Source organism: Chrysoperla carnea, chromosome 4 (assembly GCF_905475395.1).
Source record: "Chrysoperla carnea chromosome 4, inChrCarn1.1, whole genome shotgun sequence".
Taxonomy (NCBI): Eukaryota; Metazoa; Arthropoda; class Insecta; order Neuroptera; family Chrysopidae; genus Chrysoperla; species Chrysoperla carnea.
Window position 1 is genome coordinate 3,232,393 of NC_058340.1, and position 144,179 is coordinate 3,376,571.

General features: G+C 28.3%; 7 protein-coding genes across 12 annotated transcripts; 1 reads left to right on the top strand and 6 right to left on the bottom strand.

The window, feature by feature from the left end:
• Nucleotides 1-7,953: 7,953 nt before the first annotated feature.
• On the bottom strand, nt 7,954-10,058 carry LOC123297700 (gastrula zinc finger protein XlCGF71.1-like). The gene is made up of 2 exons (XM_044879457.1): nt 9,881-10,058; nt 7,954-8,848 (listed from the first exon to the last, which is right to left on the bottom strand). The coding sequence occupies exons 1-2, from the start codon at nt 10,056-10,058 to the stop codon at nt 8,364-8,366; spliced, it is 663 nt and encodes a 220-aa protein (XP_044735392.1). The 3' UTR covers nt 7,954-8,363.
• A 6,205-nt stretch (nt 10,059-16,263) lies between these two features.
• LOC123299039 (annexin B10) lies at nt 16,264-20,092 on the bottom strand. Of its 2 annotated transcripts, none has more exons than XM_044881178.1 (6): nt 19,920-20,092; nt 19,660-19,836; nt 19,245-19,449; nt 18,718-19,044; nt 17,948-18,129; nt 16,264-17,288 (listed from the first exon to the last, which is right to left on the bottom strand). In XM_044881178.1, exons 1-6 carry the CDS (start codon nt 19,920-19,922, stop codon nt 17,229-17,231), a joined length of 954 nt encoding a protein of 317 aa, XP_044737113.1. In that variant the 5' UTR covers nt 19,923-20,092; the 3' UTR covers nt 16,264-17,228. The 2 variants fall into 2 exon arrangements, with proteins under 2 accessions (XP_044737113.1, XP_044737114.1); XM_044881179.1 differs by having other exon boundaries at nt 16,264-17,285; nt 19,920-20,090.
• Nucleotides 20,093-25,206: 5,114 nt separating this feature from the next.
• Nucleotides 25,207-27,756, bottom strand: LOC123299042 (N-lysine methyltransferase KMT5A-A). The gene has a single exon (XM_044881183.1). It carries the CDS (start codon nt 27,498-27,500, stop codon nt 26,562-26,564), a length of 939 nt encoding a protein of 312 aa, XP_044737118.1. The 5' UTR covers nt 27,501-27,756; the 3' UTR covers nt 25,207-26,561.
• Nucleotides 27,757-28,732: 976 nt separating this feature from the next.
• On the bottom strand, nt 28,733-31,867 carry LOC123299030 (gastrula zinc finger protein XlCGF57.1-like). Its single transcript, XM_044881167.1, has 3 exons — nt 31,702-31,867; nt 31,468-31,627; nt 28,733-30,667 (listed from the first exon to the last, which is right to left on the bottom strand). Exons 1-3 carry the CDS (start codon nt 31,819-31,821, stop codon nt 29,382-29,384), a joined length of 1,566 nt encoding a protein of 521 aa, XP_044737102.1. The 5' UTR covers nt 31,822-31,867; the 3' UTR covers nt 28,733-29,381.
• Nucleotides 31,868-35,537: 3,670 nt separating this feature from the next.
• On the bottom strand, nt 35,538-56,988 carry LOC123299022 (histone-lysine N-methyltransferase, H3 lysine-79 specific-like). 3 transcript variants are annotated; one of them, XM_044881155.1, is made up of 5 exons: nt 56,940-56,988; nt 42,424-42,858; nt 40,419-41,483; nt 38,009-39,583; nt 35,538-37,319 (listed from the first exon to the last, which is right to left on the bottom strand). In XM_044881155.1, exons 2-5 carry the CDS (start codon nt 42,806-42,808, stop codon nt 36,793-36,795), a joined length of 3,552 nt encoding a protein of 1,183 aa, XP_044737090.1. In that variant the 5' UTR covers nt 42,809-42,858; nt 56,940-56,988; the 3' UTR covers nt 35,538-36,792. The 3 variants fall into 3 exon arrangements, with proteins under 3 accessions (XP_044737090.1, XP_044737089.1, XP_044737088.1); XM_044881154.1 differs by lacking the exon at nt 56,940-56,988 and adding an exon at nt 51,250-51,384; XM_044881153.1 differs by lacking the exon at nt 56,940-56,988 and adding an exon at nt 47,472-47,581.
• Nucleotides 56,989-59,104: 2,116 nt separating this feature from the next.
• LOC123299038 (transcription elongation factor, mitochondrial) lies at nt 59,105-61,888 on the top strand. Its single transcript, XM_044881177.1, has 6 exons — nt 59,105-59,296; nt 59,514-59,659; nt 59,994-60,210; nt 60,282-60,434; nt 60,883-61,115; nt 61,627-61,888. The coding sequence occupies exons 1-6, from the start codon at nt 59,243-59,245 to the stop codon at nt 61,886-61,888; spliced, it is 1,065 nt and encodes a 354-aa protein (XP_044737112.1). The 5' UTR covers nt 59,105-59,242.
• A 16,901-nt stretch (nt 61,889-78,789) lies between these two features.
• Nucleotides 78,790-89,938, bottom strand: LOC123299023 (zinc finger protein with KRAB and SCAN domains 7). 3 transcript variants are annotated; one of them, XM_044881158.1, is made up of 4 exons: nt 89,647-89,938; nt 82,413-83,327; nt 82,065-82,316; nt 78,790-80,086 (listed from the first exon to the last, which is right to left on the bottom strand). In XM_044881158.1, exons 1-4 carry the CDS (start codon nt 89,732-89,734, stop codon nt 78,999-79,001), a joined length of 2,343 nt encoding a protein of 780 aa, XP_044737093.1. In that variant the 5' UTR covers nt 89,735-89,938; the 3' UTR covers nt 78,790-78,998. The 3 variants fall into 3 exon arrangements, with proteins under 3 accessions (XP_044737093.1, XP_044737092.1, XP_044737091.1); XM_044881157.1 differs by having other exon boundaries at nt 82,149-83,327; XM_044881156.1 differs by having other exon boundaries at nt 82,065-83,327.
• Nucleotides 89,939-144,179: the final 54,241 nt, after the last annotated feature.

A 144,179-nucleotide genomic window follows, 5' to 3' on the forward strand; every position in this document is an offset into this window, starting at 1 on the left:
TTTGAGATATTTATTCATTTAAGGCCTTTTTTAACGTTTTCGGGCAAAATAAACAAATATTGGTACATAATTATGCTTTTTAAATTAAATAGCTAAATACACTCCTCGGTTTCAGTGATGGATTTGAATGCAGCGGCAGAATTTGAAGGGCGGCAAAATTTATGAAATGCCAAAATTTTAGAGTCACAAAAAAGTAAAGTCAATCAATTATAAAAATTGGTTCAGAATAGTTTTTATAAAAAATTTTCTATTGAAAATATTATAATCCAATTCATTAATCTACTTCTCAATCTGTGTGGGTAAGATGTTAATTTTTTAATCGATCAATGATATTCTTTATCGAGTAATGTTCTTTACTTTCTGTTCCTTTAGTGAGATTAATCTCACGTGCAATTTTGAAATTATTTAATCCAAATGACTTCTCAATTTGTTTTTAGTGTGAAATAAAAATACCGAAGATTTGTATGTCCCATGATGCATGCTACGCATTAGAAAAAGAGTGGCCTGCAATAAGAGTGGAAGGCAATGAATGCATTCATTTACATTGTCAACTCAAAGATTCCTTGGCAAGTATGGAAGATGTACGTGCTGCACAAAAAATATGCAATGTATTGCATTCACGGAATCTTCGAGATGTTTATCCGAATGTGGACATTGTTCTCCGTATTTTTTGAGTATTCCGGCTACAAATTGTTCAGGAGAAAGATCTTTTTCTACTCTTCAAAGGGTAAAAACATTTTACGCGCAAGCATGGACTAAGATAGACTTAATGTACTTGCATTACTGTCTATTGAAGCCCAACTAGTCCAAGAAATTAATTACGACGACATAATTGGCGTTTTTGCTCGGACCAAAGCCAGGAAAAAGAAATTTTCAAATTGATTAATATTAAAAGATATATATATATATTTTATATATATATATTTATCTGTCTTGTTTATCAGTAATATTTAAAAAATTATATTTCAATAAATTAAGTTACTTTAAAATAAAAAAACTGGATCAAAATTAATGAAATTCATTCTATCAAAAAGGGCGGCGCATAGAATGGGGCCTAGGGCGGCAGCAAACCTAAATCCGTCACTGTTGATAGCAGGGCTTTTTAATAAAGATTGAATTTTTTTCGTAAACCTTATAATAAAAAAGTATTCCATATGTAGCCAACTTAGCCAGCCATCCTGTATAGATATAGGTATCATTATATATACTTTCAATTTTCCAATTATTGTAATATCAACCATAAAGATATTATTATTATATAATGTATTTTATAATCTAAAATTGATGATATTTATAAATTACTTCGATAAATCATGATTATAAATAATAATTTTGAAGTAATAATAATTACTTGTACGCGAACTTTAAAATTATTATTATTATATAATAAATTATAACTATAATAATAACTAACCAAATATGTCAATTTCTATAATTTTTTTCCATTTCTAGCGAGTATACAACGTTCAAACATAAAAGATTTCATTTGTGTTTCGAGACGCAATACAGAAAATATAGAAAAGTTTAGTGTGCAGTTTTAGACTTTGTAATTTTGTGAGAAAGTAAAATATTTACAATTTCTCGGATATAATTAGTAAAATGAAAATATTTATTAGAGGCTAAGCTATTGAAAACAGTGCTGGATTTACCTCTGACGGGGCCTCAAGCAACCTCAGGTTTGGGGCCACCATTGTAAAATACCCCCCCCCCCGATATTTCAAAATAATGAATAACTAGTTAATTTTGCATAATCAATATATTTTACAGTTAACTTATAATTTACTATCTAAATTACAACTTTTTTCTATTTTTCTCAGTCGCAAATTGATGAATGACATCATCAAAGTCAAGTTTTTCAAGCTTTTTCGATAAACAGTAAGCCTAAATCACTAACTTTTTCGTGACACATCGATGAGCGTAAATAATTTTTGACGCGTTTTAATGCGCTGAACGATCTCTCCTCTGTACTATTAGCTATCGGTATTGTAAGGAATAGCCTGATGAGGCATTCAACATTTGGAAACGCTGAAAACAGTTCATCCTTGAAAATGATTTGGTACAATATATATATTGTTGACATGGATTTTTTCTTTTTTTCATGTGTTATTTATTTATTTTTTTCAAATTTTCGAATGTATTTTCAGAATTTTCCATTTTTTGGGGCCCCTGTCCAAGCGGGGCCCCAAGCAATTGCTTCCTTTGCTTCCCGGTAAATCCAACACTGCACCCTCTCCTATTTTCATAAAGGCACTGGACTAATTCCTATAATTAATTTGATATTGGTTTTAGCGATAGTTCATATTGATAAGGAAGCAAAGCAGTACCATTCTAAGGAATTTCAATCAATCCCTCCATAAAGATTCTACATTATCAAAAAGTTTTTTTGTAAAAAAAAAGCTTGGTTTTATATTTATGTAACAATAATATATAATCAAAAAGCATCCGAGCACCCATAATAATGTTTGTTTATAAAAATAAAATATTTGATTCGTTAAAACCAATATTAATGGTTTTATATATATTTGGTATACGTGGATATTCAATCAATAATATTAATAAAAAATGTACTGAAACAAATAAAATGCATAAAATTTATAATATTTGTATATTAAATATTTTAATAATATTTAACATATCAAACATATATGTAAAATATACATCAATACAAATTCAATCGCTTGCAATGTTTAAAGTATTTACACATGCGATCAGTTTAATCAATGTATTATTGCAAATTATTATATCAACATTTTATAGCAGGTAAGAGAATATTTAACAATTCAATTGGAAGTGCAACTGAGTTATTAGTAAAAACAAGTGAAAACAAACAATTGACTGAGTTAATTGTTGAAATACCATGTATAGTAAGTGATGATTTCTTTATCACATTACACATACAAACATGTATGTATAACTGATAATCAAGTATAGTACATATTATAAAATTTCCGCCTAATTGGCACCTTCACGGGTAAACAGTGATGTTTACGAAAAAATGTTTCAAACAAAAGTTGTTTAATTTTTGATAAGAACCATTTTTTACATTTAAACTTTTGTTCTATCTCTAACGGTTTACAAGATGGGTCCTACGAACCCAAGACCCAATTGACTTATGATGCTCATTTACGAACATGACCTCGCTTTTTACGACCTGAGTTCGCTGTAAAAATTTCAGCTCGATATCTTTTTTCGTTTTTGAGTTATTGTGTCCACAGACGGACGGACGGACGGACAAGCGGAAATGGACTAATTAGGTGATTTTATGAACGCCTATGACAAAATTTTTTTCCTAGCATCATTATTTTTAAGCGTTACAAACTTGGGACTAAACTTAATATACTATGTATATTTCATATATATATGGTTTAAAAAATGAAGGCTGAAAATTAAACCTGAAACAAGCCGTGGATAAAGTCTGGTGCGACCCTTGAGGTTGACACGAAGAACTTCCCAGTATAATAAAAAGTTATAAAAATGTAAAAAAAATAAAAACTCGACCGACTCGAAACGACCCGATCGAATGCATCCGATCGATCACATTGCTGTTAATACGTTTCGTTCGACACCTCAACGAAGTTGATATCATTTTTTGTTCCTGCAACATCGATCAGGATAAACTTTAAGAAAGAGCTCGCCCGACTCGAAACGACTGGACCGAATGTTATGAAATTCTTATCGGATCACATTGTCTTTAATACGCATCAATCGACACCTCAACGAAGTCGATATCATTTCTTGTTCGCAAGATATCGATCAGGATAAAATATAAGAAAAAGCACGCCCGACTCGAAACGTTCTTCTAGGTAGGTTATCTTAAGAACCAATCGATAAATTTCATTTATTTTAACATGGTTCAATAGAAAATTTTATGTCCTTTCAAATTATGTATACTAGGTAGGGGGTGCCATTTGAAAATTCAAAGTTAGAGTGGCTAGAGGTGAAAGGATGAAAGCTAAAATTCTCTACATACCATTTTTAAACTTCCCCCTCGATATTTAAAACGACGTGTTTTCACTCAAAACTCAATTTTTAGAAATGTTTTTCCTAAAATTATTAATAATATAAACTATATCGATTGGAAGTTGAATATCAATGATCACTATTTTAAAAATCAAAAAAAATGGATATGGCAACAAATAATTATTTTTACTATTGTGTTTATCATTTTTCAATCACTACAAAATTTTGTATGGATACAAACAACCCATATTAGAGATAAATATATGTTATTATTTGGTGAATCTTTGACATTTTATTTAACACTGATGAATATTTTACAATTTTTAAATTATTTACATTTTTTACAATATCGTTTTAATTATATTAATGATATGTTACCACGCATTTTGAATTTAAATATAAAAAGTTTTAATGTAATCGAAAAAAATATCGATGAAAATGGGGAACGTGCAGAATTTCTAAAAGGTTTGTACAAAAATATAGTTTTTTATTCGCCAATAATATAATATTAAGGTAGTACGAGCACCAAGGCAATTTTAGATTTAGGGTTGAAATTATTTGTACCTTAGTTTCAACTTTGATGATGAATATAAACGAAAAATAAGAATACAATTTTTCGATATCTCACTTGGTTTTCGAAATATTGAAAGCTAAATAATTGGACAAGTTTTTAATTTTCGATATTTTGAAAGTTACTCCAGATATCGAAAAATTTTATTCTTACTTTTCGTCTTATATTGTCAAGTTATAACATAATTCATCACGAAAATTGAAAATATATATTTTTTTAAATTTGTATCCCCACTACTGTGCCCATACATCCTTAATTAGTAGGGTACAATGACTTTTTTTCCAATAATAGGGAATATTCATGAAATTTAAATTTGGTTCAAATATTTTTAATATACTATGTATATTCCATATATACATGGTATAAAAAGATTTACCATTAATTAATATTAGGTACAGAAAACTACTAATATTTCTGCCCTCGAAAATTATTTTAAATAATATAAAATGTTTTTTATAGTACGAGATCTAAATATTATTCATCATAAACTGTGTGATATTGGTGATTTAATTAGTTTGGCTTATGGACATGTCATTATATTGTTTTTGGGATATTGTATTATATTAGTTGTAGAAGCCACATTACTTATAGTACTTATTTGTATTGAAAATTTAATTGAATCTGAAGACAAAAAATTAGTATCATATTTTATTATGTTTTATGTTTTTGGGCTTTTGGTGAGTATTTATAAAACAATTTATTATATAAACTTATAATTTCTTTCGCATTGGTATCTATATATTTGTACATCGTATTCAAAAATTATTCAAGATGAATAAGAAAAGTACTTACAGTGTTGACCCTGGAAAAATTTTGAACACAATGCTTCTTAAAGAATCGGAAATATATAGGTTTATTGATACAAAACATCTTGAAAATGAAAAAACCCGTTCGCATTTTTTTAAAACCTTATGGAATGTGTTTCTTAATATCATAAGTAACGCATGAGTTAGTGGCGCAAATGTTTCTATTATTTAATAAACAATAAATTGTTAATTCAATGGAACGATCAATGTTAAAGTTCACTTAAAAATTAATAATTAGGCAACTTGTATGACGTAAATGTTAAGTGTCTGTCAAATAATCGAAAACTATTATGCATGTACCTATACGTAATTCAAGTTGCCTATTTATTAATTTTGGAAGTTAATTTTAACATTTATTTTAATTTATTGTTTACTAACAAATAGAAACATTCGCGACAATAACTCATGCGTTTCTAATGATATTTGACACCTAAAAAACACATTCCATGAGGTTTTAGCAAAATGCGAGCGATTTCTTTCATTTTCCTTTATTTGTAACATCTTTAACTGTACTAATAGTAAGAGAGTAATATCGACCCAAAAAAACACACAGAAAGTCACATTGTTTCCGAAAGAAAATAATTTGCAGTTTCTCCAAAGCACTAACTGTACGATTGCATGTTGTTAACAGTGTATTTTTTTATATTTCAGATAATGATGAATTTGATTGCAGGATATTCAAATAAAACATCATCTACGTGCAATAAAATTTTATATACAACTCATAATCTATTATTAAGCTCTGAATTATTAACACAAAATGATTTGATGGAATTGGAAGAATTTGCTTTACGTATATATGAACGATCATTCCATTTTACAATTTACCGGTTTTCATCGCTTGATGTATCAATGATGTCAAGTCTAATGGCTGCTACCACTTCATATATTGTTATTTGTTTACAATTTGAAGATGTTTAAATATTTTTTTAACCGACTTCAAACAAAAAAGGAAGAGGTTCTCAAATCGACTGTATTTTTTTTTATGTTTGTTACCTCAGAACTTGTGACTGGGTGAATCGATTTTGATGATTCTTTTTCTATTTGAAAACTGGTGCTTCCCGTGTGGTCCCATTTCAATTTGGACCAGTTCTGACAATGGCATCCATGAGAAAATCAATAAGTCTTGAAGAAATGAACGAATTAACTCAGTCAATTGTTTGGTTTCACTTGTTAATTGTTTATGTTTAGATTTATTAGGTATTAAACAAGTGAAATTTACAAAATTTAAAAAACCCCCAACAAATTTTTCGGGTACGAAACCCTAAATTTGCACTTGAGACATATCTAAGAATACTCTCCAATAAATTACCTTTCAAACGAAACCAAAAAAAATGAAAATCAGTTCATGCGTTTAGGCGCTACGATCCGGCAGATAGACAGACAGACAGGCACACACACATAGCGGTCAAACTTATAACACCCCTTTTTTTAGTTCGGGGGTTAAAAACAGAGGTAATAAGGAACTAAGGCGTTCACGGGTTTTTATTCATATCCCGGGCAAGAATCGTTCAATGGGTTATTAAAGAATAAAAACCGCGGAGTGCTATTAAATGAGAGGTTAGAAATTGAAGGAAGGGGTGAAAAAGTACCCCTTTTGACTTTTTCCAATATATCTCGTATACTAAAAGCAAAATTTTAAGAAAGTTTATATACAATTTTTTGTGGAACATTTTGTAAAACAAATTTTACATCGAATTAGTATTTTTATACCATGTATATTGTTGTGTACCTGGGTTGGTCCAGAGAATGATGCTGCCACCAAAGGTCTTTGTATTTGGAAAGGAGAGACCTTATGAATCCTTTGTAGAATGAAAACGACTTTTTGTAATTTACTTAATATCACTTTATTGATCACAGTATATTGTTACTAAGTATTTATAATTTGTATCGATGTTATTAACGTTTAAACTCTAAGTTGTATGTATAATCACTGTATAATCAAGTTGACGTTCAAGTTGTAAAAATCACTGTATGATTCTAATTAATTTCCAATGTCTTTAAATACAAAATTTCTAGGTCAGTATATTAAATATTCTGACGTAAAAATGAAAATATTAAATGTTAATTTTGCTGACAAGAAAATATAATTAAAGTCATCCATGTTGCCATTACACATTCGAACTCAATTCAATATAAGGTACAATATAAATTTGCTGACTTACTTAATGCCAATATTTTAAATAAGGTTATTAGTAAATATTATTACTTAATGATAATAATTTGATTGATTTAATGTGTTAGAACCACGTTTTTAAGGATAACGCTGTCCAGGGCCTAACAATATAAAATATATCATAGTATATTAAGTTTCTTCCCAAGTTTGTAACGCTTAAAAATATTGATGTTACCAACAAAATTTTGGTATAGCTGTTCATAAAATTGTCTTATTAGTCCATTTTTGGTTGTCTGTCCTTCTGTCTGTCAACACGATAGCTCAAAAACGAAAAAATATATCAAGCTGAAATTTTTATAGCGTGCTTAGGACATAAAAAGTGAGGTCGAGTTCGTAAATGAGCAACATCGAATGGAAAACAGAATGTAAAAATAATTCCGTCATACCAGAGTCAAGAGAGAGTAAATAAAATTATTTAATTTAAAATGTATACGGGCGTTTAATTTGATTTGAAGTTAAAAGTTTGATTTTTAAATCTTCCCTCTTATTAATTTCATTAAAAAATTTTATCAATATTGGTTCAGTAGTTTAGTGACATTGTAATGCGTAAACACGCACATTTACTTTTGTAATTTTTGTGAACGAACAAATTACCATTTGATAAGTTTATAATAATTTACAAATACACTGTACAAAATCTTGGTCAGGGCTTTGTTTTTGAGGGCCTGGATCCGTGCTTGTATGATTTTTGGTCTGTTTTCTTCTAAAACAACGTATTTTTTGTTGTCTGATAGCAATTTTGTCATCCGTTTCGTAGATTAATTGGATTAAAACATTTTCCACCAGCCTCCAGAAAAATCTATCGAATCGCGAGATTTTTCTTTAGTCAAATGCTTCGTTTCCTACAGTACTATTTATGTTTTCGTTTATTATGTCGTATTAAATGACCTTTTTGAGTAAATGTTTCACTACAAATTTCACACAAAAAATCTTTTTCTCCTTTATGAATTCGTTTATGTTTAACTAAATCAATTTGTTCAGTAAACGATCTACGACAAATTTCACATGAAAAAGGTTTTTCATGTATACGTTTATGTATATTTACTTGACCTTTCTGTGAAAATCTTTTATTACAAATATCACAAGAAAACGGTTTTTCTCCGGTATGAATTCGTTCATGTTTATGTAAATCACCTTTATCAGCAAATGCTTTTTTGCAAAGTAGACAAGAAAATGGTTTTTCTCCTGTATGTGTTCGTTTATGTCGATTCAAATGTTCTTGTCGAGCAAATGTCTTATTACAAACATCACATGGAAATGGTTTTTCCCCTGCATGCAATTTTTGATGTTGATTTAAATTACATCGGAGCAATGTTTTATTACAAACTTCACAAGTAAAATATTTTTCTCTTTTATGAATTTGTTCATGTTTCAATAAATTGTTTTTTTCTGTAAAACCTTTATTGCAAACTTCACATGAAAATTGTTTTTCATGTATTCGTTTATGTTTAGTTAATAAATTTCTCTGAGAAAATCTTTTATCACAAACTTGACATGTAAATGGTTTTTCTCCGGTATGAATACGTTCATGTTTAATTAAATCACTTTTTTCTTTAAATGCTTTATCACAAAGTATACAAGAAAATGGTTTTTCTCCAGTATGTATTTTTTGATGTCGATTCAAATGACATCGTCGAGAAAATGTTTTACTACAAATTTCACACACAAAATGTTTTTCTTTGGGATGAATACGTTTATGTTTAATTAAATCATTTTCTTCATTAAATCCTTGATTACAAATTACACATGAATAAGGTTTTTCTCCTCCTGTTCCATGCATCATTCGTTTATGTTCTTTTAATGAACCTCGTTGAGTAAATCTTTTATTACATACTTCACAAGAAAATGGTTTTTCTCCGGTATGAACACGTTTATGTCTAATTAAATGTGATGATTGTGTAAAATTTTTAACACAAACATCACATGAAAATGGTCTGGGTTGTTTTTCATCAGTATGAATGAATTTATGATAAGATAAATGTTGACGAGTACGAAATTTTTTATCACATGTTTCACAAGAAAATGGTTTCTCTCCGGTATGAACACGTTTATGTACGGTTAAAGAACTTTTCTGAGGAAATTTTTTATCACATACATCACAATAATACGATTTTTTAGGGCGCTGACGTTTCGAACTAATTACATCACTTTCATCACTATTCGGATTATAAGAATCGTCTGATGTTTCATCACTATCTTCATCCTTTATTATTAATTCCGTGTGTAACGATTTTTCGTTTTTAATTCGCAAATTTTCTTTAAAATATGGTTTAATTTCTTTAAAATCAATTATTTGTTCATTATCTTCAAAATTATTCGAAGTTTCTAAATCATGAATTTCAAATTCTGTACAACTTTTTATGTTACTTCGATCGAGAAATGTTTGTTCATCAACATCAGAATTATTATTATCTTCATCTTTTAGTAATGATTCACTTTTAATTAAAAAATTATCATTTGCAGGGACCATTGGAACATTTTTACTTTCTTCGAACGTTTTATCTTCAGTACTAATGATTTCACTTCCTTTAAATATTTCCCCCATGTTAATGAATTCTTTGTGTAAATTTTGATCAATTATAACATCTTCATTATTAATCACCAGGTCAAATGAGCTGATTTATGTTCCAGTTCCATTAAAACACTTTCTTCTTTAACAACAAATTCTGTATGTAATTTTTGTTCAATTTTAATTTATTCGTTATTAATTAAAAATAAATTTAAACAATTCATTTGAGTAATAGTTCAATTTAGGCACTTTTCTTTTAAATCATCCTAAAACATCAGAAAAAAAACAATTTCAAGTATTTTTTACGTAGATTACGAATCCGTTGGTGAAGATAGCGAAAAACTTACAGTTTTTCTTTAATTAAGGCAAAGAATACAGATACATAATTAAGAGAATATGCTCAATTTTCTTGGCCAATAAAAGTTATATTCCAAGCCTGAATATATGGGTTGTTAATTAAAAATATGTTACGTTATTTACCTTATTTATTATTAAATATGTTAAAATTGTATAAAAATTATAAAAATATATTCAATAAAATAATGTTTTTTAAATATTTAAGTATTAAGTAGGTATAAAAATACGGCGTGGTATTATGGTATATGTCATGAAGGTTATAAAGAAGGAGAACGATCGCTACGTGTTAAAGCAATAGCGCGTCTGTCCCTGAAAATTTGTAGAATTTATAGTTCATTTTTAAGCCACCAGCCGCGCTGTCATCAAGAAGTAGTATCTGCGAAGTTAGCTATTTATGAGTACAAGTAGATGAAGTTAGTTGCATAATGTACAAATTGATATATCATTTCAAATTAGCGCACAACAGCCCGCTTTTATTGATACTACTTAGCGATCGCAGCGCCTCACTTATTTTATCCATATTTCGGGGACAATATTTTCTATAGCGATCGTTCTCCTACTTATAACCTTCATGGTATATGTGATAAAAAAAAATTTAATTTATCGACAGTACTGACCATGAAGGTTATAGAACAGGAGAAAGATCGCTATGTACTAAAGCATTAGCGTACCTGTCCTTAAAAATTTGTAGAATTTATAGTTCATTTTTAAGCCACCAGCCGCGCTGTCATCAAGAAGTAGTATCTGTGAAGTTAGCTGTTGTTGTTAGCATAATGTACAAATTGATATATCATTTGAAATTAGCGCCTATATGCTTCACGTGGTTGATAGTCTGTTCAGGCTGTCATTGTAGGTTATGTTTACTGGAGTTGTGAATTAATGCTTGAACCTTTGGCTTGAACCTTTTGATAAATAAGTTTTCGTGATAATAATATTAAATATTAAACAAAATGGCAAATAATTATTTGTTTATTAATAAAGATAATATTAAAGTTGAAAAAGAGTTACATACAGAACTAATTATTAAAAGTGAAATATTAGATGAAACTATTTTAATGGAAGGTGGACACATTACAAATGAAGAAGAAGGCAGCAATGATAGTGATAGTGTTGTGAGTGTAAAACATGAACCTGTTAGTGATGAAAATGATAAACAATTGTACACAATTAATTATGAAAACATTAAACTTGAACAAAAATTACATACAGAACTAATTATTAAAGATGAAACTGTTTTAGAAGAAAAATCATTTGTATGTGATGTTTGTAATAAAACATTTACTCAGAAAAGTAATTTAGTTAAACATAAACGTATTCACACCGGAGAGAAACCATTTTCATGTGATGTTTGTAATAAAACATTTAATGAGAAAGGTGAATTAGTTAAACATAAACGTATTCACAATCGATAAAAAGTAGAAACAAATTTGTAAAAAAATAACATCGCCGTTATTTAATTAATGCTCTTATTGCAAAATGTTATAAAATTATTCATGATTTTTTATTAAATATTTATATTAGGAGAACATGTTCAACAAACCCTGGTGGAAAAAATATTTGAAGAAAGAATAAGAAATTATGAAAAAGTCTTAGGAACTTTGAATTTCTCAACGTTTTCGGACTAGTCTAATTCAGAGTTATTCAGAGTTCCTAATATTTTTTTAAAGTTTCTAAGAATTTTTCAGAGTTTCCTAAGACTTATCTTTTTTTCAAATATTTTTTCCACCAAGGAAATTCAAAATAAAATTTAACAAAGAACTGTTAAAAAAAATTCAGGATAAAATTATTGAAAATTTAGAAAAAATGAGAACGTTATCCCGAAAAATAATTTTATACTGTTTAAAATAACCATTATTATTCATTCATATTTATTTTGGGTGAAATATCCCTTGTGCAATATAAATCTGTTCTGGAAGTCAGAATATTTCTTCCGAAAGAGTCTCAATCAATTACCATTTACTGTCATTAAATGATTGATTAATAATTTATTTGATATTTTCAGACTTTTTCAGAGATATTTTTACTTTACATTTTCTTTTTCTGAATTTCAAATTAAATATTCTGACTTCCAGAACAGATTTATTTCTACAAGGAATGTACAAATAAATATATATAATAAAATATTGTTTTTATCAATTTTTCTGGTTTAATTATTATTATTCAATATTATACCTACCTTTATCTTTCATCCTTTACATTGATTTCAGGAATATCAAACAGAACCTACATTTTTAACAAAATATTACTACAATTATTCATTTATAGGTAAGTTTATTGAAAAAAAGGTAAGTAAAAAGAAATTCATGATGGGTAAGTTTAATATGAGTTAAATGAAAAAAGGTCAGTGAAAGGAAATAAGTTTATAGTAAAAAGTTGAGTAAAAGTTATTTATAGTACGTTATTGATTAACCTAGTATGTCCAAAGTGGAGTAGTGGCTAGCTCAGTCGTCTCCGGTTACAAAGCACGTCGGTTCGTATCTAGCTTTGACCCGAAATTTTTTTTATTAATTAAGTAAGAGAGTATATTTTATGTTATTTTAATTCCCACCCCTTGACAGAAGATTGATTTATGACATAAGTAGGAAGGTGGGACTAACATAATTACTTTTTTTCTTATTTTATGAAATAACAATTAATTATTCATAGGTAATATAAGTAAGTTTAAGAAAATAAGTTTATTAGAAAAAGGTGAGTAAAAGTTTTATATAATAACATTATTGATTAGTATAAGATGGGGTAGTGGTTAGCATAATCGACTTTGGTTATAGACAACCTCGGTTCGTATCTAGTATTGTGTGGAATAAATTTTTAATTAAATAAGTTATACCGATAAATTGTCACTTTTTTAGATAATTGTTGTGATGAACCATAAGCGACAAATAAGTAAGATTTATATTATTTTAATTCCCACCCCTGACAGAAGAGTGAGTTATGATATAATTAAGAAAGTGGGACTAAACTAATTCCTTTTTTTTTGTGAAATATCATGTTCTCCTATTACAAAATCTTCTAAAATTTCATTTAACAAGAATTTTAACAAACAACAAAAAGCAAGCAAAATAAGTATTTTTTTAATATTTTGTAATAGGAGAATATGATGGAGGTTAGCTATATGACATGTTCTCCTATTAAAAAGTTTCAAATTTTAGCGTAAGCAAGCTATTTTTTAATTTTAGTACTACAATTTTAATATTTTGTAATAGGAGAATATGAGTGAGATAAACCTTGTTACATGTTTTCCTATTCAAAAATGATTTATGATTTTAAAGAATATTTATGATTATTTAAGTTCCCACCCCCTGAAATAATAGTGATTTATGACATATATATAATTGACATGATTTATGACAAGAGGGCGGGTTTAACTATAAAAAGAGTGGAAAATTTAAACAACTGTAAAAATTCAATTATTTAAAAGTAAATATATTATCTACACCAGGATACGAACCAGGTTACTCTGGCTTCATAGGCAAGTGTTATATCCACACAGCTAACTGGATTATGTGTTATTTTATAATTATCTATACTTACCTTTACTAAATTATTTATAATTTTGATAATTTTGTGATTGTAATTGTGTGATAACAAAATTGATAATTTTTCTGAAATAAAAAATAGGATAGAAAATTTAAAAAATAAAAACAAAATTTAAAATTTATAAAGATTTTTATTTATTTATATTAATTTAGAAAAAATGAAAACGTAATCCGGAAAATTGATTTTATACTGTATAAAAATGCCATTTTTATTCATTCATATTTATTTTTGATGAAATATGTACAAATATATATAATAATAAAATAACGTTTTTATCAATATTTCTGGTTTAATTATTAATATTCAATATTATACCTACCTTTATCTTTTATCCTTTACATCGATTTCAGGAATATCAAACAGAACCTACATTTTTAACAAAATATTACTACAATTATTCATTTATAGGTAAGTTTATTGATAAAAGATAAGTAAAAAGAAATACGGAATGGATAATTTTAATAAAAAAGGTTAGTAAAAGAAAATAAAAACTAAGTTTAAGAAAACAAGTTTACTTAAAATAGGTGAGTAAAAGGTATGTGTATTACATTATTGATAATTAAAACATGTCAAAGTTGGAATAGTGGGTAGAACACTAGTCTTGGGTTACACAGTCCCTCGGTTCGTATCCGGCATTGTCCCGATTAATTTTTAATTAATTAAGCAATTATTATGCCGGAGAAATCAATTTTACTAACATAATTAATTAATTTTTTTGTTTTTAAGAAATAACATGTTCTCCTATTACAAAATCTTATGAAATTTCATTTAACAAGAATAAATTTTAGCATGCACAACAAAAAGGCAAGCAAAATACGTATTTTTTTTAAATTTTGTAATAGGAGAATATGAGTGAGATCAACTATAGGACATGTTCTCCTATTAAAAAGTATCAAATTTTAGCGTACCCAAGCTATTTTTTAATTTTAGTACTACAATTTTAATATTTTGTAATAGGAGAATATGAGTGAGATAAACCTTGTTACATGTTTTCCTATTCAAAAATGATTTATGATTTTAAAGAATATTTATGATTATTTAAGTTCCCACCCCCTGAAATAATAGTGATTTATGACATACGTATAATTAACATGATTTATGACAAGAGGGCGGGTTTAACTATAAAAAGAGTGGAAAATTTAAACAACAGGAAAAATTCAATTATTTTAATGTAAAAATTTAACCACACCAGGATACGAACCGGCGTACCTTTGTTTCAGACGGAAGTGATATACCCACACAGCCACCCAGCTTATGTGATACCACATAATTAACTTACTACTTACTTACCTTTACTGAATAATTAATTAATTGATAATTTTGTTCTAAAATAAAAATTAGGATAGAAAATTTTAAAAATAAAACAAAATTTAAAATATATAACGATTTTCAGAAAAATTTTATTTAATCTAAAAGTAAAAATGTTAATCCCACCAGGATACGAACTATAGCGTGTTTTAGCTTCATAGTCAAGTGCTATACTCTCTCAGCTAATCGGCTTATATGTAATCTTATAATTAACTTAATACTTTACATTATAAATATTAATATTGATAAAAATAAATAACATAATTAAACATCAGTTTAAATAGTTTAATAAAAACATAGGTTTTGTAAACCTAAAATAAGATAATTCTTTTAAAAGTTCAGAGAAAAAATTATTATTTTGTCGATAATCTCCAAAGCAGAAGCTTTTAAAATTCCATGAAGGTTATAGAACAGGAGAAAGATCGCTATGTACTAAAGCATTAGCTTACCTGTCCCTAAAAATTTGTAGAATTTATAGTTCATTTTTAAGCCACCAGCCGCGCTGTCATCAAGAAGTAGTATCTGTGAAGTTAGCTGTTGTTGTTAGCATAATGTACAAATTGATATATCATTTGAAATTAGCGCACAACAGCCCGCTTTTATTGATACTACGTATTGATCGCAGCGCCTCACTTATTTTATCCATATTTCGGGGACAATATTTTCTATAGCGATCGTTCTCCTGCCTATATGCTTCATGGTACTGACACTGACAGCGACATCTGCCTTGTTTGTGTATAAATCATAGAGGTAATATAAAATAGAGTCCCGAAAGAAATAAACAGGAGCAATTTATTGATAGCAAAAATGTTAGGAAAAACTATCAATTTACTGAGATATAGCAATTCAATTTGACAAATACAACTATTGTTGTTGGTGAAGATGTATATTTGCTCGTATTACTCCCTGCTCGAACTCCAACTGAAAAACTATTTTCACTCAACATCAATCCGAAATATATTGGTCAAAAAGTTTATCTAAATTTTTGAAATATAAGTAAAATTTGATTCTTTAGGAAAATAAAAAGGCAAAAAAAAAATTAGGTGCAAAGAAAAAATTTATTAATTTCATAACAATAACATTCAAGTTTTATTAACATCATAACAATTGCAATAATACTGTATCTTTTTTTTCTAATATTCTTGCCAAATTTAGTCAATTATATATCTTTTACTCTTCCAAAAATACAAATTTTACATAATAATTTTTTATTATAATTTAATCACGATTGAAACCGAACAGATTAATATATTTATTTGAAATATATATTAGGATAGCGAATACTCAATCATTAAACTAACATCGAAAAAATAATTTTATAAAATATGTATATAAATATATTTTCCTTGAGATTTCTTTCATAAGACATTTTAATAAAAACGACATTTAAGGCCAATGAACATATAAACATTCTATCGTAGCGGACATCAACGAGATAAAAATAGAAAAGGTATAGTTTACAAAGCATAATCGCACCCTTATAACTGAAATAACCTGTATTCTGACCTCATTTAATGGAACCCCTCTGTAAATGAGACAAATATTAATTTGTATCTGGATATCTGAGTTATTGGGTAAGAGGAATGCCTCTATAAGTGAGACAAATTTGTAGGTCTCTTGATGTCTCACTTAACCAGGTTTCACTGTAAATAGCACTAGTGTGAGGTGTCATTTCAAAGTAAAAAAAATATAACAATAATGATGAGATTAAAATAAATTATAACTAGGATATAATTATTTAAAAAAATAGTTAGAAAACCATTCTGGAATTTCGACTTTCATAAACGATTTTGAATTAAGAATAGTTTTCTTACGAAATAATTTTACTTTTCGCAAAATAATCTTTTACAAATAATATATCAGAGATCTGAATGATAATATTTTGAGTATTATTTAAAAATGAATCCATAAAGAGTAAATAAAATCCAAAATACCAATTCTAAGCAACTAATGAGATATAAAATGTTTTTGGTGCGTTGAACGTGTTAAAATTCTTCATTACATTTATGCTCCTCCAATTAAAGCCACCAAAGCACGTTTGTAATCACCTGAAGTTTCACCCTGCTAGATAAAATAAATATTAAATCAAAACTTATTTATCCTAAAATTAAAACTATGGCTATTTTTCCTAGAATTTCTTTCATAAAGGGGCATAAGGTCTCAGCGGGCGGTATATGGTGTCCAAACTTTTGTCAAAAGGCTTATTTTGGCTTAAAATTATCATCTAGTAGGTATCTTTGGTCGCTGAATACGAATCCGAAGTCAGGTTACACGAATTCTGTCACGTATTCTTAAAATCGTGATGTTCTTGACTCGAAAATCGACTTTTGGCACAAACACGGACTATAAACTTATATAGTCCAAACTGTTATTATCTAGGAGGTAGTTTTGATCGCTGATTACGAATCTGATATCAGATAAACAGATTTTAGAATTCTTGACTAAAAAGGAAACGGTTTTCGGAATACGAGACAAAATCCGTTAATTTGATATCAGATTCGTAATCAGCGACCAAAAATACCTATTGGATAATAACAGTTTGGACTATAAAAACATAGTTTTTCGTGTAAGTATAAATACTTATTTTCATTAAAATCGGTCATTTTCAGCCATAGCGTTTAATACAACATTTAATGAACTGGCAGATTCAAAGTCAAAAGTTCCGAGGTACCAAACTTCTACAAGTTTTGTACGGGATACTATATAATAATAAACCAACGTACCTTAACAAAGCTTTCCAAAGTTTTATCGTAGATTCGTTCAAATTCTTTCTTAATATCACCTAAATCAATTTCAGATCGACTCACAATAATTCGAATTAATGTTCTATCATCGGTTCCTACACCAGCCATAGCTGCATGTAATCTTTTTGCAAAAAATGCCGGTGGGCTTTGTACGCATTCAACTGAAAAACAAATTTTTATTTCACTTTCATCATTTAACGTAGTAAGAGTGCCAAGGCAAGTTTAGACTTGTGGTTGAAATTATTTGTACCTTATTTACAACTTTAATGATCAATTTTGTAAACTTCATGAATTTAGACGAAAAATAATAATAAAATTTTTCCATATCTGCCTTGGCTTTTGAAATATCGAAAGCCAAATAATTAAATAAAATTTTGTAAATTACTTTGCAGTTTTCGTTATTTTCAAAATTACTCCAGATATCGAAAACTTGTATTCGTACTTTTCATCTTATATTGTCAAGTTATAACATAATTCACCATCAAAATTGAAAATATATATTTTTTAAATTTGTGTCCTCACTACCGTGATCATACATCCTTAATGAATCGGGCACAGCGGCTTTTTTTAAACCAATGTTAATTAAGCCTACTTTTGAAATCATTTATTTATTTAAATAATCAGGCAACCTACCCTAATATATTCAATATTGATTTAGACTTACTTCAACTTCATATATAAAAAAAATCAAGGCTTTTATTCCCTAGTGCTCGAACATCCTTAAAAGTTTAAAAAGAATACAAACTCACCGATAGCAAGCATAGCTTCCTTTAATTCACCATCCAATTCATGTTTAATAGCTTGTTCCATTGTATTGCCAGAGACTTCTTTATATTGTTCGAATACAAGCTTTAGTTGAGCAAAGCTTTCATGAGCTAAAATTTTATTAAAGATCTCTTCATCGGTACCCCATTTAGCTTCACCAGCATTATATAAAGCTTCTGCTTGCTCTCTAGCCTTTTCAGGATTTACTTCTGATTCATCGTTTCTTACACCCGTAATTATTAAGGTTAATAAACGTCGAAAATCTCCGCCTGTTTCACTACATAAATGTTCAGCCAATGGTCTGTCGTACACTAAAAATTAAATTCAGTGGTGTGAAATCAAAATGTTTTACAAATTATTTCCACAAGGGATCGCAATAATTTTTAGGTAAGTTTTCTATTTTCTTTTCTAATACCAAATAACGAACGACTAAAACAAGTAATTTAGACAACTGGAAACTACCTGATTATTGTTGAAATTTTTAATTAATAAAAACGAAAATTGAACTCACTTTCTTCATATTTGTCAACAATTTGTTTAATTTCATCATTATTTTTTGTGCATACAATTTCAATTAAAGCGTGTTCTTCAGTTCCTATCCCTTTCATTGCTTTATGAAGTTCTTTACACAAATACTCTACTGGTGGTAACATTAATGCAATAATTACATCTTCAAAATGTCCACCCAATTCACTTTTCAAATCTTTTATTAAATCCTAAAAAAATTTACGAGTATTAATCCAATTAATCTGCGAAACGGATGACAAAATTGATATCAGAAACGGATAATATATAACTAAGTTAACCGAAAAACTTCGCAGAAGCAAAAAAATACCAAAGATTTTCTCTATAATTTCAACAACAAAAAAAACTTTGGAAAATTTATTGAGAATGAAAACCTTTTTAATTCAGAAATATGTACTTACTCGTCCATATTCTGTAGTGAAAAAATTTCTCAGTTCTTGACGTTGTACATTATTTACTGAAGTTAAAACATCAATTATAGCTTGTTCATCAGTTCCAAAACCTTTCATTGCTGTTCGTAACTTAGTACCATCTTCAACTGGATCAAATCCATCTTTTGGTCCAATAGTTGGTTCACCCTAAAAAAATTATAAAAAGACAATAATATTTCATATTTTGAATCAAATATGAAATATTTTATAATAAAATATATTTAACTCACCATTTTCTTTATAATTTGAACAGTATAGGTTTAAAAATTAAAGTAGAAAATTTTTTGTTTATTTAAAACAATAAGTTGATGAATAATGACCTTTCACCACGTCACAGCCTTCAACATTGAAACTTATTCATTGGAATTTCTGTGAATTAAAATTATTACGCAATGAATAATATAATAGGTTTGTTCCTACATACAAATCGCCTTGCGGCCCATTACGGTTTGTCTTTGTCATTCTTATGTTAAATACATAGGAAGAAAAAAAACAAACCGTAACAGGCAGCATGATGACTTGTATTTAGGAACAGACCTTTTTTAGTATATGTAGTGGAGTTCAAGTAGCTTTAAAAAAGAGCAAAATCATAAATTAAATTAATTAAGAATATATGATGGATCAGTTATTCACTATTATTTAGGTAATTGGCCGTAGGATTTTTGAATTTCTTGGGTCAAAATTACCTTATAAACTGAGTTTCATCAAATTCCGAAACAAATAATTTTTTACGATTTTTTCGAATTTTGCTAAGGGGTACCCCTTGAAAAAATTGCAAAAAATCGATATAAATTTATCGTCTCCAATTTCGATAAAACTCTGTATATAAGGTAATTTTGACCCGAAAAATACAAAAATCGGTTTCATTTAACGATTGGGCGAATAATTCTCGAGATAATACCGGAAATCGATCCGAAATATCGTTTTTTTCTAAAATTTCTCGGCCAATCGCCAAATAAACTCAATTTTTTAATTTCTTGGGTCAAAATTACCTTATAAACTGAGTTTCATCAAATTCCGATACAAATAATTTTTTACGATTTTTTCGAATTTTTCTAAGGGGTACCCCTTGAAAAAATTGCAAAAAATCGATATAAATTTATCGTCTCCAATTTCGATAAAACTCTGTATATAAGGTAATTTTGACCCGAAAAATACAAAAATCGGTTTCATTTAACGATTGGGCGAATAATTCTCGAGATAATACCGGAAATCGATCCGAAATATCGTTTTTTCCTAAAATTTCTCGGCCAATCGCCAAATAAACTCGATTTTTGAATTTCTTGGGTCAAAATTACCTTATAAACTGAGTTTCATCAAATTCCGATACAAATAATTTTTTACGATTTTTTCGAATTTTTCTAAGGGGTACCCCTTGAAAAAATTGCAAAAAATCGATATAAATTTATCGTCTCCAATTTCGATAAAACTCTGTATATAAGGTAATTTTGACCCGAAAAATACAAAAATCGGTTTCATTTAACGATTGGGCGAATAATTCTCGAGATAATACCGGAAATCGATCCGAAATATCGTTTTTTCCTAAAATTTCTCGGCCAATCGCCAAATAAACTCGATTTTTGAATTTCTTGGGTCAAAATTACCTTATAAACTGAGTTTCATCAAATTCCGATACAAATAATTTTTTACGATTTTTTCGAATTTTTCTAAGGGGTACCCCTTGAAAAAATTGCAAAAAATCGATATAAATTTATCGTCTCCAATTTCGATAAAACTCTGTATATAAGGTAATTTTGACCCGAAAAATACAAAAATCGGTTTCATTTAACGATTGGGCGAATAATTCTCGAGATAATACCGGAAATCGATCCGAAATATCGTTTTTTTCTAAAATTTCTCGGCCAATCGCCAAATAAACTCGATTTTTGAATTTTTTGGGTCAAAATTACCTTGTAAACTGAGTTTCATCAAATTCCGAAACAAATAATTTTTTGCGATTTTTTCTAAGGGGTCATAAGGTCATTTGGGTCTTTGCTGCGTAGGACCTATCTTGTAAAAAGTTAGAGATAGAACAAAAATTTAAATGTAAAAAATGTTCCTTATAAAATATTAAACAACATTTTTTCGTAAACATCACTGTTTACCTGTGAGAGTACAAAATTGTATAGTATGTATATTATGGTTATATCAGTTATAGTATCAGACAGAGTAATCAACACTGTCCATACATGGTATTTCGACAATTAACTCAGTCAATTGTTTGTTTTCTCTTGTTTGTAATACTTTTGATCTTTTCCAATATAAAAAACAAATTGCACTCCACTAATAATACATACCTATTAACTTCATACAACAATATGATTCACCCGCATAGATACAAGTATTTTAAATTTGTAAGCATATTTACTCTTAATTAATTTATATCTGCTGCTTGGCGGGGTACACGATGTTAATTATTTAATTATATATAATTTGCTCGCAATTTAAGTAAAACAATAAAACTTGTATTGTGTTTCTTTAAATATAGAAATAGAAGCTTTTTATGCCTATATTTAATTTTAGCGGATATCGCATGCGATGCTATTTAAAAATGTAGCTGTTTTAGATTTAATTTCTTAACGTTATTTGGAAATAAAATATTTTTTCAACCAAAGTTCACATTTTTTGACTGCCCCATCAATAACTTCCCAAGACACTGGTGGCCGATCTAACCAATGAGATTTTTCAAAATTGTATTCATTTTTATTTGTATTATATTTCTCTTTATTGTCATTTTGCTCCAGTAGTTTCCAATAAATTGATATCTCTCCATCATCTAAAATATATTTTTATAACGCATTTAAAAATACAAGAGTAGATCTCAGAAATATTCTTTTCAAGTTGTACATAATTTTAGGATTATAATAAAGCTAAAGCTCGGGCTAATTGCAGCCAATTAACGGATTGCAAATGTTATAAGGTACGGCTTGTTGTAAAGGTTACAAAAGTCCGGAAACCAGTCCGAAATATGAGTCTGCTCTCCGATTCAGACACCACTCACAATCACAACAATTATTTTCACCCCCTTAATATTATCAAATTGGGCTAAATATCAAATTAGATGCACTAAATATTGAAGAATAACGATTTTCGATCGATTTTATTGGAAGCTATAAGACCTATATCTATGAAATAGTAAACAAACTGATTATTTCTGAAAAAGTCTTCTAGATGAGTCTAAAAACAACTCTTCTCGAAGAATCTAAAATGAGTCAGAACACTGCAAGTCTAAATTAGGCTATTGGCAGAAAATATTTCCACCAAGATAGTTAAAACAACTCTTTTCAAAACGATAATTTTGTTAAGAAATTATGCAATTAATTATATTACATTCATCATCTTCTTCTATTAAATCATATTCGGAAAAATCTGGCAAATCAACACTCTCTTTTAAAAATTGGGATAAATTATTTTCAATATCTTGCAAATCTGCTGGTTTATCGGGAACATCAGCTTTACAAATATTTTTACCATTAACAATTTCATCAAGTACGTCATCTATTAGTGGCTAAAATAAATACAATGGCAATTTTAAAACTAAATACATTCATTTGATATTGTTTTACCGTATTCTCTTTGTCCATGTCAAGAATTATAGATTTAAAACAATCAGTGAAACTATCAATATATTTAAAATCATCACCAACCAATTTTAATTTTTTCTTATAATCTTTCAAGGTTAATATCTTTTCAGGTTTATCATTTTTATCAATTAAAATATTTGATATTTGACTAGCATCGTCGGAATCACTTGATGATTCAGTATGTTCCAATAATTTAACACAATTTTTTATATCAATATCAAATATTGGTCTCCGTAAATATTCACCGGCTTGACGAAAAGTTAATCTATGCTTTACTAGAGACAGATTACATTCGTCCATTCTATGCCAATTTTTTATTGATCAAACTAAACCATGGATAGATATAATAACAATAATAAACTGAACCATTCTATTTATAAAACGTTATACAGGGTTGATTCTTTGAATATATATTGGCTAAAAGCTCGTTTTGTAGTTAACCAATCAAAAAATAACTTGCAGGGTAGCAGAGTTTGATGGGAGACATCGTGCTGACATTAGATTGGACACAGTTCTTCGGGTTTCTTTAATAGCGAGTTTAGATCCTAAACGATAAGAGATAAAATAACACTTTAAATTAGAAAATTGATCCTCATAAAAAACTAACAATTTTTGTTTAAAACATTTGTTCGAAAAAAGTTTGCTTTCGGAGTAAATGCTACTTAAAAATATGTCATTATTGCATTTAATCGAAAGGAAATACGCGATAAACTGATAACTGTCGGTTTAAGTCATGGACACAGACGAATGTCCTCTATTGCCCTTGACAATTTTGGGCTAAAGCATTTTTACGTAGTTAGCGTGTTTATATAATGACATATTTTTAAGTCGCATTTCCTCCGAAAGCTGAAGATTTTCGGGAAAATGATTTAGATGGAAAATGTTAGTTTTTTGTCTAAATTGTCGATTAAAGAAACCCGAAGAACTGGGTCAAATCTGATGCCCCCCATCAAAACTGAGTAACTTTTGCGTAAGTTTATTTTTAATTGGTTAGCTACAAAACGAGCTATTAGCCATTATAGAAATAAATGACTCACTCTGTATGCATCTCATATAGAACAAGGGTAGCGAACCTTTATGTATCAACGTAAATGAGTATGTTAATATCATATTTGGGTTATCGTTTTTAAAAAGCGCAGCAGGGAATTATTAGACAATTCAGCAAATTTGAACCACGTACACTCACTGTCAGAAAAAGTGCCACAGTTAAAACCATTCTAAGCGTACGCATCATATGTTATGTTATAATAGTAACACTTAGAATGTTTTAAAACGAGCATTTTTTGTGACATTGAGTATACGTATTGTGGTATATACCATGGTAGAATTTTAAAAAACCCGTGGTGTTCCACGGTCTATAATGAACAAGAAATTCGAATAAAAAAAAGGAAACGAATTAAATATTATTTATTAATGTAAAATACAGCAGAATATTTACTGCAACAATAAGAACTCATTTATTATTATTAAAATAATGTATTTTCACTAGTTTTGAAAAATCCACAATAACGTTGCAGAAATACTTTAAAACATAATTTACAAAATATAATCAACAATATTTTTTACTTCAAATTATCCATCAAAACTATTGAAAGTTGTTCTGAAGAGCATTTTGTTTCTTAAATAAAATTCAAAAGTTAATACAGATTATGCTAGGGTATATGATTGCAATATAGACATAAAAGGTTGCCTTGCAATAACTTGGGAAGTATACAACAGTCATTAAAATAACAACTCAATTTTATTAAATCGATGTTGATTTTTTTCCACCAAATGCCGATTATTACACAATAATTTTTAAAAATAATTTAACAATTAAATAAAAAATAAACGCAAACAAAAAAATGTTCATAAAAAATAACGTGGTTTCATTTTAGCTATTTTTATGGATATGCACAAACTGGAGGAATTAATTCAAAGAAAAAAACACAAATGAACACATCCAGGACAAAGTCCAAATACAGGTGGGTATCTTTTTTAAGTTGACATATGCTTGAAACTCGAAAAGTAAGATTCATCGATAAAAATATTTCAAGCAAAAAAGTGTTGGGAGTTTAGGCGCACATCTTACGCACACCTGAAACTTGATAAATGATCATCGATAGATGAACACGTTTTTTCGTTTGAAGCATTTTCCTCGATTAAATTTATTTATCAAGTTTCGAGTATATGTCAACTTAAAAAAGACGAGCACCTTGTATAAAAGGATTTACGTCTTTTTTTAATAATAAAAGCGTCAAAATACAATTTCACGATTAAATAAAAAAGGTTTTATATAAATTATATTAAAATTCAATGCATGGCAATATTGAATTCGACCGCATATTAACAATACATCAAAATATGTATGAATAAAAAAAAAACGTTCATTTTTTAAAATTAATCAAATCAAATTAAAATTTTTAGCCTAGTTTTTACAATTTTATGAAATCATCAGATGTTTGCGGCTCTTTCTTTACACTACAGACTCGCACTCCGTGAGACCGATTTTTACATTATTATTAATAGTTCAAAAGCCGGTCATTTACAGCATGTCGCATTTAAGATGCAGGCAGCCTCCTATTTTCGTTATTTATGGAAAAATCGATTTGAAATTTTGCAGTCTTACATAGTGATGGGTAACATATTTAAAGATACTTATTCGAAATCAGAACTCTAAACTCAGCCTACTACAAGTTGACAAATAGAGCCGATTCTTAATATTTTGTCTAGCATCAGAGACTATGCAAAAATTTCAAATCGATATTCCTAAAAATAACTAACGAAAATATGAAAGTGTCTTTATCTTAATTGCGACACACTGTGTAACATTAACAATAGTACAGTCATTAGTTACAAAAAAAAAAAAAAAAACCTTGGATTTTTTTTAAAATAAATGTATAGCTAAGTTAACAGGAGAAAAATGGGTAATTTAATTGAGGGACAAATGTCCCAGGCGAAATAGTTTTCATAGACATCTCAAATAATTAACCCAAATTAAAAATTTTTTTGTAACTTCGCTTTATATTATATAATGTCGGAAACGCAACCGAATAATCAGTCTAAGTCCAAGTTTTTTTGTTAAATATCATATCCGATATTTTGATATTTATAATAAATATCGGATATTTTCGAACCCTGGTTCTTGGAGCATTTTTAAAGAAGGGTCGCTAAAGTACAAATTTATCTAAAGCCGGAATAAATTTAAAGAAATATACGTATTAAACATGCCACATAAATAAAAGTTAATAAATATGAACACAATGTGCATTTTAAAAATACAATCAAAAAGTCAAAAGGAAAGAAAATTTATTGAGCTAGCCACGGATGATGTTTTAATGATTCTTTCGATCTATCACCATAATCATATGTTATTTCTTGCCCAGCATCAATATCATCTTTAGCAATTAATATTAAATGCGGTTTTCCACCAATATCTTCAATTTTTGTCACTAAATTACCATTACGTGAATGATTAACTAAACGTCCCAAATAATTCGATTCAGCCGTTGCATCCACACAATACTGCTTATTTTTATGTTTAAAATAATACATGTAACAACCTGCATTCTGATCACGTGCATAGATTTGTTCACGATGTTTTGCTTCAATATAATCAATAAGATCACCACGATATTCTACAACAAAATCACCTCTTTTAAATGGTTGTGTTGTTACAATCCCACGTCCTTTATTATCAAAGTATCGTATTTCTAATCCTTCTTCAACGTCTGTATTAATTGCATCTTGTAAATTACGTTTTTTCTCTTGTAAAACAACCTTATTCGGTTTTCGATTCGAACGACGAACGGGAAAATATTCAGTAACTAAATGACTTGTGTTATTATCAAATTTTAATTTATTTTTACGTATTTTATTTGTTTTAGGCACTATCAATGGCTGTGTATCGAGTTTAATACGATGTGGTGTCACTGGCGTATTCGAACGTGGTGCATCACTTATTTGGCATGGTTGATCGGTTATAATTTCAGAGTCATGATTTTCATAATATTCCGGAACACAATTTATTTTTGAACACAAATCAATTTCGACATCTTTATTAGTTGTTATACATTCGACCATTTGTAAATATTTCTTAATCGTTGGACTTTTTAACAAGTTTAATGCTGATCGAGCCGATACACGCTCATATTTACTTCGTTTTTTATTTGTATCTGGTGACAATATTTCATTTTTACAGTTTTGAACGTTACGTTTTGCTCTTCGCTGTTTGGTTGAACGATTCATGGTTTTAAGTTTTGTTTTTATTCAGATATAACGTTTATATAAATTTTTTTTTAAAGTTTATATAAATTTTTACGATATCTTACATTTAAGTTTTTTGGTTTTAAATGCCGTTTAATATTTAATAAATAGTTATTGAACACGAATTATTAAAGTTTTATTTCATAAAAATACGATTACTATCCACACAAATCAAAAAGTTTAATGCATTTCAAGACATTTTTTTCAACTGACAAGGAAGAAAAGCAAGCGACATTCATAGATTGTGATACCATGATGCGCATACACCATAGACACGTCTCCACTATCATCAGCTTAATTTCAAACCAGTGGTTCTAAAAATGCAACAAGAGAAATAAAATTTAGTAATGTAGTGTTTACACTACTATATATTATTGGTCATCATCATTGTAAACATATTTAAAGATTATTAAACAAAAAATATTATTTATATTTGTTTTTCAACTATTGAAAATGAAATATACTACCATGTAATCCTATAGTCATCTAAGTTTTTTTATAATGTAAACACAGCTTAATGCCCTGTTTACAATATCAAAAAATTTGGAATAAAAGCTACCAAAACTAAGGTATTATAAAAGGGGGTACACTCGATCGCCATTTTAGTGCAAATATATGGAGAGCTGTCATAGCAATTACATGTATTTTGGTGCTAATATAAAATCATTTTTATTGTATGTTTCGGCCTTTTTAACATTCAAAACCTCACCGGGGTGCAGTTTAGACCTTTTAGCATGGATTTTTGTTTCGAGAAGGCTCGATTTTTAACTTGAAATTGTTTGTATATGGAAAAAATGGTCTAGCTCGTTTGAGGTAATGAAGAGTGTATAACAAAATATAAATGTACGTAATAATATCTAGTTGATATAAGAATATTTATTGCTATCTCTTATTTATTAATTAAACACATTTTATTTGCTTAAAATCCACTTTATTTAAAAATTTTGTCTATCAAAATATTTTGTTTATGTACATTTCAACTTGTTAGTCATCTTCAGAACAATTTGTTCAACAATCAAAATACGCAACCATTTTGCAACCTTTAGATGGCATTATCTCCATATGATTAAAGATTCCAATTCATACTTACTTGACTAATAATGGACCGATTTTGCTAAATAAAAACCTTAAATTTCAAAAAAAAAGGTATGCAATAAATAATAATTGTAAATTGTAATTTAAATATATTATATTTATCAAACTCGTAATGGCACTTTCTAAATAAAATACTGAATATTTTTATATAATAGTTAGATAAATTCTTTATCCTTTAACAGTCTACAAACATGTTAAATGTGTTAGCCGATAATTTTCACATATCACTTGCAGATATAGTTACAGTTTATCAAGGTCTTCTGCCTGAGTTTAATCCATTGGCATTATAGTACATAGACTGAGCATCGCCTATCTTTCCGTACAGTGAGAGGTGTGCCAACATCTGCTGAGGTAATTGTTTGGGTCAGCTAATGACATTTATCAAAAAATACAGTATGAATGACAACAACACTTTGTTTTGACATTTTTACATCGCCACCATGATGGATTTGACCTAAGCAATTACTTCAGATGTTGGCACGCTTAAAATCGTTTGACGTTCAGTCTATGTACCTTAATGGTGTACGGTTTAAACGCGATATTTTCATTAATTGCTAGAAATCCCATAATAGCAAGTTTTATATTGTATTCCCTATTGGATGTACAGGCGGGCCTCCGTTTCGGCCAACTACCTTCGTTAAAATAAACCACTCTTTACAACTTTTAACATGTGATAGCAAATATTATGAAAACATTAAAAAAATAAATTTCATTATTTACTATTTAAATTTATTGCAGTAATCCTTTTTATACTTCCAACGAGTTCTTTCAATATTTGAAGAACTCTCTATGACAATATTTATGTTTCATTAAACTATTCGAATCAGTAAACTTCGAAAAACAAACTTCACAATTGTACACATCTGGTTGAATCACTTGAACATGAGTAAGAGTAGCTGTTGTAACTTCTACAACTTGTTGAACAGCTTGCACAACTTGTGTAGATTCTACAACTTGTTGTGGTGCTGGTTCAGTTACTGCCGGTTTTTGTTCTTGCTGTTTTTGATGTGTTTTCTGATGCTTTGTAAGATTATGACTGTTTGTAAACTTTCGATTACATGTGTCACAAGAAAATGGTCTCTCACCACTATGATTTCTCGTATGTTTACGTAAACTACCCCGATCATTAAAGGCTTTTTGACATTGATTACAAGAATACGGTTTCTCTCCCGTATGTGTACGCATATGTTGTGTTAAAATTGCACGTGATGTAAAATCTTTTGCACAAATTTGACAATTAAATGGTTTTTCCCCAGTATGAACACGTAAATGAGTTGTTAAATTTGGTTTTTGACTAAATCGTTTATTGCAAATCTCACAAACAAATGGTTTAATACCAGAATGAACTCTTTTATGGGTTGCTAAATTATGAACGGTTGCAAATCGTTTCGAACACATATCGCAACCAAACGGTTTTTCACCGGTATGAATACGCATGTGTAAACTTAAGGCATATGTATGATTGAAACCTTTGCTACACACATCACAAACATACGGATATAATCCGGTATGCGAGTACATGTGAGTTTTTAAGCTAAACTTATGTATAAATTTTTTATTACATACTTCACAATTGTACGGTTTTTCACCGGTATGTTTACGCATGTGCACAGTTACTTGACATAATTTTAGAAAACTTTTATTACAGACACCACATTTATGGGGACGTTCACCCATATGCATACGTCGGATATGTTTTTTTAAATCACTTTCTTTGCCAAATTTTTTCATACAAAAATTACAAATATATGGTTTTGCACCCGTATGCACTTTTTTATGGATAATTAAGTCGTAAGCACGTGCAAAACTTTTATAACAATAATTACAAATAAAGCTACGTTTTGCGTTAGACGGTCTATAATTTGTTACTTTTTTGGTTGGTCTATTATTATTTTTTGTGGTTGCTGGTGTAGTCATTGTAGGCTTAGTTTCGGCTGATGAATCTTCTATTGTTGGTAAAATAAAATCATTATCGTCTTGCATGAAATCATTTTCAAGTTTCGGAGTATTCGAAATCTCTTCGTTCGTAAATTCAACATAAGTATTTTCGGTTGCTGAAAAAAAGTGTATTTTCAAAGTATTAGCCAGCGTCTCATATAATTTCCAATCTCCTGAGTGGTATTTGAGGACTCTAGCCTCCCCTCAACGTTGTAGGAAAAAATGCATGACTTAAACAAGCAGCCAAAAATCAGAGACCTGGCTTTATAGTCTAGAAAAACACTTGCTCAAAGCCACTTTCGTCTCAGGTTCACGGCACTAAATTATTAACTTAGTTTCCACCTTTCCAGCCCTTTTAGGTTAAAAATAGATAACTTGAAACTGTTTAGATATCGAGTCAAAATTTTGAGGATTTTTAAGTTTTTGAAGCACACCACTTTCAACATTTATTCAGCCCATTGCAGCGCATTAAAAAGTAGCCTATGTCCTTTCTCAGGCTCTGGACTATCTCCGTACTAAATTTCATTTAAATCGGTTCAATAGTTTATGCGTGATTGCGTAACATACATACAGACAGACAGAGTTACTTTCGCATTTATAATACAAGTAAGGATAATACTATATGCAGAGTAATGTTATGCGTTAAAAATTCGTGACTCTTGAAATTGGAAACGACTTATAGGACTTCTAGGAAACGATTTATTATTTAACCCGGATTTTTTGAACTTTCAAATCTTGAACGAAATATATTAATCGAATTTTAGTAAATTTTATGCGGAGTGCTTTGTAAAGATATACAAAATGTTTACTAGAAAACTAACTTGTTTCCCAGTAAATTAAAATTTCACGCCGTTTTATTTGTTAATATTAAACATAATTTTGAACTGACTATATTTGGTAAGAATTTCCAATTTACCAGGTGTATTTGCTGTTGGATAATTAGTCGTAACTTGCCCTCCATTTCGTCTTAATGTTATATCGGACTGAATACAAAGGACACGAAACTGTTGGGCTGCTTGTAAACGATTCAAACAAGTTTCGCAAATTAATGAAGGTAATCCATCTCCAGGTGCAATCTGAAGCAAAATGTTTAAATAGTAAGTGGCATAATTAACTATACATTCGAAACCTAAAGTGAATTATGATTTACATTTACTGGTGCACATTCCATTATAGCAGCTGAAAACATGTAGATATCCGAAAATTCTCCGTTCGGAATTAAACAAATACGACAAACTCGATTTGTAACTACTGTAATCGGTTCCGTCATGATTTTTATTTTATATTATTAAATAGAAATTTCTTTTAATAAAATTAATTAGCTTCATTATATTATGTTAATTTTAATGAAAATCTCATAACAGAATGATAATTTATTAAAAACGATATTTTGATTTAAGTGCATCGTATTAAACGACATGATTTTAAATTTTGTCAACAAATAATTTTAATTGAAACATGTTTAACTAATATTTAATGAACTTTTGATACCGTTTTAATCGTAGCGTCCCTATTTTACTTTATTTTTATTCTTTAAAATAAAAAGAGAAAAACTTATATAGTTTTATGGTAGATAATTTTTTATCTCTTTTTATATACTATTTTTAAATTACTCAAGTACAAGTGTTCCTAATAAGACAAAGATAAAATGATAATCTCAAATAGAAATGTTTTGCGTTACTCGAATTTATTGTTGAAATAATCAGTTAATAAGAATTCTGAAAATCTAACTATATAGAAAATAGACCAAAGTTTAAAATTTTGATAATATTCGATTTCTGAATATCGATAATCCAGTTACAATGCTTCTGATTGGCTGCCTATTTTAATTAATTGCTAACTATCCGTGAATCGGATTAAAAAATGGAAAAGACTTTTCGCCTTAGAATTTTATTTTCTACCGGATGCAACAAAAGCGTGCGGTAATTACGGGACATCCTGTATAATACAAAGGCCTTTCTTTGTATATACATAATGAACCAAAAGTCATTTACTGATTAATTAATATTTTTGTAATATTCTTTTTGAATTTAAACATTACATTATTTAATAAAAACCCCAAACTTATCATTACTTACATTATTATTAACAGATGTCCATAAATTGTAACTCCTTCACCCTGTTTTATGAAATGTCAAAACAAAAAGTATTTTTTTCACTCTTTAGGCAAAACGTAGTCATCTAAAAATTACAATTTTCACTTCTTAGGTGACGTAAATTATATTGGCAAAAGGGTGGACATATTAGATATCAAGAGCAGATTTTAACTTTCATCCTCGCACCCTCCCCCTCCGGTATCAATGGTTTTATTCGTCATTAGCGAAAAAGTTTCCCCCCATATTTTCTTTATATGACAAGTACATTGGAAGTCCATAAATAAAATTTTCATTGATAAAAAAACTAATCTTATTTCTGTAAAAAAAAACAAAAAAATTACTAAAAAACCATATTTTCATGAATGATTTATGTTCGTAATTATTTTTAACAATTTAATCATTACAATAATTATATACTTAAAAATTATTAATTAAATTATATCCAGTCTTTATGGATGCCAACAATCTCATTCCAGAAAAATAAACAAACAAAAAATTCATCGAATTATACGCCTTATATAATCCACATACTGTATTTACACGAAAAATTTGTTTTAATTGGCAGTAATTTTTAGTACAGCAAGCTAAACACTGTTTTTAATCCGATTTGCAACTGACTCAAGTATTTGATAATTCTAGATACCAAAAAATAAGAAATAATCCCCTCACACATGTATAAATTCCCACGATTTGTTGATTAGCATAATTAGGCAAAATTAATGTGATAGATTCCTCGGAATAACTCCTGTAAAAAACACCTAAAACATTAAAATTTATGTAGACATATTCTCAAAAATTTTGATTTTGAATCATAAAAGCACATTATTGTTTTAATATATTAAAATTAAAAGTCTTAATTTTTAATCTGTATATCACGTGACCTAAAATACAAGCCACCATGATGAGACATCATATAGGCATGCAGTAATTACTAATTTGTTGATGGCTTTGATATTGTAAGTGGTAAAGTATCGACTTGAGTTGTTCCGTGTGCGAAAGGCGGTTACACTAAATCTTGCTCAACTTAATAAATCAGAATTAAAAAACATGTGTTTGTTGAATTCAACTGCACTGTAAACGAACAAAAATTTTTAACAAAATTAATAAATTAAATAACTTATTCTTATCAATTTGTCTTAAATAGTAAAATTTATGACAATAAATTTTTTACAATTGATCTAAATATACGTATTTAATGGATGATCAACATGAAAACATACAGGAAAATTATAATTTTACAGGATGTACCGTAAGTCATGACAAATCTCTGGAGAATGAATTTGATAAGCTAAAATTAATAGTGCTTTCGGTAGTGAAAAATAAATTACGAAATTTGATAAACAATATTGTTGCTTGTCATTCAAAAATTAATACGATGAAAGAGTGTAGTGACAAAAGTTGGAACTAACTGCGGTACTAGTAAAAATTGGATTTCCCGGCAAGAGTTACACTACTCAGATACAAGCTATGGTAATGAAATTTTAGAAAGTTAAATATCTTTGAGAGATGCTGTGATAAAACAGTTTCGCCTTTGAATGAATCAGTGTCGCAATAATAGATGTGCTTGTTTTAAAAACAAAGATCTTTGCGGATCCAAATGTCATGGAAGTTTACGCTATTTAATATCATGATCACAAAATAACATTCTGTATTTTAAATTACTTTTAGTAAACAATTTCTGTCAGATATTTTAACTATTTTTATCAAATAATCACCTTATTGTATGAATGGTCTAAACCAGTAAGTTCAATAATAAATGTTGTATAAGACGACGCTTGTTGACCGATGCCGTTTCGTAAAAGTGTTAGACTGTTAATTGAACGGTTACTTAAGCTAGTTGGCTGCGACACTAGGCTTCACTTGAAAATCAAACAGTACATGTTACAGTGAAACTTGGTTAAGTGGGACCTGGATAAGTGAAAAATCTCCATAATTAAAATTCATGAACTCCCAACACTGTGGCACCGAATTACCTTTATTAGTCATAGTTCCCTCTATAACTAAGACAGCGAGTGAATTTTATAAGCATTAACTTTTCTATAACTGAGAAAACATCGTTTTTTTTGCTTACTTACTTATTTTTACTCTACCCGCAAATTAGAAATCAATATCTAAACTGTACAAGTCGCCACAAGTTGTTAAAAATGAATTTTCTTAGCTATCAAAATGAATCTTGATCTTATTAAATCAAGTTTTTATATTATTTATTATGAAAAGACCTCGCACAAATTAGATGTTTTTTTTGTCAAGCTTTTTCAAATTTTGGGAGATGATAGTTTAAGTCATTCTAAAGAAAAAAAAGTTCCCATAGTCACAGGTCATAAAAATAACAAAATTCCATGCTATAGCTAAATTAAAGTTGGAAAATGTACTCATTTGTTTAATATATACTTATGTGTGTATAGGCAAATACATATGCAGATATGTATAACTACATGCATACGTATGTTTTTTAATGTAAGGGTGTTGTTTTTTTATTATTGTTTTTTTTTTTTTAAGAATATGTTACAAAATTCAAAGAACAAGCAGTGTTAAATGTTCAGTGGCTCAATAATATGAAATGTTAAGATCAATATTTTCAGCTACATATATATGTACGTACATAATTTTTTACAATTAAATTACAATAACTTTTATACAAATGAATACATTTCCCAACTTTAATTTAGCGATAACTTGAAATCCTGTCATTTTCATGACTTGTGACCATGGGAACTTTCATTCAGAATTACTTAAACTATCATTTCTCAAAATTTGAAAAAGTTTGACCGAAATGCAGATTACATCTAATTCGTGCGAGGTCTTTTGCCATTAAAATTAACAAGCAATATTAAGTTAAAAAATTTGTAAACATTCGAAAATAAATTTGCTTTCTAAATCAATCGATATATTGAAATAATTTTACATAAATTTTCGTTGCGATACAAAAAATATTTAACGTCATTTATAGCACCTTTTTAGTAGATGTTTTGAGTTTAGTAAATTTATAATAACTGTCATTCAAAATTATAAAAGAAATTCAAATTTCGCTCTTATATCACAAGTATAAATTGGTTACAAAAAATGATCTTTTAAAGAAAAATTTGGCTGCCTGGAAATTATGGAAGTGTAATCCAATACAGTGAAACATGGTTAAGTGGGACCTGGATAAGTGAGAAACCTCCATATCTGGATTTCATGCTGAAATCCCAACACTTTGGTACTGAATTACGTCTGTAAGTGGGAAGAAGCATACCTCTATATCTGGAATTCGTTCTTTCGATTTTATCGTCATAGTTACCTCTATAACTGAGACAGCGAGTGAATTTTATATGCAATAACCTCTGTAACTGAGATAAACTTATTGTTATTCTACCCGCAATTTCCGCACTTAACTAATTTTGAGCTTCAATGATCTTCAGTTTTGGTTTGCTTTACTATTAAACAGATGTTTATTTAAAGAATGACGAAATGAAGGCTCAAATCGTTATCAGTACGTGAAAAACTGAAGTTAATATCCGTTTATGAAAGTGGGAAGACACGAGATGAAGCCTGTGTTGAATTTAATGTGCCAAAGCTACTCTTTGTGGAATAATTCAGAGATAAAATCCAATCACAATGTTCTGAAGAACAACGAAAACTAAAACGTGTCCGTTTATCAGAATCTTCTGAACTTGGACAGTATTTGCTAACATGGGTCAACCAACTTCGAAACAAAAACGTTCCGGTAAGTGTACCGGTGATTAAAGAAAAGGCACAAGATAGCAGCAAAGGTTGGTTGAAGGTAAAGAAAGAAACGGTATACTTTTCAACGCAAAACCTCTGTAAATGAGACAGATACATATTTATTTATACTCGAATATCTGAGACACTGGGTAAATGGAATGAATACCTCTATAAAAGTAACGAATTTACAGGCCCCTTGATGTATCACTTAACCAGGATTCACTGTATAAAACACACAACTCTACAAATCTAAATAGAGATTTGTTTTATCATGTTTGTTTACTCTACATTAGCTAGAGCTGTAGTGTTCTTGTTCTCTTATATTTCTTGAAAAAAGAAGTACAAAAAATTAATTATGAACTTAATATAATGATGATATTATTTATATATACAATTCTAATAAGCACAATTTGTTTTAAATAAATTATCCACTTTTTTATTTAATTATGTAATGATATTGGTTGTGCGTAACTAAATTGACTAACACGTGAATGTACATCTATTGCTCGTACAGCGAAATAATATTTATTCCCAGGATGAAAACTTGTTAAGGTACAAGCCATTGGCAGTGGTAAAGCTTTCACATCACCCACTTTTCTCCAAAGTTCTGTTGATGGTGGAGCAGCACCTTCTTGATACGCATACAATTGGTAACTTGCTACTTCTTCATGAATTTTTTGATCTAATTCAGGCATAGACCATGATAATTGTATACCGCCATCCTTGGTTCGACTGATTCGTAAAGCTGGTCGTGGTGGAATTTGTCGCCAATTAGGTAAATGTGGTTGATTTAATAATATTGGCAAGGGTGCAGGATGTAGAGTAGGGTTGGCGGGTCGATTGTTAGTCAAGGCATTAGCTCTAGTAACATTACTATTTACACGAACGGGTACTGTGCGTACTGTATTTGTAGTTTGTCCATTGGTTAGAACTATACCTGGCCGTTGTACGATTGCCTGTTGGCCATCTGTAAATAAATAAAAACAATAAAAATATTAATTGAATTATATTGAAGAAAATGAAACTGAAGGATGTACGAGCACCAAGGAAGTTTTATAAAACTTGATTATCATAATATTTAACAAAGGTTTTCCTAAAACAATCCAATTAATTAATCTACGGAGGACTAATGTTAAATTTTACAAAATTGTTTTCAGAAAACAAAATTACGTTTTTATAAAAAAAAACAAGCCAAGAAACATAGTTTATGGCTAATCAACGGCTAAGTTAACCGCAAAAACTAGCTAAAATAAAAAAAACGGTTGCTAGAATATCATTCTTGAAGAAGTCTAGGCGAAGAAATGAAGCCCCGAAAAACCGCTCTACCACCATAGTCCCTTCACCAAGAGGAAAGCTTTTACGAAAGGTGACATTTTTCGAAAAAAGTTATAAAATAGTTATAAAAGTTATAAACAAATTTAAAAACGACTATTTTCGCTCATTTTTTCACTTTTTCTCGGCATCTACGCATTCAAATCAGACTTAAAATATGTTAATCGATAATTTTTTTTGAGATCTATAACTTTCCCATTTAATTTTTTTGTTATCGCAAGAAAGCTATTTTTTTTACTTTTGCGAATGTTTTTTTTTTTGGCTTGTTTTCTTCTATAATAACGTATTTTTTGTTTTCTGAAAAATAATATAAGGAAAACTTACTTGTAGTATTAACTAAATAACGTGTTCCTTGGACTCCTCGTACATTAGGCTGTCCTACTACAGTCAATGCTGGCCTAGCCCCACCAGTTGTTGCTGGACTAGTAGCAATTAGTACTCGATTTTGTCCTGGTGTAGCCATTAAATATGTAACTCTTTGAGGTTGATTCGTTGTTGTTGTTGTTGATAGAGTATTCCCAAGCGATGAAACCACTCTTAAATTTCCGGTTGTCAATGGTATTAAGCCTGGAGGATTCTGTGTGACTACTGAATTACTATTGTTTTTGGATGAGTCAGTATCGTCATCAGTAAGATCAACAGTCACTGACTTACTATCCGAAGTCTTAGTTTGCTTAGCGGGTGATTCCGATTGTTGTTTCGGAGGAGTCGAGTGGCTAACTAACGCATTTCTTTGGCCACTTGTTGGTTTAGTAAGAGCTTTTGTTAATAAAGAGGGTGATTTAGATGGAGTGGTGGGAGTCGAAGTTTTGACGGGTGAGTTCGAGTTGATATTTGATTGACTAGTATTCGTAGCAGATAAATTGTTGTTAGAAGATGAATTGTTATAATTAGTAGCTGATGAATTATTATTATTTGTGGTTGATGAATTATTATGATGAGTGGAATTTGTGATTGGTCTCTTTTTATTAATGGTATTTGGTGGATTCGAAGATGAAAAGCGTTTTGGCGCCGGTGTAGAAGATATCGATACTTGAAGACCTACACTTCTGGTAATTTTAACGGGTGCTACTGGACGATCTTTATTTTGTAAATCAATGGTTAATCGATGTGTAACCGTATTAATATCTTCTAATTGTTTACTTAAATGGGTAGCTTTTCTTCGCAATTGATCAATTAACTGCTCTTGAGTTTGAGCTTTTTGACGCAACGTAGCTAATTCCGTTCGTAGTGTTATACCTTCAATTATTTTAGTTAAAATTAATTCTTCCACATTAACATTCGGAATAGGTTCATTTTCAAAAAGTAATGGAAGCATTCGTAGTATTAACTTTTTTTTCGTTTCAGGAGGCTTTTTTTGATCTTTTGCTTTTGTCTTATTCTCATCTTTTTCCACTGTTTTAATTTTATTCTTTCCGATTGTTTTATCATCATCTTTGTTAATTATTTCATCTTGATCCTTTTCGATTGATTTATTTTCATCTATTTCTTTAGTTTTATTTTCTATTTTTTCATTTGTTTTGTCTTCGTCTTTTTCATTTTCAACTTCCTCAACTGCTTTATGTGTATCTTTTTCAATAGTTTCAATGACCTCTTTTTCAATGGTTTTAGTTTCATTTTTTTTAATTATTTGATTTTCATCGTTTTCTATTGTTTTATTTCTATCTTTATTAATTGTTTTATCATTATCAGGTTTAATACTTGAATCTTTCTCATTCAACTCGGTTTGACAGGTATCGTCGACTTGATCTAATTTAGAATTGTCTTCAGATTTTGATTTGATAGGATCGGTTTTCATTTTTTTTGTTTCAGTGCATTCCTCAAGTTCATCAGATTCGTCTATTTTCCGTTTGAAAGCTTCACTCGTTCTTTTTGTACTTGTTTCAACACATTCTGTATCTGTAAATAAAAAATTTAGCCAAATTAGTTTAAATAACATGAATAACTTAAAAATTAACATTTATAGAAATCTCCACCTTTACTTCAATTACCTACGGAGCCTAATTTTAATGTAAAGTCGTGAGGTCGTTAATATAATACATGACATGGTAAAGCATTTTAATCTATAATGGCTAATAGCTCGTTTTATAGTTAACTAATAAAAAAAAATAGCAAAAATTGTGGAGTTTGACGGGGAGCATCATGTTCTGACAACAGATTGTAGTAAAAAGGAATGAGAAATAATAAATCGAAGAGAAATTTGACTGTCACATTAAGTGTGAGAGTCTGTTCGATTCATTTTACAAGAAAAACACTTAAATCAAACAATTGCAAATATTAATAACACAAGAGACCAATCTTTTTAAATAAAAAAAAAGAATCAGCTGTCAAAAACACGCTTTAAACACAAAAATATAAAATTTCTACAAAATAAATAAATATATCAACGCATTCTGTAATCGTTTTATAATTTTTTTACTCAATAAAATTGATCAGCTGGATGGCCTGATATACATTTTAATGTATCTTAATAACATCTTAATTGTATAAATAACAATTTTGAAGCAGTATTTTTGTATCAATACCGCTTTTTTATTGCCTAACAGCTTTATGAACAAATTTATCTGGTGGTCTATAATGGTCTTCCCAAAAAAAACGTGTTTTTTGTGCTCGCAACTGGATATAACCCCTTAAGGGATCGATTGTCACATAGTAAAATGATTTTCGTAATAGATCATTAAAAAATATAGCTGCTAACTAATTATTAATTATAATAAAAAATAACTTAGATTACCTGATGGAACATTTTCTGAAATTTCAGTCTGCTCTATTTTAATCTCAACATTATTTTCGGTTTCATTTGTAATATTTGAATCCTTGTTTTCATCCGATTTATCCTCATCAGAAATTTCATCCAAATCAATGACAGCTGGGATACCATTTTCTTCCGATTTTTCGCTTTCATCATTCATGATTTCATCATTATCCGTTGTATCCTCATCTGTTTTAGTTTCTTGTTTCTCATTCTCTTCTTCTGATTTATCATTATCAAAATTTTCTTCCATAGAAAGTTTAAATTCTTTATCATAATCTTCTTCAGTGGAAACGTTACTAATTTTAATTTCATCTCCAACCGAAACACTATTGCTGATTTGCATTTCTGCTTCTGTTGAAATACTGCTAATTTGAATATCACCTTCAGTTGAGACATCTTTCATTTGAATATCTGTTTCAGTTGAGACATTACTGATTTGGATATCTGCTTCGGTGGAAACATTACTGATTTGAATATCTGCTTCGGTGGTAACATTATTGATTTGAATATCTGCGTTATTAGTTTGAATACCTTCTTCGGTTGAAATACTATCGATTTGAATATTTCCTTCGGTGGAAACTATACTAATTTGAAAATCTCCTTCGTTTGAATCGTTACTGCTTTTAGCATCTTCCTCTTGGGTTAGTACATCATTAATTTGAAAATCTGTATTATTTTCTTCTTTCTCGTTGTTTTGTTTATCAGTTGCAAGTGTTTCTTCCGAAACTTCTTCGCCCATTTCAATATCATTTATATTCGATCTATCTAAATTACTATCATTTTCCTCAGTTAAGCAACTGTCAAGTTCAGATAATATATCTTTTACGGAAACATCATTTTGATTTTCTGTAGATATGACGTTTGAATTTTCAGTATTGTCTTCAGCTAATTCATGACTCTCCGTTTCATCTAAACTCATCGGAATTATTGGATCTGCTTCTATTCTGTCCACATTTTCAGGCTTGTCCTTTTCATTTTGATTTGCAGCTTCAACATTTTTTGATGGTTCTTCAATGTTTTCTGTCTTAATTGAAGCAATTTTTTCTAGAAAATAAAGAGAAAATATTTTATTCATGGATAATATTGATTTCACAGGGTGGACAAAAACATACGTATTTTAAAATTTTCTAGATAAAATTGTTTTTTGTCGCACGTTATCGTTCTGATTTGTTTCGAACAAAAAAGACACCAAAACCGACTATTTTGATCTAGGTTATCTAAGAAACTAAAACTTTTTCAATCGATTCAGCTTTCCATGAATTTTGAGAAAATGCAAAAATATTATTATAATTTTAAATTTCATTTTTTATAATTTTAAAAAATTGAATTGTAAAAGCTACCAGAAGTTAAAGATAACAGAGATGATATTTTAAAGTACAGTGAAATTTTTATGTTATATCATAATAAATATCTTGATATATATAAATATTCTAAATCAGAAGTATGTCTTTTCTAAACTCATATTACAATTAATTAATTCATACATTAAAAACTAAAAGTAGCAAAAAGTACAAAATTAAATTCTTAATGTTATTTGTTTGTTACGCTTTCACGCAAAAACTACTGAATGGATTTCAATGAAACTACACAATAAAATAGCTCATAAATCATATTAACACATGAGCTATAATTTATAAAGATATATTTTAAAAAAAATTAAATTTAGTTTATGGTATTTCACTATCTATGAGCACCATTTTGAACCATAAATGATTTTTTGTTGTTGTAAAAATAGTAAACGAGATACAATTAATGGCCAGAGTCACATTCAAATCGAGTAATTCCTTATTATATACCTTGTATAAGTAATTTGCCTTTTACTTCTTCTAAAATTTCTATTTCAGGTGATAGTAAGAATATGCGAGTATATGAATGTGTAGGAAGGAGCGGGTGAAAGTGCAATTGATTAACAAGGGCGTTCGTTACTCCTGCCCACCCCTTTTTAGAAAGGGGATATCCTGTTACAACTATTTAAATACGTTACCTGTTCCCTTTACTGTCGTTTCTAATTCAGCATCTTCTTCATCATCCGATAGTACTAGTTTAATACTGCAATTATCATCTACATCTTCCATGGGCGTACTATGCTCGGATCTTGGAGTACCAGGAGTGCCATGCTGTGAAGTTGAATCAGAGTGTACAGAATCAGATACAGATAGAAAACTTTCCTTAGAATTTTTCTCATCTATTATTTCTGCAAATCCATTTGATAATTCTGTTGTCTCAATACTATGTGCCATTGCATCATCGTCAACAGCCATCGCTAATTTCATACTATCCGTGGTTGTTTCGGTAGATTTATCTTCGTTCGCGTTTAAGAATTCAGAATTTTTACTACATACAACCTCATTTACAGCCAAAGCAGTCATTGATCAAATACAGTCAAAATTCAGTTATAATTCTCAAAGATGATACATTTCTAGAAAAAAAGAAAATTATTAATTAATAATTAAATTTTGGATTCATTGTTCGGTGTTCATTAAATCTGAATTTGCAGGAAATCATTAGCCCAATAGAAATTCCACTATGTTTGGAAAAATACTTCAAAATATTCATTTTCCTAATAAAAAGTCACAAAAAATATATTTGAGCAAAATAAACACGCTTTCTTGCCATAAAATTAAATTAAATTTGAAACCTTTTTTATTCTCGCAAAAACGCTGGTAGCCATTTTGGTGACGTAATATTGGTAAAAACAACAGTCGTGTATAAATAATTATATCTCTATATATTATAAATGAGAAAGTAAACATGTTTTAATATTAAATCAAAAACACAATACTTGGCTTATTATTCCCCCGATAAGTATATTTTTTAACAATTAAAATATAGTGATGTATTTATTTTTTAAAATTTCATTAAGTAATGCAATTTAATTTTTTGTTTTTGTACCAAGGTAGATTTGTTGTAAATGTGTGATCAATTAAATGAAATAATTTATGAATTTAAAGAAAATAAATATAAAAAAAAAAATTTTATTTCTTGAGCTGGGCTCGAACGCTGGCCTCCCTTTTAGAGATATATAAACTATTATTTGAAAAAGAAAAAAAAGAAAAAAGAAAACTATACCTAAAAAGGATAAATAACTTTCCTTAACTCATTTTCTCATAAAAAATTTAAAAAATTTCCATTAAATTAATTAAATCCGATAATACTTTAATTTGCAACTGAATAGATTAGATAAACGGTAAAAAACAAAGCCATCAAAGATGGCAGATCAACTATCCATAATACATAAACTGTGATACAGAGGGTGCCACTGTTATTGAATGATCGGTAAAGAAGAACTAAATACTGTGAATAAATAACCCCAGAGACAGCTGTTAAGCAAAAAATTGATAGAATTGATTTACAAATAATCTATAAAATAATTGATGAAATACGATATTGTTTGATAAAAATACTTTTTTCCTTCAACAAGTCGATCGAAGTAATATTTATAAGAAAACACAATTTAAAATTTTACAACCGGAAAGTATTACGGATATTTGAAGAGACATTATTTTGGTAAATAATGAAGCCCCTAAATAAATTAAAACCTTTCATAATAAAACCGGAATTTTTGTCCTCAATTAATCGTTGATAGAAAATATTTTTAAATCGTAACTTTTCAATGATCATCATGTAAAATGCATTACATTTTATATAAAAAAAAAAAAAAATCAATAGAAATACATATTAGATCATAAAGTATATTAACTTTTGGTTGAAAAAAAATTTTTTCAGCTAATATAATTGATAAAAAATTTAAAGAAATAGTACTTGTTTACTTCGGTAAATATTATCAACCACTCATACAGAATATTAATCTTTTAAAATAAATGATGCAAGTATACAGAATGCGCGCGCAATTTAATTAACTACGTTCACTTTGCATGACAGCATTACACTGTAAAATCAGCCATTTTGTGTAGTAAAATTCTTGAAATTTTTGAATTTGCACCTAAATGTAATGTGGATTGCAGAGAAGGAATAATTTTTAAAGCGAATTTCCTCTTCACTTCAAAGTAAATGAATTTCGGAAACCTAAACAAAGGGGGTTCAGAAGAATTAAATAACAATTTTAGAAAATTTGTGGAATATTAGGGCCATCCATAAATCACGTCACACTATTTTTACGATTTTTAACCCCCTCCCTTGTCTCCGATGGTCACATTTTTGAAGCCCACTCTTTGGTGTAACGTTACATATTTAATAGATATTAAAATAACACAGCAGTTTTGGTTTTTTTTGTTTCATTTGAAAGGTAATTTAATGGGGAGTGTTCTTAGCTATGTTTCAAGCGCGATATTAGGGTTCCGTATCCGGAAAACTAAAAAATAGGCGATGACCTTCAAAATCGGTTCAGTTTGGAGAAGGTTTTAAGGAAAAAGGTAATTTAATGACAAGTTAAGATGGTCCCTTAATAATACTTTTTATAAGTTGAAGAAATTAATTTTTAACCTTTTTCACAAAAATTAATATTTACAGAAAAATTTATGTTATAAATGTAAAATTCTAAATTAAATTCAATTTTCCGAAATGTTGAGAAAATGTTAATACTCGTGAAAAATTATAAAAAAAAGTTCATAATTTCGTGTTTTTTTTTTTAATGAAATATTACATAGTGTTGATTCAACGTATTAAGAAGATATTTTTGTCACGCCACTGAATGACCTTCATAGATGATTTTACATTCAAAATAAAATGAAGAATACATCATGTATATTTAAATTCTATATGTATTTCATAACAGCAAGGAAAAGCTACGAAACAAATTTTTTTTTCGGGAAAACAGAAAATACTAGTCATAATTGGCGATATTTCATGCAATATTAAAATGCCTTTTGTTTATAGAACAAGTGAATTTTACGAAATTAAAAAAAAACACCCGACAAATTTTTCGTATACGGAACCCTAAACTCGCACTTGAAACATATATAAGAACACTCTCCATTAAATTACCCTTTTCCTAAAAACATTTTGAAGATCGTCGCTAATTTTTAAGTTTTTCTCGGGCACGGAATCCTAAACTGATTTTGTAACATATCTAAGAACACTGTCCGTTAAATTACCTTTCAAACCAAAAAACTTAAAAAAGACAGACAGACAGATAGACACACACACATAGCGGTCAAACTTAAAATACCCCCCTTTTTTAGTTCAGGTGTTAAAAAGAAAGAAATTCAAATTCCTCTCTCTCTCTTTCTCTAGACATCCCTTTTTAGGTAACGAACTTACTTGCCGATTTGCGATATAATTTTTTCAACGTATTTTATGTATATAACTTTTATGACAAATTTTCGATAATAAAGTAGAATATAAACATAAGTGTCCTCAAGGATCCATTTTTCAGTGACCATCGTGTACATTAATAGAAATACTTGATTTAAGAAATGCTTAATAAATAAGTAAATATCAACCTTTCATACAGAATAGGAATCTTTCAAATTCAACAACGTACACAATGTATAAAGGTATGCGCGCGCATTTGATTAATACTGCTGTATACATGACAGCAATTTACTGTAAATATCAGCCATTTTGTGTAAAATTAATTCTTTTTTAAATTAAAGTGAAATCGAGTTTGCAGGAACTTTTTAAGATATCTTTAGTATGTCAAATTTGGAAGGAACAAATTTTCAATATTGGTTCCACGGGAAAAATGGCGTAGAAAAATTTATCATTGGCTCAAATCTGAATCGACAAGAATGCGAATTTTTTCAACGTCAAAATTTAGGACGATATGTACTGATTAATATAAGGCCAGAAAATTTTGCATTTTAAATTAAACACCCCCCCCCCGTATTTAAAAAATGTTGAAAACATCCAACTATGCTCTAAATAAAATTCACTTTATGTGTTTTACGACGTATCCTCGAGGTATAGAACGGAATTAAAGTGAAATGTTTGCGCAAAAATATTAATTGTTAATTTTACCATGGATCTCTCGAAAAGTTCAAAATGGCAAAAAAATGAGGCATTCTATGCCGTCCTCTATTTCCAAGATTTTTACGATAGAACGTACCTATATCAGTAAATGGTTTCAGGATTAGTTAGCCTACACATAATCGAAAACTATGTGACAGTATGGCCAATCACTATGCACTCATGTAAATATTTGATAAAAATAATTCAACAGAATTAGCCTTTGAATACAAGTAAAATTTATAAAATTAAAAAACTCCCACAAATTCTTCGGGTACGGAACCCTAAACTCACACTTAACATATATCTGAGAAACATATATCCTTCCATTAAATTACCTTTTTTCTTAAAACCTTTTCCAAACTGAATCGATTTGGCAGATCAACGCCAATTTTTTAGATTTTTCGGGTACGACATCCTAAAGTCGAACTTGAAACATAGCTTAGAACACTCTCTATTAAATTACCTTTCAAACAAAATTTAAAAAAAATCAATAGAGGTTCATCCGTTTAGGCGCTACGATGCCACAGACAGACCGACAGACACACGCACATAGCGATCAAACTTATAACACCCCTTTTTTAGTAATTTAAGAATACGAACAATTACATTAGAATTGAAGAATGTAATGTTGTTTTAAATTAAATGGATTGATGAGCAAATTACAATTTCTTATTGCTGTACAATATGTTATACTTATGTCCTATTACGAATTCATTATTAAAGTATTTTTATAAAAAGGATCCTAATTAATTCAATACTAAATAATTATAGCCGACTCTTCATATATGAGAAAATTGACACACAGAATCAAGAACTTTTTTATTTCCAAAAGAAAAAGCTATATACCATGGTTTTGCAAAATGCCATCAAAATTTATTATAAATTATAATAAAAAATTTAATAATTCTTAAAAACATTATCTAATTAAAAAACAATTCAATAAATGTATATAATTAATTAATATAAAATATTAAAGAATTTAAGCCGCCATTTTGAAATTCAAATATGGCAGCCATTTTGTTTAAATATAACTTGTATAGAGACTTTGTAATCATCTATATACATTTATGTATTTATCATAAAATTAAAGTCTCATTCACACATTTCACACTTAGTACTTACCAAACGAAAATTAGAAGAAAAACCGGTAGAAATTTGTAGGAAAATAATAAATGACATTAAATCATGTGAAATAATATACACCCGTAACCAATGTTTAGTATCCACTGAACAAGGAAACACAGAGTGTACAACATAACACAACACACTCTCCCACTACCGATATGCGCATTGCACTTATGCGCTCATTATAAACCCAAAATACTTTCTCCAATTTTTGCTGGTATTTTTTTCGAAAATTTCGAATATTACCAATTAATTTTTAAGTTAGAAAATTTTAAATGGTAAGATTTTCATTCCCGGGAAATAAGGATTTATATTCATTAAATATTTCCGTGTATTAATTAAACGTATTTTATTGGACTTTTTGTTATTTTGCATGTGCGAATTTTTCAAGGACATATTTGCATTCCAATTTAATAAAATGTTACACCCAAACAATCCCTTGACAATTAAAAGATTTTATCAAAATAAGAAATTTGGCATTTGGCTGGTCAATTGCGAGATTTCCTTCCATATTTTGGTTGATTTTAGGCGAATTCGACGCCTGAAGTATTCAAAAAACGAATTAAAAACATATCAATATTTATTAACTGCGATAGAGAATCTTGGACTGATATAGCTAGGTCAATTGTACTGTAAACGCAATCAACATTTATAACACAAGTATACAACACTGAACACCCAGCTTATACAGTCACTATGTGTGCTGAGACGAATCCATTATTAATTACAGGGGAGTTCGGTTACATTCAATATTTTAGACATTCGCAACTTGAGCTCAGAAAAATATAATTTACTTATGTAAATAAAATGTTATTTTACCAAAATTTAGCCATAAATTACCAACGAGCCTTTTCTTGCCACTTCTGAAGGCAGATAGTTTACGAGTTTTATGAGCATTATTTGATGTAAAATGTATTTCAAAGTAATTATGAAACGATAGGAAAATATTTGTTAGATTATTTTCCTAGTTATTTGATATGGTTGACTGTACTTTTTTAAATTACGACTCAATATCAATTGCGACATCATAGCCTCCAAGGAATGACATCTAAAATCTAAATTATCGGAATAACAAAACAATTAGGTTGCAGATGAAAGCAGAATAGTTATTAATTGATTAATGTAGTAACGAACGCCAAGGCAATATTAAACTTAGGGTTGAAATTATTTGTACCATATTTTCAACTTTGATGATGAATTTTGTTATAACTTCATTAATGCAGACGAAAAATAGAATAAAATTTTTCGATATTTGCCTTGGTTTTCAAAATATCGAATGCTAAATAATTAAACAAAATTTTCAATTTTCGATATTTTGAAAATTACTCCAAATATCGAAAATTTTACTCTTACTTTTCGTCTTATATTATCAGAATATAACATAATTCATCATTACAATTGAAAATGTATATTTTTTTAAATTTGTTTTCCCACTACCGTGCTCATACATCCTTAATTAGTCGGGTTAATTTAAATAGTCTTTTTTTAATTTCCACCGACTAATTTTGTAGAAATAATATTCGGCAAATCGGCTTTTTCGAATTCTGTTCCAAGTACTCATTGATTTGTATCTTGACTTTCAAAATTTTGGCTACACTTCATCAAATAAAAATTAATCTTGAAAAATTACAATAATTCATATTATCAAAATTATTGGATTTAATAAAAATGGAAATTTAATATTTATTCGGTCAATTGTTTTAAGTAGATATTTATTCAAGTTTCTACAGGCGTCTAATGTTAGCTCATAGGTGGGTAAATCTACCGGATTTTGATAATCAAATCGGAAAATTTTGGGAGAAAGCCAATTTTTTTTAAATACATTTCTTTCGTTATTAAAAAATAGAGAAATTTGTTTTCCGGTTCCGGAACGATCCGCACGACCATCAGGTTGCGGTTTTGGGACAATTTATTTCTACATTGTTTTCATGGGTGACGTTTTCTTGAATATCTCTCTCTGCTTCTATTAATCGGATTGAGGCGAAGAAAATAAGAATTGTTTGTTATGAATTTTTGCACCGACCTTGTCTGCTATCGAACCCTGAACATAGCAAAATAAGCTCAAGAAAACCGCAGTAGCCTCATATTTTAAACTTTCTCTGATAATCAACATGTCTACAGCCTATCGTAACAAACCATGGCGATAGAGGTACGGGGGTGCGGATGAGGGAATTTTAACGTCATGTATTTTATTTTTCTTTAAAGGGTTGAAAGCTTTTGAGATCAACCGAAAGCGGGACTTAACCAAGATAATTTTTGGGTTGTTTCATTTTTCGAAAACTGAATTTGTAACTTTTTTAAATGTAGGTATTTCAAGTCAAAACTTAAATTTGGATACACCAAAATGGCGATTGAATTGACTTCATAAAGCTCCCTGAATATTCCATGCTGATATCAAAAATTCCTTGACTATTTTTGAAGCATAATTATGAGAAAAATACAGAAATATGATAATTGCTTCATATTCGCCTTGCATCTTTTAAAAATTTTTCAGGTGGATCGTCACTTGCATAAAAAATCTCAGCAAAGCCTTAGCTTACAAAAGCAATAGCTCCATTTCCTTCGGCAATTCCCGAAAAGGAAGAACTACGTACTCGGCCCTGAGTCTCCTCATACCTCGAGTTAAGCTTTAGCATATTTAAGACATCTTTTCACCTTTGAGCAGATTATGTGATTTTGTAGGCGCTACTTTACGAAAAATTTCTCCAAACAAAAATTATTAATATTATTGTTAAACAAATGACCTTGCATCCGAATGAACTGGATAGACTCACAATACACCAAAAAAATTGCATTTAATAGTACATGAAAAAATAATTGTATATAAAATTATGTAGAGGTTATGATTTACAAAGTTAAACAAATATTTGACGAATGTCCAGAACGCATCATGCGACTAAAGATTCCCGAAGCGAGTGCTGATGGGTTAAAAATAGACATTTCTTTAAAACAATCGTTCCCGCCGTCTTGAATTTTCCTAGAATATTACACTTTTTAAGAATGTAGATTAAAATCAGCAAAATTATTTTCATCTAAAATGAAATATTGAACAATATCGACTCATTAAAAAATCGAGACATCTGGAGTCACAATAAAGGGCCAATCAGGACGTATACACGGAATACCTAAAACTACCCCAGACAGGCTTCAATACAATCTTATTCCCAAAGAATATATATACAAACTTCTTTTCGCTCATGGGCAAATTATGGATGGAACTTCGGTCAAGTATCCGATAAGTGATTTCGAAGAAGGGGTCGTTAAAATAATACCTGTTGCAATTTGATTTGAGTGTTGTTCAAATTGCAGTTGTATATTAATGCAAATATATTAGTTGAAAAAAATTATATTTTAGGTTAGATAATATATATCTAATGTCACTTGAGAATAAACACAGTTTGGGAGGGGGGGGGGGGAGTAGGGAAATTTATATTGAATAAACCTCCCACCTCATAGAGTAAAATTCTTAACCTATCCCCTCCACTACCATTTCCTCCTTTACGTCAAGTTTATTAGAATCCACATTAATATCCAACTACCTACAATCTTAATTATTTTATGGCATATAGGTACAGGTTTTAAATCATGGATAGAAATATAAAGATGTAAAATAACAATAATTTGCGGGCTCTCTAAAAAAACAGTAATTTTGAGTGGGAAAGTTATATGACATTGACGCCATTTTGAAAAATAAACTGACATTTCTTAAATATGTATTGTCTTATATTTAATAATTTATATTATAAGTATACTGTGTTAAATAAGCTTTACTTACGCAATTTTACTAGAACAACCGGTATCAAACAATACTTAGATTATCTTTTTTTAAACAAAACTCACTGTATAACATGTATATAGATTCATCTCATACAAATGTGAATGCACTCACTGAATGTACTGTTCAAACGAGTTGTAATTATGTAGTGAGATGTAGAACTCTATGTTTCTGAAAACAATTGGTGCGCATGCTCAAACTAAGAACCCCCCACTATTAAAAATAACAGAAAATTATTCAGGTTGAATGACTTTGATCTGTCTTATTATGGAAAATTTTAGTAAATCAAAATTCTGCGCTTGCGTTAATTGGAACTCGGAAATTTTCTTTGATTCCTTCATTTACCGGCTAACTTTTATACACTTCAGGTGGAACAATTGTGATATTCTTAGAAATTATCTTTTACTTTTTGACAATTCCGCAAGGATCGAAGTTATCCACTTATATTTTTTTTTAAATGCTTAGCAAAAGCTACGCCGTTTTTCTTTAGACAATTGATTTTTGTTGCCATATCCATAATTCCTCACACAGTAAATGTAAATTTCATCAATCAATGTGTGTTGGAGGTTTATTGGTGTAGTGTGATTCTGGTTGTGCTTTTCGGGGTTCTGTTGGCACAGGATACTCAAATAGTTTCGCTATGTTCGCTTAGAGAGAACTTTTATTCAATTTGGATGAAATTGTTGTCGCTGGACATATATTTTAAAAGTATAAAACAGTGACTCCTCCTCGGCTTAATATTGTGTTGAATAAAAACCTTAAAACTAAATAAATTATGCCTTCTCTCTATCAAGAGAGCAGTACTAAATAAACAGTTTTTTTAGGAACATAGCATAATCAATTGATATGTTCCCCTCACATTATTGATAACTATGCAAGCATCTCAAAAATTTCGTGAACCTCGTTGTGTGTAGGGGGGAGGGGGGGGGGTATCATTTGATACATAGTTCTTTAAAAAAAGATTAAATGAATCTTATACCAAAGTTTAGAAAAAAATTCTTTCGCCATCTAATTTTCTAATTCTGCGGTTCAAAAATGATAACAGGATGTTACTGCAATAATGCTTACAACAAAGTCAAATATTATTTCGAACATGATACGTTAAATAAGCTTATATCTCATAAAATATTCACTAGAAGCCCCTTCGACGATGCTTCACGCGGAGAGTTTGCGAAAATAAAAACTTTCTTATCCCTTAATTCAAACTGATGAACATTACCAAATATTCTTATAGAGATCAACAACGGAACCCTAGGTCTATGCAAGGCCCACTTTTTCTAAATGAAATTCAAAATACACGTTACTTCGCCTTTATTACAAATAAACATAGCGCATGCTTCATTAATTCAACAGCAAATATAAAGTGCAATTCTAAAATAACAACTCCAATTCCCCATGAATGTTTTCTCGTTTTTAATAAAAACTGACAAATATGTTACATACATTCTCACATTATTTTTGGTTAGAATGACAACTTTAGCTCGAAAGCTAAGCAGCAAACTAATGACCTTGAAACCGGCATCAATAACGATTTTTATTAAAAAGAGACAGATTGATAATTTTCAGTTTCTAAATTAACTGCCCTAAAAACTAAATAATAAACCAGAATGGCTGCGTAATGATTGTTATTTCATACTAGTTTCATATAGGTGAGATGGCTATGAAAAAAAAAATAAACATAAAAATTGTGTAACTTATATTTGTAACAAAATTAGCTTCGTAAGAATTGCGAATTGTTACCTATAAACGATTTTTCGATTAATATGTACAATAATTGTACACTTTTAATGTTATTGGCAGAAATAAAAAAATTAAAAGTAAACAAAAATCAGTTAGTCAAAATCACTTTTGACCGGCATCAGTAGGAAAAAATACTTTTAACTGTAATTACTTACAAAAAGTCTGCGATTAAAAGTATTTTTAACTGATTTTGCCAATTAACAGTAGTTTTCTTCGATTAAGAGTTTTGACTGAAACACATATACTATACTAGCTTCATACCCGCCCGCTTCGCTGGCTAAAAAAGTAAAAACCACCGCTTTATATCCTCCACCTTTTTTGACCTCTCTCATCTTCCTTCCCTAACAACCGAAGAGATTAAATTTTTACAGAAATCTTTAATTTATGGTTCAAAATGATGATCATAGATGGAGCAGCAAAATGACTAAATTTAATTATTTTTAAATATATCTTTATAAATTATAGCTCATGTGTTATTCTGGTGTACGAGCTATATTATTGTTAAGTTTCATTTGTTATATATAGGGCTAGAGATGTATTAAAATTATGTCTAAACTAATAATTGTATGATTGATAATGCAAATTTTTTGTATTTATAGTAAATTACGATTTCTGTTTCATTCTCTCACCGTTCAAAAATTGTATTTTGGTAACACAGCCCACGCGACTGGAAATGCTTAAGTAAATTAAAAATTGTTACCTACAGCCTATGTTACGCCCACAAGTTAAAATGAATCTAACGATACATCATGTTTTGAAATCCATCAGGCCGTTTAAGTTACATAGCGTGCCAAAGAAGTAGGTATACTTACACACATACAACAAAAGACACATAACCCTCTTTCCCCTCTTCTTATATTTTTAACTACCTGGTACATTCAGGTAAAAAAATAAATAGGAACGATTGTCACAGAAAATTAAACATACTCTACCCTCTCGATTGAAGTATTTAATAATTAAAAATTAACAGCAGCTGAGCTACGTCGTCACATATTTATCTAGCTTTGCGCAAAACTACAGTTATTTTGGGAATGACATTCACTTTTTATCATAGCCAATACGGATAGTAGCCCAGAGAAATAAAAAAAATCATGTGAGCAAAAAAAAAATTCAAGAAATTTTTTTTGCGCACATTTTTTTTTTTTTAAGGCTTTTCATAGGTCATTTCTTGCATCCGAATAAAGATAATTCCGGTGAAAAAACTTCATTCGAATTTTTTAAGCAGAAAAATCTTTATTTTCCTGGGCTATAGATAATACGCCCATGTTTAACAGTACTACAATATTTCGTTCCCGTTCTATAGACCTTTTCATACATGTGAGATGTGATAATAAATACCAGAGTATATCAAACAGTGGTAATAGTATTCATCTATCAAATAAAATTAATTTTGTCACATCAATTAAGTGATTTAGATTTTAAAGTCAAATGCATTTGTAATAACCTAAAACTTGATATATTTGTTACAAACACCAATTTCAATTTATCTGTGTAATTTAGTAAACAATTATTTTTTACGCCATTTTAATTTGAAATATTTGGATGTAACATAAAATGGTATATTGAATTAATAAAGTTCTATAAAATATATAGTTCTAGTTTTATATAAGTTCCAGAAAACGTAATTTTTATACCATGTATATATGAAATATATTAAGGTATACTAAGTTTAGTCCCAAGTTTGTAACGCTAAAAATATTGATGCTACGAACATAATTTTGGTATTCACCAAATAAGTCCATTTAAGGTTGTCTGTCTGTCAGTCTGACAACACGATAACTAAAAAGCGCAAAAAGATATGAAGCTGAAATTATTATAGCGTGTTCGGGACGTAAAAAGAGAGGTCGAGGTCGTAAATGAGAAACATAGGTCAATTGGGTCTTCGGTCCGTATGACCCATCTACTAAACCGTTAGAGATAGAAAAAAAGTTTAAACGTAAAAAATAAACTTTTGTTTGAAACATTTTTTTGTGAACATCATTGTTTACCCGTGAGGGGCAAATTAAAGTTAAGAAATATTATATAGCCGTATACTGAGGAATAGAGAGGCAAGGTACTCTTATTACTTGTGGCTATCTTACTTACATGACGTAAAAAAAGAAACGATTACGTAATCAACACTGTCTAAACATAGTATTTCCACAATTAACTCAATCAACTGTTTATTTTTTTTATTTTTATTTCTGTCCTTAATTCCTTACGCAGGAATCTGCAAATGAAATGCGTTTTTATGAAATTTGTTATTTCAAAGTATTTACTATTAAATTATATTAGATATCAACACACAGGTGGCAGCAGCGTCCATCAATATTTTATTTATTATTGGTTATGTAAACCTAATGTTTAAAGGTCAATAAAAATATTCAAATTCAAAATATATATTGTATTTCTTTAGCAATAATAAAAATAAAAAAAAAAGGAGAACAAGAAAGTCAGGCTCTTTTAAACAGAAACAGACAACGTTCAACATGTCCATCCTTATACAAATTTAACTTAAAAAATATAATTATGTGATAAGAGTAAAAAATGTGCGCATTACTACCTCTTTTCTCTTAACCGTAAAGTATCCTTCACACACGGACGTATATATAGATGGACAAGTAATACCATTATAAAAAATGCATACCGTATGTAAGCTGACATGTTGTGACTAAATTTCATTGGCTGTCTTGAAATCCAATCATATTGTATGATTTTAATGTGGGAAGTTTTAAATATAAATTATTTACATTTGAAATTGTATGTACTATACACTAAAAAGTGAAATAAAGGAAACAAAAAAAATGATACTAAGAAACAAATTTAATTGATCTAACTTTTTATTAATTATAAAATTGGAACATTTTTATTAATTTAAATGGAAAAATAATGAATTTGGGCGAAACACAAAATTAAAAAACTAATTATTTGACGTATATTTAAAAAAATATTAAAAGCGTCAACAGCTATTTGGTTAGGAATTTAGGATATCCGTAAACAAACAAGGTATTAGATAAACTGTACAAACCAGTACAAACTATGAACCAATCAGATAATAATAAATTCATAATACCAACTTAAAATTCTTATGTTACCACCTAATAAAATCCAAACATATCTAAATTTGACCTTGAAAGGTACATCGTGGCGACTTACATACAGTTTGCATTTTTGTATAAAACGCCTACTTATATTACTTGTCCATCTATATATACGTCCGTGCCTTCACATCAACGTTATGAAAGCACGACCTTGAACAATTTCGTCCAAAACTTTGTGGAGTTAATATCCATAGCCTCTAAATTAAAAGATAATAAATATCATAGATGCTACTCAATTCTGTGTAGCATATCTTGATTACCTCAAACGCCCTCTTGGGGCAAACTGGCTTTTAGTTATATTTTTCTCAAAAATATCTACTTATGCACTATATGAAGGTCAACGGGGAAGGGTAGTGCGGTATAAATTCGCTTTGTTGGCCTGAGAATAGTATTTAGGGGGTTTTGGGAAGGTCTGCGTCTGATATGTATATAATATACCTCTATTTACATTTAAAACTTGTATCCATAACTAGTTTTGGATACAAAAATGCAAAATTCGTGTACTATAATAAATAAAAATAATCCAAAGTAGGTTAACATATCGTGGTTACCATGGATAAGGCACACACATACACACGGTGTATCTGATTTCGTTACGTGACGGTTTTCTGCCAATTTACTCACCATGGCAAACCACGTTAAAGAACTTCAAGTCAAGCAAGTTAAGCTTTTTATTTAAAATTGCCTTGTTGACTTGTTTTCTAATAAAAAATTGTTGTTTTAAAATAAAAATAAACAAGTAAAATAAGTTGGGGATATTATAAAGTATAAGAATAAGTATCATAGAGTAGAACAAATCTCTCCAGCGTGACCTAGCCTATACATTATAATTTATGCCTAAAGTCTATATGTTAAATAAGCTTTACTTACGCTGTTTTAATAGAACAACCGCTACGACACAATATTTTGATTATTGTTTTATTAATAACACTGTATAAAATGTGTTTATTTAAAAATTATTGTAAATACACTTAAAAATACACACTGTAAATTGTAAATATCTAATGGCGGTGCATTTGACACTAATTGATTAAGGTAGACACTTCACACTAGAAGTTAAAGATAGAACTCTGTGATTTTCAAAACAATTAATACACTTGCGCAAATAAAGTTCATCCCTTCTATTACAAATTATTAAAGTTGCTTTGAGGTAAAATAAAATCGAAAGTTCGAAATCGATCGATTCGATCGTACGAAAAAATTTTAGAAAATATTAATTCAGCACTTGCGTTAACTGGAATTCTAAATTTTCTTAAAATAATATTTTACTTTACACAATATTTTTAGCAACAAAATTCGACTTCTCGCAATAACAGAATGACTAACCACATGAAAAATTCTTGAATCAATAAAATGTTTGATATTTTTTTGTTTTATTAAAATTGTTGTCAATCCTACTAGATCTTAGAAAATATTGTTTAGAAAAATGTCTTGAATATGTCAATTGTTATTTTTTTTATTTAGTTTAACGTATCCATGCTATTAAATTTAGCCAACTAGATATAAATGGGAAAAAATTTCTTATTGGTTGTGTTGGTCCGTATTCGTTATTTTATCAAATCGAAAATATACCTTCAAGTTTATAGTGACTAGTTTAGATTTTTTACTTTCTGATAGAAGGTTATTGTTTGTACCTCAAAAATCAAAATTCGCAACGTTTGAACCACAGTGAGCCACAGTCGTATATAAAATATACACAACAAATTAACAAATATTATTATGAATTAATTAAAATTATTTATTAATTTAATGAAAATATAAATCGAATTTAAACAAAATTAAAAATTGTTTATTTATTTTAAATTTTCTACTAATACCGCTATTTGGATTCGACATATGTGGCGCTATCTAATGTTTAATAATGTAACTAAAACATGTTCATTAAAACACCCATAGTTTTGTCACAAGTTAAATGACTTATAGAAAGGGGCTTTTGTATGAAGGAATAAATATAATATTGGGAATTATTAAGTTACTTTTAACAATCTGTTAATCTTTGCCACAAGCAGAGCAGTAGAAAATAAATTTTACTATTCTCCATGTATACATATTGATTTATTTAATCAGAAAGCTTATGGTCTGATTTCCAGGAGAGTCACATTCATTACAGCTCATTAATATTGAAGGCGCATGCGTCATTGATTCAATGAGGTTTAAATTTATGTACCTGCAAAACATTATTCTGTCCAGATAATTAATCAATTCATTTTTTATGTCTAATCGAAAGCGATATTTTCTTCCATAAATTTCCCCGTAATTTATATTAAGTTAAATTGTAACAGATTTTTGAGAAGCTATCAACCAATGACCTTGAGATAAGCTTCAATAAAGATTTTTATTAAAAGGAGATAGAGTAATATTTTTTCCATTTCTTTAATCCGTATAAAATTTAAACAAAATAGGGCTGCTAAATCAAATTAAAAAAAAAAAACCGTAGATTATACCTTTTTAACTTGACTGTCATTTGAAGAATGAATTATCCAAGTTTTTTAATTCTTGACAGATGATTCATAATATTACAGTATCAAATTAAAAAATATTATTATAAGAAAATGAATAAATATAATTAACTCTAGTTTTTAGAAAATCATAATATTTGACACTATTTTACTATTAAATAAGAATATGAACCGACTCCAAAAATATGTACAAAAATAATTTAAAAATACTGACTGCAATGAATATAATTTCCTTGTGAGTCGGTACTTTAATATTATATACCTTCCCTTTTCAATTTCAACTCCTTCTATATTCCTGCAAAAACTACCCATCTCTTTTATTATCGTGAGTTCACATTCACCGCTTATATATTTAAGTAAAGTCCCATAGGTTCCCTGACGTTTTACCACCCAGGCAAGCAAAAAAAAAAAAAAAAAATTGTTCCAATTTAATTGGACACACTGTATATGTGTTATACAATACCAGAGAACATCAACCAGTGGTAAAATATATGTAAAATATTGTTTACAAAATCTACACAAATTTTGTAACTAAAAAATAACGTACATTCATTGAGTAACGTTATAGATCCTAATTCCAATCATGTTAAGACGGTGATTTTTTTTGAAATAACCTATAACTTTATATATTAATAATTAGTAGTAACAGTACCTAATACAAAATTAAATTTTGCATTTAAATATAGAAACTATTAAAAGTTTCATGTTTTAAAAATGTTAAAATGGATAAACAACCAGAGGTTTTTCACAAGTTATAAAACCCGAAAGGTAATTTTTCAGTTTTCTAACCTTAAATATTTTGAAAGTCATCGACTGATATTAAAATGGTTAAATTCTATTAAATATTGTTTTTTATTTAATACGTATTAAGTTTTATAAAATTTAAGTATTTGTTTCTAAATATTATTAATAATAATTTGTCTGTCTGTATATATTGTTACTGCAGCAGGAATCTGCAATATCTTTTATAATTTGTAATTTATAGTTTTTAATATCGATTTCGAATGGTCACCGTTGCCAACACACAGATGGCACCACTCATCAAGAATTGGATGTTGAAAATTTATCACAGGAGGATAAACGTGTTTTTCTAGAAAAAATAAATATTGCTGATGAAATTGAACTAAAAAGGTAATTTTAGTTTATCAGTTCATTTTACAATAACTAATTTTACTTATGTTTTCCTCGCCTTTTTTGGGCACTATTTGGGTGAGTTCTTTTAATTTTCAAACTGCGAGTTTTATTACACTCATGGACTTTTGAAGGCATTAATTACCTTGTTATATTCTTAATAAAGGTATTTGGTAAAGTTACCGAGGTTGCTAACACTGTTCTCGGCGAGAATATAGTTCGCAATCGAGATCTGTTAATATATAAATATTTATTTAACAAACTTTACCTATATACTTATATGAGTAACAGCTTACTAATGTGCTTAGATTTAGATACATATTTGACTTTTTAGATTAAAACTTACGAACTCTCGTATTCAGAAGATATTAGAATATAGAGAAAAAAATGGTTTATTCACTTCAACCGACCAACTGGTATCGCTTAAAGGTTTTCGCCAACAAACAATTAATAAATTGTGCAAAATAATTTTATATCCAGAAAGTATTACAAATTCTAACAATATTAAAATCCGAGGAAATTTACTTTCCCCCGTTCTAACAAACATAGAGGTTTATTTTACGTTCTAAATTTTATTTCTGTTTAATTTACATTTGTTTAAAGTTGTTTTAAATGATTTTAGAATTTGAAATCAGCAGTTGGAATTAGTATTACTCCTAATTATGTAAGCTGGTCAAAAATAGAAAAAGAAAATTGCCATTTAACTGATTGGGATATGTTTAATATAAGTTCCACTGCTTCAAAAAAAGTTCAAATGAATGATATTTTTCTAGTGGTAAGACTTGATGCATATGTCAACGTAATATTGTAATTTCCGTCAGATTGTAGTAAACTGGTTACAATAAAATCACTCCAACTAGCGCTAACACAACACCTATTAATGAAAATCAACTCATTGCGTTTTGTTTAGTTAGTCTATGTCGAGTTAGCATGAGTTAAGGTGGTTTTTGGAACTTTTTTAGAAGTTAAATTTCTTAGAGAATATAATTGTCCATGTACAAAATTTTATCCCTACTTTCAATCCCACTCTTTCACACCCTGGTGTTAATTATAGATAAAACCATCCTCGAAGCAGGTTTTATATCGTGTACAAATTTGAGCTTAATCGATGCAGAAATTTTTGAGTCCATAAGCAAAACACAAACGATATATGAAAGTGGGGATAAAATTTTGTACATAAAAAATAAACGTCAATATTTTATTATAACTTTTTTTCAATTTAGGCATGTGATTTAATTACTAAAATACCGTATGGTGATGTATATATTTTCGAGGCCGCACAACAAATGTCTAATATGGCACAAAAACAACTAATGACCATTTTAGCTCAACAAAAACTATTTCAATTAATATCAATGCTTTTGACATTATTAAACATTAACCCTGATCATAATCCAAATTTCATGGAACATAAACAAACAAAAGTACATTTTCTACGGCCACAATTGTCTGCTAGGTATTAACTATATATATATTCTACATAGTTGAGTAAAAGTTTGAAATTCGCGAATATATTGAGAAGTTGGTCTAGCGGCAGAAATTTTAGTCTGATTAAAATAACCCACCCTGTATACATATTTATTTCGAGCCACACATTCAAATAAATGTTTCCATCCATACATAAACACTTTTTTACACACATTACCAACTAAGATTTCTGATAACTTTTTTAAGTCACTCACAGGCGGCGGTACTATAATTCGCAATATATCTTAAGAAGAAATCCACATAGTTTACGCAACTTCTGTTTGGTAAGTTCTTGAGGGATCAGGGACCATCTTTCAAAGTTTATCAAAGTTTATCAGGGGCATTCCTCAGTTTATCTTGATGGATCAGTTTAAATATTGGACTCAATGATTAGTTTTCTTGACTTAACTTTTCGATTTATTCATAAGTTTCTGGACTTTTACTCAATTCTGTGTTTTAAAATATTAATCGTTGAATTGATTTTAATATTTTTATTCCAGACTATTTAGAACATTAGTTGGAAGCGAGAGAGTGTCCGGTAATGATACAATTGTTAATATTTTGAATAGATGTAACGACGATCGAGTTAAGAAGTTAAATGTATTAGATCATTTAAAGTCACAGTATGAAGTTTATCCCGGTATAGAAAAAGACATTTTGGGACAATCATTGCTATTAAATTTAACTTTTATGAATTTATGCGTTTATAAAAATTCACAGACTATTAGTGCTTTGTTTAATCGAGTAAAGGGTGAAGAATAAGTTGTATATTTAGAAAATTTTGATTCAATAAAACAGGTTGATGCAGATAAGCAATCACAAAAGTTTATTATTATTACGTTTTACTACTCCTCCAATATTCATCATTTAAGTAAAAATTTATTAGAATTGAATGAGGTTTGAATTGATCGCTCTGTACTCCGAGCTTCTGCTGCTTCAAAAGAAGGTAAAATAACTCGGTAAGCAGAAATAACTTTGCAAAACATTGCATATGAAGTAGAAGACGCCGCAATGTATGGATCTGGGATCGCCGATTAATTCAAAGCAAGTAATATTATTATCCGAGTTACTCTGCCGGAATTGTCTCAAACGCGTGTTTCTAGAAATTACATTTTTCGAGGCGTTTGACTAGATATCTCAAGTTCTTTTCGATCGATTTCTTTGAAATTTGGTGGGAATCTTCCTTATAAATATATCATCTGAACCTCGGAAGTATTTTTAAAAAATCCGAAAAGGTCAAAAAAGGGGTGAAAATGTCTTTTTTTATTTCGACGCCATTTTGTGAATTTTTTTTGGCCCCAGGTTCAGACGATAACAACATCTTTTCTTACTAGGAATTTTTGACTCAGATCACTACAACGCAACGGCTGGAATCGTGTCAACAAGGATGCTTTGTTTTTTTTGTAGTCCCCACTTCAACGGCCTGTATAATTCGAAGAATTAAAAAATTTTTTTTAACCATTTTCATTTTGTATTTTGAAAATGTCAATAAATATCATATGAAAAAATGGCTACGTAAATGTTTTTAATTTTCTTATAATTTTATGCTTGAATAATGCCTACAATCGAGACTTTTAGACCAAATTACCCCCTTAATGCTTTTTCGCTTCTCACTAATTGTCGAGATAGTAGATCTCATACTTACCGACTTCGTTCACGTATACAGCAACAGATGGCATTTGTATATGAACTCATTTTCACGAAATGATCCCTATTATAAACGAAAACATAAACGTATCCACATTAAAGAATGAATGATTGAAAAACACTTAATATTATAACAAGAAAATACATTTATTTACAAATAAAAAGTCTTCAATTAAATACAAATGTTTAGTACGAGAATCAGATCGATTCTTTTTTATATTTAAAATCTTTGACAATGTTCTGAGAGCCAATTTTTCTATAATACACACATTACCCAAATAGAACTATAAAATGTAATAATATTAACGAATAATAACAAATTTTTTTTTTTAATAATAGTTTTTATCAAAAAGGTATAAATAAAATAACATACCGAATAATTAATAAATGTAAAAAAAAATTTAGTTAAAATTCCAAATATGAGATCAACGATATTAAAATTAAAATATTATTTTGATAATTATTCACAGAAAAAAAAAGTAATTGAATTTTGCCTCGAGTTTAGCTATAATTTTCATACACAAATTGTAGGTTATGTGATATCTCGAATTCGATTTTTTAAATGTAAATAAGTACCAAAAACATTTTTAAATGCAAAATTAATGGAATAATTTTTTGAAAATTAACATTCAATTCTGAAATTTAACAATACATAGCCAGAATACATTTATATTAAACTCCTAAAATTATGAAATGTGCGCAAATAATGAATAAATGATGCATCACTTTTGTGTACCTAAAATATTACTTAAGTCATAACTTTGAGATATTAATTAATAAGAAAAATATAATTTAAGTATTATTATTTTCTTAAATTTCTTTTAAAATTAAATTAATTTTTTTTAAGTTGACTTTCTGAAAGTGATGCCATTATTTCATATATTTACACGATTTTTATTATGAAATTAAAATGATTTTTTTTTGTTTATAATAACCGCCCTTAATTTGTCCTAATAAATTATGAATAGTGTGATATTTTTATGATTAAGTAGTATTATGTGATGTCATATTTCTCGTTAATAATGACATTACATAAATGGTCCACTTAGAGAGAGCGTATGAAATATTTTTTTTTTTTAATATTTTAAAATTGCATTTATCCCAAGTTCATTAAAAAGTAGTTTTCAATAAAATTTATTTACAATTTGTTATTTTAAAAACAAGTACGAATTTTTTACGATAATTTACGATACTTTTGAAATTATTACTTAATATACTCACCAAAAATAGTTTCGTAAAACAGTCATTATTCGTATATAGAATTAAAATTTTTGTAATATTTCATACGCCACAAGAGAGAGTAATGTTGTTTTTTTTAAAAATATTTTTGTTTAACATTCTAAATAACGTATTTACATTGAGTATGAGTACATTAATAATGTAAGTACTATAAATTGAATAATAAGTATTACATAAAATTATGACAATTGGACGTATTGTAGTTCGTTTGTTGTTTTGTTCAAATGAAAATTGGCACACATTTTGTCAACGGATATAAAAACTCAACATATTTATAAAATTGTGTTGTGAATTTCATTTAAAATATTTTTTTTTTTAATGATATAATGCTTTCTTTAAAATTTATCAAGCGTGAATATTAAGGTAAGAAAAAACTTGTCTCACTCGATAACCATCTACAAAATAGAAATGTAAAATGCTAGCATGACATTTATCAAGTTTCGTCAACATTAGCCTTATTAATAACGCAGCAATCTTTTGAAAAACAACGTGTATCAAAAAATCAAATTTTTATTATTAACTTGCCTGGCAGTATTTGCAGAATTAACATTTTAGGAATTTTTCAAAAATTAATTACAGCAATTAATTTTTGATAAGCTTTAAAACGAGCCAAGACTCGTTTCGATAGGTCCACTAAAACCGCAGATATTTGATATTGTTGATTCATGCGAAATTCGTTATTTATTTGACCAAGAATTTAAACGCTCGCTATCTAGATAGAATCAGTTTTCTCAACCCAAAGGCACCGAGATCAAGCCCCGTCAAAAGCTACTTTTTTCCCTTTTTTTTTTTGAAAAATGCTTAAAATGTTAATTCTGGAATTACCGCCAGACAAGTTAATAAAGAAATGTAATTTTTTTATATTTTGTAGATATTTAACCATACTTAAACCTGAGGGGGGTTCATTTTGGTCGGTGACCCACTCAATTGTCAGCGGTGATCTATCAATTTTCAAAAACAAACAGGTATAGGCCCGTTTTTATTATTAATAAAAAATCGAAAATAATATCGTAAATAGTACATAAAAAGTGCTGCCTTTTCATACTAATACTGTCAACCAACCCCCACCGTTTCCGAGAAAAAACTTGTCAATTTCAAAAATTCAATTGCTTATAACTAGGAGAACGGATAAAGATACAGGGTTGAGTCTTATTTATTGTTATTAGCGAAAATCAATAGTTTTCCCAAAAAAAGACCTTTTTTCAAAAACCCGCTAAAAGATCGTTCCAGGACAAATTTTATTTTTCGTTTTTATAACATTTCGAACCCATCCCTCGAGATCATGAAGGGTGTACCTCAAACAAATTTTTCTTCAAATAGGGGGACTTTATTAGGGGGACGTAATTTTAGCTACATAGTTTCTAGTATGGTCATGTGCTTATAAGACTTTTTCTATAAATTCTTGAGATTGCATATTTATAGCTGTTCAATTAATTTTGCACCCATTTCGATTTCAAATGAAATTTGATTGCTAAAATTAAAATGTAAAAATGATTGAGACCATCTTATCAATCAACAAGTCTCCAACCATCGAAGTTTTGTTATCGAGCATTGTTATCGTTGTAATTAAATATTTTAAATAAAATTTGCACATTCTATTGTTTAATAATAATAATAATAATAATAAAATCTTTCTATTTTATTGTATAAATTGGATATTGCATGTGTTGTTTGTTTTATTTGTTTGTTTGTTTATTTTTTTTTAAAGATTATAAAAATCACAATATTGTTTTTTTCAAATATAAATATAGTTAATAAAAAATCCAGTCCTGTTTTAAAACTATTGTTTTGTTATGTTTGTACTATTGAGCAAAATATTTTATTTATATATCTTTATTCGATATTATTTTATTACAAGAAATATATTTATTGATATTTCATTACCATTTTTATTTAGACTGACAGTTTTGATTTTATTTTGTAGGTTAGAAATCGATACATGAGAAATATTGTTCGTATTTAGATTAAACAGGCACAATTATTGAAAATAAAAATAAAAAATGCTTAGTTTTCTTTCTCTCATGAAATTATCGATTTTTAAAACCATGTTAAACGTTCGTTTCTTCTATTCTCAATAATGATATAATAAAAAAAATCAAAATATTTAAAAATAAATAACCGAACACATTCAAGTAACTTAAAGTAGAGAGCTTAATATGTGTACCATAAACTACATAAGTAGTCCTTATAATACTTTAAGTAAAGTTAAGGCTAGGTACTGCAGATTGTAAAATGATTGATTGCATACACAACTAACAGCCTTTTGTCCTAAATTTGAAAAATTAGTTTATCCGTTACATTAGTTAGTATCGTTAGAGTGTCATGGCGTCTTGAATGACATCACGCCTTGCATACAATCATTTTTGTGTATTCAAGTTATCAGCAGTTGTGATCAAATAACCTGCTTCGTCCTGTTAAAATGTAATGTTTTTTACATAGCATTTCACATGGCGTGACGTAATACTTTAACAACACATTTGATTGTTGTTTGCTGTCACGGTACCGGATGCATAATTTTACTAAAATTATTTTCTAAAAATAATAATAATCCTTATTCTTTATAAAAAATAATTTTTTGTTTTGTTATTTATGTACATATCATGATTAATCATTGGAAACTTTTATCCAATCGTTTTATTCTAAGTGGATAAAAGCCTATTATATCATTAGTTGCGTTTGATTGGAATATCAGCCATATTAAATATCAATAAATAATAAATCTTGTAATAAAATTAATATTTCTATATAAAAACTAATCAAAATAAAACATGTTTTATAATTATTTTGTATTTTATTATAAAATTAATTATTGTTATGGCTTTGTTTTATTATTGTTAATTATTATTAATTAATATATTATATATATATATATTTTTTTTATTTATATATTTATTTACTATCAAAAAAATTATATGGAAGAATATTTTAATAAAATATGGACTGTTACATATTTCATAATGATTAATTTTTATTTTTCTTTTTATAAAATGAAATTTGATGAGGATTCTATTGCATGGTATACTTGAGCTGTTTTGTTTTGTTTGTGAATGTATATAAAAAAATATGTTTTAATTATTATTTTGTTTTAAATATGCGCCTCAGCAACCGTTTTTTCTTTTCTTATACATAGTATAAAAACAATTATTTGCTATCCAACAAAATTAAAATATATTCGATAAGTAAATACAAGATATGACCATCGTGTATCATTATAGTATTTTTAAGGTTATGTTTAGGATTTTAGACTTTTATTTTAATAAGATATTTGCCATTATAAAACGATAATTAATGTCATCAAAAACGTTTATGACATAAACGGATACTTAATAATTAAAATTTGTAATTTTTAAGTGCAGGTCAGTAAAATATCGTTCATCTTTAAATTGCTATAAATTCAAATTTTATCAATTTTGTACAAAAATTAATTCTTTACGTTTTACACATTGTGTGGTTCTATTTTCAAAATGAAAACAAAACACTTAAAAGCATTTTTCCAGGAAGTTGTAACCTTCTCACGAAGCATGTTGATATACATTTTGTGCTTATATTTACAAAATAGTACCACCATAGACAAATCCTTAAAGACAGTGCAATATGAATAAAATTATTGGGAAAAACCGTACACTAGCGACACTATTGAGGATTACAAGAAGCCGATGTTATAACAGTTCGGCTATGTAAGGTATACATGGAACCAGAACCCATATAACAAGGACGTGAAACTTCTTTGCCGAGCTATAAGCGCCCTAGCCATCGGTCTCTGCGTACTTTGTACTGCGCAGCATTCTGTCTTTCTCTCGAAGGAGTTGTTTTCAATCACTTTCAATTGATTGAAAACAAAAGACAGCCTGATGCGCAGTACTAAGTATGCAACTACCGAGGACTAGACCTACTAGACTAGAGATACGCTAGTGTCGCTCATTTCCATTCTATTAATATGATTGAATCGTCTTATCAATGTTTGTCTATGAGTATTACCATACGATGGTACTTCATTTTCAATGATGATGTCACAAATATATATATACAATGTAAATTAATGACGTCAAATAGTGATAACATCATACATAATATCTATTTAGGAACATAAGTATTGTTCATATTCGATCTCAGTGCGTCCATGTGCGATATGCGAAGTCATTTAAAAAGCATGTCTCGACTTTGACGAAATTTGTACAATAGAGAACAGAAACATTAAAAATGATGGTGAAAACTCACGTTTGCTAAGAAGATACTTTTGGTATATAGTATTTTAATCTATAATCATTTAAAAATGGACGACTCTTCTTTTATGTTTACTTAAAACTTACAAATTTCAAAGGCTTTTTAGACCTATTAGATTATGATATTATATTTTTTTTAAATATGAAAAATATCTTATTTGGTGAGGTCGATTTTGTAATTAATTATCTTTAATAAATACTTTTGATGATAATTAGGGAGCTGATGGTATAGCCAGTTTTAAATGAATTTACTAAAGTTGATCATTTGAGGATTTATTATAGTAGTTGTGTACACACACATACTGCGGTCAGTCAAGCGAACGGTAAAACAAGTATCATTTACGTAATATCAAGGCAATCATAACCGTTTTGATATCTTATTTATCTGGACTCTGTTCTACCATTCGCTTGACTGATGACCGCAGTATGTGTATCTACACATACTACTATAAGCAATCCTCAAATGATCAACTTTAATAATTTCAGAGAATTTTTTTGGCTTGGTTCTTAATCCATAACCAAATAGGCGTCATTTTAAATCGAGTGCCATCGATCATATCTTAATCAGATGTATATGAACGGGAATTAAATAATTATTTAAATTTACCATCAGATCCCCAGCTATAAATATAATTCATAAAAAGTCTAATATGGACTTCTTAATGAAAAATTATTACAAAAATGTTTTTAAAATATTTCAGATTATATTATTTGTAGCATAATTCATTAAGCATTGCAAAATTAATAACATTTATTTATTTAACAAAGGCCGTTCTTCATGTTTTATTTCTGGTCTGCTTAAATTATTTTATATAATTGCTCCTGTGGTAAAATCATCGCTTTTTGTAATATAGTTATGGCACTAATTGAAAAAAAAAAAAAAATACAAAGCAGTAACATTCAAAAAAATAATTTTGAATTTAATATCTTTTATGTTTTTTTTAAGCACTGAAGATCTTTGTTCACAATTGTTCCAAAAAAGACAAACTATATTTTTACATAATGAAATACAAATAAAATCACACGTCAATGAAAGTTTGTGCTACTTTTATACTATAAATATTGTTTGTTTTATAAACTAATTATTTTCTTTTTAATTTTTAAATATTTAAGTAGCACACCATTTTTAAAATTTTTTCTACAAAGGGGGAACATTCTATGTATTTATCACAGTTTTAACTCAGTCCATGTGATTGAAATTTGTATTTCATTATATATTTTTTTTTATATACAAGGGCAGTTTATTACACATAAAAAGAACTTAACTAATTTTGATTCAAAATTAAAATTTTTTAAATAAAATATATACTCACATATATTTTTTTTATTTTTTATCACGATTTTGAAAAAAAGTCTTATTGAACTTAAATTCTATTTTTTAAATTTAGATATAAATTAATAAATCAGTACGATAAATTAAAATGTTTTTTAATACAAAAAGCATAAAATTTAATAGGAAGGAAAGTTACTGTTTTTTTCTTACTATTTATTTTAATTATTATTTTTAATTAAATCCTCTTAGAAAATTATTTTATAAGACCTCAAATTATATTAGTTAAATTTAAAATTAATAAAAGCTTGTAAAATAGGGTACTTTTCGGTTGTGAAAAATAAATTATGAAATTTGATAAAAATTAAAATTTATGTAGAAATATACTTAAATCTTCGGATTTTCATAAAAGCCGCCATGATGTGATGTCATATAGGCAAAAATAATATGCATTAATTACTAATTTGTTGATGGCTTTCATAGTAATTGTAGGTTATGTTATCGTCAACTTTATTTATACATATATTAATTACATACAATACTGTTGTTTTTACCAATATTACGTCACCAAAATGGCTGACAGCGTTTTTGCGTGAATAAAAAAGGTTTAAAATTTAATTTAATTTTATGGCAAGAAAGCTTGTTTATTTTGCCGAAATATATTTTAGTGGCTTTTTTTAGGAAAATCAACATTTTGAAGTACTTTTTCAAACATACGTAGAATACCCTATTAATTAATAGTGCAAATTTTTAACTCTACACTTCTAGTAATTATCGTTTGCGCATGCGTTAGTGAATCATTACAACCATTTGTATACCATTGAAAATTGAAAATAGCACAGAACAGTTGTTTAATACAAACTTCTATCATTAAATATTATAACTAATAATAATTTGAACCCATGAAATAAGTCTCTGACGATCAATTTAACCATAACCACGAGTTTATATACTTTAAATCAGTGCATGTTAACCAAAATTAATTATTATTTTTTGTTCTGTTTTGAGTAGGTATAGTCAAATTCGATTATAACGACATTGAACCGGTCGTTATTACAGACTAATTCCAATGACGAGTGATCGCTATAAGCGATATATGAGTTAATAAGGTCCAAGTTTATAAGATGTTGGTTTAACTGAAGAAATATGTTTATATAACAAAATTACATGCGTAGGTTGCTATAGCCGATATATTTGTTTACAATTCCAATGAATATTGGTTGCTATAGGCGATGATTTCATGGTTGTGTTAAGGATTCAGTCGGGACCTTTTATTTTAATGTAACCGGTTCGTTGTTAAAACCGATTTTGACTATATTATTTCACTAGGAAATACTGAAGTAATTATGGCCATTTTGGAGAATGAATATTGTTAGTTAAAAACTCTTCCAAAACTTTTTTACAATACATGTGAGAAAATATCGTTGATAAATCAACTAAAATACCATGGATTAAGAGTCAAGTCAATAAAATTCTCTGAATTTACTAAAACTAATCATTTGAGGATTGGTTATAGTAGTTGCGTACACACACAAACTGTGGTCAGCAAAAACGGTTATGTTCGCTTGACTGGCCCCAGTATGTGTGTGTATACACAACTACTATAACGAATTCTCAAATGATCAGCTTTAGTAAATTCGAAAATTTTGTTTGGCCCTACTATTAATCTATTTACAATATATTTTATTGGTGCCGGACTGGAACCAATTAAGTATCCTAAACCCAGATCAAGCTATGCGATTTAAACATGTATTTAACTTCAAAATTACTCCAAATAGAGTAATTTTTTTTAAAATATTGAATATTTTCAATATCCATTAACCAAAACTACCTTAAAGTATTTAAGCAACATTTAAAAAAAATATATATGAAAATATCCAATCTCAGTATTGAAACTAATGTGATAAAATATTTAATAAAATTTTCTACGATAATATATAAACATAAGAGATATATTTGGGCAAGATGTGATATATAAATTTAATTTTATAAAAAAAAAAATTATATAAATAAATTCAAAGAGAAATGTTTTACATTGCACTAAATAAATCACATTTATTTTAAAAAAAAACTAATAATTTAATAAATTATCATTTGCGGATTCTAAAATTTTTAGTGCAGAAAGGAGTTGGGGGCTACGAACGCAGGAGGAGGATTGAAAGTATAGCTGCCTTGGTATTAATTTTAAAGATAAGCGCTTCTAATTAAAATTATTAGGTTTATTCCTAAATAAAAGCTTTTCTTAAGAAGTATCCTCTTGATAACACTTGAGTTGGCGCTTGCTTTGAACGTCAAATTAAAGTTTCACCTAGCTTAAAAATAGAGTTATGCCCCGCGTCAAACATCAAATTGTAAAAATGACCTATAAAAAAGTTTTTTAGTATCCAAAGTCGATATCTCGAGATATACATACTAAAAGTAATTCCCTAACCTCATTTTTAATAAAACAAAGGACAATGATTAATAAACAAGTACGGTAATGATAAAATTCGGATTGTTCTATTGTTTTCAATTAAAATTGTAGGCAATATTTTAAATTGTTATACACATCTATTCGATAGTTGAATATAAATTTAATTATTCAGTGCTGTCAAAATCAATCCATGAGAATAAAAAGCTTAACTATGTTTAGGTTGATACCATGATAGCACAAGGCCAACACTGGTCACGTGACCTAATTTGACGCTCAAACTCAGCATGAAAATACACCTTTATATATTGAACATGCGAATGTTAAAAATAAACCGCGATGAGCAGAATACTGGCTTTTATTCGTAAAACAATCTAATAAAAATAAATTCACCCCATCCTGCACTTTTGGGGGCACTTGGTGCATCGAATCCAAAAAACAAAATGTTTATTAATATTTGTGATTCATATTTTTTTTTTAATATTTGCACTACTTACAGAAAAAATTAATTCATATCTTGTCCAAACTTCCAGCTAATAATATAAAAAAAAGTATACAAAATCATTTTTATATATGTATAAATATATAAATGTTTTTTAAACGAACCTTATAAAACTAATCGTATAACTTCAGCAAAAACGTATAAAATCTTATATTTAAAAACAAACTCTAATAAAAATATTCAAAGTAAAAAAAAAAATGCAATAATTAAATAATTTACTACGAAGACCAATGAATGTATTTTAGCTTTTTCCTCCATTAAAGTAATTCCTTATGAACGTTAATTTCAGTAACGTTTCGATCTTCTTATGAAATCTTTATCAGACATCTAAAATTAACAAAAAACGAATGCCAACCAACATATAATAATAATATTGCTATGGAAACGCATTCATGAATAATTGAGAATTTGCAAATATACCCAAGTCTAGTACCCAATAAAAGAGCAAGATGTGTACATTAAAAAACTGCAAGTTACATGGAAATCAATTCAGCCGTTTAAAAGTTGTGAACTCTTTCATCGGGGGTTTATCAAATTTCATAAAATTTACTAGATACTTCTTATCTATTTCCAAGCAACCATAATGTCTCATTGTGAAGTATGCGGGGTATAGCTAGTGTTTAATAGCTTCTACGTATTATGGTTAACATCGTTATTATATTGTATATTGGTTAGCATGTGATCTTGTTGATTTTAGATATCTGATGAAGATTTAATAAAAAGATCGAAACGCTATTGAAATAATAATTTTTGTATGATCATTAAACATGACTTTGTCCACTTTCCTGCGTAAAATTTATGAAAAATATTAAACATTTTTTACGTTTTAGGTAAGCATTTGAAAACTTTGTTTAAAAAGTGGCACGTCAGAAAAATGAATACTAAAATACATTCAATGGTCAAACAGTAAATTAATTTAACGTATCTTAATAATATAATAACATAACTATTTCTCTTTTAAGCAATGGCATTGATTTTACAAAATTCATTATATTTTTTAACTCCATTATTAAATGACATATATTCAAAATAAATTTAATGAATACGTTTTATTTCTTATTGCTGAATAAATAAATAAAATCAATGTCATCAATATTTTTCATCATATCTATTTCCAAATAACTTAATAACAAAAATATTCTTTTGAAGAATATTTTCAATTATTCAATATTTTATATTCCTACCATCTTTTATTAGCAGTGTGTAGCAATTTATTATGCTGTAATATTGTTAAAATTGTATTGTTTTTTTTGTGTTTGTCAGAAAATTTGTTGCTTGTAAAAAAATTTTGGAATGGACTAGCAAGTAATAAATATATCAAATCTATTTAAAACTTATTAATATTATAAATAAGGCTGATTGTGTTGTTTTATATAAAATATTATTATAATTAGTTTTTTTTATTATTATATTGGCAAGAACATTATTCAACACAGACCCTGTTTCTTTGCACATTTAACATTCCTTCTTTGTCCTGTACTTAACATATAAAAATATTTTAACGAAACGCAAAATTTTTTAAAAGTAATTTTTTTTACAAACATGTACTGTTTTCTTTATTATTTTTCAGCTTTTTTAGATCAATTATTTATTCATGCTTAAATAATTCGCCAGAATATTAGAACGTCGAAAAGTGATCTGTATAAAAGTGTTAGGTATAATTACGGAGCAAAACAATAAATTAAGAATAATTTAAAAAGATTTGTTTTTATGTACAATAGACCCGCGGTAATTCGACCCTTGTCTAATCCGACACCACTTGTAATTCGATATAACTATAATGGTAATTAGAATGTAGATTTATCATAAATAGAAATTAAAAAATGATTGAAATCTTATCACTTTGATAAATAATTTGTCGAATACAAGGTATTCTTGTTCAAAAAGTCCCGAACTACAGGGGGTTTGTGGTAGTATTCTAGTCCGACAAATTCGATAATTCGACACCACTTTGTAAAACGTTTGTCAGAATACCGCGGATACACTGTATAGGTAAGAATTTACAAAGAATCAAATTGTTAGCATTGCTCTTATTAACTTTTAAAAATGTTTTCAGAACGTTACAACAATTATTTGAATTCAAATTTTTTATCCTTATTCCCAAACATTATAAATGTGTTTGTTTGCTTGTTTGTTTCTTTGTTACGGTTTCACGCAAAAACTACTGAATGTATTTGAATGAAACTGTACAATAATATAGCTTATACATCAGACTAACACATGAGCTATAATTATAAAGTCTAAGTATAAAGAGACATCAACTATCAACCATAAATTAAATATTTTAGTAAAAATGATGAACGAGATACAATTCATGTCCACCTGTTCTGATATATTCAATGAATCAAGACCATATAGCATTAGAAAAAAATTGAAATCTGAACATATATTTTACCTGTGTAAAAAACAACCCTACCCCTATTTCGAGTATTATGGAAGGGGGATAAGCGGAAGTAAGAAGGGCGGAACGTGGTGGTCTTTACTTTTAAACCCAGCAAAGCTGGTTTGTTTTACGCTAGTGATATCATATAAAAGTGACTACATAATTGTGAACAAATTTGAAAGTTTTCATAAATAGATATTTTTGCTCTTTGTAAATTTTTTCTAAAGCTAGAAAAAGCATTGAAAATGATCTTCAAGATTTGATCTTGAAGATAAAATCTATCATGTTTGCTTATTAAAAACCCTAACACCTTTGTACATTTTCCATTATATTTAGACGCATTTTTCAGCAATATTTATAATTATGATTTTGCTGAAATGCGTTGAAATGTTTGGCTGAAGTTCTATGTGACAAATATCAGTTAAATTGTTTGTTTTTGATCAGCTGATTTTAGATCTTTTTTTAAAGGTTTTTTAACTTTCGAAAATGTATTGTTTTTAAGCTACACGAAGTGGTATCTAAATTTCAAAAACAACGCATTTTATTGTACCGTGTGATGTTATAATACTGATTTTAAAAACACGTGTAATTAAAATGATTTGGTTTAGACAGAACATGTTTGTACGTATAAAGAAAAAATGTGTGTAAAATTAAAAAACTGTTATCCTTTTCAAAAATGAAAAAATTTTGATAGACGACACTGCATTTTTATATTACGTATATTCTTATAATATCTATAAATTTTTTACTTAATTTTTCAGTCATTACACATTACTTTCGATACGTGAGAACAATCTCTAGGCACTGCAAAATGGTAAATTTTACAAATTTTTTTCAATTTAATCAAGGTTATTTTATGATTTAGAAGTTTTAATATTATTTACATATTTTATGGTAATAAATCTTGATTGGTCTCATCAATAAAATATAATTGATAAACGGTTTAATTTGACTAAGATTTGTAATTATAAAAGTAAGCACAAAATAATAGATTAGACGATTGTACTTTTTATACAGGGTGTTATAATATAAGATGGTAGTATTTATAACACGAAAGATGGCAGGGATTAAATTGGCAGTTATTTCTGTGAATATACCGGGTGGCTCATAAAACCACTCTTAGGCTGGGCATATACGTAACGGTATACCTGCGCAGTTAAACTTGCACAAAATTTCCTTCCAAGTTAATAAACAACTTAAAACAATTATATTTTAATATTTTATTGCAAATAGATTAAGAGGTAAAGTCGAAGTTACCCTTCTAATGTTAGGTATGGTTTAAATTCGATTTTTAAATTTATCGTTTGAGCAAAAGTCGATAATAGTTAAAAAAAAGACAACTTTGTAAATTACACAGGCCCGTGCGCAGGAATTTTTTTTCAATAAGTTAGTCTTTAAAAAGTTAATCTTTTGAGACGGCGCAAGGCTGAAACGATCGTCCTTTTATCTTTGTTGTGACAAACAAAACTACCAGAACGCGAAACACCGAGTAGACATTCGGAAACGCATCTTTTTTGCAAATATCGAGTGCTTCTAGTGAATTTTTGGTACAAAGCCTGACAATGGGTTTTCACCAAAGTTGAACTTCGTCGACTCAGATGTCACAGGAATCATGCAGTGCAAAATTGAATATTCTAGTTCAAAGAGTCGAGCAAGAGTTTTAATCAAAATATGTTTCGCAGCATCAGCCAGTTCGATAACCTGGCCAAGGTCCAGGTTTTCAGTTTGAAGTACTCGACTCAAAGACAAAGTTAAAGAATGTACCGAGCTCAAAATATGCATGGATATCTGATTCGTCAGTGGAAATGCGTCTCATAAATGGGTGCATTTACAGGACTATATTGTTTATTAAAAATTTATGGGGACAGATTCTCAATGGGTAAAACCTAAAATTGATGGTTTACTTTACAGAAGAATCGTTTGGCTTTTAAAGATATTTTGATAAGTTCTAAATATTGCACAAGTGAGATTTTCGTTTGTTAGCTTTTAGGTTATATTGGTAAGCATCTGAAATAGACTTTGTGTTTACATTTAATAATTATGGGTTAAAAAAATCAGATTAAGTTTTTATACTTTTAAATTGAATAAATTTGTAAAATTCACCTGGGACCTATCTGAGCCCACTCCCCAGACATCACTTAAAAGATTTCTTTTTTTTTTTTAATTAATTTTTAATTTTACATTAAGAGATCACACAGTAGTTTAATTTTATAGATCTACTTATGTTTCTACAACAATATAACTATGAAGTAAATAGTACATAATAATTAATATCAATATATTTTACAGTACTTTTGAGTTTCTTTTTTATTTTTATTTTATTTAAATCTTAAAGTATTGCCGCTAAGTTTTATAACGTGGACATTAAAAAGTTAAAATTCGATTTAGTACAGACGAGACCATTCTTTGTCCATTTAAAATAAACTAAAGTAAAAAAAAAACAAACGATTTTTGTTTTAAATTAAATGTCTGAATGTTTTTTTTTTTTTTTGTAATTTTTTGTTTTTTATTTTTGAAGGAAAGTGATTGTCACAAATTTCTAATTAGAGAGAAACTACTACTTATTAATTTTCTTTTTGAAGGATAAAGAACAAAGAATTATCTGTTAATAAATCAGATGTCAAGTATGAAAATTTTAAACAAAAATTTAAAAATTCGTTTATAAGTTTCGAAGTTTAGAATAATGTAAACTAATAATTTGAAAAGTAGGTATGTTTAATGATTTAGATGTGTGTATTGCTTTTAATTTTTTTTTAGAGAGAAAGAAATATTTTCAGTTTATATAATTATGCTCGAATCGAGCTGCAGATTAGAGGAAACACGAGGAGTGAAGCGATAGATTTTTCTTTGTCAATTTCCATACTATATTTGTAAGAGTTAGTTCGTATAATATTATTTTTGAATTGGTATCAATTGGAATGAATCAGAAATTTTTTCCAATTGAATCCTATTCATTCCGATTGGTTAAATTGAAAATATCCAATTCATAAATCGGTTTTCGTTATCAGGGATATGGCGATTGCTCTTGAGGCACATACTCGAGATTAGTCTCTATGAATTATATAAAAATGTTATTTTAGTACCTAGTCAGTATGTTGCGCCTTAATGTGCGCAAATCCTTGGCTCCCCTTTTTTAACATATAAATTACCAAATATAATGATGTAAGAAATTTATTCTTTATTTTCTACAGTGAAATTTCCCTTAACAAAGAAATTTTCAGAGTCTTTTCTTTTTTGTTAGTTTCGTAAATTTACTTATACTGTTTTATCACATCGCAATGGAAGAGACCAACATACTTTAGGTGCTACGATGCCACAGACAGACAAACAGAAAGACTTAAACACAAAACAAATTGATTGGCTCTTAAGAGAATATCGGCTTTCCCTGTTGATGAAGTTACGTGATTTTAAATAGTGGAAAAATAGTCTTTGTCAAATTTTTTTTGGATGCAGAAATAAACAGTCGAATTTCGATACCTAACTCGAAAACAATACAAATTTTGTACTTTTATCTCATTCTAAATAACTGAACTGAAAGGTATAAAAAACTGCTTGATATATTATAAAGCATGTTTTGTTCCTAATTTTCAATAAATACTTGACATCAGATTTATTTAAATTTTTTTTAAGAAGAATTTGAGCTAAAATTCTGTATACATTTATATTCATTATTTTTTGTTACCCTACGCCATTCTTTATTTCAGCACCGTCTCGAAAAATCACACTCTTAAATAGTTATTATTAATTTTAAATCTATAAAAGATAACAATTCAATTCACACAAGGAAGAGAGTACATTATTCTTACGATAATATTTAGAAACATAGTTTAATTAAAATTTAACTTCGCTGCATCATTTTTTGTGTGTTTATTTTTTATACAACTTGTTAAAATTATCTCAGTTAAACGTTTTAAAATTTATTTTAAATGCTTTTGATAAAATGTAGTAAATAGATGATCATTTTGTTTTGTTTTTAAAGCTGTGTCGCATTGTTCAATAAAATCGTTATGTAAAATACTTTCTAAAATAATCACAATCACTTATAAAATACCAATATTCTAATTTTTTTTTATTAATTATTGTGTGTACAGTCATTTAATAATTAAAATTAGTGCCTTTTAATGTTGTTTGGTATGTTGTCATCGAATGTATTTTAATGTCACCCGATACAGTGGCTTAATTGCCAATTGGGCATTAGTCACTGTGCTTGAATTGCTGTATTTGGTGACTTGAATTCGTTTGATGATCCGGCGGCGGCTGCTGTTGTACCCGGTGTTGTTTGTCCGCTTGGTGGAAATGATGGTGTTGTTCCAGTACCATTAAAATTTGGTGCATAACATTGTGGGAAATATAATTCTGGTTTAACTACACCCGGTAATAATGCTGCAGCATTACGATCCATTCCATTTAATGGATTTGCGCTACTTAAATGTTTTAAGTCGAGTGATCCATTTAATGGACCACCAGTGGGACCACTTAAATGTTTCAAATCTAGACTACTACTACTACTTCTTCGATTTTTAGCCGCATGTGGATTCATATGGTTGTCAATATGCTTTTTCACTTCTGGTTCTGTTGCAAATCTTCTTCGACAGTTCGGCATTGGACAACAAAACGGTCGATCACCTTGATGTGTCCGTGTATGTTGATCAAGTATTGCTTTTTGACGGAAATCTTTACCACATTGTTGACATTTATATGGTTTTTCACCGGTATGAATTCGTAAATGTTGATTTAAAATTGTTCTTTGCCGGAAATTTCTCCCACAATACACACATCCATATGGTTTTTCGTTTGTGTGTATTCGTAAATGTTGTGTTAAATGGGATTGTTGTCGAAACCGTTTACCACATTCCGGACAAGGATAAGGCCTTGATTCAATATGTATGCAACCATGTTGTAATAATGTTGATTTTTGTTTAAATTCTTTCTGGCAAATTGGACATCGTACATAAAGTGGCATACCAGCTGATCGTCCATGTTGTATCACATCAGGTAAACAGCCCTTATTACCATTGATCCCATTTTTCAAATATTGTAACGCTCCAAAATTACCGGAACCAAATACACTGTGATTCATACCTTTGGCGTCTTTGAAATATGCAGGATATTGCATAGGGTCGCTTGGACTGAAACATGAGTTTCGATTTTGATCAGGGTGTTGTGAATCGCCATCCCCATAAGTTGACGCAACTTCTTCTTTGCCCTCATCCGCTGGAAATGGTACATCTGACGGCCATAACGTAGGTGTCATTCCATTTTTAAATATTAGATGTGGACTTACATCTGTAAAATTTTAAACGTTTTATATTTATATATTTATAAGAGATACTTAAATATTAAAATTTGTTCAAAATATTTAAACCGAGTGCATTTAGCTCGAAAAAATGCTAAACAAATCCATTTTATTTGCTTTCGTTCCTTTAATTTTTCTTGAAACACAAGAATTAAATAGTATTCCAATTAATCTACGGAGGTTCAATGTTAAAATAAACAAAATTGTTATCAGAAAACAAAAGTTACGTTGTTATAGAAGAAAACAAGCCAAAAAACATAGCATTTTATGTTTACGGCTAATCAATAGCTAAGTTAACCGAAAAAATCCGCAAAAGTAAAAATACATTTTCTTGTGATAAAACAAAAGTTGACGTCCAATGCAAACAAATTTAATAGGAAAGATCTAGATCTCAAAAAAACCTATTGATCGACATCTGATAACTTGAAAAAATGAGCGAAAAACGATCAAGTCTAGACGAAGAGATTAAGCTCTGAAAAATCGCTCTACCATAATCAATCCAAGAGGAAAGTTTTTACGAAAAGTTTTTTTTTTTACTTATATTAATAATAGTACAGTTAAAGATGTTACAAATAAAGGAAAATGAAAGCTCGCATTTTGCAAAAACTCATGGAATGTGTTTCTTAGGTGTCAAATATCATTAGTAACGCATGATTTAGTTTTGCAAATGTTTCTATTTGTTAATTAACAATAAATTGTTAAATCAATGAAACAATCAATGTTAGAGTTAAAGACTTATAAAATTTATAAATAGGCAACTTGAATTACGTTTACGTTATACATGTGTAATATTTTTCGATTATTGTACAAACACTTTACATTTACGTCATGGAAGTTGCCTAACGACTAATTTTTTTAATGAAATTTAACACTGATCGTTTCATTGAATTAAAAATTTATTGTTTATTAACAAATAGAAATGTTTGCGCCACTAACTCGAAACGGTTTTAGCAAAATGTGATCGATTTATTTCATTTTCCTTTATTAGCCAATTTTTGTAATATCTTTTACTGTACTATAATGCGATTAGTGCAGTGTATGACGAAAAATTTAACAGGTGCCTGCCTCTTAAAAGTATTTAAGCAATTTTAAATGCACTCGGGTATGCAATGAAAAATGAATATTTTATTAGATATTCTATACTATATGTTTATATTTTTTTTATAATTTTGAAAATGAATTTATGAAATGAAAAAAATTTTGAAGTAACTGAACATATTTATTTTATAACTAAAATAAATTGTTCAGAGTTACAAATTCAGCCAATTAGTTTTATTATTTTTAATAATTGTAATTTTTAGGCACATTCATATTTAAGAGCACGTAGAGTTTTGAATGGTCGGAAAAAACCGGAAAAATAAGGGAACAAAACATTTATTATGATTAATTTCTTTCATAATTTACTAAAAACAATTTATGAGTCTCATAATCTTAGACTACTAATAAATAATACATGAATCAATGAATGTTTTTACTTCCTGCTTTTTTCCGGCCCTTCAAATCAGAATGTCTAGCGACACAGAAAAGTTAAATAATAACGTTTTTGTGATAAATTGATTAACGAACTTCTTGATTGAATTTGTATTATAATAAAAAGAAAATGATAGAAAAAATGATTTAAAAAATTTGATCAAATTATTGCCCTGACAATCACCAAAGCAAAGAGTTTTTAATAAAATTATAGCCAATTAGTTTTATCAGTTTTGTTTTTTAAATTTTGTGCCCGTGTATATTTTTTAAATTTTAAAATAAATTTTGAATTTCGATTAATTTTAAATTTTGAATTTTGGTTTTATTTATGATTAAACAAATTTCAATTTTAAGAAATTCATTGGCTGTTTATTTTCACCTGGAAAAAAATGAAAATAAAGAAAATCAACAATGAAAAAAAAAATAAAAACATATTTCGATGTTGTTAGACACACTGATATTTTATATTTCCGGCAAAATTAAAACTCTAAGGCTCGCCTTGGTGTGTCCGGACATGCTGATTGAGAATCGCCTTCTGACGAAAATGCTTGCCGCATTCGTTACATTCGTACGGCTTCTCACCCGAGTGGATGCGCAGATGTTGGTTCAGGATCGCTCGTTGTCGGAATGTTCGCTCACAATACACACATGCGTAGGGTTTCTCATTTGCGTGGATCCGTAAATGCTGCGTGAGATGTGATTGTTGCCGGAAACGTTTGCCGCACTCAGGACATCCGTATGGACGCGAATCTGTATGGATGCGTTCATGTTGTAATAATGTACTTTTTTGTTTGAAATCTTTTCCACAAGTTAAACATTTAAATAAACGCAAGTCGCCATTAATACCATTACTGTTTTTCATTTTCCCGCCTAGACCATTTTGATGATGACCACCACTCATCTGTTGGGATGGAGACAGTAAATCAGGCATGCCGTTGCTTCCACCGTATAGACCATCAGAACCGCCAACCAATGGATGACTGTTTCCACTTCCACCATCGATTCCACCTAACGATCCCAACATCACACCAGGTTGTTTCAGATAATGTAGAGCTGCAGCTGATGAAAATCCACCAGGTATATTTCCCAACATATGATGAGGCATTGGTGATGATTGCAAAGAATTGTTTTGATTTGAATTCAGCGATCCATTTCTGGAGTCTTTGTAATAATGGGGCTGTTGGCCAGGATAAGCTGGTTGACCAGACTGCACTTGTAAATCTGTGGGTTGATTCCCATTTGTCAGATTACTCCCATGATTGCTATGAGTATTGCTTGTAGATGTTGTGGTTTGTAAAGGAGCAGCGGGAGGATTAAAACATGATTGCTGTGAGGATGGAACTTCAGCAGTTGGTGGCAACCCACTTGCATTTGTTGTGGGTGACGTTTGATTATCTTGTAGATCTTCATCTGTACTTAAATTTGCTGGATGATTATTATTATTATTGTTATTATTAGTATTATTATTATTGTTATTATTGCTTGTAGTTTGAGATTCAGGAACAGCGGCTGGATATGGACTAGCAACAGGTGATCCTAATGCTGGTACTGGATCATTTCCACTAGAACCTGTATTATCTATAGGTGCTGTTCCAGACCCACATTGAGGTGTAGTATGTTGTGCAGTCTGGTGCTGTGGACTACTCGTGGGGGGAGGAAGTCCATGACTACTGTAATTGGTATCTGGTAATGAGCTACCCCATTGTGTCTGTGGATTTCTGTCCATACCATCTTTATATAACACGTAAGGCGCCCCGGTATCTGCAGAAAAAAATGATTTTATGATAAGAATGATGGTTATTTTACCTATAGTAAAAAAAAAAGTGTTTCATTTAAAACTCTTTACATTTGGAGTTTTGGACAGCCATTATACAAATAACCTTATTAAGTAGTAGCCTAAGAGCTTACTGACAATTTTGAGAGGTATTTGAGGCACCTTGTCTCCTACTTCTTCTATGAAAAACTACTCGTTAAAAAGTTTTGTGGCCGTGAGAGTGTTTGATCATAATGATTCAAAAAGCACTTAAGGATGTATTAGAAAAAGGTTCACAGAAAGGTATTTTCATCTAATATTACGGGGTCCTTTGAGGATTTGTTGTTCATTTTGTTTTCAGCTATCGTAGAAGTATTGGATAAGTTTTCAAAGTGCCCAAAATACCTCCTAAAAATTGTTCGTTTCTCCTACTATATGGTTATTATTATTATTATTTTTAAATCGAATAGCATGCAATTAATATGTGAAATGAGTGTTAAAAGATGATTAAATAGCCCAAGCCAGTAAAATTTTATGTTTACTATCACTGTACTCGTACATTTGGTCTTGGTTTTGACAAAACAATACAAAATAATCTATCGCATCAATGGTATAAAAAAATGAAATTTTGTCGACCAGTGTTATTATTGTCAATTATAAACACATATGGCTGATTTGACTAGAATGATATTAATTCGATATTACTATACTACATTAAACCGAAAATAATTGGTCTGATTTCCAAAAGTTACTTTCACTACGAGTTGTTTTTTACATAAAAATAAAAAAAATATTATGACGATTATCGTCCGTCACAACTAATAGACGATCCCTTTGAGGTAGGTGAGTATAAATCGTTTTCAATGCTTAAATCTATTTATAAAACAACATTTCATAAGTTAGACAATTTTTAATTGGTCAATTATTTTCATTACACTAATTACGGTGCTAATTATGTCTTTTCATTCAATCTACTCAGAAATTGATTTGAAGACGTAACTAGCGACTGTTAAGTATATGTATATAGTACTTGTTATTGAAACTTATTTGAACCCAATGGCATATTAAATTGAACTTTTGTATTCTATTTCTATATAAATTATTTATATACTTATATTTTATTTCTATAGATGAAACTGTAGGAGGATTGACGCACCTTATTTTTACTAAAGGATTATCATAACTTTCGAAATAGTTGTGAATTGAATGTTCATATTTTACTCCAATCATATTAGGGTTTCACCTCGGAATCTAACGGGATCAGCTAATTTTTGTATAAACCCTTTTTTTGATAGTACAAATGTTGTCCCAAAGTCACATATGTTCACGAGTGCGCGGCGTTAGATATTCAAAGTCAAAGGCCGAGACAATCAGTTTTTTGTGAATATCTCGTTTCTTTTGCCTTCAATTGTATTAACATTTATTATACAAGTTGTACAGGATCAAATTTTCTATAAATTTTGACGGAACAGCTTAACGTACTTCAGTGCTGGGTAACTATTTATAAAGTAATAATTATTTAAGTAGTATTTAATGAATAATTAAGAAAAAACCGCACAATAGACTGAGATTCACGATTGACCGTTTCTATTATACAGTTTTTTCACTTAATTATCGATTAAATACTACTTAAATAATTATTTAATACCTTATATTTATAAATATTGACCCTGCTCTAAGGTAGTTTCAGCTCGATATCTTTTTTCGTTTTTGAGTTGTCGTGTCCACAGACGGACGGACGGACAATCGGAAATGAACTAATTAGGTGATTCTATGAACACCTATACCAAAATTTTTTTCGTAGCATCAATATTTTTAAGCGTTACAAACTTGGGACAAAACTTAATATACTATGTATATTTCATATATACATGGTATAAAAATAGCCAAATTGACGTAGAAATTTTGTCTTTTACGATAGTTTTATAGCATTTTATTTCATTTACGTGATACAAATTGCCTATTTAACTATTTGACCAGTCATGTGACGGCTGAACCACTTTAAAACCTTAATAAATTATCGAAAACAAAAATTAGTAAGGCACAAATTAAAAAAAAAATATTTTTTCAATTTTGATGGTGAATATGTTATAACTTGTCAATAAGACGAAAAGTTAGAATAAAATTTTGGATATCTTGAGCTATTTTCAAAATATCGAAAATTGAAAATTTTGTTTAATTATTTACCTTTCAATATTTCGAAAACCACGGCAGATATCGAAAAATTTAATCTTATTTTTCGAATATATTCATGAAGTTATAACAAAATCATCAAAGTTGAAAATAAGGTACAAATAATTTCAACCCTAAATCTAAAATTGCCTTGGTGCTCGTGCTACCTTAATTTGAAGATGAATGTTTCGTAGTTTTCAAGTGTAGAGAATTTGAAAATAAATACCTGACATTAATTTGTATCACAATTCAAAAACTAGCGCTCTTGCAGACTTCATCTTGCAGACGTAGAGCTAAATGGAATAGAACCATGCATGAAATTATTCGGTTTTAAAATATGTCCGTAGGGGCCCTAGTCTATCCATGAAAAATTTTGTCCGTTAAAGATGGAAAAATCTGGGAAAAATGTATTTTATGCAAAATTTCCTCAGTAATTTTGAAAAAATTAGTTTTGTTTTGATCAGACATCGGCTTTTTTTGTTTATTTAGTAATTTAAAAAAAATGAGACATTTTTATTCATATTTTCGCTTATAGCTCCGCTCCTAGACATAATAATAAAGCTAAAATTGTTTGTTATGAAAAAACCTACAACGTAGAATTTTAGAAGCGAAACATTTTTTATTTATTTAACAGTTTTAATAGGATTTAAAATTGTAAATATTTAAAAGCTCTGACAATGGCTTCTAAAAGTTCTAAAAATGCCTACTTTGGACGAAAATATCATAATTTTTTTCCTTATATCCTCTATTTCCAAAAACCGTAATTTGAATTAAAATAACAAAAAATCCATGAATTATCTTAAAAAGTTCGTAGCATAGATTTTATTTTATCCCATTTTTATATTTTACTATCGGCTTATTTGTTTCCTTAGGGTTATTTTAAGAGTAAAGAGTTGGATGTCATGAAGGCCTGCATACAACTACTTACAATGGAAGGAAAATTCCGTCATAGATAATTTAAGAAGAAACTAAAATAAAGGAAAATTTTCAATTAATAACTTCGTAACCGCAATATTAAAGATGACTAATCAATTAATTTTAGTAATTCCGGGAAAGACAAAAAGAAGTTTTAAAATTAAATTAAGACAAAAAAAATTTTCCTAATCCAAGATGATTTTTTTAAAGTTTCCATCTGTTAAAATTTTTTATACAAAAATATAATAATAATGTTTTAATTATTTCTTATTTTTTATTGAAAAATAATTAAAATTTGCTAGGAAAGTTTTGTTCTTATTCTTTCGTTATAATTTTAGCCGCAGTAAAAGTAAAAACAGGGTGGCAAAAAAATGTTGTCTAAGAAAGAAAAATTTCAAACAAAAGTTGTCTTTTGTTGACAAAGAAACAATAACTTCTAAAAAGTAAGTGTTTTCAGTATTTCCAGCATGAATGTACTTGACAGATTTGGTCTATTTTTTCACACTCAGAATAATCTTAGCTGCGAGATTCCGAAGTTGCAGAAATTTTGGTCGTTTAGATCGCGAGATAATCAGATGAAGTTCGCGATTTTCCCATTCAAACAAAGTGTGTAAAACTCACTGCCCTCTTAGCTATTTTGTACGATATTAAAAAATTCTCTCGACAGAATAGAAAAAAAGTAGGAGAGTTGAATGTTTTTAAAATAAAATTATTAAAAAAAATTAAGATACAAATTTTGACGTAAATTAGTCAAAATGGGGACGTAGGCATAATTATCTCGTGTTTTAAACGGTCAAAATTTCTGAAACTTTGGGATTTAATAGTAAGCCCTATTAAGTTCTTAAATTTCTCGTTAAATTCTGTCGAAAAAAAATATTACTACAGCTTTAGCATAGGAACTGCAAATACCATGCCGGAAATATCTTAAGAAAAAAAAGTTGACCTGTTTGATCATGAAAATAGCAGGAAAAAATTTAAATCTGTATGTGTTTTTACATTTCGAAATTTCTGTATTATTAAGATGAATACTTTTAAAAAATTACCCTGTATAATTACATTCATGGCCTTGAAAATAATTTAAATTAAACGGATATTAATAGTTTTTTGAACTGTTAAAACAAATAAAATTTATTAATGCAGTTTTTATAATAATTTTCAAAAAAAAAAACAAAAAAGTGTGAAAAAAGTTGTTTAAAAATGTTGTGAGTGTGTTATATATACATAAAAAGTCAATGACTTTTCTATCAAATAAAATATTTTAAATTAATAAAAAAGTTTACAAATTATAAAAGTTTTGATTTGATTTTATTTTCATGTTTACCTTACTTACAAGTATACTATCGGTGGACAAAAGTTTTAATAGTTCTGTACTTTACTCAAGAAAAGGTGCAAATTATCGAAGTAAAAAAAGTTAATAAGCAGCCATGCCATCCATGGCAAATGATATCTTTTGATTGTTAAGGTATTTCCAGCATGAAAGCATTTGTAGACAAATTTGTCTTATTTTAATAGGTTCAAAATAACGTTAGCTGTATGATTCGGAAGTTGCGGAATTTTTGGTCGTTTAAATCCCGCGATAATCAGCTGCAAAGTTGGCGAGTTCGAGGGTCAAGGCATGGAAAACTCACTGCTCCCCAGGTATTTTTTACGATATAAATTATCAAATAAATTATCTCGACAGAATTTAATAACAAGTAAAGTAAGAAAGTTGAAAGGAATGTTTTTAGAAGAAATATTCGCGTAATTTAGTCATTAAATATCTCGTGTTTTAAACAGTCAAAATTTCTGAAACTTTGGAATTAAATAGTAAGACCCCTATTTTTTGATATTTTGTAGATATTTAGTCATACTTCGATTCGTTCAAAATTTTTTAAAAAACCCGCCATAAAAGATCGTCCCGAAGCAAATTTTTATGCAATTATTTTGGATTTTTGTTTTTGATAACATTTCGAACCCATTCCCCATGGCTACAAATAGTGTACTTCAATGAAGTTTCTTTTTCAAATAGGGGGGACTGAAATATCAGTAATCTAAATTTTAAACCTAATTCATGTAGAATAAGATAGTTCCCGTTGTTGTGCATGATAGTACATACAAAATTACTAACATACTTACATATAGATATGTTCGTTGTCGGTTTAGTTTGTTCTAACTAAAATCTATACTTAGTTAACTAATTTTTACTTTCCGACCAAGTCAATATGAATAGAGAAAGTTTTAAGTACATATAACAAAAAAAAAAGTAAAATGATCACAAAATAATTAAAGTTTTAAGTTAAACTTTTATCATATCCTCAATATGATCATGTCATTTTCATTCTTCACTTATTAAAAATTCTAGTAATCGAATTTCGTTCCCAACATATTTGTGTAAGAGCTGATTGTAAATGGATACTCCAGGGGACTAGAAAAATGTTATAGTTTGGCGAAGGTCTCGGTTTCGATTTTGGGAACCTGGGGTCAAATGCAATCAGAATATTCTAACCATTAAAAACCTTTTTCCCATTACACTGGTCAACACAAATTTTGTCACAGAAGCATGACTTTACTTTTTGACGTGCTGATTATGAATCTGATTGCAAAATTGCTTCAGCACGTCACGTTATCGAGAAATTCGTCCCTTAACATGAAAAAACTTGTTTTTCTTCTTAATTCGAGGTCATATTTCACCAGAGAATATTTTTTCCTCACGAAAACATTTACGTCATCAGAAAATACCATTAATTCCCCCTCAAAAGCATTTTTGAATTTTTCCAAAATCTTTTTCCAAGAAATAGAATAGGTAATATATAAATATATAAGTATAGAATTAATTAATTATACATAAATATTTATATTAGTAGTAATACAATGTATAGGTATTTTAACTATAATAAATGTGATATGATTTCTCGAAGAGCAAAAAGGATATCGGAATAATTCAAAAAGTATATATATTTTGTCTTATAAAATAAACTATTATGGAAAACAAATTTTCAACCGCCAAACCTGTAATTTGTAATTAGAGGCATGTTTTGAACTATTCAAAATATTTAAATATTAGAACTGAAGGACTTGTTCTAAAGCTTTGATCATAAACGATTGTTAAAATAAAATATTTATATAAATTAAATTATTTCATTCAATTTGAGTATCAAGGTTATTCGTAAATTTATTAAACAATAGGTAATGTATTTAAAATCACTAGAAATATAATTTTTTATGAATTGAAACTTAATATTAAATAATAATGCAACATACCTTGTGATATGCAGTACATAACATGCCGCGGCATTTTCAAATTTGCCGCCAAACAGGCTGCAAATGACGCAGAAAAGTTGATCGCCATTATTGTTGTATTGTTGATTAGTATTATAAATAAATTGTTGTAACTGCATCTGCATTTATCTTGTTTTGCAAGTTTATGTTCCAAATATTATTTTTGTAATTTCACCAGAAAACAAACAAAAAAATGAAAATTTACATTTTCACACAAACGGCATAATTTAATTTTCTTATCATGATGAAAGCTGGATCCGGAGCAATAAATTCAATTGAGATTGTTATTATTTCTTGAAATAATTTTTTAAGTAACGAACATTGCTAAATAATTTGTTTTATTGAACACAGCACAGTTTTTTTTTTATGTTTTAAAATTGGTTGGTTTTTAAAAATTAATTATTATTATTTATTTATCATTTTTAATTTATTTTTCATATATTTATTTCTTATTTTATTAGTGGTAGTTTTGTAAGATGAGTATAAGTACACAGCCATATTTTTCTTTTGTGAGTGAAAGAGAATATAAGTTACTTAAAAAATTTGGTGCGGCCACCTGAAATCAAAAGAAGAGACACTTGGTAACAAAAATTGTGTTGAAAATTATTTTCTAGTCCAGTAAATACAAGACCAATAATCAAAATAGATGTAGATGCTCAATAGATAATCAATAAAATTTTTAATTGTATTAAAGATAATCAGTTCTTAATATAATTAAAATAAAAATTAAAGAAAGCGCTCGCATTTTGCTAAAACCTCATGGAATGTGTTTCTTAGGTGTCAAATATCATTAGTAAGGCATGAATTAATGGTGCAAATGTTTCGATTTGTTAATAAATAATAAATTGTTAATTAAATGAAACGGTCAATGTAAAAGTTGACTTGAAAATTAATAAATAGACAACTTGTAATACATAAATGTTTGTGTTTGTCAAATAATCGAAAAACTGTTATACATGTATAACGTATAAGTGAAACAAGTTGCCTATTTATTATTTTTTTAGAAAACTTTATTTACAAACATATCCTAGTTAATTTTTACCAATAATTAGTCACTGTTAGAACTATGTTCCTTATCGTACGGTATTTGTTTGCTGGTTGGAAGTTAAAACCAAAAAAACTGTAACAGACACCAAAAACCGACATCTTGGTTACCTAGGAAACTAAAATTTTTTCAATCGATTCATGTTATCATGAATTTGAGAAAATGTAAAAATCTATTTATAACTGTCAATTTATATTTTTTGTCAGAATTTTATGTTTTATCATTTAACAAAATTGAGTTGTGAAAGTTATCAGAAGTTAAAGAAAACAGAGATAATTTAAAGTGAGTACAATGCAATTTTTATGTTATGTCATAATAAATATCCTTATCTAGCCAAACATAATGTACTGACATATTTGGTTGACTACTAAATCAGAAGTATGCCTTTTTTAAACTTATATTACAATTATTTCATACAGTAAAAATTAAAAGTAGTTATAAAATTAAATTCTTCAAAGAATCAAACAAGTATTAGACTTCTAAAATTAAAACCTTAAATTTTCAGAAAAATATCTTGTAAAAAAAAGTAAGCGCTACATTTATAATGTACCAAAGTACGAAAGGAATATGTTATAGTTAATATCGGGTGAAACTTCTCGATCTTTTTATTTTCGTTCATTTTCGATGGAAACATTGCAACACTTCGGCTAAACAGCCCTTGTGAAGGTATATTAAAATTAATTAAAAGACTTTGTAAGACTTTTTTGATTTGTTCTCTTAATTATATTTAAGGCGTCAAATTTCTGTATGCTATTAATCTTACTTGTATTGGAGGCCATAATATAATATATTGGTGATTCATGAAGTAAAAATCAAAAGTGTACGGTGTATACGACCTTGAAATATGTATTTTTGCACGGTATTGAACAAGATAAAATATCAAAATGTTTCCTCAACTGTGTACATTTTTATTAATAGATTACTAAAGTTAACTGATTTACTTAAATATTTAGTCATTTGTTTGAATATCCAATTTTTTTGGGTAGCTAAATTTTATCGAATCATGTGTTTCTTATGATCACAAAATTTGAAACCTTTCAAAACCTTTAGAATTTCTATAAAGATTCAATAATTATCTTAGTATAAGGTACACATATCTTACTACGACTACTTACTTATTCATATACTACCCCAAAGCATCATAGTTCATCGAGTTTTCAGCATTTTTGTTTTGTAATGTTTCGGCTCATAATCAGATTTTGAAAAAAAAAACATTTGACACAATCCGAAAGTACATAAAAAACTGAACTGTACGAGCTGTCAAAATTTTTCAGAAAAATTTGTTTTTCTCAAAATTGAGGTAATATATTTGGCTAAAATTTACCATACTTTTTTATGCGTTTATAAATAACATCTTTTTCTCGATTTCTAACTCAATTCCTTTGTTTTTCAAAAAGTTATCAGAGATAGTTGAAAATACGAGGATAATGCGATTTTCTTGAGATTTCGAGGTTATTTTCCTATGTTGATAGTTGGATAGACAAAGTGGGTGCAGAAGTTCATAACAAACAATTCTTTTGATTATTTGCCTCAATCCGATTATTAGAAGCAGAGATATTCAAGAAAACGTCACCAAAGAAAACGGATTTTTAGGAAACCGGAAAACTCCTTTTCTTTGATTTTTACAACGAAAGAAACCTATTTCAAAAATTAGCCTTTTCCAAAAATTTTACGAATTTATTATCAAAATCCGGTAGATTTTACCCAGTTAGAGTATTATTACTTCTAACAACTACATAAAAATATTTAAAAAAAAGGGGTTATAAGTTTGACATGCTCTGTGTGTCTGTCTGTGGCATCGCAGCGCCCAAGCGAATGAACCGATTTGGAGTTTTTTTGTTTCGTTTGAAAGGTAATTTAAGGGGGAGTCTTCGAGATGTTTATCCGAATGTGGACATTGCTCTCCGTATTTTTTTGAGTATTCCTGCTACAAATTGTTCAGGCGAAAGATCTTTTTCTACTCTTAAAAGGGTAAAAACCTATTTACGCGCAAGCATGGGCCAAGATAGACTTAATGCACTTGCATTACTGTCTATTGAAGCCCAACTAGTCCAAAAAATTAATTACGACGACATAATTGGCGTTTTTGCACGGACCAAAGCCAGGAAAAAGAAATTTTCAAATTGATTAATATTAAAAGAAATATGAATTATTTATCTGTCTAAAGTTTATATATATATATATATATATATATATATATATATATATATATATATTTATCTGTCTTATTTATCAGTAATATTTAAAAAATTATATTTCAATAAATTAAGTTACTTTAAAATAAAAAACTGGATCAAAATTAATGAAATTCATTCTATCGAAAAGGGCGGCGCATCGAACGGGGCCTAGGGCGGCAGCAAGCCTAAATCCGTCACTGCCTTTTACACTTTATGCTGATTTCATTGATAAATTTAAATATCTCACCATAATGATAACATGTTGACAGATCTCCATCAAAATCGTTATAATAATAGTAATAATACCTTCTTCGATGAATGAAATTATCATAAACAAAAACCAATATTTATTTTTTTGTATATTGATCATGGGTGATTCCGGTGTACTGTAGTGTATCGTGAATTTATAAAGAAGAACAAAGCAGCATCAGCATAATATAACAGTCGAGCAAGTGATCGTGCGTCGCGGTCGTCTACAGAGGACTGACAATGAGAGGACTTCACGTAAGAGAATACAGATAACGTTGTAAATTTTTAAAATGTACAGAAAGATATAAAAATACTGAACTAAATCTACTCTATTCGATAAAAATAAATTTCGAAGGGTGATAAGTGGTTTTTTTTCTTTAAAATAATTGCTCCATCTACAGTATTAAGCCTAAAGCTTTATAATGTGCTTAATGTAGAAGAGATTACACGAGGAAAAACTTTTTAATTTTTCTAGGTTTTTTTACAATAAAGGATTTTAGTTTTACTTGAATTTTCTTAAATACAATATCTAACAAGTAAAACTTACAAAAATTAAAAAACCCCCGACAAATGCGATTTATTCCTCGTAAACCGATTTATGGAAACTTAGCCATAAACTGTTCTCACTCAAGGTGGTTCGACCGTTTAGGGGCTACGATGCTGCTGAAAAACACACAGACGCATGACTGAATTTCAAGACGATGTTTCCAATTTCGTCAATTTCATTCTTAGTGAATGTTTATCCGAGAAAATCAATTTTTTTTAATTTTCTAACTTAGTCCACAAAAAAAAAACTCTCAAATAGCTCATGTTAATTGATTTATTATTATTTTCTTTGCCACGTTTTCTTGTAATTACAACTTTAAAGTACACGGATCTTCTTGAAATTTTGTATCATAATTGTTAATTGCGACAAACTTTTCTGAATAACAGGAAGGGTAGTTTACCAAAAAGAAAAATAGTGATTTAAATTTTTTGGCTACCCCTACATTATTTAGAAGTTTTAAATATGCCTACATACTTTTCAGAATAAGTCAAATTTTTTGTAAAGAATGACTTTTTTTCTTAAGGATGTATGAGCATGGTAGTGGGGGCACAAATTTAAAAATAGATATTTTCAATTTTGATGATAAATTTATATTAATACTTGACGATATAAGACGAAAAGTAAGAATAAAATTTTTCGATTTCAGGCTTAATTTTCAAAATATCGAAAATTGAAAATTTTGTTTAATTATTTAGCTTTCGATATTTCGAAAACCAAGACACATATCGAAAAATTTTATTCTTATTTTTCGTCTACATTCATGAAGTTATAACAAAATTCATCATCAAAGTTGAAAATAAGATAAAAATAATTTCAACCCTTAATCTACCCTGCTCTTACATCCCTTATATGGACGGTGTGACTTAGTTTTTTTCTTTTCTAATTCATTGCTAATATGTTTACTTTCTATTAAAAAGTTTTTTTTAAATTTGTTTTCATTCATTCCAAATGAAAATTATCAAAAACTTCCAAAATATGTCGTTTTTTGAGATTCCTCCATAAGAGCCAATGTATTTTATATCGATTTTTAATTACTTTTTTCTTAAAAATTTGCACGGATACCTAAGCTGAAAATTTAACCACATATTCTTTGAGTAAAAGACTACCTACAAACAAATTTAGAGCCTTTAAATCAAACATTGTTGTCATGCTCATACATCATTAAAATGAAAAATATGAAAACTTACAAGTATAGTTACCTTTATCGGGGGACACACTATATATTTTAAAGAAAATGGAACACCATTCTACCTTCAATATTTGAGGAATTTTCATTTTTAAAATGAATATAATATGCAAGTTAGTCAGACTTTATTAATGTATACATGTGTACATGTATTTATATTTTATATATGTATTTATGTACGTATATAAAATAAAGGTTTGAATTCTCCACCGAATCTCGTCCGCCCGTCTAGACAGCACAACTCCGCGCGGACACAAAATATACAACGCAACGTTCAGACAGACGGATTCTTTGATGCTGCCTCTCGCAACCTTGCACAGATATTAGTGGACAGACAACAAGGTTCGACAACTTACACACACAAAAACATGTTTTTATCATTTTTTTATTTATACGCGTTTTTATTTTTCGTTTCAATTATCCATATACCTTTGGTATCCATTTCGTCTACTGTACCTACGACTGACTACACGAGAGTAATATCAATTTTTGTACTTTTATTTTATTTTTTTGTAAAAATAAAAATAATAATGCGTTATGTAACGTTTAAATGGGTTATGTTATATTTTTGAGTTGATAGGTAATTTAAATTTTGAGATATAAACTTTATACAAAAAAAAAACATTGCCTTTGGCATATTATTACTGTTTTTTTGCATTTTTTTGTAATATTTTAAATTCATTCAATATTTTGATAGGGAAACCCTTGTTTTTTGTTCTAAAATATATGTAAAATAATATATTCAATATGCTACTGGTCTCTTGATGATGATTTGCATGAGTTAAATTTATCTTCCGTTAAGTTACAAAATGAAATTTATTTTACGGTAGTTCTTAACAGTTCTTCAAAAAATGATAATGATACATTTTTTTAAATTGAGAAATAAAAATTACGATACTCAAGCTAATATATACAGTGTGTTCGCCTTTGAGATGGAGACATCCTAATATTTTCGTTATTAATGGGAAAATCGATGATGGGTCACAATTTTTAAGATACTTAACCGAAATCGGAACTTTAAACTTAGTCTACAACAAATTGACAAATAGGGACAATTCTAAATATTTTGCCTCGATATCTCTAATCATCTTAATTTTGTTTAAGTACCTTAAAAAATGTGATCCATCAGCCTGTATGACTGTGTGCAAAATTTCAAATCGATATTCTTATAAATAACGAAAATATGACGGTCTATTCCATTTAAATGTGACACACTGTAAATTCAATCCTACGAGTGGTCCATGGATTTAGTCGGACTCTCATAATTTTCATTTGTATTTTGATCATACTTCTAATTGAGCTAGCGCTTTCAAATCTTTCGAATTTTGCACTATCTTATTGTTTTGTTTTGTATTTAGCCTATTTTAGAACTATGTTGGAACAAGTAGAACGAGAAACAATCGTTCTGATTTGTTTCCTGGTTGGGAGGTAAAATCAAAAAGTGCAACAAAAAACCCACCCTTTTCATCGAGGTTACCTGGGAAACTAGATTTTTTTCAATCGATTCAGCTTGCTATGAATTTAGAGAAATTACAAAATTTTTTTAAAATAATTTGTCAATTTGTATTTGATAGCTAATAGCTTTAAAGTAAAGTGGTAATGTGGATAATAGCTTTACAGTGAAGTATTTTCTCATAGTGGGAAACTCCACTCTACTTTCATCATAGCAATGATCTTTTCTCTCCTCTTGACACTATGTAATCACAGAAAATATTAGAAGTAGTTAGAAAATGGTTGGTTCAAGCCTTAAAATAAGAAAAGTATTCTTAAACGATTCTTTTTAAATGATACCTATTACAGTCTTCGTGTAATCATGATCAAACCCAAAATAAGTAGAGTAGCTTGGATATTGACTGTACTAGCAACTCTACTCTTACAAGACTACACTCGTGTAAATTTAGCTTAAAAGTTTGGAAATGTGCCAAATTTAATTGAAATGTGTATTTCAGTAAGTATTTACAATGTAAAGCGGACCAAGTTGATAAAAAGGGCAGTTTAATTTTTTGCAAATAAGTTGATTGGATATTCGTAATTTTAAAGATTGAATAAAAAAAGGACAATATGAAATTTTGCAGATGTAAGAGTAATTCAAAAATACTATACGTTTTACCAATAGTGGTGGAGGTGATGGTAAGACTTAATTTTTGATGAAGATTGGTTTCAATACTTGTTAAATTAAATAAAATAAGCTAAGAAAACACATTAGTAGCTAAAAAAAACTAAAAAACAAGATTATTTTGAAAGAAGTACTATAATTTTTTTTCACGAATTTTGAAAATCATAACGCATCTATAAAGTTAGATAAATTATTGAAAAGGTTTTCACCAATATGAAATATGGTTTTTCACCAATATGAATTGGAGAGCCTAAATGGCCGAGCGGTCTAAGGCCTTTGACTGTTTGCCCATTTAGACTTAGGTTGCGGGTTCGGTCGCTTGGATAAGAACGAAGTAACCGATTCCACCCACCTCATAAAATGTAATTGTATATATACGAACGTAGTTAAATAAATAAAGATTAACAAATAATGATGTGGGTGGCCTCTGTTATAGGCGAATATGTCAGAGAAACGGAGGTAAAACCCCATTATTATTATTAAATTATTGAAAACAAAAAAAGCCGTTGTGTCCGACTGATTAAGGATGTATGAGCACTTTAGTGGAGACACAAATTAAAAAAAATATATATCTTCAATTTTGATGGTAAATTATGTTATAACTTGATAATATAAGACGAAAAGTAAGAGTAAAATTTTTCGATATCTGGAGTAATTTTCAAAATATCGAAAATTGAAAATTTTGTTTAGATATTTAGCCGTCGATATTTCGAAAACTAAGGCAGATATCGGCAAATTTATTTATTTTTCTACATTAATAAAGTTATAACAAAATTCATCATCAAAAAATTCTAAATTTTTTACTCTATTTTAGATGTGGAACTCATGGAACTCAAATATATTTAACTCATAAGTTGATTTTTCTGTAACTGTTCATGTAGGTCTACAAAGATAAAAACTTTATTTGTAATTAATTGTTCTTGAAAACAATTCCCCATTCAGTAGTACATAGAATATTCTTAGTAAAGAAAATATGTAAATATTTTCGAACATATGTTTATTGGAAATAATATAATACGGAAAATGTAAACAAGAATTAAAATAATAAGATAATATAATTCAATAGAATTTCCCATTCAACTATTGTACTTTCTTGGAAATTTTGTATTGGTAAATATACTTTTATGCAGGTAGTTTTACCTGGAAAGTTTTCCGGGAGTTTTGAAAATGAATGATTTTATAGATTTTGACGTGGTCTTTTCGAATTTCTACTAAGCTACCCTGTAAATTATAGGAAATTTCTCCGTTTTAATTTTGAGTGTAAATATTTTTCTCGTAGAATGACTCAGAAAGAAGATATCAGGTCGGCAAAGAGACAAGGTCTCAAAATTTATAAAATCACTCATTTTTAAAACTCCCGGAAAACTTTCCAGGTAATCTTACTGATAGAATATGAATTCAATTATTTATTACCGTTTTGCGGTTATGAAGGAGATTTCTTAAAATAGTCGTGAGGGGGATATAATGTAGCATTCTTTGGCTTTTTTTTCCAACGATGAACTGAAAGTCATGAAATATATCCAGGTACCTACATTAACTTTAAGTTTGTATCGCTTAAAAACATTAATGCTACGAACAAATTTATAGGTTTAAGTATAGGTGTTCATAAAATCACCTAATTAGTTCATTTCCGAGCATCAAAGCAATTTTAGATTTAGGGTTGAAATTATTTGCACCTTATTTTAACTTTGTTGATAAATTTTGTTACAATTTCATGAATGTAGACGAAAAATTAGAATAAAATTTTTCGATATCTGCCTTGGTTTTCGAAATTTCCAAAGCTAAATAATTAAACAAAATTTTCGATATTTTGAAAGTTACTCCAAATATCGAACATTTTTATTCTTACTTTTCATCTTATATTGTCAAGTTATAACATAATTCACCATCAAAATTGAAAATATATAATTTGTTTAAATTTTTTCCCCACTACCGTGCTCATACATCTTTAATTAGTCGGGGACCACGGGTTTTTTGTTTTTCAATAATTTATTAAAGGTTCTAACTTTAATTTAAATAGTTTTTTATTTAATTTCCACTGACTAGTTTTGGATAAATCTATGAAAACATATCATCCATCTACAGTTTTTCCATAAAACCAATCTTAAATGCCTACTTTTGAAGTCATTTATTTATTTAAATAATCGAGCAACCCTTCCTTAAACTTTTTGAATTGATTTAGACTTAGTCCAACTTCATATTAAGCTTATTATCCAAAATTTCCCAGACGCTCGTGCATCGTTAATATAGATTAGTTCTAGAATATATTATGATATCTAAAGCTTTTTATTTCAAATTGCCTTGGTGCTCGTCTGCCCTTTAGCACCCCAAGAAGTAAATTGTTACTTTATTCATGCGCAGTATGAATTTCCTTACTTCCTTGAAAGAGGATTTCCTTACATTGAGTGATTGGATAAATCATTGAATGATTATTTTCAATCATATAACACATTTGGGTCTTCATAACTGAATATAATACAAAAGATCTTATATTGTCTATTTACGAAGCACCTGAATCTTTTTTTTTTTTTGGTATGTAATTCTTTGTGAAACATTAAAGTATGTGAAGTAGTGAAGGACAGACAGACAGACAGACAGACAAACAGACAGAGTTATATGATTTTTTGTTGTATTTTTAATAATGTACCTACAATCAAAATATAAAAATAACTTTTAATGTTTTATCATCATCCACTTTTACTATCGATGGCCATGGTTAAGGTGTTTGTCTGATTTATTTAATATAAAATAATGTGCATTTTTATTTTATTCATGATGAATGTCTTATAGACCCGGCAAAATCCGTCATTGAGCATGATTAATTTTCGCATGGAAAACTTTTTCAGGATCTATTCACCGAATCGCTAAGTAAAAAATTATCATATAATTGAGGTCAAAATTAACGAGAAATGTTCTTTGGCATTTTTCTCTAAACTCTCCACTTTTCGAGTAAAAACTTCTTAATCTGAAAAACGCGATTTTTACGATTTCAAACCCTGAAAAAGTGTATGAAAAAATCAGATTTTGAATATGTATAAAATTTTTATTTGCAGTGTCAAGCTTACTCAACAATATCACGCAAAAAAATTTTGGCTAGTTGCATCTTAAGTGCTTAATTGATAATTGTTAAGACAACGCGCGAAAAACCACCCAAAAATATCTGTTCTATATTAATTAAATACACAAAGTTAAAAAATTTTGTGGCCGTGAGAGCTTTTTGAGAACGATCCGATAAATATTTTAGGAGCGGTTTGATAAAAGTTTCACAGAAAGCCGTTTTTCTATCTAATCGTGCGGGGTCCTTAAATTTTTTCCATTATCAATCGGGCTCAAAGAATTTATAATATTTTGTCCCATACATGGAGCAGTATTTATCATGAGGAGATGGATGGATGATTCAGGGAATAAAATCATTTTTTACCTTCAAGTGCCATTAGAGAAAAGAGGCTATAATAGATGAATATACTAGGCAGAAAAAGCAGACGAACAAGAACGTAGTCTTATAATGTTATTTTATGTGTAATTAATACTTAAGCTAGGATAGGTTAAAGGGCCCGATTTGGCAGTGCCTACACTCAGTGCAAACGAATCCCTGGAAATTATACAAACAGTGTCATAAACGGCAAATATAAAATTATAAAGATAAAAATATACAGTTATTTAACTTCACTTTGTTTATTTATTCTGTGTGTCTTTGTTTTGATAAAATTTTGTCGTTCAATAGTTAGGCCAAATCATCATAAATATGAACGTTAATTGAACCAAAATTTAATTTTTAGTACAGTCAAGCGAGCTTTGTAAAAGTCGCTTTAAAAGCCAAAGGACAGGGCTCATTAAAAATTTGAAATGAACCAAGAATAGAATATTTAATACAGAATCAATATGATATAATTAATAGTGGGCTTATACAGGCCCGTGCGAAATGGACGGGTTTGGGGGGTCAAAATCGTCCAATTGAGATTTTGTTCACATTAAGTAACAATATAGTCTTTTAAATGCATCCATTAATGAAAATCTTTTGATTAAAATAAGAGTAAACGTTATGGAAGAATCGTGGAAAATTTTCAAAACCATGAGCGATATCTGCGATGAATACGGAAGCCAAGGTTCGCGTCATAACAAACTCACCCTAACATTTTTTTTAATTTAGCTTGTCTCTTTCTCAATAAAATGGAAAATTTTGATGAAAACTCTTGCTCGACTTTTTGAATTAGAACATATAATTTTGGACTATGATTTCCTTGACATCTGGGTCGACGAAGTTCAAATTCGGCCATGCCGCGTTGCCGGACGTTGTGCAAAAATTCACTCGAATCATTCGATATTTGCAATAAAGATGCGTTTCCGAATGTCTACTAAATGGTTCGCGTTCTGGTAGTTTTGCCTGTGACCCCTTTTCAACCTTACCTTGCGTCGTCTCAAAACAAACCTTAGCTCAACAATGTCTGAAGATCGGCTAAACGGTTTAGTCCTCGCTCAATATAAATCGCGGTGTCCTCGCTCATTATGCATTTTCTGTACCTCGAAGAAGAACTTATATATTAAAAAACAGTGACTGATTATAACATTTTGACCTAATTAAATGTTATCATATTCGAAAAAAGAATTTTTTGCTTTTTTTGACTTTATAACCTAATATTGCGAACAAAAGATTGAACTCCTCCCTTGAATAAATCCTGCGTACGGGCTTGGGCTTATATTTCAAATCAATATTAATAAAACGGAATTTTACGAAATCATAAACATATTTTGATAACGTTTTCTGCTTTTTACAAACCAAGCTACCTAGTTTTTATACCATGTATATATGAAATATACATAGTATATTAAGTTTAGTCCCAAGTTTGTAACGCTTAAAAATATTGATGCTAGGAAAAAAATTTTGTCATATGTGTTCATAAAATCACCTAATTAGTCCATTTCCGGTTGTCCGTCCGTCCGTCCGAAAATCAACACTGACTATGCATGGTATTTCAACAATTAAATCATTCAATTGTTTGTTTTCACTTGTTATTTCTTATTACTAACATAAAACGTAAACTGGTTGTAAATAAAAAGCGACAATATTTTTTGTCTTCTGTATAATATTCTACAAATACTTTAGGTATTTGACCTTGCACACAAAGAATCAAAAATCGTATTTAGAAAATTTTTGCAATATCTTTTATAAATTTTAAATTATTACAAAATAGTTATATATATATACCGAATATTTTTTAATCTTTTTGTTGGCTATTCCAAAATTATTCGTCGCCCACATTCAACAAATGTATGCAGAAAGTAGGATAATAATTTCCCCATTTCATCATCGTATCGTTCGTTTTGTAATTAACCAATCAAAAAATAATTTTAACAAAAGTTGCGGAATTTGAATGGGGGCCTCATGTTCTGACATCAGATTGGACTTAATTTGCCTAAAAAGTGTTTAACGTGCCTAAAGAAGTTTTCAGTTCAAAACTTTTTTTCTTTTGGTTATTGAGAAAATATTGAAAAACAAATTTATAATTATTAAATATATCAAAGTTTTTCTTGTATTAGTTGTACATTATGTATGTTTTTTTTCAGGAAAACAGAACAGGTAAATGTCGATTTTGATTTTCTCTTATTTCAATTATTCGTTTTTCTGCGGATAACCCAATTTACATACTTTAAAATTGTTCATCAAGGACGTAAACACAAAAAAAAGCCTTGGTTATACAAAAGATTATCGCATTTGTAAATCAAATCGAATATTTACAAAATTTTTAATATTAATAAATATAATAGTGATATACTTTTTAAATATCATTTTTATGAAAAAAAAAACTAAACTAAAATCCTTCGGTTTAATTTTTAAAAAGATTATTAAAAAATCACCATAAAATTTCCTTATAATATGGGAAAAATATGCTCATGTCTTTCCATACCGTATTAGTTTAAAAATATTTTATGACTAATTGTCTATAAATAATAAAATTTTGCAAAAATTTTCATAGAAGATGTTTAGTGCATGGAATAACATTAATTATCAGTAGGTATCTATAAATTTAATAATAATTTTTAGATAAGTAACTATTTAAAAGATTAAGCTTTAAAAAATGTTTGTAACTGTAAAACAAAGAATACCGAAAGTACATTTAAAAGTAATTTTTTAGAAACTTTAGAGTAATTTACTAAAAATATTGAATTAATTCAAGCAAAGCTATGGAAGATATTTACATTGATTAAAATAGAGCCGACAATCAATTAAAATAATAAATTAATGAAACAAATTAATCAAAATAATCTTTATTACTGTTTTAATTTAAAATAAAATTGCAATACATTTCATAAGGATAATTAACTATCAGGAAGCTCCTATGTTATAAATATGGCGTCCCTTAAAAATTTAAATTATGTAATAAGCCTTTGCCCTAAAATTCTTTTATTGCATCAAAAGAAGTTCATTTTAAAGCTAAAAACAAAGTGTGAAATTAATTTTTAGATACCATCAATAACTTCGAAAATATGAAAGATTTAAATGTACAAATAGAAAGTAAGAAAAAAATAACACTTGGTGACGTCACAACATACAAATTGCCATAAAGACTACATATCAAAAGCTCTTTGCAAGAATAAGATTATTTAATTGCTTATATATTTTATGTTTATCAATCGATTTTAATTTTAATTTTAGATTTTGTCATCTATTCTCACACATTTTCAAATTTTAACGAAAGATACATTGAAATCGGCATCAGGACAAAGGCCTATTCTTAAGATGAAAATGATAGTCACACTGGTGATCATTAAAATAACTTGCTAAGACTTTATTTTATTTCTTACAGGCAAATTATTTTCTAATTATTTTCAAAGATTCATTCAATAGCATTATGTTACATTTCTTGAACGGTTCTAAATAGACGTTTATTTTCGAAGATTCATTCAATAGCATTATGTTACAACTCTTGAACGGTTCTAAATAGACGCCTTCCCGCCGCATAGCGATTGCTCTGTGGCAGTATGCAAGCTATTTGAATCCGTCGGGAGACTACTGAATGATGATTTTCGTAATTAATTAACATTAGCCAGCAACAAATAAAGTAAAGCCTATAATTAAGTTCTTTTATGTCTGAATTTCAGTATTTTGTTATTATTTCATAGTCAATTGTATGTCCTTTATTTGTAGTTATTAAGGATGTATGAGCATGACAACAATGTTTGATTTATAGGCTCAAAATTTGTTTGTAGGTAGTCTTTTACTCAAAGAATATGTGGTTAAAATTTCAGCTTAGGTATCCGTGCAAATTTTTAAGAAAAAAGTCATTAAAAATCGATATAAAATACATTGGCTCTTATGGAGGAATCTCAAAAAACGACATATTTTGGAAGTTTTTGATAATTTTCATTTGGAATGAATGAAAACAAATTAAAAAAAAACTTTTTAATAGAAAGTAAACATATTAGCAATGAATTAGAAAAGAAAAAAACTAAGTGTCACCGTCCATATAAGGGATGTAAGAGCAGGGTAGATTAAGGGTTGAAATTATTTTTATCTTATTTTCAACTTTGATGATGAATTTTGTTATAACTTCATGAATGTAGACGAAAAATAAGAATAAAATTTTTCGATATGTGTCTTGGTTTTCGAAATATCGAAAGCTAAATAATTAAACAAAATTTTCAATTTTCGATATTTTGAAAACTAAGCCAGATATCGAAAAATTTTATTCTTCAAGTAATAATATAAATTTATCATCAAAATTGAAAATATCTATTTTTAAATTTGTGCTCCCACTACCATGCTCATACATCCTTAATTAATTAGAAAACAAACAAAAAACAAAATAAAAAAGATAAAAATTAGTTTCAATAAGTTTATTAAAAAAAATTTATTAAAAACGGTTAATTTAATGGGAAATATTCTCATAAATAAACTTCTTTTTTAAGTAAAATATATCAAGTTGAAAATTTTTCATAAAATCTTAAATTTGAAAAATTTTCTGTATAAATTAAATTAATATTCGTTAATTACTTGGAGTTCTTCTTATTCTTATTTATTTCCAACAAGCTATTGGAGCGTTGGTTAAAGTTAACTCAATAACAATACTTAAAGAGGTAAAAAAAAACCAGGGTTTATTTACACCATATTTTATCAATAATCCGACTTATTATAGCTAATATACATAGACATATATTATTGATTTATTTGTCGTACCTACAAATTAATTTTTGTACGGTGTTTAAACCTCGAAAACTGTACGTTATCCATTTACTGGTTTATTGGTCAAATATATTACAAATAAGCAATAGAATAACCTTCTTCAATATTTGTATCGAGCTACCAAACTGCCCTGCATAGCAATTTTAAAATTGATATCTGTTCAATCGAAATATTTCTTTCATGTATCTAAATAAATCATAAATAAATAAAAATATACAAATTTTATTCGAAATTTTCATGAATTATTTTATAATTAATTCGAAGCGTAAATTTATGAGAAATAAAATAAATAATTAAAAAAATAAAAAACCCGACTGCGGTAAATAAAATTTGAAAAGAAAGAAATAAGTCCAGTAGTTTACATATCGACTTTAACAGTCGGGGCTCATTGTTGGGAAGATTTATGTCGATTTAGGTATTAATGAGCCAGGATTATTAAAGTCGCTATGTTAACTAATGGACTTGTTTCTTTCTATTTAGAATTTATTTAACCCAGTCAGGTTTATTATTATTTTTTAATTATTTATTTTATTTTAGACTTTTTAGTGTCCCAGCACTAAAAAAACGCTCTCATCATACTCTATAAAAACTCTTAAACTAATTTATTATTCCTAATTAAATTTAAACAACTAATTTATATTTTTGTAATCCCCTTTAAATTTCCTTGATTTTGAAATCCTACTCGCTAGGTTTTGTTAATTTTTTTTTAATGTGTTATTATTTTGCTCCAAAATCCGCCATTTTGTTTTGTTTTTTCAAAAATCTATCTAAGAACAGTTGAGTTTTTAATCCATTGAGCCAGTTGAGAGAAACAAGGTAGTAAAGAAATTTACAATCATATACGCACGAAAAACATAAACCCTTCCTTGGCAGTCGGGTAAAAATAAAAAGTAAAAGGACCAAATTATTTTTAAAATTAATACAGTTTAGTCCTTAAGGATTTAGTCTATGCTTAATAGAATAGTTATTTCAAAATTTATACAATTCAAAAGATAAAATTACGTTAAAACCTAAAATCAGACTCACCAGATTAATTAAAAAGAAAATTAGCAATTAATTAAAAATATACCTATCAGAATAAACAAATTAATAAGTGTTTCATAATCTAGGAATTACCTACTTAAAGAAAATTATTTACTAAAATATAATCAGAGACGGATTCGTTTAATGGGAAAAATTTTAATAAAAAATAAAATTCTCTATTACAGATATATATATATATATAAAAAAAAGGTAGGATATCGATTGAATTAAAGTTAGCTTAATGGCGAGGAGTTAAAAATGTAGATAAATAAAAAGAATTAAGTTATTTATTGAAAAAAAAAAAAATAAAATAAAAATAAAAAATAAAATATTTTAGTAGACAAATAGAAATAGAAAAATATTCATAAAGCATAAAATTAAAGATATTTTAGGTAAAATTATAAATGAATTCAAAAATTATCAAAACAAATACAAAGTAAATTATTATTTATGATGAATTGTGAATAAATAATTATGTAGTAAGAATTTATGTAAATAAATAAAAACGACTAAAATATTTATAAAAATTAATTAAACTTAAGTATTAATTAATTGAAGATATTTAATTAATTGATATATTAATAGATATAGTTATGCTTATCTATGAAAGAAAAGTGTAATTGTTAATAAATAATTATAAGAATTCATGTAAATAAATAAAAACGACCAAAAACGTTTATAAAAATTAATGAAAATTTGGTATTAATTAATTAAATATATATTTAATTAATTTATAAATAGATATTGTTATTGTTTATCTATTTGATAAAAAAGTGTGTAAAATATAAATAAATATTTTTACTATTAAAATAATAAAATATAAATAAATAAGTTAAAACCTTAATAAATTATTGAAAACAAAAAATAAACCGTAATACCCGAACTAATTAAGGATGTATGAGCATAAAAGTGGGAAAAAAAATTATTTCAATTTAGTTATAACTTGACATGTTGAATTATGTTATAACTTGACAATATAAGCCGAAAAGTAAGAATAAAATTTTTCGATATCTGGATTAATTTTCAAAATATCGAAAATTGGAAAGTTTGTTGAATTATTCACCTTTCGATATTTCAAAAAACCAAGGCAGATATTGAAAAATTTTATCCTTATTTTGCGTCTACATTCATGAATCTATAACCAAATTCATCATCATGAAAAAAAAAGTACAAATAATTTCAATCCTAAATCTAAAATTGGCTTGGTGCTCGTAACACCTTAATTGTCAATAAATAATTATAAGAAAAACGATCAAAAATATTTATATAAATTAATTAAAATTAGGTATTAATTAATTGAAGATATTTAATTAATTAATATGTGAATAAATTGATATTGTTATTATTTATCTCTATGATAAAAAAGTGTGTAAAATATAAATAAATATTTTTACAAATTTTAGGTATAAATAAAACATTACTTTAGAGATAAAATTTCTGGAAAAGTTTATCAGTAAAAGTTCAAGAGCATCCACAAATACTGAAAGTGTTTCATATATAAGTTAACTTTGTAATATAAAACTAGAACGTATAATATAATGTTTGTTATAGTAAAACTATATCAAAAACTTTACTATCAAATTATCATAAATTCCATTAAATAGTTTTAATTTATATTAAAAACTCTTTGCCTTACACACACACACACACAATATAATCCATTCTATAAACGCTTGTCTACAAAACACGTTGTAAACATTGTTTACTGTACCTACTTTATAAACAAAGTAAAATGTTTTATTTTGGATATAAATATAAAATGAATAGAGAACTTGCATTAAATTTTTCTTACTACAAATTCATATATAAATGAAAGAATAATTCATCTAAATTATATTTAAGTAATTTTTCTTTAAATTAATAATTTTATTTTGTAATTAATTGTTAATAAAAAATAAAAGTTATATTTTTGAATAAAGAAAAAACGGTAGTGACGTATTAACACCCGTGAAGGATGTGAGCCAATCAGAATCACGTTAAATTTACATTTTTTAATTTGTTTCTATGGAGTTTACTTTCTTTGCTAAAACGATGTGTTGACGTCACTGCCGTTTGAATTTATAGTTTAGAAAAACCATTGTCAATTGTAAAATTACATGAAAAATGAAAAAAATTTTTTTTTAAATTTTTCTTCGTAATTTTTAGTCAACTTTCGAAATTAAAACACATGCAACTTCTCTATTATGGATTGATTTTTAATATTAAAAAAAAAGATATATTACCATAACATGTGAAAACTTGTTCTCGTGGAAAAACTGTGAAAACTTTGTTAACAATATTTGATTAAATTTTTTTATTCACATAACAATTTTCCAAAGAAAAAAGTTGAATTAAAATAAAACAATACAAAAGAAATAATATCACTTAATATTTTTCACAGAAATAAAAAAAATTAATAAAAAATAACTCAAAATAAATTGTTTTAAATTAAGCACTCAAATGGTTTTTTTTTTTAAATTAAGGGTTGATTTTTTTATATGGATTATCCAAAATTGTTTATTTTTATTTTTTTTGCTGAATCAAACTAGATTTGTGATTTTGGGTTGTGTAATAATAATTAATATTTTTGATGATGATAGTGGCGCGCAACAATAATAATAATAATTTTTAAATTTGATTGTTGTCTGCGTTACACATTTGTTTACAAAACTGATTTATTGTAATAAATGGAACTTGCAGGCTGAGACGGCGGCAATGTATTATAGTTAGAAGCATGGCATATTGTGGTAGGGTGAGAGATACCAAGTACTGTAAAAGTTTGAGTGTGGACCGCGTCGCGAAGATGGTGCAACAAGGATAACGAATCCGCAAGTGAGAGAATGCGATTTGTGCATCCCGCTTGTGTTTTGTTTGTGTGTGTCGTCGACAACACTGTTGCCACTTTGTGCAATAAGCATGTCTAGTAGTGCAGTTAAGCACACTCTATATATATATCCATCCAAGTCGGTCTGTTCGTGCCATGCTAGTCTATTCGTTGTGTATGCTGTATAGTACAGTAAATAAAGGTATTTTACTCGAAAAAATACTTAACAGCTGAAATTTTTAGGGGGTGTGTGGGGGTATGCCCTAAGTCTAAAACTGAGTTTTCGATTTCGTGGTGAAGGGGGAAGATCGTTGACAAAACAGAAATGAATTGGTTTTTATTAATTATCTTTGTTGATATCGCACGTACAGTTCTATATATCAATTTTTTGGAATTTTGATTATCTATCGAATGGTAGCAAAATCAAGATCGTAGGTCAATAAGGTCAGTGACAATGACCAGTCAAAGGTCAAATGCGAGAGGTAGTTTTCGTTTATAGATAAATACTGAAAAATTGACATGTTTTTTCATTTATTTAGACATATCTAATTGATAGGTTTAAAACCTATTACAGATACTAAAAAGTAAGAAATAAAAAAAAATACGTTTCAAAAAACCGACTTCAAAAACTAAAAAAGTATAAAATAACATTGTCATTGACCTATTTGACTTATTTTTTAGTATCTGTAATAGGTTTCAAACCTATCAATAGGTTTGAAGTCTAAATGAACGAAAAAACATAAGTTTTTACGTATTTATCAATAAATGAAAACTACCTCTCGCATTAGACCTTTGACCGGCTATTGTTATTGACCTTATAGACCTACGATTTGTCACCATTCGATAATCAAAATTCCAAAAAATTGATACATAGAACTTGACTGTACGTGCGATAGCAACAAAGATAACTAATAAAAACAACTCACCCGTGTATTGGCAGGGGGCTGTATTACCCCCCCCCCTCACCACCACAAATACGAAAACTCGGTTTTAGACTCAGGATATGCCCCCCAATCATTAAAAATTTTATCCATTAATAATTTTTATACCATGTATATATGAAATATACATAGTATATTAAGTTTTGTACCAAAAGTTTGTAACGCTTAAAAATAATGATGCTAGGAAAAAAATTTTGTCATAGGTGTTCAAAAATCACCTAATTAGTCCATTTCCGGTTGTCCGTCCGTCCCCGTCCGTCTGTGGACACGATAACCGAAATTTTTACAGCGTACTCAGGACGTAAAAAGTGAGGTTAAGTTCGTAAATGAGCATTATAGGTCAATTGGGTCTTGGGTCCGTAACAAAAGTTTAAATGTAAAAAATGTTCCTTATCAAAAATTAAACAACTTTTGTTTGAAACATTTTTTCGTAAACATCACTGTTTACTCGTGAGGGCGCCAACTATGCGGAAATTTTATAATATGTACTATATTTGATTATCAGTTATGTATGTTTCACATGTTTGTATGTGTAATGTGATAAAGAAATCAACACTGACTATGCATGGTATTTCAACAATTAACTCAGTCAATTGTTTGTTTTCACTTGTTTTTAAAGTAAAATATCTTTATTAACTGTACTATTTAAAATATACCGTCGGTCGTTTATGGTCCCCGCGCGCACTCTACTGCTGCGATCTATTCTACCGCCAACACACAATCATTTGTACTATTGCTCGCTCTGTATGCATGGCTTTACACAGATATACATTCACTCATACACATTAGAACGCCGTTCACCACTATAATGCTTCTCTTGCTACCAATGCGCGCACGTGCATCACTGCATGTTGGAGGCGGCATGCACGACTATGATGCATGGGGGTGGCTGCTTCTATATACTATGTATGTATGGTATGTATGTGTATGTATGCCTGCCTATATAGATATAATAACATAATGTTAAAAAACTCTTGTTACCACCGCACTATTTTCTACAACTACACTGCTATGTATATTCGAATCAATATCATCATCATATTCTACGTAGTGTATAGGAAAAAGTGCACGTCGTCGTTCGACCTGCTCTTGCTATGGCTCTTGTTTGCCGCTCATTGCTGCTGCTGCTGCTACCACCAGTAAGTGTCTGATGATGATGATGATGATGGTGATGGTGATGGTGATCTTCGTCTATTTTTCTTTGTCGTCCGTTTTTTATTTCATCATTTCAATTTTTCAGTGTTGTTTATAAAAATAATATTAACCAAAATGGAAATTGATGGATTTTGTTATATTTCATCGATGGTTGTTTTTTTTTCCTGGAAATAAACAAAAATATTTTTGTTAAATATTATTGAGTACGTTATTTGTAATATAGACTATATTTTACATCGGAATAGGTTTATTGCCCTGAATTTCAGAAAAATTGAACAAAATGACCGAATTACGCTAATCTCAGGAATGTAAAATAACATGCAAACTTAAAATGCGATACAGGGCTCATGTTATGTATTTAAAATTAGGAAAATAATATAATAATTTTTAAGTTCCACCTCAAACTAAATTAACCAAATTTCCGACGTTTAAGGTAGTACGAGAACCAAGGCAATTTTTACAGTTAGGGTTGAAATTATTTGTACCTTATTTTTAACTTTGATGATGAATTTTGTTATATTAGAATGTAGACGAAAAATAACAATACAATTGTTCGATATCTGCCTTGGTTTTCGAAATATGGAAAGCTAAATAATTAAACACAATTTTAATTTTCGATATTTGAAAATTACGAGAGATATCGAAAAATTTTATTCATGCTTTTCGTCTTATATTGTCAAGTTATAACATAATTCACCATCAAAATAGAAGAAAAATATTTTTTTTAAAGAAACTGAGAAACTGGGATTAGATGGCAAAAGCTATTAAAAGTATCATGTATGGGGGCTTTGACTTATAAAAGTACAAAAATTTATACTTAGTTACTTTTAGTATCATAAACAAAATATATTCCATTACTTATATAAGTCTATATTTTCTTTCAATTATTTTCCCCCCCGAACATTTATTTATTTCTAATATTTTGTATAAATATTCGTTCGTCTAGTCCTGAATAATGATAGTATAGTAACTCAGACAAATAAGGAGAAAAATCGTTGAGCTTGAAGAATCGTTGAGCTAGAATTGGTCGAATAGTTTTAAGCTGTCGTGGAATTATTGTAAATAGCTGTTGAATATTATAAAGTACCATAAAAAGGTCAGCAATGAGTGTCACACTGGAATATTCATAAAGTATCGGGATAAAAAGTTTACTATGTGTTAATCCATAGCCGATTACTATATACTTATATACTTTTCCAAAATTTTGATGCAATTAAATTTCAGTTGAACTATGAACAATTAACACGTCCTTAATTTTTAGAGAGGTATCGAAATGGGAAAAAGAGAAAGTTTTGGTGAAGCCACGATTATTTTAATTTATTCAGTCCATGTTTCATTGCGTGTAGAACATAATTTTTATATGTCTGAATTTCTTTCCTATCTTTCCAGGAACGTATTCTTACTGTCTCCAAGATTGGGAGACGGTGACACAAAATAAAAAGGCCAGGAATTAGCGTATTTTGTGAAAAACCCCACCGTGACCAGCGTGCCCAGGATAAGAGTAACTTCAGTCTAATTGCACCTAATAGTTTTGATAAGTTTTTCTGTGCTAATAGAGTAGGAATAACACTAAAGAATTCACCACCAATAATAGCTATATTTCTGTAGATTTCTAGATATTTGTCGAAGATAATTCTCTTATTCCTTTGTACTATACCCTAAAATAATACCTCCATCGTGGAATTCGTTTATTCAAGTGCCATTCTTATATAAGTAAGTGCATGTGTCTTGTGTATACATAACACAATTTCTATATAACAAGTGAAAACAAACAATTGAGTGAATTAACTGTTGAAATACCATGCATAGTCAGTGTTGATTTCGTTATCACATAACACATACATACATGTGACACATACATAACTGATATTGAAGTATGGTACATACTATAAAATTTCCGCCTAATTGGCGCCCTCACGGGCAAACAGTGATGTTTACGAAAAAATGTTTCAAACAAAAGTTGTTTAATTTTTGATAAGGAACATTTTTTACATTTAAACTTTTGTTCTACCTTCAACGGTTTACAAGATGGATCCTACGGACCCAAGACCCATTTGACCTATGATGCTCATTTACGAACTCGACCTCAATTTTTACGAGTACGCTGTAAAAATTTTAGCTCGATATCTTTTTTCGTTTCTGAGTTATCGTGTCCACAGACGGACGGACGGACGGACGGACAACCAGAAATGGACTAATTAGGTGATTCTATGAATACCTATAGCAAAATTATGTGCGTGGAATCAATATTTTTAAGCGTTACAAACTTGGGACTAAACTTAGTATACCTTGCATATTACATATATGCATGGTATAAAAAACATTGTAGTTTATACAACACATTGACGAGTTTCTATCTATCAAAACAGAAAGCTTTTTGTATAACTGATGAGGGTTTTGTTATTATTATTATACTCCCATTCAACAAACTTAGCAGCAATCAGCCAATATAAGGCTATTGACCTAATAAACAAAGACTGTAATTGTAAGTAAATGTAACACTATTTATTTTGTGCGAAAAAAATAACAATTAATGGAATCAATCAAGATAATTACTTAATTTAGTTGAAGTGTTAATTCCGAAAAAAAAAGTTTATATGAACCAACAGGGTAAATTATACAGAGTGACGCCAATTTAAGGCTGTTCTATACACATTTTTCATTGACGTGAAATCGTTCTTTGATTGGCGTGAAACAGACTTGAAACTGGCGTGAAATAAATAATTTTTCAAAGAATCTTCTTAAATATTCATTGGTGGGAAAATTTTTTTTAAAGAAAAACAATTTTTCCGATAAGAATGGTTAAAGTTACAATTGAATTTCAAGGCCTGTTATTATACCAATTACTCTATCGATTTGAAATTTGGATATGTTATAGGTATTCATATACCGAAAAAAAAATTTTAATAATGACAACCTCCTCTTGAAGTTGACCGTTTCCTATTGAAATAAAGTATAAATACTTTAAAACTATTTCTATTTACAATAGAATGGAATTGAATTTAAAATGTGAATTCATTGATACAAAATCACTGAAGTTATTAATAATAGTTGAAGTTAAATTCTCCAGAGTTACAATATTGAATTATGGAAAAACAAAATACCCAAAATAAAAAAATATTGAACAAATTTAACATTCGGTGGTATAATTAGATTAATTTCACTACCAGCCGAATTTCTGGTTTATCTCTCGACTTCCCGGAACCTTGAGGCAGCAATCCTTGTTGAACTCTCTTTTTTAAAAAGCTCTGAATGGGAAAACATTCAAATCTGGCGTTAATGGCGTTTGAACCAGGCTTTTTATGAAAACGTAAAATCCAAGGGAGGAACGGACATACAAACATATGTATACTAATATAAGTAAAATATATACCATGTGTGTTTGTACCAACTAGGCATATACATATCTGTAGTATGACAGAACAGAATACATCCGTTTAGTAATGCATCTAAGCGAGAGGTATTATATACATGTGTTGTAAGACTACAGATACGATACGACAGATCTTCTGTTGTATGCATGCAGAGAGTGGGAGTTTTGTTGCATACAAATAGTATTAATTGATTTGATCATGTTCATTACATGTATAAAATACCTCTCGCTTAGATGCATTACTAAACGGATGTATTCTGTCATACTACAGATATGTATATACCTAGATGGTACAAACACACATGGTATGTATATTTATATAAATATATTATACATATGTATTATAATTATGTAGTATTTGCCATAAAGTTACAAAGCAGTAGACTTAAACTTTTATAACACGATATGTTTGGTTGACCTTCATCATATTTTAAATTGTTTCATTTCAATTCAATACTTAAATTATGTATTCAAAATACATTTAATAATCATTTAAGTTGTAAAAATATTAAATTATGTTAAATTAAATTTATACATTAATATTAATAATAATAATAATAATAAATTTTTTATAATAGTTCAGTATCGGAAAGCGCTAGTTAATCGAAAATTATTTAGAAGTTTTATTAATTTGTTTTTCTATATTGATTTGCAGTAGTAGTAAAAAATGCATAACTTATTTTTTGCATTGTTTATAATCGAGAATTACTTAATATTTACTGGTTTTATTTAAATAATTACGCTGATCAGTTTTCTTGTAAAATAAGGTTTTTAAAATTTTCTCGCGAGAATATTGACACAGGATTTACAGCATAGGAACTTGGCATATTTCGCATTTAAATAACCGCGCTGCGCATCATCCGATGCAGAAGTAAAACATACATGGACAATAGGATGATAACTTATATCTTGCTATTTCACTAATGATGAGAAAGTGGTCAGTAACTGCATTGGGTACAATTTGGTTTTTAATCTTTCTTAACTTTAAATACCTGAGTGAGATTTAATCTATTTACGATTTAGCTGAAATATTTTACCACTGTATCGTTTCTTGAGTTGAGAAGATCTCAAAACGAGTAGACATAGTACTTTAACTAGGGAGTTAAACAAGAGGCGCTAAGAAAAGATAGTAGATCTAGTCGTTTTCATCTAGGCTTTCATTAGATTTTCTATAAATTAGTATTATAACTTTTTACTAAAAGATTTTGTGAAATGCTTAGAACAAAATAAAATAAAAATAATAACCTTGCATTTAAAAAATAAGAACGAAGCAGCAGAGTATTATTTAACACTTTTTGGAAGTATTTTCTGGAATTTGTTTTCCTTTTTCGAGAATCTTTCACGAGATCATTTGTTCAAGATACCTGTAAATGTTCAATTCCCTATCTTTTAAAACTTTGGAAAAAATAGACACCAAAATTTTGTCATAATTTGCATTGACAGCATGACGGAAAAAGAGTGATGTTTTTCGAAAAAATGTTTCAAACAAATTTTGTTAGTTTTTTACTCTAACGGCTTACAAGATGGTTCCTAGAGACCCAATATTCAATTGACTATGACTATGTTGCTTATTTACGAAGTCAAACAAACTCACCTTTTACATCCGGAACACGCTATAAAAATTTCAGCTTAATATCTCTTTTTCTGTTTGAAATGGACTAAGTTAATTATCCATCAATACTAAAATTTTGATCGTATCATCAATAATTTTAAGCGTTACAACCTTGGCGATAAACTTATAAAGTGAGTATACTTTGATATAAATTTTTGAAAAATTTGAATTGAATTTTAGAATTTATTTTGTTATTTTATGAACCTGTGGAACATTTTCAGACTCCTTTTTCCTAAGCTATCTCAATAATATATATTCAGATATGTTTGTCATATAGAGTAAAATACTCTATTGAAGGTTTTGTGTCTGATTTGTATTGGAAAACAAATTTTTGCTTTTATCCAGGATCCAGGGTATCCATATTGACAAAGAGTCGATCATAAAGATACCCTACTAGTTGAATATTCATGAAAGGAATCAAAATTACTTTCGATTTTAAAGTATTATGCCTCGTAATTTAATACTATTCTACAATAAGTAATCATGTAATAGTTTTGTGTGTTTTAGTAAGTTATACGTGTTTAATTAAATATTAAGTTTTGTTTTTTGTATATTAAGATAAATTTTGCCCGTGAAATTTTTTTATTATAAAAAATATGAAGGTTAATTGTATAGTTAAATATGTGAATAATACTTATAATTCATTCATTTTTATTAAATAATTTTTTTTTGGAAAATTTATTTTTAATTCATTTATTTATATTTATATTGATAAAATAAATTTTCTCTTCCTTGAACGTGATGAATATAACTTTTTTTTTTTGTATAATTTTTATCTTTAAAGGTTTTAAACGGTTTCTGAGTTAATGAATCTGATGATAATGAATTCTCAATTCCTTAAAAGAATTTTGGACACGTAAAAGCCCATTCGTTTTCCATGTTTTGTCTCCCGTATGTTGCTTTAATACTGATGACAGAATTTTACAAAATTTTCTTCAAATGTTCACCGATTCTACCTAATAGCCTTACAAATTTTACTCTAAAGCTGAAGTCCCGCATTGAAAAACAATTAATCTACAAAACCTATGACCAAATTGCTAAAATCAGAAAACAAAAAATATGTTGTTATAGAAGAAAATAAGCCAAGAAACAAGGCGTTTTAGTTGACGTCCAATGCAAAAAAATTATATTGGAAAGTTATTGATCTCAAAAAAAAACCACCGATTGACGTACCAGAGTCCGATTTGGAAGCGAGGGTGCCAACAAAACTTATAACTTTTTTCGATTTTAAAGTTGATACTTGATGAAGCTATGAACAATAGGTTCACAAATATTCAGTTATTTCTTTAGCACAAACTTTTGATAATTTTTCGAAATATATATATTTTTGGGAAAAAAAATTTGTGATAAAACTCTTCTCTTAGTCGATCGATTATGGTAGAACGGTTTTTCTACCATATAAGCTGATAATTTCATTTATCAACTTCTCAATTATTTTGAGAGGCTGAGTGCAACTTCTTCATGCATATACCATACACTACACCAGCCCAATACAACTATTAATTTAATTAATTTTTGTTGTGACGGCGGGAATCGTACCCGCTACCCTAGGCATACCGCGAACGGAATTGGTTACGCCTTAACCAACAGAGCTACTAGGGTTAGCGATAAAGTAATTAAAGTATTCTTAGTTTTAGATGATCTTAAATGATTTGAGGTTCGTAATTCAAAATGTTATTAAATTACAACATACGTAAGTAATTTAAATAATAATGATATTGCATACATGTATGTTGTATATACAAAATATTCTTTTGTTAATTTCTATGCTATTTTCAATGTAACTATAAAATTGCAAGAGAAGCATTTAATCATTTTGGGAAAATGGATATATTGTTGATTGGTACAGATTACACTTACATACACATTCACAAATGAAAAGAATACATATACTCACTTAAAGTATATGTATAAGGTGTTTTAAGAAACCAATAAACTAACAAAATTTTACTTTATACTTATTCGCTCCGTCCGTGAGTTTCGTTTCCATGGTAACGATACACTACTTTAATTATAGAATTGTATGGATGCATATATAATTGTATGGATTGCATTTAAGACTTACATTGAAAATTTAATATTATTTTCTCACAAATTTAAATAAATAATTATGATAATTTACATTTGAAAAATAATATTTGTGTAATTTGATTTCTTATTTTCACAATTTTTAATGCATTAAGTTTAATTAATTCGTGTTTTTCAATAATTTTAATTTGACATTTCTATAACATTAACATGTAAAGAACTGCAAATTAGTAATAACAGCCCCCTTTAACGCCAAAATTTTTCACTGAAAGCGCTGGCATCGATTTTATTGTCCCTACCATGACTACGCACACAACGAACTTGTACGCCTGCTTGTTCCGAAATGTGCGCAAAAAATAAAGATTTAAAATAAATTGGCAGTACATAGTCGGTGTGGTACTGACGTTGTGTGAGTGTGACCCCTGTAGTCCATACGACCAACCTCCCAGAGGGGTGAAAAACGATAAAAAAAAAGGGTATTGTTAGCCTTCATAGATTATTCTTTGAACATGCGTACTGCAGCTTATGCTGGAACGATCATTATCTCCATAGATAAATGATGTGTTTTATCCACTTTTCAGATTCTGTTTATTCAGTTTTTTCCAGCTTTTAATTACCATTAAAAAATGGCTCAACTTATTCGGTTGAAAACTCTTTCAGTTCTTAAATAGGCGATTACGCGTAGAATACACCCATACACACAGACATCACATTGGAAAGGTTTGATTCGTATATTGCGGCCTTGAAACCGTGGAAATATGTAAAACTCAAGATTTTCAAAATCGGCCCCATTACATTAACTACCTCTGGGAAGTTAATAAATAATTAAAAAGATAAAAAACCCGAATGCGTTAAATAAAATCTATGTAGAGGCTATGATTTACAAAGTTAAAGAATGTTTGATGTGCAGAGCTCGTGAGCATATTTTTGATCATGCGACTAAAGATTGCAGAACGGTTGATGCGAGTGCTGACGGTTGAAAAATATGAGAATTTGTATAATTTTTTGGACACTCACTAGACTGTATAAAACATACGTAACATGGTTAGTTTGAGTATTTGCTTGTTTGTGGCTTTCATTTATCGTACACATAGAATGGAAGAAGTGTATACATTGGGTACCTCTATTATATAAATGTATTTGTACAGTAGTACTAGTAGCTACTATTTGGTTAGTTAAGGAACAAAGAAAGACGTCGTCGGGTCAGAAATAAGACGCCTGCATCTTTACTTGGCGCCATTATTACTCATACTATATAACGGCGCCATAATGCACCTTCCTTAAAATGCGAATGCCTTTTAAAAACATACGAAACAAAATATTACATTTACACATTCAACCAAAAATTTACTCACAAATGCTTATTAACTTTCCTAAAGTTATTACACTCACATCGAAAATTGAAGTAAAAAAAACTTATATGATAAAACATTTTGATATGGTTCTTATTTCTAAAATAAACTTAAAATATGCAAATTTTGTGTCTTAGATTCCAAAAAAATTCCATTGCATTACAATTCAGACAGATGCTGAATGTTTGCACTTAAATCGAGAAGAGATCGTCAAAATTTGAATTTTTTTTGTTAGCATTAGTTTTAAATATTCATTATTGGGATTTTGCAACAAAAATTTTTCTTTTTTTTTTGGCAAAAATGGGAAGATCATATATAAGTTGCATAGCAAAACTGTTTTTATTTTTCATTTTTTCATGATTATTTTAAAGTTATAGACAGTTTTAAAAGAACTTTTCAAAAGAGAAACGAAAACGACAAAAAAAAAGTACGCAAAAGATCGTGTAACGTCATAAAGTTAATTAATAATTGTATACAGTGTATACTATTCAATTAACATTATTACGCCACAACGATGTTTTACGAACATTTTTTTTGTCGGGTGTTTTCGTTGCTCTTTTGAAAAGTTCTTTTAAACCTGTCTGTAACTTTAAAATGAAAAGATAAAAACAGTTATGTAATTAAAACTTATGTAAGAATTTTCCATTTTTGTCAAAAAAAAGTTTTGTTCAAAATCTCAATTCCTATAAGAAAATATACAAGATATAAGTTTTTCCTCAAATCATGTTTTTCTTCGAGTTTGATATTTTTCGTTAAATTGTTTTGAATTATAAAATTAAGAATTTCTCGTTTGGAGTAAAATGGAAATATTTGTCTTAAACGTGTTTTATCTATAATTTTACTATTATTTCTCAAGAAATACATTGAGAGCTTATTTAACTTTTAGTCCAGTAACGGAATACTTTGCGTCAAATCAGGTAATTCTAATTTGTTGCAAACTTGTTTATGATGTTGGCCCAATAAATAATCCAAGTTTGTGATCTCGTCGCCGAACGCAACTTGGAAATAAATAGAAAAAACGCGAAAAATTCGAATTATTTTCATTTTTATAATCCTAGTTTATGATAGAACCTTCTCCGGAAGTTCTAAAAATAGACTCAATTTGCTACAATATGAGACTATAATTGTCTCTGTTGACAAACTTGAATTATTTATTATACCAACATCAGAAACCAGAACTTTGGATTTGGCGCAAGCACTGATGTATAAAGTTACTGGATTTGTTTCCAGTATAATTTATCAGTATTATATAATTCCTTCAGTAATATATATTTCTAGTATTATTTTCCAGAGTCATAGCTGATGTTTTCACCATGGAAACTATCGAAGATATGTACTCCTAAGGATGAGTCCCTTTTTTTACTTTTTGCAAAACCTAACAATGTTAACATGTTAACAAAAAAAAACAAAGAATAATAAATTCTGCGAAAATCGCTTTATCATTCGATATCTATGGAATTTATTTTTTACGGAAAGTTTACAGAAAAATGTTTCGAGGTGGGATTTCGAAGAGCATCTTTATACTAAGTATTAAAAAAGGCAGACTAAAGGAATGATTGTATTGTCAATCCTTTTTTTCTGGTGAAACCGTCCAATATTTATACTGGATTTTTATATATAAGTTACTATTTCGAAATGCTATACAATCTGTCAGATCTTGTTTGAGTAGGTAACTCTAATTTATAAGGTATGAAAATTAACAAAAGTTGTAAAATAAGTGTTCATAAATTAAATACTAAAAAAAAATTTCCCAATATTTTTTATTGCTTCATGCTTTTTAAGTTTATTATTTTTTTTTCGAAATATCAGGTACTAATTTTAAAAAAAAATAAAAGAACTAATTATTTGATTGCAAAACTTAACAAATAAATATTGTTATAAATAGTATTCGCGGATTATTTTTGGGAAATTTTTAAATGAATAAGCAACTTACATTAAAAAGTAAATGCTATTATACAGGAGCGAAAAAGTATAAAAAATTGGATGTGGATGCTACAATTTTTTTTACATTTATAAATTCATCAAAATGGATTCAAAAATAATCAAATTTATATTGAAATCGAATATTTTCGTTAGCGCTACGTATGTACAAGGAAGTTTGGATGTGGATATGCTTGATTGCTTGTTTTCGCACTTAGTCTAGTTAATTAAGTCTTGATATGCGAGCACATCATGCTTTGATTTGGCAGTTGTGATTTAAGCCACTACCAAGTCTTATAAATCAAGGTTTAATTTGTCGTTCTCTTACCCAAGTCTTAGTCTCAAAGTCAAAGTTTAAGTCTTGATTCAGCCAATTTTTCTCAAAACTATGCTTTAAGTTTAAAAATAAGGCTGCTGTTTAGTTAAAATCTAATTGAACTTAGATTTCCTGTTTAAATTCGCCAATCGTATTTCCCCTTCATACCGCCCCTGGGCAGTTGTTATCTACCGCTTCCCCCCTCCATTTTTTCCATTTGTGCTATCCACCTTTTCATTACTTTGTTTCTCCTATCAAACAAATTATCATTCATTTTCGTACGTCAAATTATTCTGATCCGATTATTAAACCCAATTTTTTCGAATATTACAATACGAGAAAATAACAGACTGATGGAAGAAGAAAAACTGTTCCGTTTCAGCAACCAAAATTTAAAGTATTGAAAAATATCAATCTTTTTTCAAAATTTGCCGCCTCCCAAATATTTTTCGACCTAGGCAGTTGTCTGTTAATGCTAATGCTTAAATTCGACCTTGAGAATCACCCAAGTATAGTAAATCAAATTAATGTTTGCCAATACTTAACTAAATTCAATCACTTTAGGCCTTGATTTGCCAGTTTTTTTGCACATGAAAGTCAAGTCAGGTCAAGTCAAAGGCTTGATTGGTAATGCTTTATAAGTTTCAAAGCAAATTAATTAACTCATAATAAACAAAAGACCAGCAATATTACAAAAAAACGAATACCAAATTCAATTCACAATTTAATCATTTTTTACTTAGATATATTACAATACTAGCTGTGAACTACCCGCTTTGCTGGACAACATCCCCACTTGCACCCCTCCCTCCACATTTCCTTCCGTGGGATAACAGTTTTGTAATGTACACGTCATGCTCTTTTATTTGATACCCCACTTAGGTATATTTGTAAATATTCGATAATTCCTTCCCACTTTCTCGCTACCCCTTTCTACCCTCCGAAGGTTAAAAGTAGATAAAAACAATAGATCTTTGAAGCTGGTTGTATATCGTGTCAATATTTGAGCTTAATCGATGCACAACTTTTTTAGTTTTTGAAGCATATCCCTTTCAACCCCTTACTCTACTATAATATGGATGTATTATACATAAAAACCTTCCTCTTGAATCACTCTATCTATTAAAAAAAAACCGCATCAAAATCCGTTGCGTAGTTTCAAAGATTTAAGCGTACAAAGGGACATAGGGACATCGGGACAGAAAAAGCGACTTTGTTTTATATTATGTAGTGAATTGCGTTTAAAATGCAACGGCATGAAGATACAAATTCTCTGAAAATCTAAGCAAATTAACTGAAAAATCAAAAATTTATGCATTTGTAGTAACGATAGTGAAAATTGAAAGAGGTTTTAAAATCTTCAATTAGTCAAATTTGAACGTTTTATATTTTATAACTTAATATTATTAAACTAGACTATTAAACTGGTATTTAATTACCCAAAAAAGATATTTATATATGTTTGTATGTATGTATGTATGTATGTAGTTTGCTCGCAATGAAATACTGGAGAATAAATATTAAATATATTCACAATGGAAAAATATTAGTGCTAGAACGAATAACTTTGATGTTAGAATTGATTTAGTGATGATTCATTTAAACATAGTGTGGAAAGGGTATTCTACTATTTTTGAAAAAGTACTTCAAAATGTTGATTTTGCTGATAAAAGGCCTACAAAATTTATTTCGGAACAATAAACACGCTTTTTTGCCAAAAACTAAAATTAAATTTTAAACCTTTTTTAAACTGTCAAAAAAGTGGACATCCCATTTGATGACGTAATATCAGTATCATTACACGAAATAACACAAATAAGTTTGACAGATATATTCATAGACATCTGATTATAATAAATATAAATAGTTATTATCTATGGATATATTATACCAAGCAGTCTACACTGAAATAAATTGATGGTCTATGGCTCATACAGATATGACATTACAGCAAGGCTTGCCCGCGTTTTAGATCACGTGAAATACAGTTTAAAAGTCACGATTTTTAATTTTAATATTTTAAAAGAAAAATGTGCCTTTATAGTGTGATCAAATAAAAAAAAAAATGGCGTCAATTGTTAAATAAATCTGAGTTCGGAGAAAAAAATTGAATTTAGTAGATCATTATGATACAAATTGAAGAAACTAAAATCTAACATTTTTTGATGGTCGGAAAGGGTCCAAAAAAAATGGTAAAGTGGCCTAATCCGGTCTTTCGCGTCAGACACCCTCGGCTTGAGTTAAAAATAAAAAAGCGTTTAATAAGCTTAGGCGCCGTAAGAAGGCGAAAAAAATGAGCTGCGAATGAACCCGATTGGTCCATCGATGTCCCCACAAATTGCAAAAAACCATCGATTTTGCTCGAAATTTCAAAACTTCATAACTCTTGTTGTTTTAAAGATTCAAAGCTGAGATTTAAATGGATTGTAGCTTTTATGCCCATGAAGTATCACACACAATTTCAGCAAGATCGAATGTATACTTTTTGCAAACCGCAGCTCAATGCAAAACACAGGACTTTTGTAAAATGGCTCTAAAAAAGTTGTGGTGCGGTAACGCGCTATTTTGTTTACGCGATCGTATGCTTTAATAGTTAAAATAACACCTACTAAAGTACCAACCTCTTATCTTTAGTAAAAGTTACTAAAATATTAATTTTAAATTACTATTATTTTAAATCATAACATTAAAAATAGGATGGGAGTAATGGGAGCAATTGTTAACAGACAAAAGTTATGTAACATTATAACAACAACAGTCACTTATGGAAGTACTAGGATTATTCTTGCTACCCGGGTAAAAAAATTATATATAATTATATATAATTATATATAATTATATATAATTACATATAATTATATATAATTATGTATAATTATATATAATTATATATAATTACATATATTTATATATAATTACATATAACTATATATAATTATATATAATTACATATAATTATATATAAATTACATATAATTATATATAATTATATATAATTATATGTAATTATATATAATTACATATAATTATATATAAATTATATATAATTAAATATAATTATATATAATTATATATAATTACATATAATTATATATAAGTTATATATAATTAAACATAATTATATATAATTATATATAATTACATATAATTATATATATTTATATATAATTTTATATAATTATATATTATTATATATAATTATATGTAATTATATATAGTTATATATAATTATATATAATAATATATAATTATGTTTAATTATATATAATTATATATAATTACATATAACTATATAATTATATATAATTACATATAATTATATATAATAATATATAATAATATATAATTATATGAAATTATATGAAATTATATATAATTATATATAATTATATATAATTATATGTAATTATATATAATTATATGTAATTTATATATAATTATATGTAATTATATATAATTATATATAGTTATATGTAATTATATATAATTTTATATAATTATATATAATTATTTCTAATTATATATTATTATATATTATTATATATTATTATATATAATTATATATAATAATATATAATTATATATAATCATTGGAAATTATATGAAATTACAAATAATTATATATAATTATATGTAATTATATATAATTATATGTAATTATATATAATTATATATAATTATATGTAATTTATATATAAATATATGTAATTATATATAATTATATGTAATTATATATAATTATATATAATTATATATAATTACATATAATTATATATAATTACATATAATTATATATAATAATATTTAATTATATATTAATATATATAATCATAGGAAATTATATGAAATTATACATAATTATATATAATTATATTTATTTATATATAATTACATATAAATATATATAATTACATAAAATTATATATAATTATATGTAATTATATATAATTATATATTATTATATATAATTATATGTCATTTATATATAATTACATATTATTATATATAACTACATATTATTATATATAAATTACATATAATGATATATAATTATATATAATCATAGGAAATTATATGAAATTATGTATAATTATATATAATTATATGTAATTATATATAATTATATATTATTACATATAATTATATATAATTACATATAATTATATATAATTACATATAATAATATATAATTACATATAATTATATATAAATTACATATAATTATATATAATTTTATATAATTATATATAATTTCATATAATAATATGTAATTATATATAATTATATGTAATTTATATGTAATTATATGTAATTATATATAATTATATTTAATTATATATAGTTATATGTAATTATATATAATTATATACAATTATATATAATTATATAAATATATATAATTAAACATAATTATATATTTTTATATATTATTATAGATAATTATATATAACTATATATAATTACATACAATTATATATAATAATATATAATTATATGAAATTATATATAAATATATATAATTATATGTAATTATATATAATTATATATAATTATATGTAATTATATATAATTATATATAATTATATGTAATTATATATAATTATATATAATTATATGTAATTTATATATAATTATATGTAATTATATATAATTATATATAATTACATATAATTACATACAATTATATATAATAATATATAATTATATATAATTATATATAGTTATATATAATTATATATAATTATATATAATTATATATAGTTATATATAATTATATGTAATTTATATATAATTATATTTAATTATATGAAATTATATATAAATATATATAATTATATGTAATTATATATAATTACATATAATTATATATAATTATATATAATTATATATAATTATATACAATTATATATAATTATATATAATTATATATAATTATATATAGTTATATATAATTATATATAATTTTATATAATTATATATAATTATATATAGTTATATATAATTATATGTAATTTATATATAATTATATGTAATTATATATAATTATATATAGTTATATGTAATTATATATAAATATATGTAATCATATATAATTATATATGATTAAACATAATTATATATAATTATATGTACTAATTAGTCCATTTCCGGTTGTCCGCCCGTCCGTCTGTGGACACGATAACTCAAAAACGAAAAAAGATATCGAGCTGAAATTTTTACAGCGTACTCAGGACGTAAAAAGTGAGGTAGAGTTCGTAAATGAGCATCATAGGTCAATTGGGTCTTGGGTCCGTAGTACCCATCTTGTAAACCGTTAGAGATAGAACAAAAGTTTAAATGTAAAAAATGTTCCTTATCAAAAATTAATTAACTTTTGTTTGAAACATTTTTTCGTAAACATCACTGTTTACCCGTATATGTGTCACATATTTGTCTGTGTATTGTTATAAAGAAATCAACACTGACTATGCATGGTATTTCAACAATTAACTCAGTCAATTGTTTGTTTTCACTTGTTTCTGATTCCCGAATTACAGTTATTTAGTCCAACACTAAAGAACATTTTATAAATGATATGTGTACGTATGTATGCATCTATCTATGTATGTATGTGAACATGGTTTAAAATATATATCATTCATATAATAAGTACAAACAAAGGATATCTACCTACCTACCTACCTATTGAAATTATATACAAATATATGTAAGTAAGTATATACATACATGCATACACATTTCAAATAATAAATCCTCAGTGCACATAACACGGCACTAAGTTATCTCGAGGGCATGATGATGCTGACTAATTAACATTCATTCCAGATGCAGTCATGATTATGCACAATGCATCCCACAGGACGTGTCTTATATGTACCTACTACTATGAAATGTATACCTTATTATATATACATATCATATATTTATTCAAACGCATTAGGATTATAAAGGATGGTTTTTTTTTATATTAAAAGTTAATTTCATTAATTCAACGACCATCCAATATTAAATTGATAGTACCTTCTCTAGCTAATTCTTTCAAAAGGTACTTTCGGTAGTGAAAAATAAATGATAAAATTTAATAAAAATTAAATTTTATGTAGAAAGATACTTAAATATTCTGAATTTGAGTCATACAAAATTTAAAAATAAAGCACATTATTCTTTTATTATATTAATATTAAAAGGCGTAATTTTTAATCTATATATCACGTGACTTAAAACACGAGCCACCATGATGTGACATCATGTAGGCTAAAATAATATGCATTAATTACTAATTTGTTGATGGCTTTCATAGTAATTGTAGGTTATGTTACCATCAAATTTATTCATACATATAATACACGACTGTTGTTTTTACCAATATTACGTCACCAAAAGTACTGACAGCGTTTTGCGGGAATAAAAAAGGTTTAAAATTTAATTTAATTTTATGGCAAGAAACGTGTTTATATTGCCGAAATATATTCATTTTTGACTTTTTATTAGGAAAATCAACATTTTGAAGTACTTTTTCAAAATGTTGATTTTCGTAAATGAGCATCATAGGTCAATTGGGTCTTGGATCCGTAGGACCCATCTTGTAAACCGTTAGAGGTAGAACAAAAGTTTAAATGTAAAAAATGTTCCTTATCAAAAATTGAACAACTTTTATTTGAAACATTTTTTCGCAAACATCACTGTTTACCCGTGAGGGCGCCAATTAGTCGGAAATTTTGTAATAGGTACTATACTTGATTATCAGTTATGTATGTGTCACATGTTTGTATGTGTAATGTGATAAAGAAATCAACACTGACTATGCATGGTATTTCAACAATTAACTCAGTCAATTGTTTGTTTTCACTTGTTTTATATTGAAATACGACATATTTTCCCATAAAAAAATTATTATTTTTGTGTTCATATGGGTCTATCTATAAAATAAAAGCAATTCCAAAAATTAGTCAAAATGTCTGTTGTTGAGAAGATTTTTGTGAAAGTAGATTATAACTTAAGTAGCAAATTTACAAAATTTAAACTTAAAATAAATCGTGTATAAAACTAATGAATCACTATAATAAAAAATTAATTGTATTTTGTACAATCTGTATATGGCTACACATAGATGTAATATTATGCATACAAGTCCGCACATCTAAACTATAAAGGTATATTTATGGCATAAACTTATGCATGAAATAGATCTATTATCAAAAACTTTGTTAAATGTTTGGGTATAATGTTTAAGTAGCCTTACAAATTAAACTATATAAGAATTACTCAATACTAATACAAAGTACAGGTTGTCCTATCAAATAAGTTTAGCAATTTTTGTCATAGATTTTTCAACCTTCTAAGCAGAAATCGGAGAACTTTGATGGAGATTTGCACTTCTGTTTACGCAAAGTTAAAAGTTCCGAAAATTCATATTATAATAAGCTTTTTTCAAGCTATTATGCATATAAACATAGTATCAAAAGAAGTCGCTGTTCGCGTACGTCTATCTGTCTGTTTATTAGCTAACTTCTAAATCAAGCAAAGGATTTTGAAACAGTTTTTACCATCGTGTAGGAAAGATTTATATGTATAGCATATCTTACTAAAATTTCCTTTTTAAAACCATATTATTCGACTCTAAAGGCCTTGAAACGTGGAGATATGACAAAATTTTCAATTTGCAAAATCGGACCCATTACAATAACTTCCCACTGGGAAGTTAAAAATGTTTATACGTATGCATTATGAGCATTGAATTGGTTTAAAACTGTGATACATATAGGAGGAAATAGGAAGAAGCATATAAAAATAAGATATACTAAAGGGAAGCGTTGGTAAATTATTCAAAAAAATATTCATATATTAATAAAACAGTACAAAATAATATTTTTAAATGCAGTGCAAAATGATTTCTTTAGCACTCAAAATTGTTAACAGAAATTTAACATTCATTTTTGAAAATAATACAACATTAAATTCAACTATAATTTTGGTAGTTAGAAGAGTTATTTAAGGATATTTAAATCCGGAATTCTAGGATTTATAAATTTTTTTGAGAAGGTGTGATAAAAAAAATTCAATCGAGTGCAGTCAGTGTTTTTTTATAAATTAAAAAATGTACGTAAGAAAATACAGAAAATCGCAATATTTACAATTCTATTTTTGTTAATGGATCCTTAACTTTTCGTTTTCCCCCCTTTATGATGCAAAGTCCACATTTCAATAATAGCGAGTTTTCTGAATATTTTTTACGGTATTTTTTTTGTAACTTCAGTCATGATCACCAAATTAGTTTTATAATATAACACATACACACACGTAAAGAAAATGACAAGCCTAACTATTAATCTATTTTCACTTGATTTGTACGAATTTTATCACAAGATGTGTTCTATTTTTCCAGAACTTAAATTTAACAAGCTCACATTGTATCGTTATTAAAAATATACAAATATTAATACCGTAAAGATGATATATTTTATCCGGATAGCAACAACAATGAACCGTTTCGAGGTAAAAATTAAATGGATATCGTCGGTTCAACCGAACACGCATGAAAAAAAAAATTAAATTGTTGTGTATTGACAGAGTTGCGTGTGTGCTACGAATGATGATAATAAAAAAATAACACTGTATAAAAATAAAATAAAACTAAGACTTCTTCTTCTTCTGCTTAACTGGACTTGTTTTAGTGTGTATGTGTGTGTGTGTGTGTGGTGGAGAGTGCGTACAACATACTTACGTGTATACGCAATATTATCATAATAATAATAATAATAATAACAATCAAGCATGAACAACATCGTCATCATTTTCTTCACCTACTCTAATACGTAAACGAATGCGAATGCGATGAGCGATGTTATGGATGCAATACAAGTTTGAATGATGATGGTAATGGTAATGCAAGCGCAACGCATAACAACTTGTCTTGACCGACTACCAGCAACTTGAAACCCTTGAGAAGGTCGTGGCAGACATTCAATACATATATGTACAATAAATTCTCATCTTATTATAGTCAACGACTATTAAAATTATATAAATGTAATTTGTTGTTTATTTTTATTTCTGTTTTTTTTTACTAAAGAACGGTGGCAGAGAGGGTTAATTAATTTTGATGTGTAACATCTTTCCACTCGGTTGTGGTATATTTTTTGGGTAGTGATTTAAAATAAAGGGAATTAAATATGGTTTTTTGTTTTCAAAACATGAACAAAATTGGAAAATTTTGAATTGTTGTTAGACAATCTCATATGGCTGTTTGAATCAAAAAGTGTCCACAAAATAGCATTCTACAAAGGGGCTATAATGGCGCTAGTGTAGCAAAGGATGTGCATATCTTAGACAAAGGAAAATAATGAAAGGGGTGTAATTGTACCAGAGAGTGAGAGAGTATTATACAAGTGTATTTAACTTTTTCTTCAGTCCCTACTTTTCCTATATCTATAATGTATTAATGTAATCATAGTACCAATGCTACACCAATGTCATATTAATTTAATGCAATTTTAGGGTCACATTTTTAAGGTCACACAGTGATTGTGTTCCTTATATCTATATTCCATACTTGTAATGATACAAATCTGGAATTTTTCGAGTTTTTTGCATTTTTGCACATCAGGTTTGAAAAAAAAACCGTTGGCATTATCCAAAAGTACATATAAAACCTGAAATTTAAAGAAAGAAAAAAAAGTTAAAATTCATAATTATTATATGATCGTTTTTCTTAAAGTTGAGGTTATGTATCGGGCTAAAAGAAGAATTTCCACTAAATTCCTTCATTTTTCGAAAAGTTATCAGGGAAAATTCATTTTCTGTATTTTTTACAACGTAAGAAATTTAATTTAAAAAAAAATAGCTATTTCCAAAAAATGCAGTAGACTTATCCAACAATTCTTATTATAAAATACTAGCTCTGAACTACCCACTTCACTGGGCAAAATACAAAGATTATTGTGTTATAACCTTCACTTTATATACCGTCACTTACCCTTCTTTTGTTCACAATTTCGTTAAACCTCTAAAATTATCATTGTTTCTCTACTATATCATGCATTTATTATACATAAAAACTTTCCTTTTGAATCACTCTATCTATTAGAACCGCATCAAAATCCATTGCGTAATTTTAAAGATCTAAGGATACATAGGGACGTAGGGACAGATAGCGAGTAACGACTTTATTTTATACTAGCTGTGAACTACCCGCTTTGCTGGACAACATCCCCACTTGCACCCCTCCCTCCACATTTCCTTGCGTGGGATAACAGTTTTGTAATGTACACGTCATGCTCTTTTATTTGATACCCCACTTAGGTATATTTGTAAATATTCGATAATTCCTTCCCACTTTCTCGCTACACCTTTCTACCCTCCGAAGGTTAAAAGTAGATAAAAACAATAGATCTTTGAAGCTGGTTATATATCGTGTCAATATTTGAGCTTAATCGATGCACAACTTTTTTAGTTTTTGAAGCATATCCCTTTCAACCCCTATTTCAACCCTTTACTCTACTATAATATGGATGTATTATACATAAAAACCTTCCTCTTGAATCACTCTATCTATTAAAAAAACCGCATCAAAATCCGTTGCGTAGTTTCAAAGATTTAAGCATACAAAGGGACATAGGGACATAGGGACATAGGGACAGAGAAAGCGACTTTGTTTTATACTATGTATTGATTATGTATTGATTGATGATAGTAGGTACATATTTATTAAACGTATATTATAATATTTTATATCCAATACACATATTACACACACACAATATTAAATAAAAAAACTGTATGATTATTATTATACATATATTTTCAGTTATAATACCATATAAGAAATTATTATTGTTGTGTTACGACTGACACACAGAGAGAAAAAGTGTGGAATACTTACCACTTACCACTGACTTTAAGTTTAGTACTATAGTACTACTATACATATAGTAATCATTTAATCAATATACATATTTTTTTATTCATGTTGTACAATGATTATACGTATATATATAATATATACCATACGTAGGTAGAATTCCATGTTTCGTGCATTGCATATTTATTTTTAACAAATAATTATCATATATAATAATAATAAGTAAACTTTATTCATAAAATTTTCGTATATAGCTATAACATATCGTATAGTAATATCACTTAGAATGGTAAAACACCTACACATTTTCTTACGCAGAGTATACATCAATAGTAAAAAATGAAGTTTCACCAAAAATCATTGGATGAGGTTTTACCATATCGATAGAATTACACGATATCGTTAAATATATATTTGAAATTTTTTTATCTTCTATATAATAAATTTAATCGAGGAAAATGTTTCAAATGAATAATGTTAGCTTCCAAGGCACACATCTTATCCTGGCATCGAATTCTATCTAAGTTTTCAACTTAAATTGAAGCCTCGCTTTTATTGGATTTATTGAAAATAACATGTTTTGGGATTTAAAAATTTACTTTATGGAGACAGAGAGATCTAAAAATTTCCTCGCTTAAGGCTTCTACCATCAATTTATCTGGTTATGATTGACGCTTTCACCTCTTTTACCATATCATCATGAACGGGCTAGTATTAGATAAGCATTATTTTAACAAAAAGTTGTTGTGAAATCCAGTCCACTGCTGATGCTATTAGTCTGAATAGAAAATGTGTTTCCAAGAGGAAAAACTATCTTAAGAAATAATTTGCATCTGTTGGAGTTTTTACAGGTCAAAGAGAATATTATGGCACATCGCATAACCTCTGTATATAATATAAGAAAAATTGAATTGGGTACACATTAATTTAATACCTGTAATAATGAAATTAATTTTTTTTTGAAGTTCTACTCTAAGGTATTATTAATTATTTTCCTGTCAACACTCGCGATATGAATGGTCGATTAAAAACATAATTAACTTTTATTTTTCAATTGAGATATGTGGTTGAAACTTTTTCTATTTTCGAAATATGAATTTTTCAGATTTTTTTCAACCTTACTAAATCTTTTAAAAAAAGTATTTTAAAAATTGAGAGACCATTACGAGAGTAAAGGTGCATGCAAAAAAATTATGAAAGATTCGGGCCTGTTCGTCATGTACTTTAGTTTAGTTTTAAAGAAACTAAACTAAATAAATCTCTAAATTTTAGTTAATTTAATTCATTTAAAAAGTTAAAAAAAAATTTTTTTTCCATAACTAATACACTCAAATTTATCCAATTTGAATGATTTTTTTCTTGAAACCCACTTATTTTGGGTCAAACTTTGGGTCATCATTTTTGATGTTATAATTTAGCTTACATTCATCCTTGTGCGAAATATCAGTACCAGGCTTCTACTATCTTCACAACTTTTAGGTAGATTAAGATTAAATTTGATTACAAATTTGAAAAGTATGACCCAAAGTTAGTATAATTCCATACCTGGTTTATTAAAATTGGATATAACTTGAATGTGATAGAGCAAAATTCCATTCAAAATTTTTTTGAAACACTTTAATTTTGGGTCAATCTTCATTATTTATGTTTTTATTAACTTCTCAGAATAGGAAGTTTTATATAATCGGACATCCGCCTCCCCTATAATTTTCAGAATTGATTTAGACTTCAATCAAGTCTTTTATACATAATTGCCCTTGCGCTCGGATATACATCCTCGGATATACAACTCACTTTTTCGATTTTCTCAACTGTGTGTTATCACTTAGTTTTTTCACCAATTATTGCAAATAAAACCTTAAAATCGTAAATATCTTTCTATAATTATTAGACATACCTACCTTTTCTGAAGCTATCGTGTTTCAACAAGCAGAAAGGAACATACATACGCGCTAACACATCAAAGTTTTAAAATGGTTTTGGTTTGATCAAAAGGTGAAAACTGTTGGTTTTCTCAAATGTAAAGATCTTATTCAAGATTGGCTGACAAGCAACGAAAACTTTATATTGTCTATGTACGAGTACATAGATGTAAATACCAATTTTATAAAAAAACCTTGAATATGGATTTATTTTTAATTTGTTCATAGATGTACAGATATATATTTATTTTATTATATTACACAATATAAGTTAATTGGAAATATTAACTCATATTAAGCTTACACTTTAACACCACGTGACATCAATTTGGACCTAGGGAACCCGCAATATTAGATAGGAAAATAGCTTTCTGGGAAACTTTTTCTAACCCGCCCTTAAATGATGTGGATCGTTCTGAGCAAAAGCTCTCACGGCCACAAAAATTATTAACTAGTAGTTTTCGAGCTACGGGCAATCAGAGGTACGAATATATAAAAGTTTTAGTATATGAGCAGGAAAATGGCTTACTGTGAAACTTTATTAAAAACCTCCCAAAATGTTCTTCGTACCCAAAAAAACTAAAAAAATTGACGATTATGATATATTATTTTAACATATAAATAATTACTATATAAATAATTACTATGGAAATGAATGGTCAAATATACCTGGCCCAATTCATTTCGAAGTGAAATGGTAAAATAATTAGGTAATTGAAAACAATAATTACAAAGAACATATTCAACTCAAATATTTCAACTTCAATTAAAATATTTCCAAAAATTTGTCCCAAAAAATGATAGCTGTCTAAGTATCCTTTTCATCTCATCTGATGTCCTTGATCATCACTTTGATATTGATTTGAGAAGGAGTGTTATAAGCTTAAAGTGTTTATCTGCGCGTCTGTGTGTTTCTCAGTGAGATCGTAGACCCAAAACGGTCGAACCGACTTGATTGAGAATATTTTATTTTTATATTTTAAATTTTGTAAATTTCACTTGTATTTCATTAACTTTCACTCTTTCGTTTGGTGGAATAGCAAAATCAAAAGAAACGGTGCTAGCTTGCATAAATCTAGAACTGGGGCCCATTTAATAATTGACTAAATGAAAAAGACTATGCCAGAAAAAAGTTTCTTTAAGCACTTCTCAACTTATCAGGAACTGCAAGGTAATAATTAAGCTTGCACAAACGAGATACTTTTTTCATTACTTTGAGCTAAATTTTGTATTAGTCAATATATACAAGTTAAATAACTATCAGAAAAGCCTAATGAATAATTTGATTATTTTTATAAATAGCAGCTTTCGGTTCATTTAATTGAAATCGATCGATAGATTGAAGGTTTTCCATAATAATACATTTGCAACAATCATCAAATTGATCTTTAACTATAAGTATGGTGATTGGTGATGGTGTATAACTATGATGTCAAAGGTCAAACGTTGACACTGAATTTAGACTTATAACATTCATTCTACAAATATACATTATAATATATAAGAAGAGTGACCTTCATAAATGTCCAATCCCCTTTGTGCCTATGTTCGTTGTTGTTAATTGGGCTGCTGTTATTAGTGAGTGTACTGTAGAATGTATAAAACTCACTGTTCAAATATATTTCTTATGAATTTAATATACATTACCTATAAGCAGAAACTCACAAGTCCAGTGTCAAGGTTAATTAACCAAAGTAATAGTTTACTGGTAGATTACATTAGATTATAGCTTAAATTCGCCCTTTGGGCAAAGGCCTACCCCAGTATATTTCAAACTTCCCTATAAACAGCTCTTCTAGTCCACTGACCATTTGAAAAACCATCAATCTCATCTCGCCACCTTGTTGTCGCCCTGGTAGCTCAGTTGGTTAAGGCGTAACCAATTCCATCCGCGGTATATCCAGGGTAGCGAGTTCGATTTCCGCCGTCGCAACAAAAATTAATTTAATTAATAGTTGTAGTAGGCTGGTGTAGTGCATGGTATATGCATGAAGCGGGTGCACTCAGCCTCTGAAATTGAGGAGCTGATAAATGAAATTATCAGCGGAAAAGATGGTAAAACACATATATGGTATCACAATGGGCTCTATAGCATAAGTGTGTCCTTCGTGGGCAGCCAATATAACCAAACCTAACCTAACTTATCTCTCCACCTTGTTGGTGGTCTTCCACTTTTGCGTTTGAAATTGAATGGAACCCATGAAATACATCATTTATTGCTTTCCGTACTTTATCTTTAGAATTTTATCAATGTTATCGAACGATTTAATCAGCGGTGCGCATTTTGTTATTGCACCGATTTTTGTCTGTGATATACTGCAGCTATTATTCAGTTATCCTATTTTTTAATGCCGAACTACTCTGAATAGATACCAAAACTAGCTCCGTTGTACAGGGAAATTGATATATATTGATATCCTCCCTTCTTCGATTACTGATATTATTCTAGTCCTATCTTAACGATTCTATCCAGATTATTTCACTGTGTTACTCTACTAAATTAATTTCTCTGTGTTGTTTAATTTTTCGCTGGATTTGTTATAGTGTTCCATATTTGTCATTCTAAATATGTACATCATTAAACAAAGAGGCTCAAGTTCTTATTGGTTCAGATTATAGTGATTGGTCCTGTTGCCTTAAGCATAATTTTATACAGCCACCAAAGAGCAAACACACTAATACATGTAAACATAGCATTATTCAATATAATTGCAATAGATATATAAGTTTTGTAATTTATTGAATAAAGACATATTATAATGTATGTGATAGTTATTTGTATGCGTGTTAGTGAGAGTTTCTATGTTGTTGGTTGAATTACATGGTGGCCTTGAAACAAGTCACAGCCTCCTCCTCAATGTAAAAACACACACAACATAACATGCCTCAGTCAGTATTTTATATATTACGACTCTCTTATAGTTATAGTCTCTGATAGTGTAGGCATTCCTTGGGATTAACTATGCAAATAACATTGAGTAGATTTAGGGTTGCCACTTTGCCCGGTTGTGACGTGCTTAGAAGAATTTGCCGGGTGGTTGAGCTTTTGAAAATTTGTAGGGCCACCGATGATTGCTGAATCGCCACCACGATGGATTTGACTTCAGCAACTTGAGTAGTGAGAATTGACTTTTTTCCCGCTTCTCAATGCAAACTCCCCTCCCACATCATCACCTTCATAATGTGCTGGGTGAGAGACCTGACCGAGGTGACAACCCTACGCAGATTTACTTTTCTCTTTACTTCCTTGGTTCTTTTAATAATGTCAAGCTCTACTACTAGGGTGCGAAAATAATTTCAAAATTTTAAAAATCTAATTGAAATTAATCCAGAGTTTTAAAAAATATATACATTTACGCCCTTGTACAAAACTCTGCCTTTGCCATGTCTTTGATATAAATATGCCTTTGCCGTCACTTTTCGGGGATATGTGTGCCCACAGGCTTGAACAGTAATGGTGGTAGCACAGCAAATAATTTAAATTTTTCTTATTTTCTTGTCTTATTTGGCTTTTTTTTTCACGTTTTGCAATTTCAAAACTCTATTCATTTTTTGAAAAAGAAAGCACTTCAAAGCGTATTTTCAGCGATATAACGGTTGTTTATAACCGTCATGAAAGTATGGCATGTTGATGTTCTTGAAGGTCTGTGCGAAAAGATTAGTTCGCACGTAATTTCAATTAATCATCTAGCTGTAATTTCGCTTAATCATTCTAAGTTTATGGCCCGACATCCAGCGATGTGACATTATTTTCTATGAAATAATTAACTATCGAAAATTCGAAACTATTAAGACCCGCTAGATTTGTAACAACTTGCAGAAAGACCTAAAGACATTCATAAATGTTTTTTGTATATTTAATACCGGTCAGAACCAACACTATTATACATTATAGCCTTAGTAATCAATCTCAGACGAACTGATTTTTTAATGCATAATTATTTATTTATTATTCTTTAACATTTAAAAATAATAATTTTTATTTATAATATTTTAATATTTTATTATTTCATTTGCGTTCTTTAATGATTTTTATTCATAAAATGAAGTTTTATTTTAATTTTTTTGTATTTATTTTTAAAATAAATATTAATAAAATAAAAATAAAAGACAAATGTATGTTTGAAATGTTTACATACCATTTACATTTTCAAAAATTAATTCACTTTTATTTATGATTATCGATGTTTTTTTTGTATATTTAGATTAATCTCTAGATTTTTTTATATAGAAATATCCAATTTAAAAGGATAACCTATACGATTCATCATTTTTCAGTCAACTTTGAACAATAAAATAATAATAAAAAGCCCTATGACCTAGGAATTGTTTATGATTTTTGGAAACTTTATTAATCAAGTTTTATTGAAATCCCTAGTCTTATTCAATCCTTGCATATCTCCTAAAATATTCTGATTTTGAGTCATAAAAGCACCTTATTGTTTTATTATATTAAAATTAAAAGCCGTAAGTTTTAATCTGTATATCACGTGAGCTAAAACACGAGCCGCCATGATGAGACATCATACAGGCAAAAATAATATGCATTTATTACTAATTTGTTGCTTGGCTTTCATAATCATTGTAGGTTAAGATGATGGTAACAACATTATTTATACATAAATTAATTACATACACAACTGTTGTTTTTACCAATATTACATCCCCAAAATGACTGACAGTGTTTTTGCGAGAATAAAAAGGTTTAAAATTTAAATTAATATGACAAGAAAGCGTGTTTATTTTGCCGAAATATATTTTATAAGTAAAATTTTGGGAAATAATTCCTTCACTATTCAAAAAAATTCACTTAACGTGCGTTTTTTTTTAAATAATGCCTATGTAAAAATTTTTATGTTGTAAACTATTTATGGTATTCTTTTTCAAGGAAAAATTAACAACCATCTCTATAATAGCACAACTGAAATATATACAAAAATCAAGACAAAAAAATTCTAGTAGTTCCAGTTTATTAAATTCTTTAAATTTATTGACGTCATACTTGTTTCGTGTCTGCTTCATCATGATTTATTGATGAGTCTCTTTTTTTTTCATTTTAAAATTGTATCATAAAGAAGAATTTGTTAAATTTGACTATTTTCTTGTACAATGTAGTGATTCATTTGTTTTTATTTGATATCCGGGACAGTACATAGGTTTCTATTATCCCGGTAAGGTATATGATTCCTGTTGGATATGTTTGTTTTAATTTTTAGAGTAGAAGATCGACATGATTTTTTGCATTAGTAGTGGTAGTTTAGGGATCAGAAAATCACACAAGCTTTTTTTTTTATTCCTATGGGAGAGCATGCAGGAACCGTGTTTTTTAAAGGGTTTTGTAATTGTTCGTGAAATAGAATTATAAGGCATTTTTCTCAAGAAGGCTTATAAGGACAAGAACTCTCAATATCTCTTTTCGCTGGTAACACCGCGGAGAGCAGCTTTTAGTATATCATAAAAGTACTTTTCATTTCGATAATTTATTCAAAAAAAGATTTCAAGGTTAATAAATTTTGGTTTAAAACAAATACTATAATAAATATAACAAAAATTCCATAGTAAGTTAACAAAAAAAGGCTCATTGATTGCAAAATAATTTGAAGTACATGAAAAACGACATTTAAAAAAAAATAAGCAAAAGAATTCTGTAGGTCAAAAAAACAATACAAAAAAATCTTGTTTTGATACGTTTTTTTGCTGTTGTAATAATAATCACCCAAAAAGAATAAATAAAAAAATCTAAAAATTATAATGAAAAGATGAATGCACCTTACAAAAATAAAAAAACGTAGTTATAGTAAGTAATACAATAACATCACCATGCATGTATTTCATTTACGTAAAAAGTGATTCAACATTTTATAAAAATAAATAAAATAAAATAAAAAAAAGGAAATGAATTATTATCATTATAATAATTTAATTTTTATTTTTATTATTATTCTTATTTATTTATCTATTTTTTTTTTTTGTATAAATATGTGAAAAAAATGTAAACATTGACTTGAAGTAATATTTATTAGCCTAGTTTTACACTTTAAAAAAATGCCTAAAGATGATCATAATTCTCCAATCGATTAAAATATGAATTTCTTAATACTCTAAGAATAATCTTTTCTTCTAACACTAATGGCGGCGATAAGCAACCGACAACCGACGAGGATCTTGCAAAACACTTTTGCATTAGGGGTGTTAGCACTAGCAAGTTGTAAATTTAGAAATAAATATCAAAAAACGTATTTAAAGTATTAGTGGCGTCAAGGCAAGTTTAGACTTGTGGTTGAAGAAAGCACTTGTAACATGTATCTTATTTTCAACCTTGGCGTTAAATTTTGTTATAACTTCATGAATGTAGGCGAAAAATAAGAATACAATTTTTTGATATCTGCCTTGGTTTACGAAATATCGAAAGCTAAATAATTAAACAATATTTTCGATATTTTGAAAATTACCTACTCCAGATATCGAAAAATTTTATTATTAGCTGTAACTAATTACATTCGTATTAAGTCAGACACAACGGGCTTTTTTTTGTTTTTAATAACATATTTAGGTTTTAACTTAAAAATTTTTTTTTTCTTTTTTTTTTTTAACTTTCCACCGACTAGTTTTAGAGAAATCTATGAAAACATATCATCTACCGTTTTCCCAAAAAAACCAATGATAAAAATGCCTACTTTTGAAGTCATTTATTTATTTAAATCGGACGATCGCCCCTTAAATTTTCATAATTTAGCCCAAAGTGTTTTTTCCAAATTTGCCCTGGCGCTGGTGCATCCTTAAAAACACAAATCAGGGAGTTTTATGCCGTTTTTATATCATAGAACGTACAATAAACCAACCTAACCTGCCACCTTCCTAATTTTTGTTGCTCATTAAATTTGATTAGTCTAAGGTTTTTAGGTAGTTTTCGATTCTTAAAGTCTTTTTAAACTCAAAACTGAATAATATAGTATTTAAACTTTTGAACACGGTTTTAAAAAGTCGTACGTCGCTTTATACTAAGCTATTACTCACATCATAGGTCTGATAATTCTTAGGAGAGGGCATTTTTATAAAAATAAAAAATATACCAAGAAATAAAGGAATTTGTCTTTGAATAGAATGCAAAAATCAGGTTTTTATATTATATTCGGTTGTTTTTTTGTACGTTACAAATTAGTACTACCTACAACAGCGATCTAAAAAATTGATACAAACGTACATTTAAAGGTATTGAAATAATGTATAAAATTGTCACTGTTAGCTATCACACAAAAAAGAAATATTGGGTGTGCATACGCACGTTTTCCTCAGGCATTAAACTTGACCAAGGTTTTCAAGCTCAAAATCTCTCCATAACTGGTAATCGACGAACGAACATTTTAAATTAGATAGTGTTTATTGATTAAAAAATTAACATTTTTTGTGCGTAACAATTTTCCGCGATCCATACACTTTGAGCAAAAACGGACAGACAATTTTTACCCAAAATTGTTTTTCAAATGTTTGCCGGTTATGAATCAGAGTGAGGTTTTAATTGAACCTGAAAACTTAGATCGAATCCGATGCCGGTCTAAGATATTTGCCATTGAAAATTTTTCGTTCGAAGCATTTTCCTCGATTAAATTTATTGATCGAGTTTCAAGCATATGTCAAGTAAGAAAATTATGTATACTTAGCAGGTTAATATCTGAGGATATATACCGTTAACTTCGCCTGTCCCCACTTTTTATCCATATGGGATCACACAAATGGTGCAAACATTTTGAAACAATTATTCATAGTTAAAGTTAGATTTGCTTTAGTTCCAATTAGAAAAAACTAATTAATGTAGCGTTTACATACAACAGTGCCAGTATTAAGTATATCCAATAATTAAACACAAATGGTATAATAGTATAATGCACATGTATGGAGCAAAAGTAAAGAATATCTCAGATCTCATGTTCATTGTCTCCCGAAGCGAAGCCGGGGGCTACAAACATGAGATCTGAGTCATTTTTTACTTGCTTCCGTGGTGTGAGTAATATTTTTCTCCCCCTTTATCGGGGTGAAAGTTGACACTTTATGCACGAAGGTGAGAAAAATTAATTTTCCAATAAAATCAAAATCATTGAGATTGACATTATTTCTATGTGTTTCCAATAAAATAAATAATATCTTTACTAAAACTGATAGCAAGACAATATATAAGTAAGAATATCTTACTATTCTGATAAAAATTCTTTTTATTTGGTTCAATTTTTTGGAATTCATGAGTACATTATATTTATATAAAATGAACATTAGTTTTTTCAAATATTTTTTTTTGTATGTGTATGATTTTAAATTTAAATATTTTTATTAGACCAAATGTATTAGAAATATTAGAGAACCTGCTCAGATTTTTTTATCTGGGAAGCTTAAGTACATTGTATATAATTGCGTTGTTGTCTTTATATGGACACATGAATCCGGTTCTAAGCAAATTTTTTTGGGAATATAGTTCCGTACCATTTTGAAAAACGCAGACCAAAATCTTAGTTATAAACTACACTTTAATAAAAATTTGCAACTATATTATTTTTCTGTTTTTTTTTTTTATGTCAAAAAGTGAGTTTTCAGGGGCTACGCTTTACGGAAATTTTATTTAGAAAAGTTTTTTCTGTAGTATATTTTTAAATTACAGGGAGGAATAAAAAAGGCATTCATATTTCTATTTAAAAATTAACCGTTAGCGTTTAATTAGAAGGGTGTGTCACATCTTAAGGAAAATGTGTTTACACATTTGCCAAACTTGGACACTCAAAATGGTCCGAATTATGAAGTTATTCTGTTTTTTGTATAAAACTTCGATAAAATGTTTTTGTGATTTTGAACAATTTGGTAACCTATAGGGGTTCTCTTAGCTAGGTAAATTGTTATTTCAGATAGAGTACGATAGATTTCTCTAAATATCCGAAACAATTTTCTCTCGTGTTTGCTTCGTCAAACTTTTCGATTCCTCTTTTTTGGTTCTCCCGAAATGAACAAGCATTTGAAATTTAATTATTTCACTAAATATTAATTTTTGAGTTAATATCTGACAGCGGGTTAATTTTGCAAAACATTTAATTCAAGCTTATCACTTGTACAAAATCAGGATGCATTTATGACATACTTACGCCTATTTTGATTTGATAGTGCTTTTGTATCAGAGTTATATGTATGTTTTATTTAGGAAAATAAAACATATCTGTTGTTATTTTCAACCTGTGAGAAAATAGACGGTTAGGGAAAATTGTTAAAATGTTACATGTTGGAAATCACTGAAATTGTAATGACTACGAAGCACTCAATGTATTATTTTAGTACACACTTAATAATCTTTTTTTTTTTTTGCGAAATTAAATTTTGTATTTTAATTGATTGTCTTCTGATATTCTTCAACTGGCGCTTGTAAAAACTTTTTTTATTTATTTTAATATTTGTTTTATGGAAATAATTTTTTTTCTTGGAATAAATTAAAGATTATACTCGGTGATTGTCCACACGGGTAGTTTCTATCTTTGTAGTAAATAAAACTGGAAAAAATTACTTCATTCAGACAATATATTGATGTAGATAGCAAAATTCTTTGTGAGAAATTCGTTAGAAGTTTCCTTTCGATGAACGAGTTGGGTCTTCGTTAATTATAAGCTTTTATTAAAATTGAAATTACTATAGACATTTATCTTTTGACTATTTTTTATAATAACTATAAATTG

What these genes read in the sequence shown, in the direction of transcription:
- LOC123297700 (XM_044879457.1), bottom strand. Translation starts at nt 10,058, where the DNA reads ATGGGGGAAATATTTAAAGGAAGTGAAATCATTAGTACTGAAGATAAA. An exon ending in ACAAACATTTCTCGATCGAA is followed by an intron (nt 8,849 to 9,880) that starts GTAACATAAAAA and finishes AAAAATATTTTA; the next exon opens with CTTGTGAAGTTTGTAATAAA.
- LOC123299039 (XM_044881178.1), bottom strand. An exon ending in TGTTGACAAATATGAAGAAA is followed by an intron (nt 19,045 to 19,244) that starts GTGAGTTCAATT and finishes TTTAATTTTTAG; the next exon opens with TGTACGACAGACCATTGGCT. An exon ending in CTTTGGAAAGCTTTGTTAAG is followed by an intron (nt 17,289 to 17,947) that starts GTACGTTGGTTT and finishes TATTTTATCTAG; the next exon opens with CAGGGTGAAACTTCAGGTGA.
- LOC123299042 (XM_044881183.1), bottom strand. Translation starts at nt 27,500, where the DNA reads ATGAATCGTTCAACCAAACAGCGAAGAGCAAAACGTAACGTTCAAAAC.
- LOC123299030 (XM_044881167.1), bottom strand. Translation starts at nt 31,821, where the DNA reads ATGACGGAACCGATTACAGTAGTTACAAATCGAGTTTGTCGTATTTGT. An exon ending in TGGAATGTGCACCAGTAAAT is followed by an intron (nt 31,628 to 31,701) that starts GTAAATCATAAT and finishes ATTTTGCTTCAG; the next exon opens with ATTGCACCTGGAGATGGATT. An exon ending in TCCAACAGCAAATACACCTG is followed by an intron (nt 30,668 to 31,467) that starts GTAAATTGGAAA and finishes ACTTTTTTTCAG; the next exon opens with CAACCGAAAATACTTATGTT.
- LOC123299022 (XM_044881155.1), bottom strand. Translation starts at nt 42,808, where the DNA reads ATGACTGCTTTGGCTGTAAATGAGGTTGTATGTAGTAAAAATTCTGAA. An exon ending in AACGACAGTAAAGGGAACAG is followed by an intron (nt 41,484 to 42,423) that starts GTAACGTATTTA and finishes TTTATTTTCTAG; the next exon opens with AAAAAATTGCTTCAATTAAG. An exon ending in TTATTTAGTTAATACTACAA is followed by an intron (nt 37,320 to 38,008) that starts GTAAGTTTTCCT and finishes ATTTATTTACAG; the next exon opens with ATGGCCAACAGGCAATCGTA.
- LOC123299038 (XM_044881177.1), top strand. Translation starts at nt 59,243, where the DNA reads ATGTTAAAATGGATAAACAACCAGAGGTTTTTCACAAGTTATAAAACC. An exon ending in GATGAAATTGAACTAAAAAG is followed by an intron (nt 59,660 to 59,993) that starts GTAATTTTAGTT and finishes TTGACTTTTTAG; the next exon opens with ATTAAAACTTACGAACTCTC. An exon ending in CGGCCACAATTGTCTGCTAG is followed by an intron (nt 61,116 to 61,626) that starts GTATTAACTATA and finishes TTTTTATTCCAG; the next exon opens with ACTATTTAGAACATTAGTTG.
- LOC123299023 (XM_044881156.1), bottom strand. Translation starts at nt 89,734, where the DNA reads ATGGCGATCAACTTTTCTGCGTCATTTGCAGCCTGTTTGGCGGCAAAT. An exon ending in TATGTACTGCATATCACAAG is followed by an intron (nt 83,328 to 89,646) that starts GTATGTTGCATT and finishes TTTTTTCTGCAG; the next exon opens with ATACCGGGGCGCCTTACGTG. An exon ending in GCATGTCCGGACACACCAAG is followed by an intron (nt 80,087 to 82,064) that starts GCGAGCCTTAGA and finishes AAAATTTTACAG; the next exon opens with ATGTAAGTCCACATCTAATA.